At 38.0% G+C, this 141479-nt stretch overlaps 2 protein-coding genes and 2 long non-coding RNA genes across 6 annotated transcripts in view; 1 reads left to right on the forward strand and 3 right to left on the reverse strand.

Annotated features, from left to right (window-relative positions):
* The window catches only part of LOC117960734 (bcl-2-like protein 11), a 28247-nt gene extending 20922 nt beyond the window's left edge, over window positions 1-7325 (forward strand). For both annotated transcript variants that reach the window (XM_034898863.1, XM_034898864.1), the window contains exon 4: window positions 6316-7325. In XM_034898863.1, the coding sequence (XP_034754754.1) occupies window positions 6316-6480 (165 nt within the window). In that variant the 3' untranslated portion in view covers window positions 6481-7325. The remainder of the gene's footprint in view (window positions 1-6315) is intronic.
* A 1194-nt stretch (window positions 7326-8519) lies between these two features.
* Window positions 8520-28869, reverse strand: LOC117960735. The gene is made up of 3 exons (XR_004660217.1): window positions 28859-28869; window positions 28797-28800; window positions 8520-8660 (listed from the first exon to the last, which is right to left on the reverse strand). It is a non-coding gene; the product is annotated as an uncharacterized LOC117960735 (long non-coding RNA).
* An 18380-nt stretch (window positions 28870-47249) lies between these two features.
* Window positions 47250-118857, reverse strand: LOC117960150. Its single transcript, XR_004660078.1, has 4 exons — window positions 118588-118857; window positions 100264-100313; window positions 57908-58033; window positions 47250-47384 (listed from the first exon to the last, which is right to left on the reverse strand). It is a non-coding gene; the product is annotated as an uncharacterized LOC117960150 (long non-coding RNA).
* A 6383-nt stretch (window positions 118858-125240) lies between these two features.
* Window positions 125241-141479, reverse strand: part of anapc1 (anaphase promoting complex subunit 1) — a 50969-nt gene continuing 34730 nt past the window's right edge. For both annotated transcript variants that reach the window (XM_034897823.1, XM_034897822.1), the window contains exons 44-53: window positions 137860-137946; window positions 137354-137471; window positions 133996-134073; window positions 133696-133763; window positions 133364-133502; window positions 131667-131753; window positions 129396-129491; window positions 128859-129048; window positions 126723-126854; window positions 125241-126169 (exon numbers count right to left, since the gene is read on the reverse strand). In XM_034897823.1, coding sequence (XP_034753714.1) covers window positions 126027-126169; window positions 126723-126854; window positions 128859-129048; window positions 129396-129491; window positions 131667-131753; window positions 133364-133502; window positions 133696-133763; window positions 133996-134073; window positions 137354-137471; window positions 137860-137946 — 1138 coding nt within the window. In that variant the 3' untranslated portion in view covers window positions 125241-126026. The remainder of the gene's footprint in view (window positions 126170-126722; window positions 126855-128858; window positions 129049-129395; window positions 129492-131666; window positions 131754-133363; window positions 133503-133695; window positions 133764-133995; window positions 134074-137353; window positions 137472-137859; window positions 137947-141479) is intronic.

The raw sequence follows: 141479 nt of genomic DNA on the forward strand, positions 1-141479 counted from the left end.
TTTAAGAATTTCTGAAACTGCTGACAATCCACTTTATTATATGACATCACTTGAAATAAACTGAGCATATACAAGTGAAAAAAGCTTCTAAGTAACTTTACTTTATGTCTTGAGACTCATAAATCTGACAACATGGTCCCTCACTCTGCAAACTGCAGACCATCTTGAGAGTTAAATCATTGCAGCGGTTTGTGAGGTGAGGAAAGAGCAAAGAAACTCTGCCAATTTGAAAACCACAAAGCCTGAGTCTCTCTTCCAAAGCTGCATTGAGGAGAGACCAGTCTCTAATGTGTAATATGATGAACGCTTTTGCCAGCAAGTAAACATTATTAATATTATCATTAATAATCTTAATAACAAAGTTTTCACAACAAAAAAGTATGTTTGCATATTTAAAGGCCAGAAAGTGTGTAAGCTGGGAAAATGACTACTTATACGAAAGTTGCGCTTCAGTGGAAAATCCACTGCAACTTTATACTCACAGGCGAAGTGACAAACGTTTGAGGTTATGCGTTGCCAAAAGAAAAGAAGGACTGAACTAATGACTGTTTGCTGTCGCTTCTACACCCACGCGGGTCTTGATTTACAATGTCTAAAGTCCATGTTGTGGAGGTGAAAGCAAATTTTCAAAAATAATTCATGTTTGGAGAGTTTACTCTGCCAAACACAACAATTCCTTGATGACATTTGAGGGAAATCAGACTTAGCTGCAGTGTAGTAAGTGCTGCTCTATCTCCACTGCTGTCTCAATGTATGTTGATTTTAAGTTAGAAAGTTTATAATGTGATGACTACTGGGGGAAAAAAACCATCAAAGAAGAAAAAAGTACCCCATGTCATGTCAGGATAAAGTGTTTATCCAGATGGGTTTATGGAGATTTGTTCCTTTTTTCCAGAAAAAAATGAAACATTCCAGTTCTCTTCTTTCATGGTGGATTTAATTAAAACAAGAATAACAGTTTGCAGCCACATAAGCTTCTCTGTAAAGCTGTCAGTAGGCCTAGCGATGTTTGAACTAAATTCTAACATGCTGAATTTTTTGCCCAGTCTAATGGCAGTTCGTGAAATGGGGCCGTTATTCAATTTATTGATCGTGTACAGGGACACAATTTTCTCGTTTTATTTTCAGTAGTGAGCAAACATTTTTACACTAATGTATTTAAATGGGAAGCATCTTCGTGATAAAAGCACAATTAATATTGTGGAGATCCACGTAAGGTGGTTGGTGGGGGTGGTGGATGTGTCAAACTACACAGGACTTTCACCCCGAAGACCGGGGATCGCGTCCTGCGTGGGGCAGTTCCTTTCCACGTTATTCTTCTCCTAACCACAACCGTCCCGTTGTTGGTAAGTGTCCGTCTCGTCGTTGTCACCCGTGTGTGGCGTTTCATTCAGAGCAGCCTAGTGTCATGGCAGCTGTTGCTGGCGTGTTGTGATTTATTTACCCGTTGTAACGTCCCCCAGAGGCCGCGGGTCGTGTCCCGGTGGCCGTTGTGGTCACCGTCTACCACGTGGCATTTCATTTCCTCATTGTTGTGTCCCATAGAGCAGCCCAGTGTCGTGGCAGCTGTCAGCGGCGTGTGGCATTTCATTTCCCCGTTGTTACGTCCCCCAGAGACCGCGGATTATGTCCCGGTGGCTGTTGACAAAACAAATAAATCAAAATAACGTGAATTCTCAAACTGCTATTAGACCAGGTTGGATGTTTATCAGGTGCACTGTTCACTATGTAAACCATTTTAGTTTAGTTTGATAGAATGCTAATATTTGCAGATAAGCTCAAAACAAAGTATTGGACCTGATTATGGCACTAGATGGAAAGAAAAGGGAGCGTCAAAGTTAACACAATTGATCCTTTGAGGACCATGAATGTCTGAACCAAAGTTCATAGCAATTCATCCAATAAGTTGTTAAAACATTACACTCTCTGAGTGGTGGAAAGACCCAATGTCCGACAGATAATAAATAAATAATAAATAGTCTCGTGACTAGTGTAGCCAAAAACATATGGTAAGAAAATGGTTTCCAACAAAAATAGCCTGGTAGTTTCCAACATGTCTGGGAATAATAATGATTGAGATGTACCTCCTGTTTAAACATATGGGTTTGAGCACGCAATTTGCATACTCAGATCTGATTTACTTAATCTCTCCTTTTGCCACTACACCGTCTCATGACAAAGCGTTTCACTTCCTGAGCGATGTGTTTCACGTCGTTATACATTGTCATGACAGAGAATCAGAAGGTCATTGATCACAACGGTCAGCTTTTCCTCTATTTAGTTTGAAGTCCTTTTTCATAGTTGAAGTAGAAAAGAACAGTGCTTCTATCTCACGGAGGTTCAAAATAAATGTGATTGGTTGTATTCAGGTTGTTTCTTTGGATGACAATTCATGAATCTATCAGGCTTGTTAAACTGGTTATGTACAGGAAATTCGGGTCACGTCTTGTTTAAATCATTACTCTGGCAGCTCTTTGGTCACCTCTGATTGTTTGTTTGACTTGGTCACAGTCAGAATTAGAAGCAGACTGATTCAACACAAGGTTAACTGCTTTTCCCCTCACCTTTTTTCTCCTCTGACATTAGGTGTTTCTGTGGGTTTTGGCTTGCTTTTCCGCTCAGACCACACAGCTTTGAAATTTCTCTCGTGCTCTTGTTTTGTTAATGGTCCATTGTGTAGGAATATCTCCCATCTAGCATTGAGATTGTATATTGCAATCAACTCTATCGCACCACGCATTTCAAACAGAGATTACGTATTAGATTAAGTATTACAGAGACGGTAGCCTTCACACTTAAAAAAACGGTCTTTTTCATCTTTCAATATCCTTTTTCTGGGTGAAGAAGAGGACTTCTGACACACACATCCATTTTATACGTGCATGAGGCAGAGTGGTAATTGGGAGGGCTGGTAGTGTTTTGAGGCCGTTTCGGCCGCTTTGTTCGCCCGCTCCGGCCCTCTGATCGCCCGCTCCGGCCGCCGCTGCCCTCTCTGACCGGTGCTGCGCGCTGGTCAAACTAACCTGCACGACGGGCCGCAGCCGCCTCTTACTTCCGAACATCCATCTCTTCATCGCCCCCCGAGAGCCGGTGGGCAATGAATTTCCCGGTAGATTTTTTTGTCCAACTCCACCTCAGAATGTAATAAGATAACGTGTGGTCGTCCATGTTTCCTTCTTCAATGTTGCCGTGACTGGGAAGCTGTGATACCCATTAGCAACATCAGCATTAGCTGTGAGTTTCATCAACTTACAGCAAAAACGCAAAAGGCGTAGAAGTATATCCTGTATGTCCCTTACCGGCTAACGTATTTCAAGATGGCGCATGACTATGGAGAGTCTACACCAGTTCATGCAAGCACAAATGTAAAATTTCAAGCCAATAGGAATACTTGAAATTGATTGATGAAATTGGTCAATATTCATAAAAAAGGACCAGTTTGTGAAGGGCAATACAGATTTTGATGATGAACAACTACAAAAGTTACACTGGACCTTTAAGATCTTGTTTTTCAGAGCACAGTCGTGCCCTGGGGCAGAAGGCTTATTCTGTGCCAGTCAAAGTCTGGACGGTATTGTGAAGGCCATCCGGCTGGGCTGTATTTAAATGGCTTCATGCCGAAACAGAACATCTATCTTCCAGTGGAAAAACTGATTCCTACTCTTGTAAATGCCAGAGTTATTCTTGTAAATGATTCAGTTAGAGTGCAAGAGCAATAATAGCTTAGGGTGGATTTTTAAGCCCCACTCTGCTTCTGCTTTACATTCACACACCTCCAAGATTTCATACCTGAGCGCTGCATAGTGCAACCACAGCCTACTGCTAAGAGCTGTTTTTGTGAGTTCATTAAATTAGGAATTCTTATTGAATCCTATGTTTTACTCTGAACAGGTTTGAACTAAAGCTAATAGGAAAATGATGGTAACTCGTGCAAGGCCCTGAAATATGAGCAAAATATTTTAAGTTCCCCTATTATTATTATTATTAGAGGTGTGTGTTGATGTAAGCGAAGTTACCAGATACTTCATTAATTGTTGGGATCCCCACCTACCTTTCCTCAGCAACAGGAACCTAGTTGTTTCTGGAGAGTGCTTGTTTAACCGTCTTGTTGTCCTCGGGTCGAATTTGACCACTTTAAAAAATGTCTATATCTAAAATATGGGTTTCTCTTTAACCAAATTACCACAAAAAAATGTACACTCTTAGCAAATACAATTGATCACTTTCATTCCTGACTAAACTCATCTCTACGTTCCTTTGATCTTAACTATTAGTAAAAAAAAATCGTAATATCTGTATTTTTAGCACAAATATTAATTCTGTATAAATGAGGGTTATTGACCATGAATTCCAAAATGCTCTCTAAAACTATTGGTAGCAGGGGTGTGTTAGTGAAAACAAAACAAAAAGTCTGAAAAGGAGTAAACAATGTCAAATTTGTGTCAGTTTTTGACCCGGGAGGACAACACAAGGGTTCAGGAGGACGCTACCCCGCTAAAGGTCCTTTTCATCTGGCGACCAGGCAGATCCCCTATTGTAAGAAGCTGCTGCTGCTAAAGCGAAACACCTGTTTCAGTCCACAGTGTGCCAAGTGTGTCGGAATGACTGCTGAGAGACGTTCAAAATAGCTAAAACTTATGATGTATTCAGGGCTTTCTTGCTTGAGACTTAATAGTTGGATCTGGAATCTGGATATGATAGTTGCATCATGGGAAATGCAAAGTGGACAGTTAAGGGTAAGTACATGTGGTAACTGGACAAAAATATAAAACAATTCAAAAAGATTTGAAGCCTTCAGACAAATTTAAACCCACAAACATACATGCATTCATACACACACACTGGTGTAAGGACAACACACCTGTAGACGGACGGAGTACAGAGGGTTGTGTCAGGATGTAGAGAACTGTTCTAACTTGCTTCCTGCAGATGTAAACAGACAGTATGCCTATTTGTCTCTTGGATTTGAAATCATCACGGGATTCCCAGGTGTTCACCTGAACATTTGATGCATATCGCAACATGCTCAACACAAACATTTTGTGAAATGAGAACACACTGAACAAAAGCAAATGATTCAGTTGGACATATAATTTAACTTCATTAAACTAAACATGCTGTTTTCGCACTTTTTTTCATTAAATGTTCAACTTACAGTACAATAATGTACTTCTTTTATCCATTAACCAAATTAATACTTGGGGAAGATTACCCTCATTACCCTGTCCTAAACAAACCCGCCAACTTTAAATAGTTTAGCCAGCGCTTTTTTTTGCTGCCTCAAGCTTCTTTTGAAACTAATTTGTCTTCTGGCTGTGGCGACAGCCGCATGCCGACAGTCAAAAACCACACATCTTCGATGTTCTGTGTGTGTGTTGCGTTAGGTCATGGCAGTTTCCTGCTATGACGACCAGCCGCGGCTCGCTTCACGCATGAGGTGGTACTCATCTGCAATGGAATAAAAAGGACGGGGCACCATGGCCCAGGCTAGCTGAGTCGAGGCGAGTCGAGCAGGTACCCTTAATGGAAAAACGCCACTGTTTCAAAAATAAAAACACTGTTTAAAAAGACAAACAACAAAATACAAATCTTACCTTCAGCTTGTGGACTGTGTAAGTTAAGCAGGCAAACACGCTTATACATGAAATAAGACCAATTGTACACTTTTACTCATAATACTTCTGATACAAGGATTAAGTGGCTCTACTGGGTTGCCTGGGTCGCTCACCTGGTTGAGCATGCACCCTATGGCTTAGTCCTTAACGCAGCGGTTGCAGGTTCAATTCAATGTCATTCCATCTTTGTGCTGTCCGGTCAATAAAGGTCTAAAAATCCCCAAAGAGTAATCTTACACTGCAATACACAAAGTATTGCAGTGTGCTGTGTACACAAAGTACACAGTTTATTTATTTGCATGTCTTCTACATAGATCATTAACAGGATGCTGACTGTTTGAACACATCTAAAAGTTAGCTGATGATGTCATTGACGTTTTTTTAACAAGCTAGCATTGGCATATTTACCTGCCTTTAGCTACAGATAATAAAACCTTGTAGCGACAGTGGTCATTTTAGCCAGCAACCGTTGGTTCATTGCAGACAAAAACAAGAAGCTGCTTTTGTCTTATCTGTGTTGTTTTCAAAATTCATCACTTCTTACAGTCTGTCGTGTGAGAGTGGAAAGTTTGATAGTTGTAGCACAGTTACTAAGTCCATTTAAACTATACAGTAGATCATTGTAGTTAAAGATTATTGTCTTTACCTATCTGTTGATACTGTAACATCCCTTCTTCTCTCTGTCCTTTTTTGATTCCAGGGGGTGGCAGGCAGACATAGACGGGTTGTGATCCATCCAAACCCACTGCCACACATCCACCAGGAGCCCGCCGTGCTGCTTTTCGTGGGCCTTCTGATCCTCCTGATTGGACGAATAATCTACGTGCAAGGAAGTACAAACAGCCAGGACAACTCTCAGGTTTAGCCTTTGGAAAACCCAGCAGATGTAGCTAATAATGTATCTGTATTGAATCCTTGTTGTTTTTTTGGGACCTGATTTTTACCAGTGGTGGAAGGAGACTTTGGACTCTTAATTTCCATGGAGATAATTTGTTGACACCTTTGAGGAGCTGTGAAATGCCTGGATTTGTGTTTATTCACCTCTGCTCCTTCACGGTCTCTGAGCCTTTGCAATGCCACCAAAGAGCCGGGAGTTTGCACTTCTTTCCAGCGCAGAGGTGGTCATGTCACCTAAATATGCATCTGTGCAAAATGACGCCTGTGGAAATTCAAATGTGCCTTGTACAGTTTCCTATTTACTTTTATAGCTTCTTTTATGGTTTTTATTGTACAGAGATTATGAATTCCTAGGGTGATCAACTCTGCAGACCCAGGGTTGGTTAATGTGGGACCAGTCTGCAGATTTCCCTCCCTTTTTTCCCTCTAATGGTTTCAGGTAGGAAAACATGATCTTGTATTCCTGTCTTGTCACAATCCAACATGCAACAGACTGATTTGTGTGGGAACTAACTGGTCCAAAGTAATAATTTTTATCTAAACTACTGTGTCATTTAACACTTTGTCACCATGAGTTACCATGTCTGCTTATGTCTACATAGTAAGTTAATAAGAACCGACTGTACAGCAGGGTTTCCAGCCACAGAAATGAATTTTATCCTGATAATTTGATTACTAAATGACACTGGAATTGACCTAAGACAACATCAAATGTCATGACAGGATTACTTTTTCAGGGAAAGGTGAGGTGGGTTATAGAAATGTTGCAGTTTTCCTCAGCAACAAAACAACTTGTTCTGGGTGGCAGTACAGTGATTGTATTGTAAAAGACTGGAATATTTTGATGGAAATCATCAGGAAAATCAGACCATTGCTTGCAAACACAAGTATGTTGTACTGTTTGTACCAACATGGGAAAATAATGCACTCTGGACTAGGGCTGTAACAATACACCAACCTTTGGCTTGATTTGGTTCACGATATTGTATGATATTTCAATACCCTTGGTCAAGTTTAAGTAACAGTAGCTCCTCCCACCATAATATGTAATCAAGTAATCTGTAATCAGGATTATCATCTCTTCAAAGGTACTTTCAATTGATGCACCAATCCTGCATCTTTTTTAAAGTGAGAACACATTTCTTTACAATTTCCACTAGTTATCTAAACATGTATAGACATTAATTAACTTGGAATTGCCAAATTAATGTTTTATCCATGTATTTTATGACTACTTTACAATTGTACAATTTACTGAACCTGCCCAGGCAGATTTAAAACCTTTGCATTGATCAGTTTTACACAAACAAAACCTCAAGCATTGATACTAGTAAGATGATACTGTACCAACTGTACCAAATGACACCATCCACCGTCTGTAATGAAAAACCTGTGTGTTTCTGTAACCCCTAGAGCCAGGTTGAATGGTGAAGACACGTGACTTCCTTCCTATTGACTTAAAATTTAACATGCGATAACCAAGCATTTTTCTAATCATGTTTATGCCCAAATACAGTCAGTATACATGGATTTACAGGATGACTGTAAATAACATAAAGCTTACTACTCTATATTTTCTACAGTCATTATGCAGTTACTAAGATGCCCAGTTAGTTAGTGGAACTCAAGAGCAAGATAATGAACAAAATAAATAATGGAATCATGTCAATCATTTAAACCATTAAACAGTGTCATTTCCTGCTGTCTTGTTTACTATTGTTTTATTTTGCATTGTTTTATTTTGTAAAGCAAATTCCTCCAATACAGTGAGTGGCCTGTCACTGTTCTTTGTTTCAGCCTCTGGATTTAACTTTAGCAGCAAAGACTGAATGTAGTTGGCAAGTATTGTTTTGTTGACAAGGTCATGTTATCCGTTTATTAGCCCAGTGATTCAGACCTGGCCAAGTCTCATCATGCCCGCCAGGTCATTAAACACTCAGAGAGAGACTGTTGGACGACAACCAAACACAGAATCATGCAGAGTCCAAGAGGAGTTTGTCACTGACTAGTTAGCCAACCGTAACATATCAAACAGTGGTAATGCAGGCTTCAGATAAGGTACATTTATTCTTGTCTTTGAACTCTTCAGGCTTTTTAAAATATATTGTTTTGGTTGTTATGTGAGGAACCAGCAAAAGAAGGCTGTTCCTTATAATAATAATATCTATGTTACCACTTAAAACTGAACAAGAACTATAAACAGCCGTGTGCAAAAGTGTAAAAAAGAAATTGCCATACCATTCAGTTAATTCTCATCATTGAAGCCTCCTTTCTTTTAAAACCAAAACATACTGTTTCAAAACACTGTTCAATCCGTTTCAGAAAAGTTGTTCGACTGTTTTAATTTAATATTCTAAACCACATTAGTTCAGTGTTGCTTGCTCCCTGTGAGGTTATCAGACAGCAATTGAGAGCAGCAACAGAAGTTGGTTGTAACACACTTGATAACTAATTTAATCTGAGTCTGGTTTTGAGTCACGCAGATGTTTGAACAGTTGTGTCAACACAAATGCCAATCAGATAAAGTGTGATCCCTGCTTTCATCATCTTTAAACTCTCATTTCAGCAACTCTCACATCTGTTTAATCTCATGTTTTAATAGTGTTAAATTAGTGGTTCAGCCACAAAGTTTCATTTTCAAACAATGAGGCTGTCTTTTCTGTTACTGTAGCTTGTTGACATTTGTTTTTACACACCACACTGAATCAAGACTTTTTTTTCTGTTTCTTCCTCATCCTAATCCTGTCTTCCTGGAAATGCACATGTCTCAGGCTCGTCTTCCTGTGTGCCAAAGTTATCCACTTTGCTTTTCCTCCGCTGTGACTGCATTTTGATTTCTGATATTGTGCCATGTGAAACCTAAGACCTCATTTTGAAGTACTGTATTACAGCTGGAGTGTGAGAGGAGAGCATGGCAGGGAGGAAACCGAAAGATGAATTACCGTCTTCTGAAACTGATATGGAAACCTGGTGATGAGTTGATTCACCGCCTATCATTGAAGGTGTTACAGTTCAGAAACGACTGTGTGACATTCAGGGTTTTACTGACAAAATCATATTGTATAAATATGTGTGTTTGAGCTTTTAGGATTATAAGAACAGAAAAATCACTCAATATCTGTGATCTATTAACAGTCAAATAAACATTTATACTCAAGTTTTTTTTTTTTTTTTTTTTAATTGTTATAAAGGTAAAACCTGAAATATTGGGAGCCCAGAGACTCTTTGGTGTGTTGTGCTTCGCTGCAAATGCTGTACAGAAATGCATCTCTTGGAGCCTGTTTGTGCAGAAATGGAAACAAACTAATTTGAATGACTCCAAATGACCCAGTACAACTGTAGCAACATGTTGTCTTTTTTTGTTTATACTGCTATTGTACACTGAAAATATTGTAATTATGCTGTTTTGATTGCTTTAAAATGCATTAGACTGTTGTAAATAAAGCTTTTACATCTTTTTAAAATTGCACAAGTGGTTTGTAAATTGCTTTCTTTTCAACAGAAACATTATATTCATTAGCGGGAAGTTAGTGCATTTACTTAAGTAATGTACTTATGTACCATTTACGAGTATTCCCATTTTGTGTTACTTTCTAGTTCTACTCCACCAATTTTAGAAGGAAATATTGTACCTCACAACATTTTTACAACACATGATGATGATGATGATGATGATGATGATGATGATGATGAAACCACTAAACATTGATGAAAGTAGTTGAAATTAAAACTACTTATGGTTGATACTTTAAACAGCTACAACTGTTTACCTATTAATAAGTCATTTCAGAATCAATAAAATTTAAAAAATAAAATGTAAATGACCTTTGTCGTTAAGAGTTTTGACAATGGCAATTGAACTGACTGATATTAAGAAAACAAGTTAAAAAAAATAAGTTCAATCAACAACTCATACTGACATTACATATTACATTACAGACAGATTTGCTCACCTCATCGTCACTCGTCTTCATCGGCTTATTCTCAACTGTTTAGTCGCAAGGCAACAGAGATCGGCTGACCATTTGACATTTTCACAATTGGAGAAATCTTCATTCAAGTTCTTACAATGCTTTAAGTTTACCAGTATGCTGATAATGCTTTCAAACTCACAAGTTGACTGAGCTGTCACCAGTATATTCCCTCAACTCAAGTCAAAAGACTACAAGTTAGAAGAGTTGTTAAAATTAGCTAATTCAGTTGAATTAACTTAATCAATAAAACCAATGTTGTTACTGAGAAAAGATTATTTCACTCTATTAAATTCCTGTCTGATGTATAGTGTACTTAATTAGGTTTTTACTTGTGTTTCTTTGTTGTGGTTTTAAAGCTTTGACTTAAGTATAAAGGTGTAGATAGGGTTAGGGTGTAACATGATATGAAATCAACTATAAAAAAACATAACAAATACACTATACCATAAACTAAATGTCCTTAGTTTTGAGTCTTAAAGAGATATTGGTGAAAAAAAAAAAGTTTAAAAGTAATAGTTTTGTTCATATGTTTAAGAAAATACAAACGTAGTTTTTCTATCTTTTTTATTAAGTCTATGTATGACGCAGCACCAGCGTTGGTTCAGTTTAGGTCATTGTACTTTGTTGGCATACAAGTTTATTTAGGTGAAATGAGGACAGATTTTCTTTTTTACTGTGTCTGAGACTGACACTCCCTGAGGCCTATTTTTTTTCTTCCTCTTGTCCTGCATTTGTTTGTCTGTTCATGTGTGTGTGTGTGTGTGTGTGTGTTTGTGTGTGTGTGTGTGTGTGTGTGTGTGTGTGTGTGTGTGCTTGCTCATCTACAGGACATGGAAAGTACGGTGCCTTCCACAGCTTGGCACAGACACATGCTCAGATAATTATGTCTGCGCACACACACACACACACACACACACACACACACACACACACACACACACACACAATCACATGCATAAATGGCTCCTATTTGTGCACACACACACACACACTCACACACTTGCATGAGTCAAAGCAGCAGAGAAAGAGAGTAACAGTTCTAACCCTTTGTGGTTTCCAGGTAAGAGGAAAGACCCACACAGCAGGTTTGCTTTTGTAAAGGCAACCTACTACAGTAAGTGTTGTCAGAAAATACTTGTTAGTAATGACATGGGGATAAAACATATGGTAGAGCATTCATGGTGGGACCTTCGTTTGTTTTTTTAGAGAAAAACTTATTTTCTTATTATTGGGTAAGCTAACATTAAGAGAGCATTTTAAATATATTGTGGTAAGCTTGCCTACTATTGCGGACAAAATAGCAGCCAACTTACCTAGCAAAACACTGTCATGAGTGGATAATGGTAGCTAATTCATCTAGAATCCCTGGGCTGATCTGGCTGCTAAATTGACTAGCTTGGCTTTTTCATCAGCTGACTTTACAATGCAACAGTAGATCCATGCAGCCCTTAGCCTAGCTTAACTTAGATTTAACTGGCCGCTCCTGCCTTGCATCACTCTTGGATTAGTAGAAAGCAATTGTTAGTTATACAGTTTTGTTTTTTGCTGTTACATCATTTACTTTTGGATAATATTTACACTGTTTGTCATACAAGATCTTGCGTTAGTAGTGTCGCTTTGCAAGACCATCCGAACGCTGCGGACATAGTCACTACGGCGTATTTTGGACCTATTTCTCAAAAGGCAAAAATCTCCAGGACATTCTGACACTAAAATGGTATTTTTCAGGCAGACAGGAGAAAATTTTGTTTGACCCGTTCTTGTCTCAGGACCAAGCTCTTGCGAGATCTGCCATCACAGAGAAGCTAACGTCAGCTTAAGTTTGTGAATGCACTAATTGCAACAAAATTAATCACAAAGCTATATGTGTCTTTTAGCTCTGTAAATATCTAACTTTAGCAAAAGAAAATATAAATACATTGTTCAAATGTAACTTTTTGTCCATCCACACAACGTTCACTACATGTTCAAACGAGGCCACACCCCTTTAGGAGTAAGAAATTGTGTACAGTTTCATACCATTGGCGCTGCTTGAAATGTGCTATCTTTAGTAAAAGAATCTTTGGATAAACTAGTTTAAGTTAAATAGCAAGCTAGCCAGTTTAGCAGCCAGATTGACTCGGGAGTCTGTATGAATCAGTTGACGATCCACTTAAGGTCTCCCATTGCTGGCCCTCCTTTTACAGTGCTGTGTCACAATTGTCTTGGGCAGTGCTAAACCCCAGATGCAATGACAGTGATTTTGCAAAAAAGATAGAGGAAGAAGAGGAGAATGAGGAGAATGCCTGACATGTCAGGCTTTATTCCCACACTGTACATCTGGTACCAGACTAACCAAGACAGTATTTTGCTGCTATTTATTACATGTGTATGTACTGCCTATAAATGCTAAATAAGGGGTGCAGTAGCTACAGTGTCACCACATGTTTTGCTGTTCAATTTTGCCATTGACGTACATCTCTGACGGTACAGTAAGTTGGGAATGTGAGTTGCCCACCTCCAATCTACTGTAGTCCAGTTTGGGAATGTGTCCCAGCAGAATTCATGCCTGTGGTGTAAAATTTAATAGTAAAACTAAGGCCACTGATTTCACAGGAAGCACTTTTAATTATGGGTATACTTTGTGGTTTTTAACAGTCTGGTTGCAACCAACACCTGTGTCCTCCATGCTACTGATACCTACTGTGTAAAACAGAGCAGGATCCAGGTTCGCACATCACTTTCTTGATTGACCTTTCACTCTCAACGTCTCCCTGTCAGTCTCTGTCTCTACTCCCCACACACACATACATGAACAGTATGTGAACCGCCAATCAGCTGTGTGTTTAGTGTGTTGGGGCCAAGAGGAGACACATTCAGGATGCTGTGGTTGGAGGCCTCCAGTCTATTCTCTTCCTCTATTGATTGCCCTCTGTGTGTGTGTGTGTGTGTGTGTGTGTGTGTGTGTGTGTGTGTGTGTGTGTGTGTGTGTGCGTGTGTGTGTGCGCGCGTGTGCGTGTGTATGTGCGTGTTGTGTGAGAAGTATTCCGATTGTTTACCTGAATAAAAGTACAAATACCAAGGTGTAAAATTAAACCATTCCAAATGAAAAGTCCTGCATTTAAGTGCAAGTACAGCATTATCATCAAGAACACAAGTAAAAGTTCTCACTGTGAAGAATGGCCTATTAGCATTTTGATGTCGTAATGAGGTGAAGCTTATTATTCTTCTGTTTCATCTATTATAGTGCATCTCTATACAGTAATGGACAATGGTGGCTAGAATACAACATAACAGACAAAAGGCCGTCCATTAAAGACGTGCCGCTGATCCCGATAACAAACACCCCCACACTTACCTTTCTTGTACCTCATGATACACGGTCCAACTTGTGACAAACAGCTTAGCCTTCCTAACGCATCATATAGTGTCTTTTACTGGATATTTCACTCCACAAGGCTGCAAGCATCGCAAAGTTATCAGATTTCCTGTTGACTACCATATTTTAAAAAGCAGAGTTTGTGAAAGGCTTATGGGATGCAAAATGTATGCTTGGTTTTTGTTCACAGGCAAATCACATGGTTTAGATTAAACTGTATGGAGAGGTCAGTTTCATCAGCTGCTATCATCCCAGATACTGTAAATCAGGATCAGTTTATTTGTTGGCAGTAGTGGTGGAGTGTGAGTAAAAGTTGACGTACTTGGACTTGAGTATTTCTATTTCATGTTACTAGTTACTGTACATGTTTGGCCACTGCAGCGGCAAATGTCGTGCTTTTTTTCACAACTCTAACTTGTTGAACAATAAACAGTAAACATAATTTAACATAAGCAGGAATTTTTTATCAAATTACTCACTTGATTTGGCTACAACACATAGGTAAATAAATAGAGACAGGGAAGGACGACCAACTTAAAATATGCAAATGATATGCAAATTGCAGACCATATATGTTTTAAAGGCTGCAGGATATATTTACTTTTGGATTTCAACTTTAGAATATTTTTATAGTATGCTATTAATAATTATTTGATTTCAGTATAGTCTATTTACTGTCATCTTTTACAGTAATCTTTATTGTTCAACTATGCTGCCTCATTAAAGCATATTTGTGTTTGCGTCCAAACTCAAACAAAAAGATACACAAAAGGAAGAAATAACCAACTAGTCTAGACATAAAAATAATTTTTTTTAAATGTGGTTTACTGCAGAACAGAAAATAGCCAAAGAGATGAACTTGGCAAGATGATGGAACCTATGAGTATATATAAAGTTAATAGGACAGCACTCCAATATTATTATTGCCACATAACGGAGGGAGCAACAACCAATCCAGATCAGGGTTAGTAAACACAAGTCCAAACCTAAATAAGCAGTGAAAAATAATTTTGGTACTTGAAACAGATTAAAATCTTTAAGAAAAAGCAAACTGAAAGTACACTACCACTTCCAGGAAATTAGTGTATGATGCTTACAATATGTGCATTGCGTTGACTCTTACAAGAGATTGTTTTATAGTAGTTCTGCTTTTTGGATGGCTTTTGTGGCGCCGGGTGATGAGAGACATGACATGAAAAAGGTCACAAGACAGATTTCAACATTATACATGTCATTCTTCTCTGTAGGAGAGTTTTACCCCTTATAAAGCCACAGTGGGTTGTTTCTGTGGAATGCCAAGTAATGAAAGCAACTGCTGTTGACGCGTCCACATAAAATAAGCCTTCTGTGATCTTAAACAAAGTGATCCAATCAAATTTTAAAGATTTGATATACATTTGCAGGTTAATGATAATTATTGCACAATGGAGTAAAAATGATTGGAACTTTTAGCAAGGAACAAGTGAATTACCCGTATGTCTAATGAATCTGTTTTGTTGTTGTTTAATATATAGTCATATCATTTAGAATAGATAAAGATGTTCGATTAATCATGATTAATTGCCAGTTAATTATGACATTAATGCAATTAATCGCAATTAAATATTTTAATTGTTTGACAGCACTAGTTGTAACACATCTAACAGCAAAACTCCTATCAGATGTGGGACTCTGGGATAAAATCTTATCAAATGGAGGTCCGTGGTCTAATTAGTGTCAGTTTAGGTGTCTTGGATGTTGAAAAAAAATGTGGAACTCTAAGCTACAAGACAGGTGTTGCTTTCTGGGATTATGGGGTAATGAGGGACAGGCATGTAAGCGGGTGGAGAATCAAATGATTGGAACAGGAACACACTGAGGACTGGTCTGAAATGGCAGCTGAAGCAAATCAAGAGCCAGCCACTACCTACCCACCCAAATTAAGTAAGGAACCCACATCCAACACACACACGTAACACATAACACAACTTTCTACCCTAATTGTGAGAAAACACAGCTACAATACAGTGCTTAGATATACTATATGAAAATATATCTGGCATCAGAAAGAAAACAAGAAATAATAAAAGGAAAATAAACAATTTTATTATCTGTATACTGTGAACATTTTAGGTGAGGGAGAGCCAGTCTCATTTTTGAGGAAGTTGTCTTTTCTCTGTCTTGGGCCTCATCAACAGGTTGTTAGCTTAAGTGGAAATACCCCACACGTCACCTACCCACAGATTCAAAAGCAGAACGTGGCCCAATGCTAAAATGTAGTTTGAGTTGTTTGTAGGGAAGCTGGTTATTTGCCTTTCTCCTTCAATATTCTTTATCTTTGCCATGTTTCCTCACACAGAATGTGACCTTACTCTTTTCCTTTTTAAAATGATATTCAAATTTTCTAATTAAAATGTATTTCCTATGATATGTGATGTCCCTTTGATGACTGCTGCAAGAAAAAAGGCTTCAGAAAGCTGAAAGAATCTGTGTCTTTGTGTGTGTGTGTGTGTGTGTGTGTGTGTGTGTGTGTGTGTGTGTGTGTGAGTGTGAGTGTGTGTCCATGCACAGTATTTGAGCCTGTTTTTGTCTTGTATCAAAGCGTCCCTACATGTGAGCTGCACTGCAGTGTCAGGCGCTGTGTTGCGGCTCATTGGCTCAGGGTTGCATCAGCCTCAGTGAAGCAGGTATGCAGCACTGCAGCAGACTGATGTTATAAAACTAGAGTCATCGAGGCAAATCAAGCCCGCCGCTCCAGAGTCAACCTCACAAATCCAAGCTAAAGCGGGGACAGACCACAAGTGAACCCAAGTGAAGGAAATAAAACCAACTTTAACAACCCACAGCAAAGTGTGGAAAAACAAGAGAACATGCAGACAAACACAACCAATTTAACTCAAACTAGTCCAAACTAATATGACCATGGAGCTCCATGAGACTAATCACAACAGTACCAAGCACATGTGGTCAGGACAAAACATGGAAATCAAACCAAACCAAATCACCTAGCACTCATTGCCATAGAGCCCAAACAGGATCCAATTTAAAACAGCCAAGTCAAAACACCCAATCTGGGCAATACACTGTAATCACGGTAAAATAGGCTGACCATAAAACATACACAGACCAGTGGATTGAATTAATCCACACAAACCAAATCAATCCAGGAATAGTTTGACACTTTGGGGAAATAAAGTATGATTATTTGCTTTCTTGCCAAGAGTGATGAGAAGATTGATACCACTTTAATGTCTGTGCAGTAAATATGAAACTGCAGCCAGCCGCCAGTTTCCTTATCTGAGCACAATGACAGGAAACAGAGGAAATCATTCTGGCTCCGTCCCAAGGTGACCAAATCTGCCTTCCAACACCTCTAAAGATTACTAATCACATTGGTGTACATTGTTTGTTTATTAAGCCTAACTCAACTAACTGGCTTTTGGCTGTAGTTTTATACTTGATGTAGAGTGGTATCACACTTCTCATCCACTCCATTCATTTCATTACTTTTCTTTTCATTATTAAAATCCACATGTTTTAATCTGTGGGTAAAGAAAATCCCTAACAATTGCACTTTTTCCTACTGTATGAGCTAAGTTTGCTTAAACTAAATGTAAATGGACTGTTCTTATAAAGTGCTTAACAACTACTCAAAGTATTTTACATAGTACAGGACCATTCACACACTGTGGCTGAGGCCACCTACTCATCAGATAAACACTCACACTCCAAGGTGCAACATCAGGTTCAGTGTCTTGCCCAAGGACACTTCAATATGGGACTGCATGGCCAGGGATCAAACCACCAACCTTCCAATTGGCAGGCCTCCGCTTTACCAATGAGCCACAGCCGCCGAAACTACAATGCTGAGACATTTTTCAAAAGTAACTAACCATGACTTGTTTTTAAAGCTTTACACATGAATCGACTTGAAGTTGAGAGTCAAAAGTCAAACACAAAATTGGATGAAAGTTGAAAAATCATTATTCATGTGGTTTAAACAAACAAGGGATGAGAAGTTAAAAAAGTGACTGAGAGCCCTGAGAGAAAATGGTCAGAATTACCTATTATATTATAATACCTATAGTTAAACTATGTTTCATTATCACTATTAACCAAAATGGAAACAACAACCTGCATGTTGTATTTAAAATGCTGTCCATTGTCTCTGCATACTGCATACAATTTACTGTAAAAGGCAACAAACTAAGTTGTTGGAAATGATAAATTGCGTTTGACTGATGCACTTCCTGTACTGCCTTGCATGCTTTTCTTCCTGTTTACAGCTCCAACATCCAACAAACCCTTGCTCCTCTAATAGGAAATGGTACACACAGGCTCAAAGTCTGCAGAGTTTCAGTAAGTTACTTAGAGATTACTGTCATGACATTTCTGTTTTATTGAGAAACCTGTGATTGAAGTGTGGATGTTTGCACAATATCTCACTTTAGTGTGGGTTGAAAAGGCCAACAATGAGTGCCCTAGTATGATTTGTATGTGTGCTATTTTATTTAGAACTACTGTCAGCAGCATTGTCATGTAACAGCCTTAACAGTATGATTTTGTTCACATTAATGCTCCTCTATGGAATGAGAAGCTTGTATAATCCTGAAGATCATGAAATCCTCAACAACTGGATAAATAGGACCATACATGTGAAACTGAAGACAACACACTGTCTTCTTTCTTTCTTTCACGTCTGATAAACTTACCTACATTTTCGACTATTTAAACAATGTGCTGACATTGTGTTCAAACTCTTCCTCTAAAGATTCCCCTCCTCCCTTCCCTTCTTTGTGACACCATATGAGGAAACCAAGCGTGAATGCTAAAACAGTTGCACAGAAACTTTTGTCTTCAACAGAAAACATGGGTAATTTTCACAGTAGTATTTATATTTTTCTTTTACTTTACAAACACAGGATCAAAATCACAGACAGCAGGTGCAATGGTTGCAAATCACTATAGACGTCCCTGGGTTGTATTTGTCTGTGCCAACAGGGTGTTAGCTGTAGTAGAACTGACATCACAGAATTATCAAACACGGGACATGATGGTAAACTGTCCATTGTGCCAATAGATGGTATGCACATGAGGTTTGCCTTGATGTAAAGAGTGGCATGAGAGCTGAATATTAGATGTGTGTACATTTCGGGACACATCATCAGTAGTGTACCTTTGAATCAGGGGGTGTTTCGGCCTTTCAGCACTACACACCCTCATCAAAGGTGGCCTGCTACAGGGTGATCAAACCTGAGCTTGTTTCCCATGCCCAATTGTAAAAAAATTGAAATAAATGTAGTTGTTTAACCGTCATGTTGTCCTTTGGTCAAACTGACCCGTTTTCTTATATCGATGTTCTTTTTATATAACATGATTGATTCCACACAACGGTCGTTGGCAAGAACAAATCTCTACTTTCATTAATTTTCTTATTCAATTTGTTTGCATTTGTAAAAAAATATTGAAGTGGTTTCAAAATAGTAAAATAATAAAAGTTGACATATTCCGGTCTGTGATTATCCCTCAACATACGTTCCTTTAATTTTATTCTAAACAATTCCTATTTCAAACATTAGGTATAATTTCTTATAAATTAGGTTTATTGAACACAAATTCCAAAAATAACTGTAAAACTAAAGTTATTACTGAAACATTGAAAAGAATGTTGGAAAAAGGGACAAAAATGTGAGACAAAGTTAAAAAAAAAACTGTGAGGGGGGAATCAGTGAGCGGGTCATATTGATGCTCTTTGAGCCCAACTAGGGTCTTTCCCCTTGATCCATATCCACTGGCGGCCTTTTTCGGCCACTTCAGAGACTGATCTAATTGTCTGTCGCAGAGCTTGTCCATGGACCCAAAGGGTTTTCAGCAGCTTGATGGTGGAAGAAGCCACGAAACCTCTGCATCCCACTACAACCGGATAGATACTTGTTTTCCATCCTCGCTGTTGAGCATCTGCTGCTAATTCTGTGTAGCGCAGTTTCTTAAGTTCATAGGCATCCACTGTTGAATTCTCCCATGGAACTTTGAGTTCCATGATGTAAACAGACTTCAGTGAAGGAAACCAGAGTACCAAATCTGGCCTAAGGGTATTGGCTGCAATCTCAGGTGGAAAGATTGGTTGCTGGCCAATATTAACTAGCATCTTCCGGTCCCAGGCCATGGTTAGTTGTCCAGCTTCTGGTTTGGTATGGGGATAGTTGGGTTTTTTCTGTCCTTCTCTGATGAAGTTTGGGGCCGTAATGGAATTGGTTGCTCTCAGGGGCAAGGAGTTTGTGGTATTCCTCTTGCTCTCAAGAGCTGCTGCCAGACCCTTGAGGACTTGATTGTGCCTTGCGTAAGGCTGGTCTTACAACCGGTCAAGATGTGTTTGAGAGTCGCTGGAGTTGGGCAGAGGGCACAAGTTTGCCAAGCAGGGACAATGGATGAAGTGGGAAGGCCTGGAGTGGAGAAAGCTCAGCTGGAGGGAGCTTTGGGACATGGAGGAAATTAGTCCCTGGACTAATGTGATGCTTCGTGACTTGTTTGGCTTGATTTTCATCCGGGCCCACTTGATGTTCTCCTGCAGTTTTCCAAGTAGCCGCCTGGTGAACGCCGCATTAGTGGTCAGAATGGTCACAAAGACAATAGAGACTATATAAGTGTTTTCTGTGTGATTTAATGGACCTGGACTACTGATGCTATTGTTATAGTTAGTATGTACATGCTCTGCGTTGGTTCAGTGCATCGGCTGATCTTCCTTTTCTTACTACATGTCCTGTGCCTCTTTTTTCACCATAAATGTGACACATATGTGTGACAAATATAATGCAAGTCTGTGAAAGCAAAAGTTCATGCATACAATTTAGGAAGTTCATCACTTGACATTAGACAACAACTGTTTCTTATGAATGCTTTAAGTTTGTAATTTCTTACAAAAGATTAAGACAAATTGATTTACTTTTAAGTTTTGATGTCACTCGAAGACTTTAGAAATTTTGGAATAGTTTTGACTTTGTTTGGGGAAGTTTGGCACTCAGCCTGTGCTGCTGCCTCTGTGCACCCTGGGTTAATGACAGGTTTGTCTCACACAACATATAATCGCTGGCAGTTCGCAGAGCAAACGCGTCATTCAGTGACTCAGAGTGAAATTTTGTGTTCATCCGTCTCCCCCAGACAAAATAAGCTGTTATTTTTCTGTTATTCTTTCAGCATGGGGGCCCAATGGTTAGCACTGTGGCCTCATACCATTGAAGTTTCTGGTTTCAAATTCAGGTCATTACGGGCCTTTCTGTGTGGAGTTTGTAAATGGCTGCCCACTGCTCCCTTGAGGGATACATTTTGCAACATGTGTGTGAATGTAACATTAAAGTACCTTTACCTTTATTCCCCTTTGGTGTGAGAAAAGTTAAATGACTCTTATTCAACACTTTCCAGGAGTTTGATCTATGATGCATACTAGATTAGGATGAAGATGTGTGATGTTTTACAGAGAAATGAAGTTTGCTCAAAATTACTTACTTGGAGAGAATGTCAAGACTGAGTGCTGTACAACATCAGATATCTGACTGCAGCAGCTCTTCACTGGGTGCAGACCACACTTAGCCTGTATGCATGTGTATTTTGGTGGTTTGTGGGCTTTTATAATCTATAATTAAAACCTACAGTTGGTGGGTATTTTAGGAGCAGATTCTACTATTTCCAGACTCATTTTAAAGCGACCACTACTAAAGTGGCCAACTAAAATAAATAAATTAAGAATTGTTTTGCCAATCCCAGAATTGGGTTTTGTGTGGAGAAAGGTTGAACACAGCATTTATACTTTCACATTGTTAAATAAAACGTACAGAACATGTTCCTAATTTGACAGTTCAGTAACTAAAATATGAGTAAATAAAAGTTGAAAAAGGTTACATTGGGTGGACATAGGCCTCAATACTTATTAAGTCCCGACAATACGGCCCTGATAGTATAATGCACTGAGTGATGACATTGAAAATAAGGGTTTAAAAATGTGTTTAATAATGAAAGATGCACCCCATGTTGCATTGATAGCTTTGGCAAAACAGAGTTTTAATGGCTTCTGGTTATTTAACCACAGAATTGAACTAAATGTTTCAAAATGATGCCCTAAATCATGGCACACCGTGAGGAGGACACATGTTGTTTAACAAGAGAGACACTGCACACTGTTGAAAATATTTTTAATTGAATGCACCCCTGCTAAATTGGAGCCATTCCATGAACCACTCCTGCTTGGACATGAGTCAGTGATTTATTTTGATTCAAAGGGAGTTAAACTAGATCAAGTCAGATGTGATGCATTTTCTAGTTTATGTTTATCTGAAACTGGTTTTTCCTTTGAAATAACTTTCATTGTATCACAAAATAAAATGTTAACTGTCTATGGGGATGTTACATAATGTTAAAGTGCCTATATTATGAAAAACAATCATTTTTTTGGGATTTGGGGTGTTACTTTGTGTCTCTGGTGCATCCACACGCATAAAAACTAGAAGAAAAAAAAAACTATCCATGCTGTTTTGACTGATATAGGGTTTCTGCACGTCCTCTGCCTTCAGTCTCCAGGTGAGTTGTTCAAAATCTGCAGGGCTATCTACGTCCCAAACTGAGATTAGGTGGCTAACATGCATGCTAGCTCGTTCTTAATGGCAAAACACTGCTACAAAACACACTTGTTCACCATAATCTACAAAAGAACTACTTCCATGTCCCTGTTCTGCAAATATTCAACAAGTGCCCCTCGTTTAAAAGAAGTCTCCCAGCTAATCCTGCCTTGGACTGATCAAAGCTGAAGAAAGAGTTATCTATTTTCCTCTTATCTATTTTTTGAAAACGAAACCATGTAGAGGTATTCTGGTACAACCTCAAAATACAATTATGAACCTAAAAATGAGCATAATATGGGTGCTTTAAGGAAAGTGTAGTGTTAAGATCCTGTAACAGGACAGCGTTATTGGTTGTAAATGAAAAACAGTAGAATGCATTAACAGCCTCACACTACATGTAAAGCTCTGGTTCAGCTTTAACACACATTAGGGTTTTCCAAAACAAGACTCCCTTCTCTCTTGCCATGTGCCTCTTCACGCATCACCCCTACATAATATTTCATCAGCCATTTGACTCACTGTAAAACTGCAGACAAACAAATCTAATCTCCATGAAATAACTTTTAAACCCCACTTAGGTTGAATCAGGGGTTGTTGCAGAAACTACCACAGGTTTCAGAATCAAAAGGCTTCACATCTTCCAAAACAAAGGTATCAAAGCTGCTCCATCTCCTTGGGCAACTAAACAGCCTCACACTCCCAAAATTGATTTTTCTTGCCGAACTCCGGGGGAAAATGATGTGAGATGCACCTGACTAAAGTGAAAAGTTGAAAGGCTCGTGCAACCTCCTTGATACGACTTTCATTTACTTTGTAATAGATATACAGTGTTGCTTTGATGGTCTGTGTTGCATAGCGTTGCGTTTTGTTGTGCCGTTTTAGTTTTTGTAATCTTGCTGTGTTGCATCTCATCTGGTAACTTTCTGTTGCATTGTGTTGCGCTGTAATGTTCTGTGATGAAATTCATACAAATTTCACTTAGGGAACAATAATTATAGAAAAGGACGCTAAACTGATTTTCAGTGTTGTTTTTAATCAAGTAAAGCAAATACAACTACTGAAATTTAAATAACTGTGTTACTCACGCTACTGTCTTTTGTGAAATTTGAACGCTTGCAGACAAGAAGACAGATAGCATTGCAGAACCTTATGGTTGCGCAATGATTCACCAATCAAACGATGAGCATTAAACCACAGCATGGCCGATGTGTGGATGTGCGGATAGAATGAACGTTCTCTCCTGGAAGTATAGACATTACTATTCGCTTGTTAAAATTAAAGACCAAAATGTAGTGGTCATTTGTCAATTATGTGATGGTGTAAAGAAACTATCCACATCTAAGAGTAGGACCTGGTGAAGCAACACACTTCGACAAAGCTAGTAGCGAAAGACCCCAGCCCTACGGCTGCTAAAGGCACAACTCCATGCAACCAACCAAAGCTTGATTTTACGCGGACTGCAGTGAATACATCTAAAACATTATGTTTATTGTGTTTGACTGTTAAGTTCTGTTCATATTTACATTTAAAAAACTTAAAAGTTACTTTCACTAGTAACTACTTTTGATATACAGTATTTGGCAAATAAATTCAATTACTTTTTAAAGAAGTAACTAGTAACTGTAGCTAATTATTAATTTTCAGGAACTTGCCCAACACTGCAGATTCACTCATCAAGTTTAGTTCACTTGTCACAAAGAGCACAGTTTTTTAATGTCGTCTTGAGGAGCATTCCAAAGATTTGGAGACTGCGCTGTTTTATCAGAGAGCCTGGCTCACAAACTGTGGGTGTGGAGTTTGAAACACACAGATGGTCACCAACGAGGGAGATACTGATGAAATACCTCACTGTGTTGCATCAGAACCCTTACAGTAGCTCTGCTGCTTTGATTTTGAAAGGAAGTAATGGAAGTACAATACTAAATCACTGTATCTTTTTACATTCAATTTTAACTAATGCTTTGGAAGCATGGTGTACTCATCTGGATCAGTGAGTCAGTCGCTATGAGAATGACTCCACAATGAAACAGGAAGTGCACTGACTCTGTTCAATAGGCTATACTCAGCACTAATTTAGAACTATATTAATAACAAAATCGATGCTCAGAAATAATTTTAGGATGAGTTATTTATCTTATTTTCTTTTAAACATCACTTCCGGCATGTTCAAGTCAGTTATTAATTCTGACTGTTGTCTGTTGGGAGCAGATAGTGTGATGTAGTTGTAGAACCACACAGTCCACAAAGGCAGGAGGTCGGGGTGGTTGTACTTGACATGTGGTTGTAGGAGACCAACGTTTGCTTCCTGTTTTAGTGCCAACGTTGCACTCATTGTTGGTTGCTTTTAACCATTTGGCATTCTTCTCCAAGCCTTATCAATCAGTTATTATGCTGTATGACCACAAAGGTCCCCTGACCTTTTAACCCAAACCACGTATTTCCCTAACCGAGTCGTTTATGTGTATAAACTTAACTTAAACAAATCCTCTTTAGACGTGATTGTGTGAAGACATATTGACATAGTGGTACTCTGGTTCAAATTTATGTCATCAACTATTTTTTCACAAAATAGTTGAATTACCTAATTAGATTCTTAAAATTTCAATTAACTCTACTTCTTGTTCATTGAAAAATCCAGAATCTAAAAAATATGCAATTAAAACTTTTAACAAGAAGCTTCCTACTTCACCGAAAGGTCAATTCATGTGGACTGAAAGATTCAAGTTTCACTTAACAGTTGTTGGACCATGACTGTTACTTAAACTTAATGTGAAAAAAAATCAGATTTCCGTTGAGAACAGAGAAACTCTTCTCCGTTTTAAGAAAAACACATGAGTGTAAAGAGACATTAACGGACAGTTCTGGCGCAAAATTAACCCAGGGGTTAATAACACATAGGTACCGAGTCAACGGTTCTCTGGGATATGTTTTTGAAAGACCGACAGCGTGCCTGAGCTATGTTACTGGTTACACAGTGTTCATTCTTCGACTGGTCATGATTGTTTTTCCAAGATGGCGCCTGCCTGAATACCGAATGGTACTGTCATCATAATGTCTTTTTAATAAACTGTATGTACACTTACAAAGTTCTCAATGCTTTGGTTTACATATAGGGACCCTCATTACGCTAGCGTTGACGTGTGGTGCTATTTTCAGCCTTGTTAGTAGTATAGAAATGGCGATTTCTTTTTACTTTTGTGTGCCCCAACAACTAGCAGTTTCAGCTAATTAGGGGTTGGTTTTTTGCTTTACTGGACACATTTGATTAGCATGAAAATTGAATTGTTAAAATCAAAAGGATGCCCAACCCTACTAGTGGCAGAAAATATGACCCACAGACGCGTTTTCTGCCTGTCAATGGAGTGAAAAGGTCACAGTTTGGTTAGGTTTAGGCCCAAAACTACTTAGTTTGGGGTTATAGTCAGTACATCTGCTCTTGTCAGAAAATGCTTGTATGTTTCATTCTAACAGTCAATTAACACATTAACAGTGCATTTTGTTGTTTAATATTGAGTCCCTGTTGTTTTTTTATATTAGACATTCTCAATCTTTTGTTTTCTTAGCCAAGGTCCCCTTATAACAATATACCTGGGACCCGCTGATGTGTGTCATTTTACGAAGCCTGTTCTTTTACACTATAGTTTAGTTATGTAGTCTGAAAAAACAACACTAGATAAATGAAATACAAAAGCTATTAGACATGTTATACATATTTTCAGTTTCTGGGACCTATGGATTTATTAGATTAGAAAGTAATCTATGAACTATTTCCCATTTAAAACCCCACTTTGAGAATCACTGGTTTGTATAGATTGAAGGATAAACTAAATTAGATTAGATTAGAAATTGGAGTCCTATATTAAAAACATACTGGAACTTAATTTTAAACAAGCAGATTTCAAGGAGAAAAGGGAACTAAACAGGAAAACTTCCACCACATCGTAAAAAACTTGTTGCTAACACTCATGATGCCTTCTGAGATACCTTTATTTCCCAGAAATGTAAACCAAGAACACTCTAAATGAGGAAGTGGTGTTTATCATGTTTTGCGTAGTTGTAAGCTCAATCATTAGAATCCACCTCATGACATGCTCAACCACAAACTGACTGTAACTGGGCTTGTTGTGTAAATGTGAGAAAATCTTTTCTAAAGAAAACAGTGGTCGGATATACATTAATACATCTGTCAAAACAATATAGCACTTGACCTGAACATGCAGTCATCTGTTTCCATGAAGCTCCAATGCAGAAGTTGAAAGTGAAGTACCATGTTACACATTCTTCAAGAGAGACAAATCTTTTTTGCAATCCTTCTGAATGTGAATGAGAATGGTTTGTTTTCTTTTTCCCATAACAATTCTCATCATATGAGACATGCCCTGTGATAGACTGGCCATCTGTACAGGGTGTGTACCTTGCTGCAGACATGCTCCAGATGTATGGATAATTCACCAGATATGTAGTAGTCACAATGGGTAAGGTAAGGCTTTTTCACATATTCCAGCACACTTCTGAAACTACTTTTGTTTATTAACAAGTCATTTAAAGTAAAAGTACTATCATGAAATACATTCTGCCTAAATATAATATAATAGTCTTGTAGCTGAATGTGTGCTGAATACAAAAAAATTGTACTTTGAAAATCCCGCTAAGATTTGTTCAATTTGACAACAATATCAGAGCATGCCATTATCATCTGTTTGTCTGAAAATACCCTTGGAGCCCAGGTTAACAGAGTTCAACAACCTTTTATCAATGAAGTCTTTGGGAAATGGCTGTGTGACTAAATGTGGTTATTGTTAAAGCACTGTGCACTGACTAATCAAGAAGAGTTCATGTTTGATGCTACAAAGGCAGATGGACGGTTGTCAAGAGCATCCACAAGGATTACTGAAGGACAGTTTAAAGTTTTGGAGAGTTTCTACTGTTTATGAGCTGGACACTGCTGATGACTGCACAAATACTCCTGTGACACACTCCTCCTGTAGAAATGTCCATTTAGTCACTAATTAAAGGCAATGATGCGTGTAGTGTTTCATTTCAACATTATCTCATATGATATCCAATCAGGACTAGCATTTTGGTAAACGTTGGTTATTTTAAAGTGAAAGATGTGATTTTAAAGTTCTCTATAAATAAAGTTTGATTGATTGATTGATTGATTGATTGATTGATTGATTGATTGATTGACTGATTGATTGATTTAAATCAAAACCATTTTTTTCTGGCGTAATAGAAAAAAGCTCTCAACACATGTTTGGATTATACAGTAAGAGTTTACTCAATTTCCATCCAGCCATTACATTTTCATTTATTAAAGTAATGTATGTGATTCACCTTGAAACCTGGGACAAAAACCTATTTTTGAGTTCATTCAAATAATACAGGGTTTAGCAAAATCACCCAATATCAATGCTCTTGTCTGGTTAATTTACTGCTAAAGGGTTCTTCTAAAATTTTGAACATTATTGGAAAAAGTGACATGGATACAAATAGTTTGGCCTCACATGTATTTTATAGTGTCCCCATGTAGAGTGGCAAAATATGGGAGGAAATGTATCCAAATAGCAACTTCACATAAGTAATCATTGATTGACAGCTGCATTTGAACAAATAGCGTCTCAAATTTAATGTTTGGGAAAAGCAGGTGAAAACATGTAGTACTGTTTTATATGAAGGAGAAATTGTCATAACACAAATGATGTCCTTTGCAACAACCGTATAGTTACCAGTGACAAGGACTACAGTGTATCAGGACAATTTAAAGAATAATGGGTGGAAATTACCATTTTTACAAATATTAGTTCTTTAATTTGAACTAGGTAGAATAACAACCTATCCCTGTCATTCCCTGCTGTTTACAGCCAAATTAGACAAATATATTGAAAACAATCTAAAGTTATTATTTTGTTATTTTGCTGTTATAGCACACATTATGTAATTTCAAGTTGTTTTGAAGTGGATGCGGTACTCTTCAGAGTTAGGGCAACCACATCTAAAGGCCTCTGGAGGTTCAAGGAAAACATGTGTCACTGAGCCAAACCTGCTGGCGATGTATGGGTGGACTGTGAGGAGAGGCTTTGTTTGTGTCTGTCTGTCTGTCTGTCTGTCTGCACAGCTGTTCAGCCGTCTGTCTTTCTGTACGTTTGTACGTCTGTCTATCTGTGTTTCTGTCTGTCTCTCTGTCTGTCTGACTCTCTGTCTGTCTGTCTATATGTTTGTCTGTACATCTGTCTGTCTGTCTGTCTGTCTGTCTGTTTTTATCTATTTTCTTACTTCTTATTCCCTCTGTCTATTTTATTAAATCTGTGAACACATTACAAGATAAAAATCAATCTCTCAGGTATAGTCTCAAACTTACTTTTCTACTAGAAATAAATCATTGTGCATTTATCAATGGGCTTGTGCCAGAATGGCATATACTGTATGTGTTACTGAGTGTGAGTGCTTTTTTATTCATTAGACATACACGTTATGCCATGCAACAAGCTCCTCTATAGCAGAAGATCAGAGGTCTCATTTATAAGTGTGGCGTGTGCACAAAACAGGGCTGAAAATGTGCATACGCCACTTCCCATGCAAAGGTTGTAATTTATAAAAAACAAACTTGACAGCAGAATGTGCGGTCCTCCACGCTAACTCTGACCCATGCGTACGCACATTTTGAAGAGAATGGGAATTGGCAACACAGATGGTGAGATGGTAAACTGAAGTCAGACTGCAGAAAGAACATGCGGGAATAATGATTACTCACAAACTGTATTTCTGTGTTGATGCCTCACGCAAATTTTTCTACTCCATATCATCCACTTTATCATGAAGATAAAATCCAGTAGTGTTATTTGCGCTTGTGCTGACTGATAATTGTTCCATAAACACCTTAAAAAAACAAACTGTAATTTTAAGTAAAATGTGTTCTTCATATTTATATAATATCTTACTGTCACATTGTTGGCTACAAAGCGCAGGTGAAGTAGATGGTCCAACTGCATGGAATACATGATAGCATCAAACGCCCTAGCATTAGACAACTGCAAAAATGCTGTGTAAATAAATACATGTCTGTCTTCAGTACTGTGCACATGTCATCAAATGTCAAAGTCTAGAAATACAGCCGTTAAGTTCTCGTTACACTTAATGTCCTCATTATCGGTCTGAACTTTAATACAGGTTGTTGCAAAACCTGCATGAAGAAACGTGTGTTTGCCTATTAGACTTTTGTCTTCAAATTGTATCTCATGGTGGGGCATACCACCAGTTGATGCTCTGATTTTGGCAAGGTGTTAATAATCACAAATTGTTGTAAACACAGAAATACTGCCTGGTGTGACCCCGTGCGTAATGCTGGCACTGCAGGAGAAATATGCCAATGAAAGAATCGGGAGAGAAAGAGACTTCATGACTGGCAAATATGCCAATTTAAATTCCCTAAAGCTGTGTTCCTGGATCTATGTCGTGAATTGGGTCCAGTAGAGAGGGCATTGCACCGAAACCATGCCATCCTGGTCTAAATACAATGCTCTTCACTGTGCGAGAACAGGCCAAAATTATATATCAATCATGATTAAATTTGCAGCAATTCTTAGAGTTTTCTGCTTTTCCCCACCAGACGTAATGACTGTGATTTACAAAGGCAGTCCCTCCAGGATTTCGTGGACTTTTTTTGAGATTGTTTGAGATTGAGGCCCAATGCCTGATGTTGCGGAAGCTTTTGTAAAAAAATTAATAAAAGTTGCAATGTTTGCTGCAATGAAGTTGCAAGAGACAGAGAAAGTTGCAAAAAAAGGATTTTTTTTATGGTATAGTTTTTAAAAATTAAAAGGAAACTTTTTGGGGGAAAATAAAATTACTTACTCCTTACCAAAAAAGCTCAGGAGGCTGCAAATGTTGGTATGATATGAAAATGGCTGGTGGATCTAAGACAAAAAATAATAATTTATTGACTGAATTAAATGTGAACGTCCGTCAGTGGCTTGTTGATCTTTACAGTGTTAGTATCCTATACTGGCCTGGGATACACACACACATGCGGTTTGATGAAGGACTCACTGGATTTTAACTTATCATTGCACTTACAATAACGAGCGTAGCGGTCTTCAATTTAGGTCATCCTGCACGCATCGTCTTTGGTTTATCCTGCATCCAACGTGTGTGTGTGTGTGTGTGTGTTTGTGTGTGTGTCAGTTGCGGGGAGAACTCAGCAGCCCCGCTGCAGAGAGCCAACAAGAGTGAAACAGCATCCGCTTCAGCAACTTTATAGTGAAAAAACATTAAAGCGTACATTGATGTAAAAAGGGCAGGACAGTCAGAAATGTTTTGCACGCTCTTTCACTGTACGTTTTGTTTTTGCAAATGTGAGATGTTCGAGTCACACATGTTTTGTTAAACAACGAAAGGAATATGGTCATGCACGTTTGACGTCAACCCGTTCTCACTCCCGCTTGGTCATTGGCTCTCACAGGCACATACTGAGACAAATTCTGGCACGTAGGGATGCTGGGATTGGTTTAAGTTGCGGAAAACTCTGGTTATTGGTTAAATTTGGTTTGGCGTGTGGACGCATGGTTTAATAAATGAGACTCCACATAATTGTTCTTATTAGATGAGGGATGTTAAGGGATAAGGGAGACTAAGAAACACCTTTCCTTTGTAAACAGAGCAATACCGTTTACTGAAATCACTGCAAAGCACACACACACACACACACACACACACACACACACACACACACACACACACGCACACACACACACACACACACACACACACACACTGTATTGAATACACTTGACAGTCAGGTACTTTCCATGTGGATATGTCCCTTTTTACCAGTAGTCACAGCAGGCTGCAAGTCCCGCCTTCATTTCTCTTTGTACCAATCAGTTATTTTTCTAAGGCTGACATTAATTTGCGATCTCCTCTGGGAGAGCAACAAGTTCCTCCTGGCCAAACTACTTACAGAGTGAAACTAAACTTGAATTCATAAACAGTAGTATTAGTCTGAGCCCAAAACTGTACTCACTGTACACCCATACTGCAAATCATCAGATAAAAACAATCTCATGTTCAAACTGGCTAAGCACATCAGTCTTTTTACTGATTCATAACAATTCCTGGTGATCTCTGCCAGAGGTTCTGAATTACTTTTCACCAAAGGACCCCTCACAAGATCAAGAATACACCTGGGACCCCAATAATCAGTCATAGATTTGTTACATTAGAAAGTTAACTATGAACTATTATGGTTTTTAAAACTAAACTACAGTGACAGCTATAGATCAGAATACGTCTTCCACCACTCTAACTCTATGTATTAAAAAATGCAGTATTGTATATATTGTGCATTTTGAATTCTGCATTCTGCATCTCAGTATTTCTTTGAGTCTAATCCTGGCTGGTGTTAGCTGACAGCTAAGCCACTTCTAATACATACAATTGAAGGGCATGAACTGCTTCTAAAAACATGCATACACTTGCCTGATATTCCATTTCTTTAACCAAAAAGCCATTTTATGAATTGTTTAAAGATCAATAAGGCTTTAAATCAAGCATCATAAAATGTGAAACTCATGTGTGTGCAGTCCTTTAAATAACTGTGAGAGTTTTCCATTTTGCCCATTTGGTTTCCATTTACCGCATCTTTAGATGATGCATTATGATCACAGCGTGTGTTTCTCTGTGACACATATTCCTAAGAATACGTTCTCTTTTGTGACAATGTTTAGTTTCACTTTTTCTAGGCGGTGAACATTTGTGTATTTTCGGAAATAAACTGCCTGCTCTAAAACATGTATACACATGTTTGTGCTGTGTGTACCTTGGCATGAACTTTTAACTGTATGAGGTTTTTTAAAATTAAATGCATTTCCCAGCCTGCCTATGGTCCCCCAGCGGCCAGAAAGGACGATAGGTGTAAACCAAGCCCTAGGTATCCTGCTCTGCCTTTGAGAAAATGAAGGCTCGGATAGGCCAATCTGGAATCTTGCCCCCTATGAGGTCATAAGGGTCTTATGTCCTCAGTCTTAAAGAGAGCATTACCAGTTGTCCATGTTTTTTGTTCTTGCTTCTTTGGGAGCAGACACAGAGTTTATCTGGGATGCAGTGGCAACAAAACTAAAATAAGTTTTACCACCATTGACTTTGCAGAGTAGAAAATAATTAGCAAGTGAACATTTATCAGATTGACCCGAAGTAAATTTACTTCTTGTATGAGTTTGGATTGTTGTAAGAAAAAGTCCCAAAAAAAACATGATTAGTTTGCCTTCTTTTAGTCGCTTAAATTGGCAGTTTATTTTTTCTACTTAACTTGACAGTTTCTTCATTCCAAACACTTTTATTCTGCCTCAAACTGTTGAACTCATTACACTGACTTACATTTTTTAAGTCAGTTAATGTAACAAACATTACACTTTAAGTCAGTGTAATGTTTGTAGCTCAATTAACCAATATTGTAAATACTACCACCTATCTGTCCATATTACTATTTTATTGCTATTTATTTACACTCTACATATAGTATATCACATAGATTACTTCATTTGAGTCACAATTGACTTGACATTGTGTAACTTGGTGAGGGAGAGAAGCAACAGACTTTTTCTCATTAAGTCCTGATAAACCATAACTTAAATAAAAGTACAATGACTTGATTTTAGTGCTGACAAGTCTAAGTTACTGTTTCAATCCAAAATTGTATCCCCCCCCCATATGCTTTTTAACACCAAAACCAAAATCAAACGGAGGGGAGAAGGCCTTGAAGGCTCATTAGCTGCCACTTTGGATGAGAGGTTAGAGTTTATTCAAAACCACAAATTGTTTAACGGAAACTTTAGCATATACAGTAATTGAAAACGTCTGCTGAATAAAAATGAGTAATCCCCATCTGGTGTTGGGCAAAGTGGGCGGAATAATGGACTGGTTAGCTTTTGTTCACCGGGTGCCTTCAGTGTCGAGAGCAAGTCTGAAAGTTGGGTCAACACTTGTGGGAGCTTGGAGGTTGCAACGGGGTTGGGAATGCCTGGTTGTGTTTATACTGTAACTCTAGTAGTCTTAGTGGGTAAAATCTAGGCAAGGAAAATGTAAAACAGAGATGAATTAGAGCTGTTGATGTTTTTGATTGTTTTTTACATGATTGTGAAGCGATGCGCTAAGGTGGGTAATCACGCATGAGTGGTTACCCAAATTTAAAATCCCAAATCAGATGTGGGATCTTGCCAACAGAGATCCATACATGTGGCCTCATGCAAATAACAGTAATTTAAATCCTGACAAGACACTTCAACCTAGATCAACTGATTAAATGTATATTCCTAGTTAAAATAGAATAATAAAATGTAGCGTTGTACTTGCAATTTATAGGCCACCCTAAAGTGTTATTTGCTTTGTATATTTGTCACTTTGTGACAGCCTGAACTGTTTTTCATGCCAGTTTTTGTAGTATGATTTGTACACTGTCAATCCACTGCTGAATAGCTAACTAACTTTGAGCTCCACTTTTTTAAGTCTAAGTAAACCATTCATTTCCCCCCTCCTAAACTGCTTTTTTTACTTGTCATTGGTTTCTACCAATGAGGAACTGTTGCCTGGTGACTCAGAACTCTTCCCACCAATCAGAGTTCTGCCCCTATTTAGTCACTGTGACTCATCCCCATAACATTAATGTGACAGCTGATTGGGTGATGATTCAGTGTACCTGAAATTGTTGTCTCATGTGATTGGCTGGGTTATTCTTGTACAGATATATAAACAACAGACATTTAGTGGGTGTGCTTAGATACAGGGAGAGAGGGAGGCTACACATTGGTAATGGGAAAAAAGAAATAAACTCAATGTGTAGATATTCTTTGGCACATCTGGTGTCAATTAGATAATTGGTTGTGTGAAAAACATGTTTAAATATAACAACCAGATAACAACATACAACATAAAATACTGTGGTGTATCCGTAGGTGCTGTAGATACATCAAGTTTTGTTCATGGTTATGGTAATTAATTCTAATTTAATGTATTGAGTTAAAGATCTTTTCCTAAAACCAATATTGCATGTCTTCAATTAATCAGATTTAATAGAGTGGATTTTTAACTTAAGAAGTAATCTATTGTATTCATTGTTTTCGTGGTTAATATTTAAATGGTAAAGTGTGAATCTTGCAAACCCATAATCACATAATTTGTCTGTAAACTACTCCATGTTTTTGGCAGAAGCAAATAAAACACCCTTACCACAGTGGCATCTCACTTGTAAATCAGAGAAATAAAACTATACTTAGTGTAAATGATTTGTTTCCAGGGACACAAAAAATGTGTTCATACAGCTTGTTGTTGTCATGGTTTGGCTATCTGTCAGTTTTATATTAAAATGTGCTTAAATGTAGGCATGTTTTTTCAATTTATTTTACCATCGTGATGGCTTGATTTAGATATTATTGCAAACATCTGCTGTCCACCTAGCAAATAAGATTATTTGATTACCTTCAAATAATCTGACGAAATACCCACAACTGATTCAATTGATTGGGAAACAGAGTAACATTCTTTTTTGACCTTGGCCGGGCCAGGCCCAGAAGGCACACATAATATATGTAGGACATGATGGAAGTCCAATTCATAAAAGGCCATCCAGTTGAATACAAGTGCACCACAAATGACAGCTGCAAGAAGAGTCACCTCTTCCCTGACAGTATTTTTGTTTAAGGTGCATTGTATTGGATATCATTATATTGTTTAAGTAGATTGTTTCCACACATTCAGCCTATGAAATACTAGGACTTGGTGCAACATCTCTCATATTGAATTTATAAAATATGTAATATATATGTAAATCCATGTAAAATAGTGAATCACTCTTCTCCCTCCCTGTCTGTCCCCTGTAAGTGCTTGCATTGCTCATATGTATGTTTTTATAGCTCGTTCATGTATTGTCTGCTTATATTTTTATTTAATCTTTCCCACAGTGATCCTAAATGTTTTTTTTCTGGCATGAGCAGTATTCAAAATCAGACCTTTCTGCAAATGCCCCCAAAACCACAAAAACAGACTTCTAAATCATAAATAATGAGGGCACACCAACTCCCAGTGTAAACAAATATATGGACATAGCAGTATCACATACTCAGGGATAAAATACAAGACTTTCAACGTGTCCCAATGATATCATACGTGATTACGTCAGTTTGACAATGACTGCGCAGTTTCAGATTTCAACATGCCTGCCTGATGTCCGGTTTGTCTGAACAAGTAAGACAGTGTGTTCCCGAGACTCAGCAGCAACTAACCACTCTGTGTGTGTGTGTGTGTGTGTGTGTGTGTGTGTGTGTGTTGGCGTGTGCGTGTGTGTGTGTGTGCACTTCTCCATTTTAACCAAAGATCACTCATAACCCTTCATAGCTATACAAGAGTGTTCCTTTTTGCCAAAATGAAACAAAAACTTTTTGTTTTAATAAGTGACAAAAAAACACCTTCTTTTACAGGATAAAACCATTTATTTATAATATCAGTTCTGCACTCATTTGTACTTAACAGACATAACATGTAATCTTTCAAACTCATTGGTACACAGGAAAGAGATAGACAATATGTGATTAAATTAAAGTACACTTTTTAACAAAACCCATCCTCGCTTGACTTTTCCGTCATTAAAAGTATAAGTAAGGCATAACTTTGTGAAAACAACAACATGCAGTAACAAGAATAGAATAGGCATTTAACATTTGCAGTTGCCACACTTTATACCCCACACCACCGATGCAAATCTTATCTACTCAGCTACTTTCCAGAGCAGCATCTGCTCAAAAGGCTAGCAGGCCTGGTAGCTAGATAGCGCAGTCTGATACAATGTTGTACAGCCATGTTTCCACAAAAACGTGTCTTGCATTGGGAGTTTCCTTGAAGTGGGCTGTAGTCCAGTTTGTTGTCTAATGATCAGACACTTGCAAGCAGGATGGATCGGACAGGTGGCCGTCTAGCATTAGCTTTCCACCCAGCTGGAACTCCTGCCCTGGTTCAGGGTTTCCACTTTAGCGCACACGGCTGTCAATGTCCCCTTACCCAGTTGGAGGCATTGGGCTCACCGCTGGCTGAGGTGCTGGTCTCCGTAGCAAAAGAAGCTCACGTTATATGTTGGGTATTTCCTCTGTAATAAAGTCTCCTGCAAATTTTCCAATCTGTACCTACATTTGCACACATGGTACACATGCCCGGTAGACGTGCTAGATGGACGGCCACCGGAAAAACCAACAGCTACAGTGAGTTGTTAAAACCTTTAATTTTAGTAAACTCTGTGTACACAAACAATGTTCTCAATTTCTTGCGTCAATGTGTAGAACCCCTGGTGATACTTCAAACAAAGTTTCATGTTGTGTCGAGCCTCCTTAGTGTTTTAAACATAGTGATTTTGATGCTATCATAGTATTGCCCCTAGCACTCCCCTTTAAAAGGCCATTTGACCCAAAAACGATAATAAAGTAAATCTTAATTTTGGCGCTTCCGTTCTAATTATGGTTTTAAATAAAAGTTTGACTCATGTACATTCCAAAAAAGACCCTAGGTTGTATTTCGCGAGAGTTCCGCTTTAAACAAGAAAACACTTCCTTGAGTTTTTCAATGTGATTTTAATATTACTTAGATGACAATGGAGATCCACAGACTTTATTCGACTTAGTTACACAGACAATACTAATCCCATTTTTTACTTTTCAAACCAGTTTCAGTTTCATAACGTTCACCCTTTCTTCAGTTTTTATTATCTGTGAATGTGCTATTATCATTTCCCAACTATTGTTGTTCCCTCCCTTCAGCTGACTTATGACCAGTTGGTAATCTCAGTCATCCATGAAAATATGCTTCTTCAGACTGCTGAACAACAAACGCATCACAGCCCTGTGATTGTCTGAGTGGATAAAACTAATGTGAATCACCAGTTTTGTTACCAGGTGTGTCTGCTGGTTGGTATGGACACACTCGTGCTGCTGGTATTACTAATGTATTGTGTATTTGGTGAAAACTGGTTTCACACAGTTTATTCAGAGATTTGTGTAGATTTATTGATTTGTTATTTTGATTGTAAGGTCATGACAGGATGAAAAGGCTTTGCTCTTCGAGGAAGCTACCAAAGAATCTAAGCAGCCTCTTTCTGTGTACATCGCAATTCACTTAATCTCTTGCCTCCTTTCCAAACATTTTCACATTATTGATCTGCATTTGGGTGTTTATGTGCACACAATGATACACATGAACCATTTCTACTGGCAGCCACACATTTTTTTAAAAATTGGAAATGCAAGCAATCAATCACACCCTGAATGCAGGTGTTTATCTTCCCAAAGGCACCTGTGTTTCCTTAGATTCAAAAACATCGTATGTGAATGCAATGATACAAATTCACACACATTTTATAAAGAAGATTTCCTTAAGCAAATCTCTTCGCTTTCTCATGTTCAATCAGTCAAGCATTAGCTACTGCAGGTTCCACTTTTACTTTATATCTAGTTTTCTTTTCCTAGCACTTCCATTTTACAGTATCACTCTGTGATGTGTTGTTGGCAGCTCTGAACTTTGACCATACTAAAGGCTGTCTGTAATACTGATGAGCTACGAACTGCATCTTATATCAACACAGAAAGCCATGTACTAGACAGTAAAGGGGTTACATTTCATTTATTGCTTTTGCCCTGGAATACAATTTACAGTAACTTAAAGGTCCTATGACATGCTGCTTTTTGGATGCTTTTCTATAAGCCGTAGTGGTCCCCTAATACTGTATCGGAAGTATCTTTCCCAAAATGCAGTCTTGGTGCTGAATTTCAGCCACCAGAGCCAATCCCACAATGAGCTTTCCTTAGGATGTGCCATTTATGTATCTGTAGCTTTAAATGGGGGGGGACGGTGGAGGGTGGGGGTGGGGCCTTGACCAACTGCCATGCCTTGCTTGCTTGCAAGCCATGATGACTCTCTCTTTCTCAAATTATCTAGGCGGGCAAAGCAGAGAAAGGGGAGGCAACCTTTCCCTTTATGATGTCATAAGGTGAAGATTCCAGATCGGCCATCTGAGCTTTCATTTTCTCAAAGGCAGAGCAGGATACCCAGGACTCAGTTTACACCTATCACCATTTCTAGCCACTGGGGGATCATGGTCAGGCTGGGGGAACGCATATCAATGTCATTAAGTGAATTTTCATGCCATGGAACCTTTACTAGTAATTTAAAGGGTTTACTCATTTACTCTTCATACATGTAGTTCAGTTCCTTTAATCTAAAAAAAAAAAAAGGGACATTGTTGCCTTTTATTTCTGGTTCAGATTGTCTTCTCACGGCATTTTAGAAACCAACAAATTTCTCACAAGGAAGTAATTGATTAGAAGCATCATTAGTCAACTTTGCACCTCATCCGTCAGACAAAAACAGGATGAAAAAGCCCCATCGTCTTCTATTACTGTGTGGGCATTACGAGTAAAACATAAGCTTAACACCCATCTGTTTGAGCCACATCCGTGTTACCATTAACAAATGATCTTCCCTAATTACTGTATACAAATCAGTTCCTTCACAGTTCCTATATTTAGCAGATGGATTTATTAGTAGAATAGTTTTAGAATTCAAAACCACAAGTCCACCATTACGCAGTTCTATGGCAGGTCGGCTTTGCTTTCACACCACAAATGAACCTAACCAGTTTAAGTGAGTTTAATTTGACCCAGACAGAGATCTCCATTTTCAGGGGGTCTCGGTTTGGTTCTTTAGTCCGCAAACTTCCGGGATTTGATAGATGGCTGTCATGTCAGCCCAAAGAAATCGGTGAAAGAGTTTGTTCAAACCAAACTAACTAGTTGTATCTAACCATGCAGATTGCTTGGGTTTCATTTTCCCAGCTTTTAAGAATTCCATCTGCAAGGTTTCTGCCACCATCCCTTTAAGCATATCTTATAAAAGGGCAGCTTGTACATGCAATTTCATTAAATTATTTCTTGCAACTGTAGGTGTCATTGAGGTCATTGGTTGTTGTCAATTTTACCAGAACAGTGAGTCCATGGTGTCAAGTGAGGCTGAACCCAGGACTGTCTGTCTTATCTGGGCTGTAAACCAGCTGAGCAGCTGGCTTTAACCACAATGCATGACTGTGTATGTTTATGGAAGCTTGTGGCACGTTCTGTGTAAGTGTGTGTATCTCAGCAGCATGTAGATCTGTGTTTGCGCGCGCATGTGCGTGTGTGTGTGCACGTGCGTGCCTTCCTGCCTGCGTGCGTGCGTGTGTGTGTTGGTTGCTCTTAGACATGTCTGGGCGTATTCTCAGGCAGTGCTGCACAGAGGCCTGAGGCATTGCATTGACAAAGACCGGAGAGACAAACACACACACACACACACAAACACACACACACACAGACACATATATATAGGACAGCCTTTACACACTGTAGTTTGTAATGTCCGGTGAAGCATACTTGCAAACTAATGTAATTCTCAAAAGAAAAAAGTTTATTTCATTAAAAGAAAAATGAAACAATTGTTCATAAGTGACTCAGACACAAGGTGGATCATTGTTTCCATTTTCTCTGCGGGTTTCTAACCATCAGTCCTGTTTGTGATCCTCCGTGCTTGTTTAACCTCCAGTTGGCTGTCATCATAGTGTTAAAAATGATCCAACAGGCTATATGTCTTCTGTGTTCATGTAACACTGTCTTCGTGATGAACACTGCAGTTTGGTACAGTAGTTCTAATCTAACAAACAAGACAAGACTTTGCACAGCAGCTTGGAACAGTTACATCACAATTAGTCAGCTTGGCCGCAGATAAAAACAAAACCGAGTATTTACTGTAGTTTGTCATGTTGAGAAATATAATTAATAGACAATATGATTGAACAGTTGACAGATAATTAAATCTTTAAAAAATCCCAATGTTTAATGAAATCAGACCGGTTTGGTCAAATTTTCTCAATCACTGAAATCAAGACAGATACCTTAACTAGTTAATAACACACTTTTAATCAAAGCTTTAGTGCTTGACTTTTTGTTATTAATAAACGTCTGTTACATTGAAGCCATGGCCAAATGAGTTGCTACAAAGGCAATTAAGACTATCAGCTCCACACAACTCTCTCTGTATTTCTCAGTTTGGCAATGTTCAGAAGACAGTGTTGTCCGGTGAATTTTCCTCTGCAGAAACTCAAGTGAAGATAATTACCTTGGGTAAAATGCGGAACCCCGGAGGTGACATGGAGGGAAAAAAATTGGAGACTAACACTTTTGCGTGATCTGTACTAAAAGTAGCTGCTTATTGGAGGGGTAAGGGGCGTGTGTGCGATCACAGAAGGCTTGTATCATGTGGACGCAAAGGAAGTTTTGTTGTTATTACATAGAATTCCTCAAGGCGGCGACGGAAATAATCGCTATTTATTACTTAGTCACGTGCATGTAAAAAAAAAGTTTTTCATGGTAAATGACAAATGTCTGAGTGTCTGTGTGAATTCTCTGAACAAAAGAAGGTTATCACTGTGAGCATGTGCACAGCAGCAGAGAAAAAAGAGTACGGCATGCAAAGAATTTTTTTTGTATTGATTGAATCAAAACAAGACAAGGTATCAGTAGTAGCGTTAATTGATTGTTCTTTAACAAAAATCAAGTGCTTCTAGGCAATAATGTGCCAACTTGGAAGTTACTGAGGATAATAAGACAAGTTAACAGGTGACCAAGTCACCAATCCTGGTCTAGCGCACACAGGTGCAACAGTAAACAAAAAAAACGTTAATTAACAGTAAGCCATATTGAAATTCCTGTTGAAACAGGTTGTTGGGTTGGAACATAGTGTAGTTTGCGAGGTTGATTTGATAGGACAGGCAGGTAGAGATTGTGATTTAGTCACGCCTAGTGCATCATGAGGAACTGAAGAAGCACTTGTTGTTTCAAGTGCACATTTAATGGATTTCTAACATGTCTTACTTAACATTTAAATGAGAAAAAGTGAAAAGGTGAGAGACAAAGGCAGTTTGTTTGAGTTATCACATCAAAGAAATAAATTTACACGCGGAGACGTCCAGGTGCCAGAGTACACATGAAGCACATTTTGATGAATATCTGTTTATGCTTCTCTTATCATCTGACGTCTGCAGCAAGAACACTCCAATGACTCACTGTTATCAGGGAATTGTGTTACAGTAGGGTAACCCCGGTCATCTACCTGCCGCCTGCATGTCTCACTGCCTGTGCTGCACCTGGATTCAAATTAAAAATGTACCAGTGACTTTTAAGTTCCAGACAAATTGAGGCCACCCTGGGGAAAACGGCAGAGAGTAACAATCCAAATTAATTCTACATATTGATTCTAAGCAGGTTTTTAGTATATAGTGTGTTCACACTGAAAGACCGAAAGCACTACACTCACAGACAGTATGCTGTTGGCACACAATGAGCAAAGGAAATACAGATACGGCTTTATTTATCCCTGACAAAGCAATTCAGTTTATACAGTCCACTCAAGCATCTAGCCTACACACATTCATACTGCCAGTCTGTTGCATTTTCTATTTTTCTTTTTTACATCCATGGATATTCTTCTGATCAGCAGATACTACAGTCTATTTCATTTCTAGTGTTGATAAAATACCTGTGGATATGTCTCTGTTAAAATCAAGGAAGGCTGAATACTTGAGCATCTTTGGTCTTTTCTTTTATAAGCTTGATTTTCAACTTTACCTAACTTTTGAGGGGTTGCCAGTCTTATGTTTTTGCTGTTAGAGAAAAGTGTCGAGCCACAGATTACTCCCTTTGAGTTTAAAAATAGTCAGTGGCATTGGTTTTTTAGCATTCAAAAAGACATTATAAGACAAAATGTTAAATATAATTTATGTATACAATGTATAATATACACATAGTTGTTTGTTTACATTTATGACTTTTCTAACCCCATTCCTTCATACACTCTCAGTAGGAGTAATTCCATCCTTACTAAGCACCATTTACACACTGTCCCCACGTTACCCTTCCATCTGTAAAATCTCTAATTCACTTTGAACATAAATGAAAGTTTACTGTGGTTCAGAGGAGAAATTGTAAACACTTTATCATATGTGTTCAAATAATATAATTAAGTAATGCTCAACTACTGCATGGTTCATGATGATTTAATGCATTGCTCAGCCTCTCTGAAAGCAGTCTTGCAATCTCAGAGAGAAAAATTTTTTGTAGTCCATTCTCCTCTAATCTGTCAATTTGAAAACAATTAATAATTACTATTATAATCATAATTATGCTGTTACTTATGTTCGACCCCCCATAGGTTGTAAATATGGTATAAATACCATTGGATCATGCGGAAACACGTAAGTGTTTGCATTTAACAACCAGTTTGATAAAAAATCGTTTATCGACCCCCAGCCTCATTATTCTGGGTCTAGAACCACTGGTCTAGGTGGCGTAGATGATCATTTTGATTTTTTCTCAACAGGGGATAAAATTAATAGGGATGGATATGGATAAGGATAAGGGATAGGCAGAGATATGTAGACCAGAAAGGGGGAAATCCCACTTTTCCCCCCTGGCAAATCACACCCTGGTTGCGGTATCAAACCTCTCATGTAACTCTTCGTCAAAAGGTAAATAACACATTTTTTCAAAATGTCCAACTGTGCCTTTAATACCAGGCCAAAAAAATCTGTGTTTCACTGCCCTCTCTGGTGGAACGTTTAAAGTCTGCTGGGTGTGGTCAGAACATGACACATCCTTAATTACACTTCCAAATCATTGCAGGAAGGTTAGAAGGAAAACCAATGCAGGGCAGCAATTAAAAAGATTTCCAGCCAGTGCTAAGTTACTTTGCATAGTGGAAAAAGGATTAATAAAAAAGTAAAGAAGTAAGTGAAAAATAAGATGTGCAAAACAAAAGAAAACTGCATGTTTGAAATACATTGAGTTATTGACATTTGATGAAGGGCCGTTATTGGCCAGATAGACTGATCCTAATGAAATCAATACAATTCCTTTGTTCAAAAATAAACATCATTTAAAAAGTTATTAAATCTGAACCAAGATAAGGCTCCATGAAATGTACTTTTATTAAATTTCAATTCAACTTGCAAAGTGTTTTATGTACTTTTCCTTGCATAAATTAATGGTTTGGTTTGTACAGTTAGTACATTTAACTACCAGTTAAGTGTGAGCAAACCCATGTTGTTTTTGGTATCAATTAAACGGGCAGATGTGTTTTTTTCACTTTGCATTCTTTGAAATTAGGTTTCATACTCCAACCGAGAGTGGTAAATAGAACGCTAAATAATGTACAGTTTTGGTCACTTGCTGTCTGCCGCCATCATCACGTTGCAGCATTGTTTGAATTGAAAAGTGTACCGTTTTGAACAATTCTCACCAGTGGGTGTCGATGCAAACTTGTGTGTAAACATGTACTAAATATAGTTTACAGAAATGTGAACTGTAGTTCTCCTTCAAACACACCAACAAGAACAGATCGCTTCCTCGGTCTGAGATGTTTAATTGGTCTATTGTCATCAGATACTTACAGACAGGATAAACTTCTGCTAAACTTTGACAGGCCTGATGTCCCAAACAAGCTTTATAGACGGACAAATGTATCTCCCCCCTTCATTCTCTCGCTCCTCTGACTCACACTGTCTTGGTCTCTTTCACACGCACTCTTTCCTGTTTGCTGTGTGTCCCTCTCTTCCTATAGTTCATACACTCACTTTCAAACACAAACACACCCACACAGGATCTGCGTTTCTTCCTTTTTTTTAATCAGCATTTTTATCTCACTTTTGATCTCTTGTCTCTTGTTGCTGCAGATGAGATGTTTGAAACAACAACACAATGTCTGAAAAAAAAAAAAAGGAGCATTGATTATTATGAATTAGGAGTTAATGGAATGCTGGTGTTTCTAGGCGGTGGTGTGAATGCTAATATACAGTGGGGGTAAAATTTACCTACTGGTGGTTTTAAGTAAACATATTTTTATTTTATTTTTATAACACTAATCCCTAGATGATTAGTAAACCCATTTTAGGACAAGTCAAGTCGGACTGAGAGATGAAGGCGTTTTAAAATTAATAGAGTTACATGCATTTAAAAATGCCATACGGGTAAATACAGTACCAGTAGAAGGTTTGGTCACGCTTTCCCGTTTAATTGAATTAGAAAGCGTGTCTAAACTTCTGACTGGCATTGTATTTATAGCAGCTTACACTTTAATTCTTATAAAGTTACTTATACTTTTTCCCGCAGAAAAAGTACTTTTACTTAGGCTATGTAAGATTTTATATAAAGGAGTTGTAGGCCTATACTGTAATTGTAGTGGAGTATTTGTACATTGTGGTACTGGTAATTTTAGACCTTAGTCCATGACGCAATGATGTCATGTTAGGTCACCTTACGCAATTCATTGCCGTTACCTGTTTTGACCTTTTTAAATTAAATTCCCAAACTAGATTTAATGGAATAGATTTATTTAATGTAGATACAGGAAAGGTATATTATCTGCAACACAGAGAGGAAGAACAAATTAATTTAGTCATTAAAGGATGTTTAGTAGAATAGGAGAAAACTTGTAAATACACACAGTTATACAAACAAAATAACAGCAAACTGTACTCAAGAACGTTATACTATTAAGAACTAATAACTGAACCAATTTGTTCACACAGAAACCACGTTTAATTTTTCCGTATGGCTATACACCTGGTACTGAGAGTTGAGCATTTTCTTTTTTTAACCTTTATTTTATTATAATTGTATTACTATATGTACTTTGGCTATATAATTATGTCCATGTTTTATTTGACCTAGGGAGATTTTAGTCAGGTGGACCTAATTTGGTTTTCTAAAGATACTTAAAAACTTAAGAAAAGGGATGTAAGGCATACAAGAGAAATGAAACTAAACAAAACCTTTTATAAATTAATTTTCTATTACTAATATTTTCTATTATTCTTTTAAGTCAGTGGTTGTGTGTGTTTTTGTGTCTTACTGCTCTTAACTGTCTGCTCGCGCCAATCTCCCAGCCAAACAAAATGAATGTAGTGAACAAAGAACCAAACCTTGTAAGATATTTTATTGATTGCTTAGATAGTAAATCAGGACTAGCAGCACAGATTCCTCATTCAAGGAAAGGTTACATGCAAGGTTTCAGTTGCCAATAAAAAAGTATTAATCTTTAGTGATAATTGTTTAAAATAAATCCTTAGTGATTATCACTCAAAATATTATTATAGAACAGTTTATGGTTGTAAAAAAAAGTGTTTCAAAATGTATACCCCATATTAATCTAAGAAATAAAATTATATTACAGTCTACTTGATCAGATTTTATCCCAACTTATTTGAGTTCCTTTCATTGCAAGTCTAGATGCCTATAAACCCCTAAAACATTAATAATCCAACTTTTTTTTCAACTTGTCTCTTCATAATATATATATATATATATATATATATATATACACTGAGCAAAATTAAACGCAATACTTTTGGTTTTGGCCCCATTTTTCATGAGCTGAACAAAGATAAAAGACTTTTTCTATGTACACACAAAAGGCATATTTCTCTAAAACATTGTTCCCAAATCTGTCTGTTTGTGAGCACTTCTCCTTTGCCGAGATAAACCATCCACCTCACAGGTGTGGTATATCAAGATGCTGATTAGACAGCGTGATTATTGCACAGGTGTGCCTTAGGCTGGCCACAATAAAAGGCCAGTCTGAAATGTGCATTTTTATCACACAGCACAATGCCACAGATGTTGAAAGTTTTGAGGGAGCGTGCATTTGGCATACTGACTGCAGGAATGCCCACCAGAGCTGTTGCCCGTGAATTTATTATTCATAAGCTGTTTCCAAAGGTGTTTCAGAGAATTTGGCAGTACATCCAACCGGCCTCACAACCGCAGACTACGTGTAACTACACCAGCCCAGGACCTCCACATCCAGTCTGGTACTTTGGAGAGGTGTTCTCTTCACGGATGAATCACGGTTTACACTGTACAAGGCAGATGGCAGACAGCTTGTATGGCATTGTGTTAGATAGAGTGGCCCACAGTGGCGGAGGGGTTACGGTATGGCCAGGTGTATGTTATGGAAAACAACCACAGGTGCATTTTAGCAATGACCAGATCCTGAGGCCCAATGTTGGGCCATTCATCCACGACCATCACCTTGCAGCATGATAATGCAAGGCCCCATGTTGCAAGGATCTGTACACAATTCCTGGAAGCTGAAAACATCCCAGTTCTTGCATGGCCAGCATACTCACCGGACATGTCAACCATTGAGCATGTTAGGGATGCTCTGGATCGGCGTATACAAGAGTGTGTTCCAAGTCCTGCCAATATCCAGCAACTTTGCACAGCCATTGAAGAGGAGTGGCCTAAGTTTCACAGGCCACAATCAAAAACCTGATCAACTCTGCGTGAGGCAAATGGTGGTCACACCAGATACTGATACACTGGTCCTCGCAAAAATACACATAGTGTTGCATTTCTAATTTTGGTCAGTGCATATATATACATATATAATACTAATTGTGTTACTTAATGTGTTCATCACCAGCTGGGATTTTAACAGCATCTGCATGAATTCACTGGGTCTGGGGATTTTGAGCCAAAACAGCTCACAAGTGAAACTAAAAGAAAAGGAAAGAGTTTGGAAAGCCAACAAACCATAGCACCTGGACACAAATGCTATCCACCTCCTGCAGGTGTTTTATGGTCATCTGGTGCTATGCGACAATACAAATCTTACTTACTGCCCTTATAAACCTCTTGAATTTGTTCTTACTTTCAACATTTGAGCACATTTTTCCCTAAGGCAACTCCATAGCACATTCTTTTTGCCAAGAAGCAGCAGCTGCAAACAAGGGCATACAGCACGTCTTCTGTCGCTGCCTGCGGACGCCACTCAGCACCCGCCCCATCTCATGATGATGATGTCATGACCCCAAACTGACTCAGCCATATGTCAACTGGAACACAGCAAGAGAAAAACATTGTCAGGATGGAGGGAAAGAACACAAAACAACAAAGTGGATGAACATGAATGGGGGAAAATTATGTTAATAATATAAAAACATAAGGGGACAGATTGCATTAAGAGGTGCTCCGGTAGTATCGAGCATTATTGGCTGTGAGCAAATTAAACACAACAGGCTGCAACGCCTCGGAATCCAACAGAATAAACCATCTGATTTTATTGGCCACAAATAAAAATGTGATTTTTGCAGAGATGCAGAGAGGGAAACACATTTTATTTTCTTCAAAATAAACAACATGGGCAATGATTATCAATGTTCCTCAGATTTTCTACAGGTGTTATATCAGGAATTGTAATGTCCTATAATGTAACAAAGCCTGGCATTAAAACAGTGCAGGGTTTATACTGTTAATGACAGGATATTACGGTAAGCCATAACCGGCTTGCTCTATAATGGCTACTGGCACCACTGATGTGTTTATGACAAGCAGATGCATCAGAATCTGGAGTGTGTTATTGGTTTTACACATTTTACTCTGCTTCGTTTTTGGTAACTCTTTCTGGAGATTATTTTTTATACACGACTGTAGTTCTCAGATGGTATTCTCTTATAGAATGGCTGTGTTTAATAGCATGTTATTTATATCACACGTGGTGCTGTTGTTCCGTCTGTCTTCTGCTTTTTTTGTCTGTACCACATAAAAAAATAAATGAAGTAACAACAATGCCATTAGACTTCCTTTGACCCTTTCTTTGGCATATTATGATAAGAGTAACAATCGATGTTTGATTTTTAAGATTATGTTACAAATATCAGCAAACAAATAGTATATCAAACTGAGTGTGCCTCAGTGTGAGTGCTGCCAAATGTTCCTTCTTAATCTCCATGATTTATTAAATTAGGGCCTACTAACATAATACATGTACTTTTTTGTGTCCTCCGTGAAGTAGTCATGGTTTAAGAGACTTAACTTTATCTAATTATAGTAAAAACCCACTTCCTTCATTAGTGCCTTCACAAACATGAATACAAGTCTAGACAAAAAGTAGTTTGGCAAAGGTATATATGTTATTTACCTTTGTGTTTGATAAACATCTGTTTACAATGTTCAACGTCTTTGCAGCTTCCTGCTTTCCTTCCAGACATTCTGTCCGGTTTCAGAATTAGTACGCACGCACGCAGACACACAAACACACACAGACACACACACACACACACACACAACGCAGCAGCAGTAACATTGATGAAAACAAAGGAAATGTTGGGCAATGATTTTGACAAAAAATACACATCAAGTCACAATCCAGAGATGATCTTCCCGCTCTTAATTTCTTCTTAACATTTTGGTTGCAGATGGAGGTTCAACAATAAAATAAATTACATGTATGTACAAAAATGAAAAGAAAAAAATTAAGGGAAAGGCACCAGCAATTGAAAGCAATCCACAATTGTCGGCTAATCCTTTGTGTCGCATTTGTGGCATTTCTTTGTAAATGTGTACTGTTATATTTTATGCATCTTTATTATCCCACACATCTTCCGCCGCAGTGTATGTGTTTTTTAGATGTCCTACTGCACAGGAAATTTTCTTTTTTAAGGATAGATAAATTGAAACTTAAACTTTAAAGAAAACAAAAAAACTTGCATTTACAGATGCACTTTCATGTGACTCTGTGTATTTTGGCTTATTTGAAGCTAATGCGCTTGCATTTGATTCTTTCTGACGTTTCTTTGGATACAAGCGTCAGCTAAATGACATGTAATGTAATGACAAGACAACCTGACTTTTAATAGCAATTTCATCCTGTACATATTATGTACAACACAATGTATCAACACTAGAGGAATCTCTGAATGTTCAAATTAAGCTGAGTTATTGCACATGGGACAAAGGAGTTTTTTTTACTCCTATTGCTCTTAAAGCTGTGTAGTCGAACTCATTGACCTTAGGGGAGTGCTACGAACTCAGATTGAAGGGGGTGGTTTGTGCAGTCTAATATAGGCCTTGCGGAGTAGTTGCTGGTCAAAGACACAAAGGCACATTCAACAAAAGCTATATGTCGACTATGTAGACATGTACATGTATATGTATACTGTAAATGTATAAAAGCAAGAGAGACAATTTAATTCCTAGCCTCCTATGCCTTAATACCACAGACAAGAAGACAAAGTGTGATTGGTAATGCCTACATCTCCTACTGTACACAGATACTGTACATGTTTTCTGCAGAGGAAATGGACAATATTTTCAACATAAACATAGTCTGCACCGCAGACATGCCTTAATTACTTTCTCATTGTTATAGAACACCAAAACGTCCACTCAGCTCACTCTAAACAGTAAAGGAAAGGCAGTACTCCTGTTAGCCAATAAGCAACTACAGGTCCTTGTCATGGATTTAATGTGCACATACAGCAGCATGATACAGTGAATTATACTGTAATTTACTGCAGAGCATGAAGACATTACACATATGCACTAAAAGTAAAAACATCATGCCATCTCTTATTAACTTTGTATTGATTGTTTAAAAAAAAGAAAAAAAAATTATATACACAGTATATACAGTATATGTATATACACACAGTATATATATACAAGTATATACAAAGTATATATATATATATATATATATATATATATATATATATATATATATATATGTATTTATATATATATATACAAATATACATACTGTATATTCACAAATATGTGAGCAAAGTCTTATTTACTTTAAAGATGAATAATTAGGGTCACTTTGATTTGACCACGCTTTGTTGAGTCATGAATGGACCCCATCTACCCAGTCTAAACCATTTAAAACAAAGTCCTTTGAAGATTTCTCTCACTGGTATAACAAAGTGCCTTGCACTTTTGGCTTTACAACAGACAACAGAACCTCCCCAGTGCTTTGTGCATCAGTGGAAACGATGAGGCGGAAAGCGGTTTGCAGACCTTTATTCTTCAGGCTGTTGTTTTAACAGATGCTAGTCTGGAAAGCCTATAGCAACTGTAGTCTGACAGTGAGACAGCACAAATGAGAAGTTTTGAGAGTGGATTATATTTTGCACTCATCTGGTCACAGAATATATACCCTTTTTTTCTTTTGTAAACTTTCTTTTAAATCAAGCAAATACGGGCTGGGGACCACACCTAACTTATTCCCTGTTACATATTGTTCTTATTCAATCAGGCAGTTCATAGATTATATTTACATTGTATAGTCATAGTTAATAATTAATTATGATCTACTGTTCAATGCCTGCACTGTTTAATTATGCACTATCATCGTTGCACACAGTCTTTATACCTTTCCTTATCATGGTCATTGCATTTCTGTGCGTGATTTTTATTTTTATTCTTATGTATGTGATTTTCTTGTATGTACTGTACGCGTGATATATGTGTGTATATGTGTTTGTTGTGTTATGGTTGTCTTGCTACTGGATGCCTAAAATGTCCTTCGGAATGAATAAAGTATCTATCTATCTATCTATCTATTTATCTATCTCTCCTGCAGCATTTTAAATGCATACCGCATGTGTAGTTGTGTTGACATTTTTTCAACACGTTAATAATTATGATTTATAATTTGTGCTCTGTGAGCATGTGCAGTTGTTTTTGATTGGAAATACAATATAATTGTTGTCTGTTACAGTGCACTACTAAAGTTATCATCTAATCAAGCCATTTTTGTCAATTATTAAGTGTATAAAGTCGTATTTCCTCAAAACACATGATACAATGTTAGATGATTCCAGCCTGTTTCTCATAACAAATTAAATCTTTAAAAAAAATTGGGATTTTCATGATTCCAGTGCAGTTACTAGCCCTATTTGAAGATTATTTTTTAGAAAAAGGGAATTTAATAGTTCTAACTAGACAAACATTACTTGTTAAGATAAATATGATATGTACACACAAACACATCCTGTATCCCATGGTAGACACAATTAAAATCCCCAGAAACCAAGCTATCTTATGTAAATATACGTGATACGCGCATACCCAACCATTTTTATTAAGACAAATCTCTTTAGTTATCTACTGACGGACAGGCTCTTCTCCTGAGGATGAATGTCCTAAAGTCCCAAAGGTGGATACTGTGATTAAAGACGTGTAAAGAAGTACAACAAAGATAAATTACAGTCTTCCATTTATAACCCAGCCTCTTTCCTCACACTGTGGCCATTACCCCAACCGCAGGCCAGGGAGTTTGAAATTTCTCAGCTTCGGTGATGCTGTTTATCATTCTGTTAAGGGCTGAGGAGATGTATCAGTTGTTTGCCCTTTTTAAGTGGAGCACCATTTAGTTATAGAATCAACAACATAATAATTATAGCAGTAAATAGCAATAGTCAGAAGATGTTTCAGTAGCAGTAAATTTCGGTACAAGGGTTAAAAATCATTGCGTCAACAAAAACAACAACACTTGCAGCAACATTCAATCCATAATCCACAATCATCATTTCTTTAAAAGTAAACTGGGGCCATCTATATAGAGGACTGTCAAGCAAAAAGGAATTTAAACCTCTGAGGTCTAAGGGCATTTTCTAAATATTTACATATCTCTAACATTTTCCTTTTAAGAGTATTTCCATATAACTTATCCCTATGTGTTGCATATCAAAATGTTTAGATCCAACTCATCACTCTTTAAATTTGTCCGAGCGCGTATAAAGATATAATTTGACCCTAAAGCCGAAAACTTGATGTTCGCTTTTTGGAATTCCTCTAAGCTTGTGAAAATGATAACATACCTTTCAATACCTGTTGCTTAAAATGAGTTGGCCATTGTTTTAGGATCACAAAAGTGCTGTATATAATATATTAATTCAACGTATAAGGGAGATTTTGTAACTTTGCATTTTGAATATGTTGTCCAACCATCATTGGACGCTCCGGCATGTCCTATGCCCTCAGAGGGTTAGACAGGAGTGCCCATTCACTCCATTGATCTTTTTCACTCAGGACAAAGACGTATAACTATGATGAATAATTTACTGAAGGGACAGGACTTGATTACCCAGTCTGATGGATCACTCGGCGCTTTGTCTTCCCTTCCTGATAAAATGGATTTAGCTCTCTCGGGCAACTTTAAATACTGCCAAGTACATTTAGTGGGGTGGGGGCAACGGTGGTCGAAAGGATGCTTTAAATGCTTAAAGAAACAGCATCACATCTCTGGCTACACCTGCCTTCATGTACAAGTGGATTTAATTAGAGAAATTAGTAAAGAAAGTCAGAAATTGAGTTTGTTTAATTTCCAGAATGTCCTTATATGTCAGAGAAATATTATGCTACAGTATAAGTTTTACATGTGACAAAAATGAGCTTGGGGGGATGATTTAAGGCCGACGTGTTAATGTTTAATAAATTGAGTGTTCATCCAAATAAAAGTTTGATGGGCCTTGAATCAAAATCAGAACATACAGCGAATGTATATGGAGGGATTTGTTTTGAAAGTTGGATTAAGTTAACATAGGTTCTTAAGTAAGGTGATGATCTGTTGACAACCAAAGACATTCCTAAGCAATTGTTAAATAAAGTCAAATTTTGAAGCTGTTAATTAATGATCAACGCCTTACTTAAAAATCATTTCCCCATGGATGACCAAAAAACTATGTATTGATTGCATTAGGTTTAATACAACATTTTATTAAGATACATTTTGCCACCAGTTTGTTGTCATTTCAGTAGTTTTAATTTTCACCAAGTGAGAGATTCTTTAGTTATTTCTAATGTCAATTACAACTTGGAGGGTGATGTGAGCATTGTTCCTTTACTTTTCTACTTGTTGTTAGAGTCTAAAAAATAACATTAGTGCAGCATTAGTATGTAGCCTACGAGCCCCCTCCATCTGCAAATGAAAATTTACACTGACACTCAGTCACTATACGAGGCCTGTAAGTGTGAATACAAATTGCAATTTGTTCGGAGATCAAGGGTTACGCCATGGGTTTTCTCCTTTTAATGAATCAGTCCATTTATTATTGGTGAAAGGAGATTAACCAGTTTGATGGATGAGTAGTTTGATGTCTTTGTCTTGATGTCTCCTTTGATAAAGTGGAAACCTGCATCAGCGTTCAGCAGGTTTAAGAGTTAACACCAGCAGTATGTATTGGCTGGAGATCAAAGGTGAAGGCAAGGGAGTTGTTGAAGGGAGTATGTCTTTTTTATGAATTTTATGAATTATACTTTAAAAATGCAGGCAGCTATTAACATACGCTTTTATTTATTAACTCTTTAAAGGAGGCACATTAATGGAAGGTGAATCTATGTAAAATAGTATTGCTATTCTGAACTTTAACTGGTTGCAACAGTAATGCTAACCATTCACTCCATATGTGTACATAGTTCAAAAAAATCAAAAATGCAATTGGTTAAATGATAAAACTGGAAAAATAAGAGTAAAGGTACATATTTGCTAAATAAGTAAATCAATTAGTCATCAGGCTTAAGTAGTGTTCAGTATTATTCATAATTCTTTATAGGTCAACACCAGGATAATTCTTTATAAATATCTCTGTTGACTCTATAGAGTGTAAACACAGATACAAATGTGAGTTTGTCACTTGTTTAGATTAAACTGCTGGTGATGTGATGATGACTAATTTCTAATCACACTAACACACTGTTTAGTTTCTAGAGGTCAGAGAATTTGAACATTTAAAACTGACTTACTGATCCTTTGTGATCAAACGGAAGAAAAAGCTTCCAACAGCAGCCCAGAGAAACCACACAGGACATTTAACATGGTTTGTTCATCAAAGGTTTAAAACAGCTACAAGACCCCTTCCTAATGCAGTTACAATGTAAGAAATGGAGGACTTTATCTTTCAGCAGTCTCTGCTTGGATGCAAACAAATATTTATTTACTGGTCTTTATAGTTTTGCTATGTAAATGGGAAAAGAGTTGTCAAAAGAAGACACTTACAGTACTGCACAGCGCACTATGACTTCCTGCAGCTACTGAACTCTTTTACAGTTTAAGTTTAAGGTACATCTTACTGACTCAAAATTGTCCAAGTTATATTGATTGAAAATTTGAAAGCTGTCACAACTTTGTTACGTATTTTTGTTTTAGGTATAAGTATTAGGTAGTGTGACTCGGTCTAAATACATCTGATGTCTTCATACACGTCTTTTCTTTGTTAGAAATCTCCCACCATTCCCTTTGATAAGTTGCCCACAGCAACCAGTACCACTTTTAATAGGCTTTTTAATAATCTAAGTAATCATTACTGAATTACATTTTGCTGCTTCAGTTTCAGGGTCACACTTTCACAACAACACTATGTAAAAACGGTTATGTTACTGTAATGCTTTTTGTACTAGGACAGCTCAAAATGTGTGCTGTGAAAAAGAAGTTGTTTATTAAGATAAACTTATATGAATGGTTTTTGAGGTGAACGATGTCAGTAGGACAAACCAAATGACTTTAGAGTTGAAGTGAGTGATTTACTCTTCGTGTGACTCTCATTTAATCTGCTCTTGCTTTTTACATTTCACGGGAGAAGGAGCTCATTTGCTGACTGGGGAGATGGATGTGGAGATAAAATGGCCAGATTTACCACAAATTGTGATCCACCCACCCACCCACACACACACACACACACGCACACACACACACAAACACATTTCACCCTTAAGTCGATGAGCCTTTATTCCTTCACTTGTTTTGACAGCTGTGTGTGTGTGTGTGTCTGTGTCTGTGTGTGTGTGTGTGTGTGTGTGTGGAGACTGGTCTCTGTTGTATACTCTCATAAAGCCCCATGCCTACTTTATTAACTGACAGTGGAAAGCGCTCCCATCCTCAGATCTCTTCAATCTGAAGAGGAAACTCATTTGCCATAACATGAAACTATCTTCCACCAATCCCAAGGATAAAATTAGTATTTGTTTAGATTTCATACGTAGAACCCACTTCACTTTTCGCACATTGAATAATAGAAGGTTACCAAACTGCAACCTGTGCACACAAAAATTAAATAAAAAAGATGAGAAGAGATGCTGGCAGACACACTGTCCAAACCAATATCTTATAGTTTGACATTTTTGTAAACGTGTGTCAATTCATGCAAATTTAGATGGGAAAATCAATCCCACTCATGTCTGTATGGTAAATATGTAACTTAGCATACAAACATAAAAGGGGGAAACGGCTTACCCTGGTTTTGTCTGAACAGGCCAAAACAGTATGTCCAAAGCTCACAAACAAACATGCTACAGCTTGTTTGTTAAATCTGTAGAAAAACCAAAAGTGTTTAAATGACAGTTTGCCAGGTACTTTTAATTAAATGACAAAACAAGTTGTTTGTAACTGTCCTTTAGAATGACACAACGCGTTTTTATGATCAGACGCCCCTATGGGCGGGAGGACATCGTTTGTCGGTGCGTTCCAAAACCATTCCAAATCCCTGTTGAAAAGGTCATCTGTTTCATGATGTGACAACACTATGGTTACGGTTTGGTTAGGTTTGGACACAAACACAACTTTGTAGGGAAAGAGCATGGTTTGTGTTGAAATAAGTAGTTGGTTGGGTTAGAAAACCATCATGTACAGGTTCCAATTACAAAATCATGGAGAGGTGGCAGATGTCTCCTGTGGCTAACTCCCACTTTTTCTGTCACATCCAACCACCCTCCAAGCCTGGAAATCTAGACGCAAATCCGAAAGATTAAGGGCCTGGCATGCAGTACCGAAAGTCGTCCATCTTGAGGGGCAGCACTAAGCGTGTATTTGAAAAACTCACTGCACGCAATTAGATAACACTACGACCAATCAAAACAATACATGGGGTGACATATTCAGAGCGGCATATGCTTAGCTACCAGCGGAGCTAACTGGCAGATTAAACTGTCGTCATCTGTTTACCTCGCCTCTGGCCCGCCTGTATCAGATACACCGATGTGATTGGTGCAACTCGCCTCTGGCCCGTCTATGTCAGATACACCGATGTGATTGGTGCTGCACAGCTACAAGGGTGTAGTTCATGAGCAACATTACTTGATGGCAGTGTAACTCGCGGAGCTAATTGTGCTCTTGCGAGAACTCTGGTTTTTCTCCTCTGATATCATGTTACTTTGGTAATGACTAATTAAAATATTGCTCATTTGTTTTCTCTGTGACTAAGACCGGTAACCATAGAAAATCAACGTTTACTGGTTGAGGACATTGTGTGACTACGAGGGCTGACAAAAGCCTTTTAATAAAGCACATTGTATAATCTTAAAAATACAAAAAAGGTCAAGGTAGACACAAGGTTGATTAAGCGGGATTGTTAAGCAATGCAAATTTAAAAAAATGGAAATCAATAATTGATTCAGTGGCTTTGTACCTTAATTCTCTAACATTTGACATGTTGTCCTTGCGAGTGTTTTCCAACAAACGGCCAGACAAAACATAAGCTGTTGTAGTTTAACGCTTGAGCAACTTGCTAACACATAAATAACTGTGATGAAGGTGTAAACATGTTGTGACTGGTCAAATCAGAGAACTCCAGACACCGGAGGTTACTGTGATAACACTGAACTCCGACTAAGAGAAGTTCTCAGTTATATAATAAGAAATTAGGTTCATGCAACCACATTTATTTGCCTTTATTTTACCAACAGCCATCTGTTAGCAACCCTCATAAAAACAATGAATATGTAACCTCGATAACCTTTTACTTGCTTAATGCAGTGTCACTCCAACCTCTTTCTAAATGCTTTGTCAGCTGCTGTTATCAGCTGCTTTATAGTTCTTGGCATCGCCACTGTTGCCATGCAGTCTCTCTCTTTCTGTGATGTATAAAGCAACAAACACCGGTTACATAAACCCATTCAGACAAATACTGACGTATGAGCTTCTGGTGTTGACACCAGCATTTTTGTCCTCATGACGCCATGACACTTCTATTAATGATCATTTGGACTTTGTGATGAATTGATGTACTCCACTTTAGTTAATTAATCTGAGCCGCTGTAGCAGCACTTACATTCAGTCAAGCAGGCTAAAATGTAAAGGGTAGACTATGAAGGATAGCTGAAGGAGGGAGGATGCAGCATAAGATTTGGGTTATGTTAGGTGTTAATGTAAAGCCTACAATTTTCGTCAGACCCCCCTTGCCAACAGGGAAATTAAGCCGTCATAGCCATGTATGCCATAGCTGCCGGACGTCTTTGACAATAACAGTATTCTTAGCTCCCAAAAAGATGGGAGTTGCTGGTCTACGCTTCCTCGATCTATAAGATATCAGTTTGTACTATTGTGTGGTTTTGGTGTTTGAAAAGGGTTCATTTGAATTGAAATATTCAAAATATAGCGTACATTATAACTGATGGCTGGAGAAATGACATCACTCTGGGTTGGAGCCTTTTTCTGAGAGCTGCAGTAATGAGCAGGCAACAGCAGAAATAAGGTAATGTAGGCTTGTGAACCACATTCACTGCAGGTCAGGGACTCTCCATGTTTTGATCGTTTAGGAACTTTTCAAACATCATCAATCATTCCATCACTGTCACTTACATGTTAACTCCTACCTGATGAGCTTTGCTGAGGTGGTTTCCCCATCAGTTGTCAGGATGGGTAAATGTGGTAGAAACCAGCATGATGGTCCTGTGGTGAGACGTTTCTCAATCCTGCGCCGTAGCACTGCAAAAAAACAAACAAACAACTTCATTTTAAAAAATGATTTAGCCTTTGAGTACTAAACTGCACTTTTAAAACAAGTAAATACCTATTTTTACGGAGTGAAAAAACATTGTCAGTGTTACACTTCTGCATGGGCAAGACAAGGGGCCTAATGCAGACACATTTCATCATTTATAAGTTAATAAAACACACTTGTTCAATCTAATTTAGACATAAAGCAGGTTTGTTCTGTCTTATGTCTGGAATTGATAAGAAGCATTTACTGTTTACGGCACCCATTGACAAGAGTAAGCCTTCAAAGGGAATGTTCCCAAGTTCTCTTTTTGATATTCCAATTTTTTCTTTGACACAATATGATATCCCACTCCTTTCAGCTGACTCATAAACATGTCCGTATGATTGGATATGATTGGTGCAAAGCTTCTGTGGAGGTACACATGCACACATGAACACACACACGCACACACACACACACACACACACACACACACACACACACACACACACACACACACACACACACACACACACACACACACAGTCGGCATGCTCTTATTGAAAAATAACCATTTCCGTTCAGAAAGAGCTGCTGTAGAGCCCAATATGAAAATTTTTCTCACAACAACTGGAATGACCTGGTTTCCACTGCTGCACAGAATTTTCTGAAAAACCGATGTCCTCAGCGCTGAAATCTATGGAATCGAGTCTCTCATATGTATTGAAACCACCAAAAGATGCTGAATGACTATATTTAGTTTCATAATTGAGTGAAATATACATTTCAAATATAGGTTTTCTACATCATCACTATATCAAATTATATACATATTAAAGTATTAAAGCCACACAATTCTCAAAAACAATACATGTTGAGAGCATTTTTTGTTAAAAAATCAATACAGATCAAAAATTGTGTTGCATTATTTTTTTTTCATCCAAGTAATACGTGCAGTAATTCCTCACTTACTAGATAATACCAATGTAATACTTATACTACTGATTGTAAAGTAGTCCTTATATGGGCTAGGGAGAGGGAGAGATAGAGATTATAATAATTATGAATCTTTCAAAAGATCATTATAGAATATTGGAAAAATCTAACAAAAACATAAGAAGACTAAATTGTCGTTTGAGAATATAAGCTGCCGGGGACTCTGCACCCTGTCAGAGATCAGAAGCGGAGACGGATCCTGACTAAATACAGGCTCAGTGACCACCAACTGGCCGTAGACACGGCTGCCCAGAGAGGAGCATATAAATATAAGCTCACTGCTCAACAGGGGAGGTAGAAACAGAGATACACTTCCTCCACTACTGTGAAAAAGTCTCTTCACTAAGAGATCTACACTCTGTAATAATAGACACAAAAATAGCAAATTTCCCCAATGTTAACATCAGAAAAGAAGCTGATAGTTCTCCTAGGAGAAGGGACAGCAGCTCCACTGGCAACTAAATAGGGTGTCAGTAGCTCAGTCCGTAGGGAGGTGGGTCGAGAACCGGAAGGTCGCTGGTTCAAGTTCCCGTTTGGACCAAAGCACAGAGTGCTCTTGAGCAAGGCACTGAACCCCTCAGCCACTCAGGGTGCTGGTCCAGCACTGGCAGTCCACATCTCTACATTAGTGCATGTTTAGGACCTGAGCATATGTGTGTATTTCAGGCCTGTGTGTAATAACAACAGAGTGTAAATTGTACTCTACTTACTTACAATAATTTTAAATAGGGGATCAATAAAAAGTACTAAATATGTAACAACCTGCAATAGATATATAGATAGAAAGATATTGATCCCAACAAAGTGGGAAATTATAGTGTTACAGCAGAAAAATATCATTCACATAGCACAGAATATAAATATAAATGAAATACTAGGATACAATACAATACAAATACATGAAATAATAATAGGATAAAATACAAGAACAAATATTTGAATATATACAAGTTTGGAATACAAAAATGTGCAACTGCTTAACTAGTGGGGACTAGTTAGGGACTCACCACTATAAGATTCCGACATTACCGACTGGTTTAGTATTCTACAGTGATTATATTGTATGTATTGTACACTATATTTACTATATTGTATCTTTCTGTGTTGTTGACATGACATGGTCCCACTGTCTCACTGTGTGTGATGTTCTCTGTACATTTTGGTCCAGGAAAAACAAACTTCCTGAAGTTAAACCAGGCTTGCATTTCAATTTTTTTCTACTTTTTTGGTCTCACTCTTCCTCTCTCTCAGTTTCTTCTTCCCATGCTATTGTGAACAGGGTAGACAGTCAGTTGATGCAACAACAACTCTGCCTGCGGGTCACTGTCTACATCCACACACACTGGGAATCATAGCCCACAGCCCAAACTTTCTATACCAAATGTACCCCTACAGTGACAGAACATCTACAAATATTGAATCACTAAATCAATATAAAGGTGTGAACATCGATGTGTTTTCACAGTGCTGCAGGGTCAGGGTGACCCACGATGGTGAGAGGCTATTGTTCACTTCACACGTGAAAACTGACAAATGCCTACATAACAGGTTTAGAATCACATCCTGTAAGTGCTATAATGTAAAATCTCAAATCTCTGTAGCTGAATTTGTTTTCTTTGCTACAGTTTTATTATACATTCTCTCACTATACACTTTTGAAATGTTATTGTATCAAACAGCTGCTCTCATAACGGTATTATTATACTTTATGATTGGGAATATTACAAACTTTTTAAACAAAATTTTAGTAGTTAATTCAAACAAATACTACACTTTCCCTCCTACTGTATATTGACAAGTATACTATGTATTGCGCTATTTAAGCTGTATTTCTTCTAAAATTCAGCCAAAATTCCAGAATCAAAGTATGAAAGCTCTTACTTTGTACTACTTATGTGGCTACTACTTCTGCTCCTATTGTTATCACAAGTGTAAATGACAAATAATGGTAACAAGGAAAACATAATTGCACAAAAGTGGAATTACTTTATGTATTGTTTTTGTAGGCATATGTCTCAAACTAAACGGGGTAGACACAACAACACAAAAACATATAGAATATAACCAGTGCTGGTTACTTGAGAAATGGAATAGTAAAAGTAATCACATTAATTCAATGATAGCTCAGCAGAAAGTAAAATGTGTTACTTGTTACTTTACTTTTGTTATTCAGTACAACTGCGTCAAAGGATTCTTTAAAGCTTTAAAGCCTCACAACACCCACACGTTACATCATATAGAAATAGATAATGAGACATTTGTGGTTTAAAAAGAACACACAATGTTCAAATATGAGTCTCTTTTGTTAGGGGGGACATGCTCCACACTTCTTGCTCCAGCACCAATTTGTAATTTATCCTCCCATCATACTCCTTCTGGTTAAATAGTGAGCAGGCGACCCTATCAAAGTCATGGAGCTTTAATGGGATTAGGAAATGTAATCTGACAGAACCAAAATGATTAGTCAATGTTTTATGTAGCTGTGTACGGAATATCTTTCAGATTCGAACAGTTGGTCAGACAAAACAAAACCTTCAAAAACATCACCTTGGGGTTTAGTTTCCATGCCTTTTTTTTACTACTGCCTAACATTTATTTGAAAAAAAACAATAAATAGGGTAAATAATAGTAGATATATCAATAAAGAAAACTGCCCAACCCATGTGACGCAATGTAGGCTCTTTCACAAATATACATTTTAAAACACAACACTTATTTCCGTCCTGTTAAACCTGTTTTATGCACAAAAACACTCACGGCATGTGAGTCACAGTGCTGGCATCTTGTTTTTGTTTTTTTAGCAACACCGTTTTAACGCATTATGCAGTCCAATAATCCTCACTCTGTAACATACTGGTGAAAAAGCATAAAGGTTCTACTGAGCATAAAAACACTCAAATGACTTGCAAGAAAATATCTCAGTGGGAGAGTGGAATGATACAACAAATTAACAATGAAAAATAATTACTGATATCAAACTGATTAAAAATTGTTTGATGATAAGAATTTATATAAAATAGACTAAATGTATCCAAATGCTACAAACATCTGTGTCAAATGCAATGCGGAATATGTCACCTTATTTCACAGCCAAGATACAAAAGTGAAGTAAATTATAAAAAATTATTTTTCTAATTATTTTAAATACAGTCCCGATACCCCTGAAATTCTATCAAACTATTCTTAATTGCGCTGCTATGCCCTGCAGTGCCCTGTTATGTCATGCTCCACCCTGCAATGCCATGCAGCTATGCCATGATCTACTACAATTACTATTTCTAGTCATAGTTCCATTATTTTTATTGTAACTATTATTGCCACCATTCATTACAACCCCAACCGGTACCTCCAGAGACCGGCTACCAAGAGCCTGGGTCTGTACGAGGTGTCTCCCTAAAAGGGAATTTTTCACCCTGTCACACTGAATCCCTGCTATTATAAATAAAATGTAATTTAATTGAATTAATTTGTACCCAGAGAGGATTGTACATTAAACAGAAAAGAGAAGAAAATGACTGATTTATGTAAATTGCTAGAAAAATTCCTGATCCCTCTTTGCTGTAAGGGTGGGTTCTGATGGTCGCTGGCTTACAGCAAAGAGTTTTCGGCATTCCTTGTCCTAGAGAAATGTACATACACATTTACAAAGAAATCAGGCAAATGTCATGAAGTTTAAAGTTCCTTTCTTACATTGTTGGAGGATTGTGAACTTGGGGAAACCTTTGACACTTGAAAGTGATACATCCCTTAGGAATGCTGGTGTAACCTTTATGTCACATATGTTATCTTGTCCGGTGTCTCTTTTATGTCATGTTATAACCTTAATAACATATAAACCTCACGTTTGTGTGTACTTCCCTGGGGAGGGTGGTTTTACTTTGATTATAATTTGTCTTGTTACAATGCCCTTTTGTGAATTGTCTAAACAAGATCAATAAATGCATGTTTATATAAAGAATAATACAGTCCCATAAAACAATAACACGTCAAACATGACCATACAACCCATCTCACACAGCTCCAACACAAACAAGCATAAAAGCTTCACAGAGGAAGTGTATATCACAGACATGTATTGAATTTCAAATTGAATGTGTGTCCATCCCACTTTGTGTCAATAAGATTTTCTGTTATATTGTGTCAACGTCAACAAAAGATATACTGTACATTACTCCCAACGAGTTGAAAATGACACATAACTCCCACATTGTTCACCTCTTCCATTGTCATTTTCAGAAGTCAACATGACTCAGGTGTGTATGAAGCACAGGCCAGGATGGGACTAGCATAGCTAAAATAAAAAAGAGTGCTAGAATGCTTCTGTCCAAAGGTAAATAATCCCAAATAGTCCCACACATAACCCCTAATTAAACCACAGCTTGACGTTTTCATCTCATCTAATACAAAATAAGGATGAAGGGACAAAGTCAAGACTTAACAATATATAACCTCTTGATTGAGAAAAGATTCACTTGATGTGTATGATGTTACTACTTCCTGCATTTGTCATGACAACAAGAAGAGAGTAATCACAAATTAGTTGAAGAAGAAAAATAAATAGCAGAGCTCAACTGTTGTGTGATTCATGGTATCAGTCGACCTCTGCCTTTACCAGTATGTCATTTTTTCTGGATTTTCAACTTTGTTAAACTACAGACATGACTAAAAAGCAGGGCTGTAGTACTCAAGTCCGGTCTTGGACTCGAGTCTGGACTCAAGACCGTTTTTCTATGGAATCGGACCTGTCTCTGACTCGGTAGTATCTGGACTTGGACTTGTCTCGGACTCGGCCACTGGTCTTGCCCAATATGACTTTTGGTCTCGACTGAGGCCAGTTGTCTTTACCAGGGCTAGCAACTCTCACGCATTGGCCGTGAGACACGCGCATTTGACTGGTTTTACACGCTCACACGCCACACCCCCGATGTCTCACGCTGAAGTGTCAGCCCGGTCGGTCAAATCTTCTGAAAGATGAGTTTATCGATAGATCTACCTGTTGAGCCACTCGCAATCGACTAGTTGTGCTTTCAGAGACTGTGAGGCGGTTCAAGAGCGCTCCCCGGCTTCAGGTATGTGCTCTGAGTATTACAGACCGTCCGTCGCTTCGTGACCTCTCTCTCTGTGAAAATGGAGGTGAGCAGCGCGGCTAATGTAGCAACTAATGTTCATTTTAGTGGACCCGCTCTGCTGTGGACAGTGACGCGTTGCATCCGTGCACACCTCCGATGATGAGCAGCGTACAGCTTCCTCTAAACTCTGTCAGAGACCAGAGACCCAAATGGGCCTCTGTGTCTGTCAGACGGTCTGAATGAGATCCACCATATCAGCGGAGCACTGACATGCACAGCAGACTATATTACAACTCTCCAAATCTCGGACAACAGAGATGGGAGGAGTTATATTTAGAATGTGCACAAAGTTGTAAACATGAACAGAAATCTGATGAAAGAGATCTGAGCTATACTATACTATATATACTATACTATACTGCAACGTTGGGCCACTATTGTGCTTCTCTAACCTCTGTGCATCTCTAAATGAAACTGTACATAATTAATTTGATGTTTTATAAAATGAACAATAGTCTTTATTTTCCCAAAAAGTAAATACAGTAAGTGGGGCCCAGAGGGTGAGGGCCAAACATTACTGAACATTGGCACAAAGGTTAAATGATAAGAATCTATGTAACTCAATGGTTCTTATTCTTTAGAATTTCAGTTGTCTTAGTTGATCCCTCAACATTAATTTAACTTTGGGTCACTGGTCCCTACACCAGGCAGGGACCCCTGGACCTGTTCACCACAGACCCAAATCTTCTCAGCTGTTGCTGACATATGCTACTGACTCTTCATGTGGTTCATTATGTGTGGCACATTGTCTGGATCAGTTCTTATATCATAAGAAGTTAATAATGTAAATAATGTAAATGTGAAATGCCCTAAAACCTGTTGATACTACAACAACACAAAGGTCCTTAACCCTACAGTTTTGCACGTATCATTTAACACTTGATTTCTCAATTATTTAGCAAAAAAACTCTCCAGAAAGTGCCATTTAATGGTTTATTTTTCAAATTTTTTTTCCTGGGGGGGCATACCCCCAGAACCCCCCTAGGGAGAGCCCCATCCACCCACATATAACAAATCCCAATTTAAACCCTGAAGGATGAAGACCCAAAGAAATTGCTTTGTACACGGCAAAATATGGGTTGGCCCCCCCAAATCTCACTCCAACGTTTGGGGAAAAGTTGGCAGCCCTGCTTTATTATGTTAATGATAATATTGGAGGGAAACTGAAACACAGTTCAGGGGGGATATTGTTCGGCTTTTCACAAGTTTAGACAGCTAACGTTAGCTAACGCTACGCCGATGTTTGCTAACGTTAGCGCACCAGCCTTCGGAGTTTCCTATATCTGCGTCCACGTTGTCAACATAAGACCTGTGACGTTAGTTTGAGCAATCATTGTATGTGTGTGTTAACGAACATATGTAAAATTACACGCTGTTCATTGTTGTTTAACCAAACTTTGTTTTCTGAAAATACATGTATTTCCTATTAATCCACGTCCAAATAACAACAGAATACAATATTTTTAGGGAAGCCATAAACCAACCATAGGGCTAAGCTCTGTAATACTGGTCACTTCCTTTCTACACTACATCTGTAGTGAAGCTATGTTGTCATTTAGTTGCTCAAATGCTCAGTACTAGTACTACTGTAGTAGTATCAGTTCTAATGTTCAGTACCAGTACTACTGTAGCAGTATTGTCTATGTAGCTATTATGAGTTATCACCATATGATATCAAGAGGAATGGCTATACTCATATATCCCGGGTGTTCTGACACTGTTTTTGCTTTCATACCAACAAATAAATCAAACTGATTGTCTTGATACTGTCATGCACAAGACCTTTATTCTGTCCTGGAATCGGTCTTGACTCGGACTCAAACCTCTCTGGACTCGGTCTTGACTCAGACTCAAACCTCTTTGGACTTGGTCTTGACTTGGACTCGACTAGTCCTGGTCTTGGACTTGTCTTGGACTTGACAAGTGTGGTCTTGACTACAGCCCTACTAAAAAGTATAATAGTGAAATGACACACAGTGTCCACAGCGTATGTCTCAATATAGGAAAAGTTAATATTTCTAATTTAAACTAGATTTGTAAGATTTGGCAATAACTGTGGTTTTGTTGCATCAGGTATAACTTGAAGTCCCACAGATCAGAGGCACCTAAACAAAAGTTGTAATGTTTAATGTTTATGTAAGGGTTTAATGTCTAAATCAGAAATATTACTGTTAATGTTGTTAAGCTTTGTTGTTCTTGTTTTTAGCCGTAGGCCTATGTCTACTTCTGTGACTGCAACAAAAACCCAGAGTCAATTTCCCTGTATGTGTTCACACTTGACCATGAAAACCAGATTCTGAGTCTAAGAGAAAGTTTGAATCTCCTACATGGCTATTTTACAAAATAATGTAAAATGTTGCACGGAAAAGTAAGTGTGTGTTGTTCCAGAAAAGACACGTGCTGAAGAGGACACATCCTTTTTAACAGTAAACTGAGGCTGAGCGAGCAAAGAGGCCTCCAGTAAAAATAGCATGTTGGCTGGTAAACAAAGCGGCTTCAAAAAGGAAGTGAGAGGTTTAATATCAGTGAGTAGATGTGGCGACAGAGCACAGGGAAAATCCAGAATCAATGTGTTTCAATTCTTAGTACATGGCCCACTGTAGCATATTTACATTTGACTGGGGTTTATTTACAGGTCCTTGGTAATGTCTGAAATAACAGACTGATTCCTAGAACAATAAGCCATGATGAGCCACCGTGACTAAGCTATGCATGTGAATAATATTCCTGGGCACCTGCAGGGTTTAACACAATTGCAAACAAAATCACATACGAGTAAGAGCAATGATTATTTTTTCTATACACTCTTAATGTCTTTGTTTACACCTCAATGTGCTACCCACATTATTAGCATCCCTAAACATAACAGAGAAAAGGAAATTAGTTCACAGACAAAATATTAGAGTCTCTGTTTTAATAGCCCACTCACATTCTCTAAGATAAATTTAGGTTACATTGTGTGCCAATGGTTTTCAGTATCTCTCGCTTGATAATACATCCACAAATGTTAACTTATAGTATAGAATAGTCAAAGTGAAATCAACAGAGGCTGAAGTATCTTAACTTTTAACCCTGTATTTGTCAACCTAAAAAACACTGGATCCTACATTTCCCATAATGCAACTAAGACCCTTGTGTTAAAAAATGTGTCATCATGTCTGTCCTTACAACAACACACCCATATCAGAAAAATATCAACGCAGAGTCCTCTTGAGCCATAATTGATGCAAGTTCTTCCTATTTCCGCTTCATAGCAGTATTGAGAACAATGTGTATCCCACAATTCAACACAGTATACTGCATCCTACCAGTCTGGTTGTTGGCGGTGATGTGCCTATAGACACAATCCATTATACTATGTACTACTTCTAATGACTAGTAAATCGATTGATGTTTTTAAATTGGTGGAGTTCCCTTTTAATCAGACGAAAAATAACATATTTGAAAACATCAGTGATTTATTTTTCTCCGTCAGCAGTTAACTTAGCAAGCTAGTCCTAGCCTGATTAACCAATAAAACTCAAGTGGTCTGGGCGTCCAGATAGCTCAGTACTAGAGCGGGCGCCCATAGATAGAGGTTTACTCCTCGATGCAGCGGGCCCAGGTTCGACAGGCTGCGACCTGCAGCTCTTTGCTGCATGTCATCCCCCCCACCTTCCCTTTCATGTCTTCCTCCGCCCTGTCAAAATTAAAAGCCGAAAATGCCCCCCCCCAAAAAAAATCTTTGATTAAAAAAAATAAATCTCAAGTGGTCCCAGGAGATGGCCAATAGTAAGATTTTGGTTTCATACTTTTGAAAAATTATGTGTGCAAACGTATACACAGACAGGTGTGTAAGAGGGTAAGTGAACAGTCAAAAATACTAAAATCATCCCGCACACTGTCGACACGTACATTTAGTGACAAGCTACATTTCAGCGAATTGACCTTCGACAGGCATTTCAAGTGACAACAAGTCCTCACAAAGTATACAGTATACACAGCTTCCTTGATCCCTTAAAATGGGCTATCCTGTGGAAAAATGTAAATATATATGAGGACTTGTTGTCACTTCCATTTCCCGACACAGTTTGTTGGACTAAAACAGGCATTCACTGAATTTACTATTACTGTTGTCAGTGTGCAATTTGTACATTAAAAGTACTTGTGTGTGTTTAATCACGTTTGTGAAACAGTGTTCCAAAAAAACATACAGATAATTGAGGTGCTAGGTGTTCATTTAGTTGTAATTGCTAAATGGGGCTTGGTTGCACTTAACAGAATATGTACATGCGCTGTACAGTATTTGCCTTTGTGATCAGCCCCAAAATAGCAGCTGCTGTAAGACGTCCTGACATATGAAAATAAAATTCCTTATTGGCAGAGAGTCTTTCCCAACACTCTGTCAACTCTATTCATATAATGCTCTGTTTGAGTATTTACACATGTACAAAGGCCCGGCATAACACACAGACATTGCACAATGTGCATTTACTGTAAAATGAGGCTGTTTGAATGAGACACCGGGTTTGGATTCCTGTTCTCTTTTTACCTATACTGTACGTAAAAAAAAAAATTAACAGATATTCAAACAGACTAGATGTATTGTAAAATGTCATCATTTTGGCTCTACTTCTTAGGAGTCAGCAGTTTAAACCGGGTCAGGTTTAGAGCTACAGAGACAGGAGCTTGTCTATTTGATATGTGAAAAGTTAGCTGAAGTGTATTTCATTTCCATGCTGAGAAACATAAACATAGGATTGATAGATTTTACAAAATAATACTCACAAAAATAAATGTTATTCTTCAAAATGTTTTATAAATTACAACTCCAATTATAGAAATCCAAATAGTATTGGGTATATAACCCCTAACAGAAGTACACTAATGCATGATTTTCAGAAGCAGACTCCTAAAACATGTTATCAGTTCAAAATCATTTCTACAAGCAATTTTCATAAAAGTAGGAAAAGGAGAATCCAATGTTAATTATTTTTGTTTTAGTGGAACAGAGAATCAAAAAATCCCTAACCAGAACAAACATATACTGTATATTAACTTTCAAAGAGCATACATTTAATTTAATATAAAAGTATGTGTCTCCTAGGTCCTGAAAATTTTACTTCTGGGAGATGTGAGGCTATTAGTTCACGTCAACAGAGCAAATCTGTATGAAACAGCGTCTTTACATGCTACAGTAATGTTACTGATTATCTTAAACAAAGGATAAAGTGTTGTGATGTGCCTCAGACGATAAAAAGTCTCTGAATTGAATGTGTAAATGTCAGCGAGAAGAGGGAACAAGCTCTTTCACACATCCACGTGCATGCAAATAAATACATATACAGTGACACAGTGCTGTACACCAGGCCGTTGTCATGAACCATTTGTATGAATAGCAATGAAAAGGAATGCTGTGTAATTCGTCTGTATTCCTGAAAAAAAATACTTCTGCTGTACTGTACACACACACAAGCTACATGTTAGCCCATGACATATGGTGATAAATTCTACAAATTAATGAAACTCAACTGATGAGATCGTCAATGATCTTCCAAAAGCTATTCTCTCGTTTAGTGTTTAGATGATGGTGGTAAGTAGGTCCTCTCACAAAGGTGTTAAATTGAGTTGAGATCTGGGGGATTATGATTTACGTAATTATCATACTCAATAAAACATTTAGAGACATTGCATGCCCTCTATGGAAGAATCTTCCGTTATGTAAATGTATTACCAAATTAATTTGTCACCCATCTGTATCTGCGGATGTACAATAACACATATTCATAAACCACATGCACAGCTGGAAATGAGCGCGCACACACACACACACATTCGCATGCATTTGTGCATACACAACATTATTATTATTATTATTATTACTTTTATTAAAAATTTGCATATACAAATGCACCCAAATCTATATACCCCACATACACACACACACACACACACACACACACACACACACACACACACACACACACACACACACACACACACACACACACATACATCCTTCGTATGGACAAGATAAATTTGACATGTAAACGCACATTGACGTATATGTATATAAACACAGAGTTGAATATGTCAAAAACAAAATTAATTCACACAAATATACTCTATACAAGTACATCCTGTATATCCACACACACACACACAGTAGTATAGCAGTATAAGTGCACACCAACTGTATGGTACACCAACTGTATAAACACACACACACACACACACACACACACACACACATGGACAACAACATGTATATTATACGCATGCATGCACAGACTGAAACAAACTTTTACTGTTCACAAACACAAATAAATATATAGTATACAACTGTGTAAACACAAACACACACTCACACACACACTCACACACACACACACACACACACACACACACACAAACACAGAGAACAAGTTAGCGAGGTGATGATTAGTCAGTCAACAGTCGCTATTGGCACAATGTGCCACCCACGGACTTTGAGCACGCAACGCTGTCTGACTGAAACCATAAACATGTTTATATTTACTCACTGTGTCCTTTTAGATCAGAAAGACAAAAAATTCAGTCTCTGACATTTAATAGCTTAAACTAACCACTATATGCACACATTGTCAAATGTCCCCTTAAGAGATTGACTAGGGTCAAATCAACAAAAAGGTCTCATAAAATACAATATCTACTGTTTTACTTTTTATAATTTCCTGAAAAAAATGTAATACTGTAGGAAACATTTAACCAATCAACAGGATTAGGGGGAAAAGAACAGAGAAAAGTAAGTCATAATAATTATAAAGCTCTTTAAAAATGTCCCTATATTCAATTTTGACATCATGACTAAAATGGCAAGGTGCATTTGAGTCAACAGCCCAAGCAAATGCATCAACACACATACAGTCAAATCGATAATAGGAGACCAAAACCTCCTCAACAAAACATTCAAAATCATGAATTAAAGTGTAACTACAATAATCACAAGTGGGTCATCAGTGAAAATAAATATTATCAACATCGCACATAAGGGACGCACGCTGTGTGATATTGTGTGTCTCATTTTGAAACTGCCAATCTCAGTCATAAACAAGCAAGAACGTATCAAACAAGCACGTATGACTGAAGATGAGAATTAGAAAATATAAATATGCAGACAGTCAAGAAATACAAAAAGTGAGTCAAATTGTTAATTTAGATGAGAGTATGATCCGGCTTCATTGTCACTATATTCACCTACTCAACATCAGGATTTTGTTTTACTTTGAACTTGTTGACAGCAGTGAAAAAACAGCACCCTGATAATATTCAGCCACCCTCATTTCACTCTTTTTTTTTTTTTTTAAACATGCATTTGTTGTTGCTGAAAAGGTTAAAGATTTTTTTTTTTCCAGTCGAAACTGAGTGGGTTGTCAGAGAACTGAACATTTCACAAGGCAAATTTCCCCTGGTGCTCTGGTAATATTATCACTCCAAAGCATCATAGTTTCAGAATGACTTTTGGATTTATTTATAAGAAGAAAACAAGTCTGACACCAATTAACACAAAACACAGTCACAGGTTAGAGCTTATATGTAAGTTGAAGCAGCATATTTTGAAACCAACATACCTTACATTTTGAAAAAATATATTTGACTCAAACAATTGGCATGTTAGTGTCAGTATCTGCTTCACTTTCAATATGATCAATCATTTCATGAATACAATGACGGAGTGTGGCAAAGCTCCTATTGTAGAATGTATATCGTTTGATTTAGTTAAAGCTGTTAAATAAAATAAAAAAACAAGATGAAATAAGTCCCACCACATTTACAAAATGTAAATGCCAAAGTAAAAAATACATAGTGCCATAAATATTTTTTTAAATACTAGAAATGTTTCAGCTTATTAAGCTTTAGTTAGTAAGTAAGAACACTTTGTGTAGCGTAGATTGTACCTAAAAAAGAAAATAACGGTTTGCCAACATTTAACTCCCCTCCACCCACTAATCAAGCGTTTATATGTCACCTTTAAAGGATCATCGATCAAAGTAATTTTCATTCTGATTCAGAGTTTCACTATTACTGGTAGTTTTATTTATTGAAAAACACAAACCCGATGCAAACAAACCACACTTTGTGTACACGTTGAGGTTCAAATAATTACTTAGCACTCTTTTTCACAGCAAAATCAACAGTAAAACTTGTTGTTGTTGTTGTTGTTCACATTTGAGGAACTCTTAGGGGCCTGTGACAAAACACCAACCAGCCGACTACAATTTTTTAGAGTGCGACTACAACAGTAAACCCAAAGTCAAATCAGAACTGAGGTGGACAATTTTTCCCCAGACAGCAGACCATGAGTTTGTCTCTGTGGGACGTAAACAGCCAGCGCTGGAGACGATCGTCCCACCGACCTATTTCAGAAAATACACCCGAAAAACATAACATAATCTAGCATGACTGTGTTGCCTAAAAATATAAAAGAAAGTCAGAAAGTCAGATCAGCTTTACTCTGCGTCTTTTACTATCAAAATTAGTCAGAGAGCAAAGGAGAAAAGGTTTTGATGCGATCAAGCGCGGTGTGCCTTTCAAAAAGTGAAAAGGAAGCTGAGAGGATGAGAGAACGGTGGGTAGAGGAAAGCTGAAATCTGCTTTTTCTCTTCCTCTGCCGCTTACTTGTTTAAGTTTAAAGAGGCGAGAAAATGAAAGAAAGAAGGGCAAGAAAGATGCCAGAAAAGACAGAAGGAAGGAATTAATAGCAAAATAAAAATGTGCATAAGATAGAGCATTTAGAAATCTATTAATTTCTGCATTCAAATAAATCAAAAAATGTTTTAAACAGTTTGAGTATTAGCTCCAATTTACAGTTTTTTTATTTTTGGAAAACCTATATTTTAGGTAGAAAGAAGTAAAAATGAAAGTAAAAAATTAGGGTGAAGTTAAATTCTGAAACAGGTAAAACTACATTGAAAAGACATGTGGGTGGCTTTTGATTGAAAAAAGGTGCTCACAAATTCTGCATTATATTCACAAGTCATAGTTTATGTTTTACTATGAAGCGTTAGTTTCTAAAACGTGGGTTAAGTCTGAATCATGTCACCTTTAATGCACTACAGATCAAAGTAGTTCTCTTTTTGATTCAGTTTCACTGCAGAGGAATAGAAAAATCTACTCTTCTCTCTTGTGTGTGCTTCTGAATGTTTTGAAGCAGAAACAACAAGACCAATGGGAAAGAGAGACATGAAAAAAGGAGAGAGAAAAGAAAGACACTGTAGCGGTGCGTGTAGACTTGCTGAAAATAACAGCGGCAACTCAGTTGACAGCAGACAAATGTGGGAGGCGGTACAGAGACAAAACAAAAGTCCGTAGGAGAGATGTGGCCTACAAACAGTCACCATTTTGAAGTGAGATGTGAAAACGACACCACCATCTGTTGAAAGTGTTGAAGTGGTAAAGAGACAACCAATTCTAAGTAGGCCTCACACACCTCCACACTAACTGAATGTATCTCATGATAACTATGAATGTACCCACATTATTTCTTTCTCATGTTAGAGTTTGAAACCTTCAGGTGCGTTTTGAAAGTTGGCTGCATTGTTTTCCAAATGGTTATAAAAGTCAACTCATGCATGTAAATGTGTACACAGTGATCTCACTGAGCTCTGAATCATGCGGAATTAAGGACTACATCCAGTGGGTTTGAACCTTACTCATTGTGACTAATAACACCTCCTTCCTGAGCGCTTCTGCATACAAACAGTGACAGAAAATTGAGTTTGGAAAAACAATGCAGAAAGTGAATTAGTAATCCTAACCCCCACCTCAAAAACTACCGTCATTACGCCCTTAAGCAAGGCACTAAACCCCAAATCATGTGCTCTGTATGTGACACTCTGGCAACTGACACAAAGCAACGTGTGTAAATACAGCCCAGTCCCATGGCAGTTTGTGAAGTGTTCATGTTATTAAATCTGTTGATTTGTCTACAGGTCACGTTAATGTTGTTATTTTTGTGTATTGATTACAAATTTTGAAGTAGTGTATTTCAGTGGAAATCCTATTTCATGATCACAGAACAATTGCAGTAGTGAGTAATATTAAAAAGCCGATTGGTCAGGGTGGTGGGTGGCTCAAACAACACAGGACTTTCACCCTGGAGCCCGGAGATGGCATCACGCGTATTGCAGTTCCTTTCCACGTTCTTTTTTTCTAACCACAACCGTCCCGTTGTTGTGGACGGTTGTTGTGGGGTAGTTAATTTGTGAAATGGTAAAGTTCAAAAATTGTTATCTGTACAAGAAATAAATGAGAAAAACGTGACCTGTACACAAAATAAACGGCAAAATCTTATACGTGTACACAAATCAATAAACATCCATCGTGACTATTTCACGAACTGGTGTGAGACCGGGTTGATAAATAACCGTCAAGCGTGGTGTTGCTAAAACTCAGGCAACTTTACCAGGATGAATCTTTTGTGTGTAGCATCCTTAGCATTTATACTTCAGTTATAAGGGGCTGGACTCCACTTGTGCGTTAGAGACCAAAGCACAAGGGACTCATATGCACAGAGGAGCTCAGGTTGACACACACACACACACACACACACACACACACACACACACACACACACACACACACAGTGACTTCATTTGGTGCTCAAGATGCCATTACTCCACCATATCTTTACCTTTCAGTGCTTGTGCACATATATTTATATGGAGTGCCCTCCAACCCACAAACTGTGAATAAAGTAATTTAGACAACCCAGTCAGTTTTTTGGGGGGGATTCAACAAGCTGTTCATGTTTGGCTCCCCTTTAATGACACATGCAGGTTCATAAGAATATACCGCCCCCTATCTAAGTATCTTCCCCGACGGCTTATTCCTTATCCACGACTTTCCACTTCCAGGATTGCTCCGTTGCCGCCGGAAATCCAGCCAGATTTTGCTCTTTTTGGCCATATGTTGGTACATTCCACTTTATTTGTGTTAAAATTTTAAACTGGTAACTGCTCCTCATATCTCTGCAGGGTAAACCCAGACAGCTAGCTAGACTATCTGTCCACTCTGAGTTTTCTGCACGACTAAAACAACTTTTGAACCTACACATATTCCACCAAAACAATTTCCTTCCAGAGGCTATTTTGCATCAGCACTAGGCCTGCTGCCGCTGCCCAAGACAATTGTGATTGGTTTAAAGAAATGACAATGAACCAGAGTAGGACTAGCCAAGCCCTTCTCTGCAGCATTGTGGAGGAAGGTCTGGCAAAGCGAGGCTACTCACAACAACCTTTGCAAAGGTGCACATTATTTTTCTCCCAAGACAATCCGAGCAGACTGGGCTTTTCAGGAGGGGGGGGCTGAAGAAGACAGGCACTGAAACTAAACATTTTTTTTAACATTTAATCAAGTAAACATGTTCAAGTAGAAACCCAAAACAAATGTATAAACACGAAAATGAGCATATGTTTGCCTTTAAAAACTCTCAGAATGTTATATGCTTTTAGCTGTGGAAATTACATTTAAATGACAATACAACTGTCATTGACATCAAAAGATGATTCATAAGTGTCCGAGATCTCAGCTTACTTCTCGTTATAGAGTACTAGTAACTAATGAAATATTATTTTATAGGGAATAGTGAATGAGTATAGGTCTTTTTCAAAGCAGATTTTGGAAAAAGCCCCTTTATTTTGTGATAAGTGGTATATAATACACTAATGTATTTGTAAGCAGATATAAGTGTTTATAAATGTCTTTGTTTTATTCTGGTGTTTTATGTGTCCTAATGTTTCTATTTTGTTTTCAACTGTATATTCATGTGTCTTATTGATTTTTAATGCTTATGACTTTTAACTGTTTGTACTTGTGTTTTATCTGTTTTAATGATTTTGTGTAAAGCACTTTGAATTGCCCTGTTGCTGAAATGTGCTATACAAATAAAGCTGCCTTGCCTTGCCTTGCCTTTGTCAAAAGGTACTGTACAAACACGTATACATGTCATTATAGCTGTGCAAAACTCCATTATAGTGTTCTATAAACCAGTTCTTGGTGGGTCAGTGACAGATATCTACTCGAGTATTGGAGAGTCATTTACGGTAGAGACAGGGGGATCTTCTATGGGGAAGTCAATGAGAGGAAATCAACAAGAGTTTGTGAAACTACTACCAAGTGAGTAAAGACACTTAAAAGTATTTCACTTTGCACACTGGTCATTTCCAGGGATGCTGAACTTCTAGTAAATTGCAGTGGTGTTCGTATTAGGACTTATTAAACATACACATGTTCATTAAACTAATCTAACCACTGCAAAAAGAAAATACATCAGTACATGTAGGTGTTTGCTGTATGATGGATGACCTTAATGACGCAGAACAAGCTGCAGTTTGGCATTCGTTCTCTCAAACCTCCACTAAGCCTAGAGTCAGAGCATTACCAAACCTGTCTTTCTAAACGGCACGCTGATCCGATCTTTGCCATCCTTCATTTCTATCATGCTTGGGCTGTGATACGTTCTCCATCAGCAAAGTAATGTGTGAAACAGGAAAACTTGCTGCTAATTTAAACATCTTATCTCTTAACTTAAAACCATTTAAGCTTCACGGAGGAAAAATAATTATCCTTCTTTGTTAGTTTCCTAAAGAGCTGCATCGATTAGTTGATCAGCTCAAAATTAGTTGTGAATTTGCTGCCTTTCCTTCTGTTAACATGAAATTAAATTGAATATTTTTGGACAAAATGAGACATTTGAGGATGTCTTATTGGGATCAGGGAAAGGGTTAAAGTTTATTTTTATTTTTTTGGTGTGTCTTATAGAATAAACAACTGCAGTAATTGAGAAACTAACCAGAGGAATTGATTATTTGAAACAATTAAAAGGTTCAACCCTTGTCCTTCTTTTCAGGAGGACTCCAAGGCAGGGCTCTGATGACGTCAGATACTATTTTGAAATATATAATAATTGAAAGGAGTAATATAAATTAAAGTTATTATTATTATTATTATTATGTTAATAATAAATCCTCTTTGTCCCATGAGGAAATAAGGCCACAATGAATTCCCTCATAATATTAGGAGTATGACTATATTTAAGTGATAAATAGTGTCTAGAAAATATTTATGTACTTTATCCATATTTGTGTATTAAGAAAATGGAGAATTTAAGTCAGAAATATTTCTCCTTTAACAATGATGAAGCAAAAGACAGACTAAAGTATATCTCTGCATTAAAATACCCACAATCTTCACCTATTTCAGCACACACTGAGATGTTGTTCAAATACAGGCTCTATTTGCTGACACCAGAGAAAAGTCAGCGTATTTGTCTTTTTAATTAGAGGCCAGAAAAGGCTGCCAGAAAATCAACTGCTTGGTCTCACTGATTTTCAGGTTTCACTGAAATCACACAAACAGATGGGCCAAGTCAACACTTTGATTCAGTTGGACTGAGTTAAAGGTGACAAGCCCACACTCACTGTGTGAATATGGGTCATAACACAGTTTTCTTTGAGGAAAACCTCTCTTTATAACCTTAATTTAATGTGCTGGCTGAGATCTAAAAAAGAGACAATCATTGATTGTGTAAGCCATTTGTTTGTATGCTAAAATGTATGGTTGTATTGCATTAAAATGCCATAAAATAAAACCATCCAAGAGAAACTAAATGTTGTTTCCAAGTGCAATGAAGCTTATAGGTCAGTGCACCACCGACTCCCACTCTGTTCCTATATGCAAAAGTGTGAAGGATTTAGAAACAATGAGGCCTGTCTGCTAAACTGAGGTACAAAGCATTTCATTATGTGAGACGATATTAGGGATATTTAGGGATTGGCTGCACTTGGTTAATAGTGGGGAAAGACCATGGTCTTGTTTGATGCAGAAAATGTCTGCAGTGACTTCAGACACAACTTTAAACAAAAAACATTATCTTTCCCCAACCTTATGCTGACACACTAAACTAAGATGGTGAACATTGTGAACGTACTCAATGAACATCACCATGTGAGCATTGCCATTGTGAGCATGGTAGCATGCCGATGTTAGCATTTATTTCGAAGGCCAGCTGTGCCTTAGTGCAGCCCTTACAAAGCTGCTAGCATGGCTCTAGGTTTGTTTGAAAAGGTTAGGTACGATCTTAAAACAGCTGTTTTAAGATGTTAAGAAACAGGATTCACTTGTGCATTTGTTGGGATCTACTTTTAGTCTGTTTCGCTCTCTTCACTGAATCTGTTGACAGTATGCCAGCCTTATATTCATATTGTTCACTTAAGTGCTTTAGTATCCAGTTTACATTTTAATATATGTTCAATGCAGCATGCAAAGCAAGTGGAGGGACTTCAAACTTGCTTCAACCAGATACAAGGTGGTTATGTCTTGGCTGTTGCAAAAATCAAACCTGTGACCTTTAGTGTGGGTTTTTAAGCTTTTTTTTTTTAATCAAACAACAGATCACTCTATCATATTTCTTTTACTGCTCTTACCTGCCTCTCTCTACACAACAATGGGACTTAGATTTCATTAAAACGCCTCAATCAAACTCTCTAGAGTATTCACACTTCAAACATGTTGGTGCATCTTCTGACAGAAAGAAGTTGATTTTATCTGGTCAGTTGGCAAGTAAACTGACTGTTTGGTTCACAATGTGTCCTTAAACTTGAACACTTTCTCTCCTCACAGCAAGTCTGTCCGTTTATCAACTTTACATCACAGAAAAGTGTGTGTGTGTACAAGTTTATGTCAAATGTGGTGTGTGTGTGTGTGTGTGTGTGTGTGTATATGTGTGTAAGTGTGTGTGTGTGTTTGCGTGTGGTGGTGGCATGCATGTGTCTAGCGTCCTGTTGTGAGAGACTGCAGGCCTCCTACGGTCTGGGAGAAAAGACAACCACAAGTGGGAGAGGTCTCATGCACACACATACTCACACAATGGCACAGACTCACAGTCAATAAGACATTGTATATTCCTTCAGCAAGTAGCATCTTTCTATTTCTTTTTTTGTCATAAAAACCTTATTTTATGTGCAGTGCAATAAGAATATTTCAATCCGTTTCAAACAAAAATCCACTTTTCAAAAAAAGGAATGACGCTGCTCATTGCAATAGTAAAAAAAAATATTAAACTCATTAGAAAATAATTCTAAAGTTAATTTGCCTTGGAAACTAGTTGATAACATGTCACTGCACTGGCCGATATTTTCACCTGTTGTAAGAAATCTGTTTTTACAGACACTGCAGGAAAAAAAACGACTCGATAAGAAGAGTTCTTTTTTTCTTACATTGCTGATGAAACACTTTCATTTTCTTTTATTGTACAAATTTAGAGCATCAGGTGCCGTGTTACACCCCCCCATACGACTACCCGTTTTTTTTCTATTTCTTTTAACTTTCTAATTTTATATTTCATGTGATTTGCTGACACTGGGGATGAGGCAAGAGATGCATTTATTGTATTTCTTTTCTGTGGTAAACCTCTGTGGCAGCTCCATGTGAGAACAAAAAACGAACAACAAAACTGATTTGCAGTCTGTTCCAGAAGTAAGGTGTTTCTACAGAGGAGCTTGCATGTTTAGTACCTTTCTAAGAGTTACAGTGTCTTCTGTGCAGCCTTAGTAATAGAAGTGACAAGAATGTTGGATAACGCTCCTAACAATTAGATCTTAAAGTGAAGTGATACAGCTGAAACTGGACTGAATAAGCAATTCATCATTATTCACAGATATCTGAAAGGTTTGTTGTGCATCAGATCAGAAATTCTACTTGTGTTGCCTTCAGGGTGACAGAAAATACAGTTTGGTCAAAGCTGCTGGAAAACACAAACAGATATGTTCCCGGAGGATTTTAACAGATATGCCTAAAGCAACAGGGCAACTGTAAGGCAACACCTTAGCATTGATACCCAACGGAGTGGTTGCTGTTTCTAGTAAAAATCCATGGAGCTACAAAGAGAAGTGTAGTCACATTAATTGCATCATTATGTGTATTTCAAAAAAAAAGAAGTACTATGTATTTTCCTATGTGATAAACCACGTGATTTGGTAACTTCAAGCTTCACTAAATGTTATGAAATATTAGCAAGTCCATATTTAACCCAGTTCGGCTTCTCAGCTGTCAGGAGTGGAACAGTAAATGCTGTAAATTGTTTGATTTTTTGCTGTTTTTATTTTTGTATTGCGAATTAAAATCATAATTAACATTTAAAGCCCCGGGGGATCAATCAATATCTTCTCATATGTTGACAATGAGTGAGTCAAGGCATGTTGAAAAACCAATGGATGTGTTGATAGAGTAGAGGATTGAATCATAAGTAGCCATTTTCTTTTGGTAGCAGTGAGTCCTTCTCACCTGCTGTGCAAAGTGTCTTAGAGTCATCTTTTCGCAATGTTGGGGAATTGGGGTAATTGTAGATATTAGGCAACCATAAGCAGAGGATTTGACATGCCCAATAAGGCATTTTGCAAACATGATCAGAGCAATAAGTCCTGGTCAAATGTGAAAGTTGATGACATTACATGGTGATGAGGATTTTGGATCAGACAAAAGCTCCCTGCAAGCTGATCCACACTACTTGTTTTTATTTGCACGGCCATTTCATGATAAAAACTTTCATTTTCACCTTCTTCATCACTTCACTGTGTCTCTGAAAGCTTCGCAAAGTGTTATTCATTAAAGTTGAAAGACCAATGAGCCAATTCAGAAAGATTTATAGAAATAAAGGTTTATAAAATGTCAGACTCCTTCAATTTAAAATATGATTAGGATTATTTTCAACATGAACTGTGTTTTTTGCCCCTTTAAAGCCACCGTAGTGATCTTTCTGACCAAACTGTTGACCACTGAGCAGGTTTGAGTTTGAACAGCGGGTTTTCTGTAAGACTTTTATTCAGCCTCGAGGGCCACAGACTTTACTCAATCAATCCTTCACTTGAAATGAAAACATGAAAACTAAAACAGTGGTGGCTTTGTGGTATGTTTCCCAGACATCTACAATAGGCCAATTATCTGAGCGTACATTTTTAAACAAGTGAGCTTATAAAGATGAAACACTGCTTCACTGTAGAGCACACATATTTTCTGCCAGCCCTCCAGTGCTGTCCCAACAAGCAATGGACAAAGCATATATTTTTCAACTCACTGGTGACTCATGACAGTAAAAATAATAAAAATGATCTAAAGTCAAACCTTTCTCTAATTGTAAATGCCATCTGAGTCACTGCTTCAGGTCTTTCTTGTTTTGTTTTTGCCAGCTGGGAGCTTTCTCCGCAATTTGAAGCAGTGCAACAATAAATCAAGAGGTGCGGCTGAATTAGGCTGCATGCTCTTTGTTCTGCTCCAGCATACAGATCTGTTTTATACGTTCTGTCCTGTTCTGTCTTTTGAAAAATAAAAAAAGACTTAGGACGTAGACGATCACATTTAATTTTGAACTGTATTTGCATAAAGCGGTAACGTCATTCTTCTATTTTAAGCCAACACTGACTAACAGCAAGACAGCAGCCTGAGACTTTAAACAACAATCCACTGCTGATGTCTCCTGTAAACATTGGCATGTCTTGGGTTGCACCTTGATATGCTGAACTCCTGCTTTTAGCTATGTGAGAATATTTCATTTGGCAAAATCCAGTCGGACTGCACCTTAAAGGAACATTTCTGATATTGATATTTAAAAGTTAAAAAATGAGATTATAACCCCTTACATTTGACCAAAATATGTACTTTACAGCTCTCTAGTAAACAAAATATGTTGTTGCATCAATGTTAAGACGTACAAAATGTTTGGCATTTCTGTACTGCAAGTTCTTGGTAATTCAGTTAACTTATACACATATAAATATCTGCAATAAACTAATCTACCAGAATATCGGCCCGGCCAATGTATCTGTCTGGCTTCAGTCCAGAGACCTTTTTTTCCTTTCAGACAATAAAAAAAGACAGTTTTTTACTGCTTACTGTAAAAACATTTGGTAGAGCTGCATCCAGGCAGGTAAGACGTGAGCATGCAACTGATTTTGATCAAAATGAATGTGATAAACTGGGAAAGTCCAGTTTGGGTACGTGTGTCAGAGTTCTGCTTTAATTATAACACAGCTTTATATCAGATAAGAGAAAAGCAGTGAGCAGGTCGCTTGTGATCGCTCAGCACGTGATCTCTCTACCTCAAATTAGCAAATTGTTTCCTCACAGCACCGTGTAGATAGGAGCAGACAGGCCTGTGATGGGGGAATCCTTCACAACTGTTTGTGATAAATAAACAGGTGATGGTGAGCGGTAGAGATATTGTGTGTTCCAGGAATATGAATATATTAGCTCAAAACACACCATATTTAGTCCGCTTCGAGGTGAAAACAACAGTTTTTTTTTCTTATAAACTTCTGAAAAACAAAACTGAGAAAAGGTTTGTGGGTTTCATGCTTTACTATTCAGGGAGATGTGTGACAGGAGGCAACGGTATTACTGCGTGCTGACATTTAACATTGTGTGCGTGTGTGTGTGTGTGTGTGTGTCTGTGTCTGTGTGCACCATCTGTGGAGCCAAATAAAGCCCAGAACACACTCCTCTCACCTAAACCTCAACACCATTAGGTCTCTCTTATTTTGTGGATTTTCAGTGAAGCAGCAGCCACGTGGAAGTTTCTCATCTCTTAACACTATTTATCAAAAGATGTTTGTAAGATGAAACAATAAGTCAATTATTCAATTAGTCAGTCAACAGGGGATAAGGCAAAAACTATTTAGTTGGCGAATGTATTTTTAAGCTAATTTGACTGGTTTATAGGAATATTCAGTGTATTTCTTTGTCTCCTTCGATGATACATGGAATATTTGTATTTGGGTGTTGGATTGTTGGGTTCAACAAAAGATACAAATTAAAGACATAAATTTGGACATTTTACAGTATTTTCTTACATTTTATAGAACAAACAATTGATCAATAAAAAACTAATAATAGGCAAATCCAACAAAAAAGATCATTGGATCTCCACTGAATAATCTCCACAGAATTGAACAGGCGTGGTTTATTTATGATCAGGATTGACGTTAAACTCATAATTTTATTGTTGATTGTGATTTGTTTAGATACTGGCGTCAACTAGCAAACTATTATCTGTTTCATAAACGTAAGTAGCTCACAACCCACACACACAATCTAGTAGGTAACAGCATAAAGTAGCAGCTGGGTTGTTTATTCGCAACAAAGCCAAATGTCTTTTACTTTTACCTCAAATATATCAATATTGGAAGCCACAATAAATAATTTCAGGTACTCTCCTGTTACATGTTCAGCTATTACATGCACAGCTAAAAGCTCATGCAACAGATGTCATCACTTGCAAGCATACGAAAAAGTCAACAAAGCACACACCTACTGCACCGAGTTTAACTCATTATACGGCTCATTGTTCACACACTCCGGTACATCATTTTTTTTCTTTTGCAAAGCTGCATATTTTTAGACGTTGGCAGTAACAGGGTGATGTACCTGCTATTTACAGCTGTGTGCAAGATTCAAATTTATTTTTTTCTTAATGTTAACGATCAAAGGTCATGCTCATCTGCTCTAAATGCCATGCTGACAAACATCAGGAAATGCATCAAACTGCAGAGGGGAAAGTGACATTTCTGACAGAAGAGATGAGCCAGGTGGTTTATAGTTTATTTAGTTTACTGTAGTGATTGGCACATCTGCTGCTACTACTGTACTACTCTGTGCATCTATCTCTCTGCTGGAAACAGACTAAAGAGGGTTAACATGGTCTGAAGGATGTCTGAGCTCTTTTCTGATGGGTACCAACATGAGAGTGTACTGTAGGTTTTTACATACAGAGTCTTTTATTTTTTTGTTATTTTAGGAAAATACTCTGAAAATTATCTAAAACTACTGTGAGACATTTGTCTCCATTTTCCCTGTAATTAGTACCAAATTGGAATCTGGCTGTTCTCTTTAAAATTATTAGGAAGTTACAGGCCTGTAAAATAAAGCATTAAGAGTTTTATTTCCCTGTATGAAAGTTCAAATGCAGTTTCTAAGCCTCCTCCATGCTGCCAGAAATAAATGATGTGTAATTAAAGTAGTCAAATTGAAATACGTAGAGTTCAAAAAAAAATCCGCCGGTTAAAGACACACACACAGAAGAAAGGCAGAGGACATGACCTCAGTCCTGAAAACAAATCTGCTGACGGAAACAGCTGGGCTTCTTTTGGTCAGGGATTAAATGATGCTGGTTGACCACACAGGAAGAACATGTGCTCAAAATGCTGTTTTATCCCAGTTGTGACCACCTAAACCAGACATTTTGGTCAGGACAGGACATGATCAAATTGGTCAAGCTGGTGCAGCTTCTCTGACAAGTAGTTTAAAAAAAAAAAAACAGTGGTTGACTATGAAAGTCAAAGCTGGATCAAGCTGGCTGACTAGTCCAGTCTTTCTTTGTACTAGTTTTACCAGAAAGGTAACAATATGTGACTGTCAAAGACTACTTTAAGCTCAAATTATACTTTCAGAATCTGCATGGGTCACCAAAGGTCAGCGTGATGTAAAGTTCATCATATGTCTGCCCATCATGCAGCCCAAAAGCCTTATTTGAGTGTTTGCAAAGCACCACTTATTGTACATAACACACAGAAGCAAGAAGCAAGAAGTTAGTAGTAGTAGCTGTTACAATAGCTGCAGTATCAGTTTTTAATGCTAGTTATGGTAGGAATAGTAATAATTATTATGGTAGTAATAATATTCACAACATAAGTAGAAAAGCTATTAGTAGTAGTAGTAGTAATGGTAATAGTGCCATTAGTACTACTATTAGCTACAATATTTGCTTTTAATGATGTTATTAGAAGTAATAGAAATGGCAGGAGGGATTCATCACCATGTAGTAATAGAAGTAGTAGTAGTGGTAGAAGTAGTACAGTAGCAGAAAGTGGTGCATTTTATTCGTATTATGGCCTCCAAAATGTCTTTTTAAATGAATGAATAATTTGCTTAATTGTTTTTCAGAGCAAAAACGTAGCACATACAGCGGATTTATTTGTCAAGGTGAAACATGAAGTTCAAGACTGTGCTAATGGATGGAGGGTCAGATGTGTGTGTGTGTGTGTGTGTGTGTGTGTGTGTGTGTGTGTGTGTGTGTGTGTGTGTGTGTGTGTGTGTGTGTGTGTGAGTGAGTGAGTGAGCGAGCGAGAGAGAGACAAAGTGAGTATGTGGGCGTCTAAGTGTTTACCTGCATGAGACAGTATGAGGGTGTTAACTGGTAAGAGTGTGTAGGTGTGTGCTGCGAGTGGTACAGGATGAGTTAATGATAATAATCTCTTATTTCCATAGCAGGCACAGTCGGATCCTTGCCTGATTTCCTTATGAAGCGTCACAACAGCAGTGAGTTGACACAAACGTCGGGTTTCATTCCACACAGACTTCTCCACATGCAACAACACTAAAACTTCCTCCAATGATATAATCCGTGCCTAACTTTAATTACTCGTCACAGCCGCTCTCGACCCCGTTCTCAAACCTTTCTACCACCGATTATTACCTCCCTATGAATTTCTCCTAATGTCAGCAATTGATTTTTTATTTAATTAAAGTTTAAGTCAGACTGAAAACACATCCTGCTATTTAGCTATACTGAGTGACCTAGTTATGACAGGTCAACTACATCTCTGACAGATGTAACTACTGGGACAGTGAGGTGTGTTTTTAATGTGGTTTTTGATTCACATCATCTCACATGCAGGCCTTACATAACCAATGTGTAAGCATGTGCTCCAGATAGAGAGAGATTATTTTAGTACCAATCCTCTCTTCAGATAGTTGGTCCAACTAGTCGCTTTATTAAAACTCATAAAAGTTCATTTTTGATTCTTCAACAAAAAATAAATGGCCCCTGATGCAGGTTTCAAATGGGAGAATGTAGTCTCCACACTGAACAACATCCAGTGTCCCCTTAAAGCTGTATGAGGCTTAGAATATTAAAATATTGATATGCTTTCTCAAGCATGGTAAATGTTTTGTGCTTGATGTTTTGTGCATTATTTCACACACATTACAGACATAATTCACTCTTACAATATTTGCATGTTTTGGGTAAACTGGGATTTTATCTTAGATTAAAGGTCCCATGGCATGAAAATGTGACTTTATGAGGTTTTTTAACATTAATATGAGTTCCCCCAGCCTGCCTATGGTCCCCCAGTGGCAAGAAATGGTGATAGGTGTAAACCGGACTCAGAAATGGCACATATTAAGGAAAGCTCATTGTGAGACTGGCTCTAGTGGCTGTAATTCTGCACCAAGGCGGACTTTTGGGAAAGAGACTGATATGGTATTAGGGGACCACTAAGGTCTATATAGAAGCATCTAAAGAGCACCATGTCATGGGACCTTTAAGTTCTGTGATTTTGGACAATGTTTTGCCGTGCAACATGCATTTGTAATGTTGTGTCTAGCTGAGGTATAAACCTTAAATTGCTGCCTCGACTCGGCTGTAGTTTCAGTGTATGCATGAGGAACTAAAAAACTTTAACAATCTGAAATCAGGTATTAACTTGGTATGGGTACTGTTGTTCTGTAATGTTCTGCTTTGTTTGCTGCGTCAGCGGCTGCAGAGTCCAGGCATATCCAGGTGCACAATAGGAGTTTGTCTAAATATGTTTGAATGGCCGTACATGTTGTATGTTATTGTAGAGATACATGACTCAGACTGACTAGGAGGCGTTTTCCTAGGGCTATTCTACCAAATGTTTTTTCAATATTGGATATCTTTTCTAACTGTAGTTCAAAGAAAACGTGTTCATAAAATGCTGTAGGGCAGATATCACTGCAAATGTATACACTAGGTCCATTGTGACACAAAAAATAAAAAGATTATCCAACCTTATCCTTCCTAAATGGGAACTTTAACTGTCTGATTTTAAATCAGGCATTAAAGTTTCTAATACTTGGTGCATCAACGGCTGCAGAATTATAAGATAAGTTTAATTTCTCAACACTAGAATAATAAAAGAACAACAGAACAGAAACATACGCTTCAATTTTTAAACCCAAAAACTACAAAAGAAAGAACAGTGAGATTGCCAAAGCAAACTGCAGCTGCTTGTTTTGGCTCTGTACTGCAACACATTAGATCTGAAATCAACCAGTGACAACCGGGTTAAAGTGCTGACTTTCAGCTGTAATTTGAGGGTGTTTTTATTCACATGCAGTGAAGCGCATACGGTACAAACTGCAGCATTTACCCTTTCCCTTAGGGTAAAGAAAGGCTACACTGTTCACTTAATATGTATACAAACGTTCCCAAACCACCTTAAAGCTAAAATTCTGTCTTGAATTCTCTGAGCTACAACACTACTACACTGTGAGTACTAAATAAAGACATAAGTAGGAGAGCAGATCTAATGTCGGATTGCTGTGTGTTTTATATTCTACATCTCCCTTATGTTTGGCCCTGGACAGTCATTTCTACAAAAACACATTTTCATGTTATCCTTAACGGAGAAACTCATAACCACAACACTAACAGCCTTTCCCTTGAGACCCACAGTGCTCAAAGCAAGTGTCCCCCGATTATATGATTAAGGTTAGCATGATGAATGAAAGAACTGTATTATTGTACAATTTCACTCAATGCTTATCTGAAATCAGATTAGGTTGAATATCAATCTAGTATCCTTGGATGTTTAAGCTTCACAGTGCAGTTTGAAACTCAAAGACCGTTTCAAAATTAGTTTTCTTTTTGCTCACCTCAAATTATTTTGGAGATATCATCGCAGACAAACTATTCTTCAAAGTTTTTCTTACTGGGTATTTGTATGTCATAAAACATGTTGGAAGGGAGATGCATTACACTTAGCTAACAGTACAAATCCCCAACTATAGTACAAGATACATTTTAATATAGGCCCATACATAATAAAGCATGCTTCCCCAATAAAGGCACCACAACCACCTTAAATAATTCCGCTTCAGAAAATGACATCTCCAACACCCTAATGCCCCGTGGGTGCAGCAGCTTTACACTCAGACACCAAGCTCACACTAATGCAGTCTATACAATATAACCATACATAAAGTCACAAAGGTTATGATATCCCATTTTTCTTGAAACTGTTCAGAGAGGTGTGGATTCAACTGTATGATTCTTTTGGAGGCTGCACTTGGTGTTGTTTATATTATTTATTTTATTTCACTATATGTTGGTATTGTCTGGTTCACAGTCAAAGCAGCTGTTAGCTCCTCAAAGCTACAATGTGAAATAACAGCAAACCCATTCCACCTCCTACATGTACAGTAAGTGTCTGAAGTGTGCAGCCTGCAGCACCAGTCAACCTTTTACAGTATTTCTAATATCCATTTTACGCTGACTTAAAGTGAGAGGCACCAGTGAGGTGAATATTATCTTCCTCACAACCGCAGGTGACTCAAAAACACACAAACACACTCACACGAGAATTAAGATGTGAAACTTTATCTATTCAAAGTTCAAAGAAAATGAAATTCTAAATGCTGATGTTGATTTTAACAAATTTTCTTAAGTAGGCTTTAAGTATAGCAATGTTTTCCTATCATGACTCAGATAATGAATAAGAGGCATTTATTTATTCCCTTATATTTGCTCTTATTAAATAATATAGCCCTGTATTACAAAGTCCAAAGGTAAGTTTACAGAAAAAATATTATAATTAATTTTCTTTTTTTTTCTTTTTCAGATATGACAGATGTGGGGTATTAATACACATCAACATTAATTTACACATCATTAATTCCTGCTTGTGTGATTTGACTGAATTTCCTTCACTGTGTGTGAGAAAGTTCAAGAAGGAAAAACAAACCCAAAATGTCAAATGTGTACCATCTCACAGGAAGTGCATTAGGCTGTGACATTTTGATTAACCCATCGGTTCTTGTTGTTATGATGTTTACAGTGATAACGTGGCTGTCAACAACATCGCAGACAGATATCCCCATGTCATGCAAAGGAAATCGTAATATGTTGTTGTGTTATTCAAATCACATGGTCTTTTTTCTTTTTTTTTTTAAACTAAAGCAATTTTAAAGAGGAAATATCTTAATGCAAATTCAATGAGGACGTCTTTAATGCACGCAAAGTTATTGCCGGAGTCCCTCCGGTTATTTGGGATGCAGGCTATTTTAGATGGGCGAAATAAAACAACCTTTATCATATTACCAGTTGAACTTCGAATAGATATTTTAAAAAATAAAATAAGAGTGCTGTGGAGTGTTGTAAGTTTATTAAATCGATCAAAACAAAATGCGTTAGAAATAATAAGAAGCAATAAAGACTCGCCAAAACAAACCTGCAGCGCATCCCCATTACGCGTGGAAGAGGAATCAAACTGGATTTAAGATGTGCAAAGTTAAAAACAGGGGTCACATTTGGATTTCATTTTTCAATTTTTTTTTACATAGCTCAGCAACGTATTGTATCTGAAAGCAGCAAAGGCTCGGCAAACATGTTGGAGTTTTGCAGGCCACGTACGTCTCAACATAAACTTCGTCCAAACGCGACCTGTATGATGTAGAAAAGCAAAGCCAAATGCACATACGTTAATTTAGAAATCACAGTCACACAGTCAGTCATCACTGCGCAGAGCTTCAAATCTTGAGTCATCTCCTGCAGCTGCTTCCGAATTCATTTCCAACAGCAGCAGGAAATTAAATAGCCTATAAACAAACTTAATACTGCCATTAAATCTGAAAAAATGTTTTGTTTTTTCCTTTTATCTTTCTGAAGTGACGACGTGTAGGACTTACAGCAAAGCCATGCTCCCACATTATATTTATGTAGGCTATATCTTATCCCGGATCACATGTTTGTTGCTGGTTACGAATAATAACCTTGATAAATAATTCACTCTCCACCCCATCAACACTGTATATTAGGCAGTAATCGTACACTAAAAGGTATTCAATTATTTAGTTGTTGGTGGTGATGTTATTCCTTTAAAATGTGTGTAACAGGTAGATCGAATACTAATTATTAAACATAAACATAAGAATTATTTTCGTTTCGATAAAAATTACATGTTACATATCTTGAAATCTGGTTAGGAAAATGGACGTTTTAAAAGGACAACATGTTCTAATGAATCTTACAAGGACACAGGAGGAGATTGCGCAATATTTAACAGCAAAACTGGTGTTTTATAAAAACTATGTTTATATTGTGGATTTTACTGAATAAAATCCGGCTACTATGCCACGATAAATAGCCTACAAGAAGAGCATACTTATTAAAACCAGAACAGCAGCGTCATTTCGTTAGTGGGAATATATTCCCAATCACGACTGCTGTTAGGCTATTAGTAGAAAGATAAGAGATCATCTGAGAGAACACACACACCGTAAAGCAGTAGACAGTGATTAAACTCAGTACTACTAAGCGCCACAGCTTCACTAATCAGAATGTAAAGTCCTGTTATTTTCTTGTTAGACTTTTTCCTAAAAAGATAATGCCTCATGCAACACAGATGTTTAATAATGGGTGTTTAATGATGTAAAATAGTGTCTGGTTGCGGTTCATGTTGGTGGTAAATCGAAATTAAACCAAAAAGTTTCTAAAAACAATGTTTTAAGTTCACTAAAATGTAGTGTACTTTAGACGCAGGTTAGTTAATTGTATCAAAGAAATATACTGTTGAGTGAAAAGGCTGTTTCCTGTGGGACGGAGTCGCCCTCTAGTGGAGAACAACTGAACTACATCAGTCCGTCTAATTTGTCACCCATCTGAATATCTGCAGATACACAATGCCACACATTCATAGAACCACATGCAAAGCCAGAAATGAGTGCGCACACACACACACGCACAAACGCACGCATACACACACGCACAAACGCACGCGACTATTACTGTCAGTCACCTTGACTAAGGTTTCAGTTTCTTAAACGCCCATACAATGGGATCTGTTCCTACCCAGGTAGAAACTGCTTTTCACAATGAGCACAACTTTAACATTTGGCCCTTGAGATACATCTATGTACTAGGATTTTCTAAGAATACAAATGTCTGTAATCTAACTTTTTTTCACTTCTTTCCTGTCCCTTTAATCATCTCATGACCCTTCATATTCATCCTGTGGCCCTTTGGAGGGACACGGCCCCTTTGTTGAGAACTACAGGACTGAAGTACCTGTAGATAAAGTAGTTAAAACTAGCTTCACCAGGTCGGCTGCCACAGTAATTGATGCATCTGATGTCATAATATATCATTTACAGAAGACATTTTTCTGTAGTACTGTTACTTTTAATAAACCTTGGTTGCACGTTACATGCTTTTAAAAAATTCAGGAAAACATGGAAAAAAGAGGCAACAATGCCAGCTTCATGTGCCAATCAACATCTATACGCCTGTGGGCATCGGGCCAAACAACTTCTACCTGCAGACTGAGCCAAATAAAAAAAATTTAAAATCAGCTACGCACTTGCACTTTGAAACATCATTACATTCTTGTGAACACTAACCTTTCAATATATAGTTTTCAATAACAAATGATTCCATGGTGGAGGGGATTGGTACCATAAGCCCTGCTGTTTTTGCTACGCGTCCTCTTCTCTCGTCGCTTTATTTGTTTTTCAAGAGCAAGAAGAATAATAGAAAGAGCCGATAACAGCCACCTCACATTTAGACATGAAGCTGAAACTGTGTGGTTAGAATTGAGTGGCAGAGGATGGCAATGTGTTACAGGTTGCAAAAAGGTATTATCTCTGCAGCTTGGTACCAAATGAGATGTACTGAAAGGATTTACAAGAAACATCCAAATAAAAGCCACACTATGTTTTCTTCCACCAAGTAAAACATCTTCAATGACACCACCACTGTGGATTCCTGCCCTAATTTTATAAACTGTTGCAAGGTAAATGCTAAGTAGTACACAGGGGGAAGCGTATTACTTTGTTAGAAATAAGGTATATATGTACTGTATATGTTATATTTTGTAATCTGTCTTTTGTCCCGGTGGCTGTCAGACTATTCAACAAAACAGCAGGCTGGGATTTCCTGCACCCGGCCCTTATGTGTCCTAAAATGTGAAATACTGTCTATGTTTTGTCAGTGCAACGTGGACTAACATGTACACAGGGTCAGTCCGGCAAGAGAAACTATAAACTGAGAAACTCGGATTACAACACTGTGTGCACCAGTGGTGGACGAAGTACTCCGATGCTTTGACCTAAGTAAAAGTAGTTACACCCCACTGTTAAATACTCTGTCATAAGTAAAAGTCATGTATTTAAAATGTTACTTAAGTTAAGAAGAAGAAGTAGAATGCGGTATGAAAAGAAAAGACTCAAGTTATACCTTGAACTTGTACTTAAGTACAGTAATTGAGTAAATGTATTTATTTACATTTCGCCACTGGTGTTCACATAGAGTGTGTGTTCAGTCTCTGCTGAGGATGTCATCACTCCACTATATCTTTACATAAATAGGTGTTTCCTTCTATATTAATGTTCTGAATGTTAAGTAACTCCTTTAATCTTTAATTGCAGCTTTGTCTCCATGTTACTATTTCTTACTAGCAACTAGCAGACTAAATAGCAGACAGATTATGGTCTTGATTAATTGTTTAGTCTATAAAATACCTAAAATACCGGTTGTTAAAAAAAAAAAAAATACCGGTATCATTTCCCACAGCCGAACGAAATGTCTTTAAATAGTTTGTTTCATTCTATTGATAGATAACTTAATATCTTTAGGTTTTGGACTATCATGTATGACAAATAAAAACTAGAGAAAATTTGAACAAAACGGCTAATCCATAAATTCACTAATTATTCTAGCTCTGGCTTTTAGTACACTTTGTTTTAGCTTTTTTGTGCTCCATTTGTAAACAATAGTTGCTCATCATTTACATAAGATTACATAAGTTGTCCAAGTTTTCTTTTCTCTTTTAAAATTATATGCATCTGCTCTTGCACTTGGTGCTGTGTGGGATCAATAAGTTTATCTAAATTAATAAAAAAAAGATGATGCAACAGAAGTCCTTAGTTTTGTAACAACTTGTACAGTGTAAGACAAACATGACTTGTTTTCTCACAGATGGCATCTTGTTCAAAATTATTCTCAGGTTTCAACTGAATGCAGTCATTGCACATGTTTAAAATGCTAACCAATTTCAGGTTTGACAGCAAGGCCACTTTAAAACATTAGTTGAACTCCGTAACCTTAGGTATCTCTAGTAGAATGACATTAGTCATTTTTCTCTGGGAGTTAAAATAGAAAAAAACAGCTTTTAGCTGAACACAATGACTATGCTAACCACAGAATATGAGCATTTGAAAACTTCTTTGTCATTTGTGACTTTTCTTACAACCCCCGAGTAATGAGCAGAGTGATGTTTGTGGCGTTCTTAGTCATTTACTGTATCTTAGAGCGTAATTTGTGATGAGTAAAGGTGCAACAGAACACACACACACCCACACACACCCACAAACTAGTGACCTACTATTGTTTTCAACTTGACAGGATATTCAGCTTTTGACATTTATTGATCTTGAACTCATTTGACTCATGAGAACAAACACAACGCGCTTATCCAGAGCGTTATGAAAGGTGTATCGTCATTTAGGGACGCGTATCGCCACTCTCAACCCAAACCTGAAAGCACAAGACATAAGCAATCGTGCCTCATGCGCAGGCCTTTTCTGGAAAGTGACTGCTTTTAAATGTTCTCTATCCTTTTGTATTCTATTAAAATCATACTGTAAATGGAGCTCAGGTTCAATTATGAGAATTTATTTACTTTTGTTTATGATTTCCAACTACTCCGTCTGCATTCAATTCACTCAATTGAAACATCCACATTGTACCTTGACCCCCTGGTTAAGAAACTATACATTACTGACTAATTTCTACAGTGATAAGGTATTTTAAGGACAATGTCATGGTTTCACATTCAGACAAACCAAAACCAGTTTGATTGAAACCAGTACTAAGCTTAAAACAGATGCACATAAACGTAATTCTGGCTCCATCTTCTCGTTTTGTGTTTTGTTGTCTTCTTCAACTTTTTGCATTACAGCTTGTTTTTATATGTTCTTGTGTTCAGCATTCAATATAAAGTGCTCCCAGGATAAAAATGCACTCAACTTTGGTCATTTCAAGTGAAGTTGGGTTAAAATTGTTGATGCTATTGCCATTTTCTAGTCTAGCTTTAGGCAATTTCAGAGGCAAACAACCTTTAGCACTGGGAGTAGAAACAGTACACACTCTGAAGCAAAGGACAGATACAGCATGGACATTATCTTTTTGTGAGACTACTTAGCCAGTTGAGAATTTACAGCAAGGGGTATAAGCAGGGGCGATTCTAGGATCAGACCTTTAGGGGGCTCAGCCTCTTAATGGGACTGTGACACTGATACAATGCCTTGAAAAAGTGTTAACCCGCCCCCCCTGCTAAGTCAGTAAATTTATAAGCCGAGTCAGTTTAAGTCTTTTGACACTATTAACACTATGATGGAACTAAACCTTAAACTTTTTGAGTCAAAGTATTAATGACGTATTTGACAATGTTCAAACATTCAGTAATTTTAGTCACTTATGTTTCAATTTGGGTTCTAATCTGCGCCTGAAATACTGACTTCTTCTCTCGGGACTACCAACGTTAAACTTCACAACCACACTCCTCCTAGTCCTCTGACAGATTAGATTGAGACTCAGTAAAAGGCACAGTCTCCATCACTATGTTTCGGTTAACCCTTTCCTTGACTGGTTTACAGGTGCATAGCATCGGCAACAGCAACACAGGATATTAAAACTGTTTCAAGCCCCTTGAACCCTTTGTCCTCTGTCACTAAAAGAAAAGTTCACAAACTAACTTTAAGCACTAAAACTGATTTTATTTTATTTATTTAATTATAATTTACAAGGGGGCTTCAGCCCATGGGTGTAAGTCACTGTTAGGGATGTGGACCTTAAAGAGACTATATTTAGGGTTGCATTAAAATGATTCCCAATTCTATAAAATACAAATCTGCTCAGTTTTAGTCCAACATTCTATAAATGCAGAGATTGAAAGTTAATTCTTGATCTTGGAAACGGCTGTTGAAAAGACTATCGCAACACAAGGTCCTTTGAGTATCTGATAACAGAATTTAAAAAAAAAAAGTATTTACGATACTCCCACTCCGGAAAAGATGCTAAATGGACGTTGTGGTGAGATAGTTTTGTCTGTTTCCAAAGTCAGGACCAAAATGTCAATCTTAAGTTTGAAGCTAACATGAAAGATTAGTCCTTAAAATGCACGGAAATATTACATTTTGAACTTCTGACAACTGCACAAGCTCCATCTGCTGAGGAAGACTGTGTAATATGTATGAAAGCTCCAGAACAGCTACTAAATTGACTTTTTGGTGAGATCGTTTTGTTGATTTATAAAATGTGTGTTTGACATTCTAAAGCCAAGACAAAGAAACACCTGGACATAGTTTGATATTTCTGCCAATTCTGAGCGTTTTCTTTCATTCAGAATCAAATGTTAAATCGTATGTGCAGTGTGAAGTCATAATTCCTTACCTTTGTGTGAAAAAAACATGTTTTACATTACAAAATGGCTCAGTGAAAAAAAACAACTATGGAGTTTTATTTATCGGTTTTAATAAATAACTCAATAGTTAACCAGGGCATTTTTGTTTTTCCTATATTGTGAAAAGTTGTATTTAGGTGTAGTGGAGTTTGGTATAACCTTTTCATCAGTGAGTTAGGACCATTTCATGGATATTGACCTGCATGTTGTTTTAGTAAACAATGTTACATTAATACATTTTGGTGTTGTCTTTATATTTTGGTTGATATCACCTCTGAGAGGAATTATCAAAGGTTTAAATATCATATGGAAATAGACAACGCAATCTGTTGATATAATCACGACTGCAGTCATTTTACATTACCAAAAATTAAAAAATGTGTTCTTCACTGCAAACTGCACACTTTAAGAGTTAAGGTACTGTCTTTTTTTTTTTAGGTTAATACATTTTAATATGTGCAATCATTTGAATATGGATTCATTTGTATGTGATATTTCAGGTGGAGTATTATCGTAAAAATGTAAAATAGTCTATTCTAAGACTGACAGAACAGGGCCGATCGTTGTGTACCCCGACTGAGCTGTGGTGCAAAGTCATTCTCTAATCTCTAGTTTCTGCTTTAATCTTCTAGATGACACATAGCAAGTTCTCACTTCTTCTGTAGCTGCTCTTATCTGCTAAACCCAAATATTTAATATATAAATAGATTCCTCTCAACCCCAGGTGAAAAATACTTGTTCTTGTAATGTTGTATTCATTGTGTTCTTGTAATGTTGTGTTCATCTCAAGGTCCTTTGGTGTGTAATATATCAGAACTGAAATGTGTTCATTTTTCTGCTGAGTGGTGCTTAATATGAGTCTAGAAGGTAGACCTTTCATTTGAGTCATCTGATCAGTCAGAGTTTTAATAGTTAACATCAGTGTTATTTAAGTTACAGTTAATCTAATTATGTGCTTGGCGCAGCAAAATCAGAATTTATTTAGCTAGATAATGTTAATGTTATCAGTGGGATTTTTTCGGGACAAAATAGACGTTTACACATGTCCTGGGATTATTTCCTTGTTGCTCATACGCAATCTCATGCCCACCTTCTTCTTCTTTTCTTTTTTTTCTTAGTTGTATTCAAAGTAATGTCAGGGGACTCCTGGGAGTCCTCGTGAAAATTTTAGCCATGTGACCCACAACCCCAAAGTCTCCATGTATCAGTTTCATTAGCTACAAAATGGCGGTTTTCAGACAAGGGGTGCTGCAACACAATCAAACAGGAGTCTGTTGCCCATTATATGGCAACAAAGTGACATGAAAACATTTGAGAAATTTCTGAGAGCATTGAAACTCAGCAACTGGGTACATGCGTGCAGAACGTTTTCTATGTAGTTTCATCCACTGGAATGGCACCGTACAGTGAACTTCATCCCCTTTTCTTGGACATTTGGCCGCCGTAGAGGGCACATTATCATGCTTCATCTACCGGGGCCAATACGTAGTCAGTGCTGTTTTGCTTCAACACATTTTGTTTGATTGTTAGTGAATGCCTTTATGTAGTAGAAATAAGTTACATTTCAAGTTGACACTGGCTGCTAGCTGACAACGCAAACAGCCACCTATTCAAGTTAGCTGAACAGTGCAGTTTAGTGGACTACTTAAACATTAGCCCCACCCCCACAATCTTTTCCAGGTAATTCTTTGTTTCTTACCTGATTTTGTTACGTATTAATCCATTATTTACATACAGCTAACTCTCCAGTAAAAAGGAACATGGTTGCACTGCAATGGTTCATGCAAATATTATCCATATAGGCGTAAAGTTTAGATAAGTGTATCCAAGGATGGGATCATGATTAATAGCTACATCAAATACTGTATTTTTTTAAATGTATGGGGGAGTTGCAGTATGTGTTTGGTGCTTCTCTACCCGGCAACAGAGCGCTGAGTCATCTCTGGCGCAGCCCTCCCACGCCTACCCACGCTGCACTGTTCTCGTTCTCTCTCAGTGGTGGAGATGCATGGCCATGACATGATACCAAAACTAACTGCATCACTTCATCTAGGCCCACAGATGACAAAAACACACATTTACCGTAACTGAGGGGTGCCTTGACGGAACAGGGCTGGCATAAGTGTGTGTCAGTGTACATGCGTGTATGTGTGTTTGTGAACACTATATGGAAACTGATGCCACTTATAGATCGTTATGAAGACAAAAAATAGTGGGAAAAAGAGCAGAGAGTGAAAGAGATATTATGTGTGTATACTGCTGACCAACTCTCTAGACTACAGTTTCATGGCAGTCCAGTAGAGAAATGGCACTACTAAAAAAATATATAACAGGCATCTAATAGCAAACAAGTCAAACGAAATGTACCGGCGTGATTAAATTAAAATTTCAAATAGATTCAAAGTTTCTGGATGACCAGCATGACATCACAGTTCTCAACAAACCAACACAGTTGGAAATACAAAGCAGGTCAGAACTACCGCAGAGACATCAAGTTATCCATGATTTTGTTGTGTCAAGTTGTTAGTTTTGAACACAGAGGGATTTATTTAGAAGGGTTTTTTAAAAGGGTCAAAAGACTATTTTCCCCTCAAATGCATGCATAAATTAAACAGGCTAAAATATAAATGCAACCTGCCCCTCATGAGTCTCTTGATTGTAGTATTTTCTTCAGATTAAATAAACAATTATTTCGTATTTGAGCTCAAAAAATGGTGCAGACAGCAATGATGACCTTTGTAACTTTTCCAGCAGCTCAGTAATTGTATGTCATGACATACAACTGTCATCTACGTGTCCCTGGGGTCCTGGACATGAGAAGAACCTGGGCTGCGCCTGCACATCTGACCACACAGGTCTGGAACCCATGTATGAAGAAAACCGAGCGTAGTATGTACAAGTCTCGCATTGCCAGACCTACAGTATCTGTACAGCGCTGTGGAGAAAGGTCTGGCCCTTCTACACAACATTCTTGGATAGGAGAAAAACATGCTCTGGTTTATTGGTATTTATTTAAACCAATTAGAGTTGTCTTGGGCGGAGCTAGGCGTTGTTCTTCAAAACGTTCTTGGGAAGGAATTTGTCGCATTCCGCAAAATAACGATGAAGTTAACTGTTCATACAATCCAGTAATGTAAGCTATGTAAATTAGCTGGATACATGGTTGAACATAATTTGCGAACGTTTCCTTAAAACTTGCCATTTTCAGCCTGAAGCATTACTCAAGGGTTCCGGTTAATGTTGCGCAATCTGACCAGGGTTTAGAGTTAACTCAAAGAACCACTGATTGGCAGTGGTTAACAATATTAAAATTGACTCAAAATCATTATGTCAATTTCTACTTTTTGAGCATCCAGTGAACTATTCCAGTGACGGTGTATTTTTGTAGACCAATCCAGAAAATACTGTAGACAGAAAGTAGCTAGTAGCTGAATCTTGTACAAAGTGTTGTTTCTCTTTGTACTAGATTGTTTTTTATGCACTGAAAATCATTGCACATACAGTCAATGGAAAGACGTGAGAGGGTGGGATTTCAAAAAATAAAGGAAAAAAACAATACAAAGAAAGAGAAAGAGAGTTCCTGGTGGGTTCTGAAAAACGTCAGGGATTGATCTGAACACACACACGCACACACACACACACACACACACACACACACACACTCAGTCAGTGCATACAGTACGTTCCTAGCAAGCTAACGTCTGTAGTGTTTGGGAAAAATAAACATGTGGCACAAATGGTCCAGACAAATTCAAAATGTGAGTCTTGGGTGTAGTGCAGTATGTGTTTTGACGGCCTCCTCGTGTATAACATACTGCTCACAGATCTTGTGTACTGTGCGTCAGTATAGATTGTGAAACTCCCACTAACGTCACTAAGAGACTCATTTTGGTACACAGATTGATGAAGTTGATTAAAGTGCTCCTTTATTGGGTTTCTTTTGATCATCTTGGCCATATAAAGACAGCTGCTGTAATATCACCAGGATATACAAACACTGCTACTTTCACTTCAGCCCTTCACAGGTGCGGTCACTGTGTCACATCATCATTACACAACCAAAATTGCCGAAAATAGCAGATACATGCAGAAACCTGACTGACTGCCAAACACACTTAACATATTTGTCCTCATAGGGCCCCCATCTCTGTGATTATCTTGTCAGATTTTAAAGTTACAATTCTTTTTTTAACCTATCGCTGTGGACGGAGAAACGGCTTCTGCATGCTGTGCTATTTATGATCAAGGAAAATACCACACCTATAATCTTTTTATAAAAACGGTGATTCATCAGCTGCTTTCTTAAGAGGAATACAATGAATTTGAAGTCAAATATACGTTAAGCGCCTCACTTACAAGTCCACCAAAGTTTGGAAAACATTTTATAATATTTTCCATCTAGCTCTTGAGTCTTTCCTGCTCTTTAGCCCTGCGTTTTCTCCAGTCTTACGACTAAACAACATAAAATCTGGTTTGTTTTACAAAATCTTTTAAAGCAGAATGCTGATCTAGAATGAAGTCATAATTGTCCTCTACCAGCCCATACATTAAATCTAAAAGACACATTCTCAAGAATATATACCTCCTTAGATTTATAAATACCAGCCTTTCACTCACCAGTTTATCTGTCTTCATCCTCCTCTTCATCAGAAAGTCTTCACTGCAAACTAAGAAGGACAGAGAAAGAGCGAGAAGAAAGGAAAAAGAGAGAAGGAATGTTTTAATCACTCTGAAGGAAACCAGTTATCTTCCCACACACATTGCTGAGTATCCTACACATAGACACACACAACACACCCTCACTGACACAAACCTCCAAAGGTCAAGGATGAATCAGGAGAAGAGAGAAAAGACGGGGGGAAAGGGATTAAGAGAATGGGAGATGGACATAACATGTTAAAAGAGCCAGACCAGAAAAGAGGAATGAATAGAATGTAGAAAGAAAAGTAGATGACAGAGGGAGGAGAGCACAGAGAGAGACTCGAGAGAGAAAGAATAAAATGCATTGCTTGGCTGAGTCATTGGTAACCACCACTTCCTCCTAGAGCTCTTTACTAATGAGTGGCCAACTTTCTGAGGCAAACACACGCACACAAGAATTGTTTAATTAAACTATAATCCTTCTTACGCTCTCGCCTTAACACTACTCACACTATTTTCCTTTTTCAGATATGAGATGACTGTGTGTGTGTGTGTGTGTGTGTGTGTGTGTGTGTGTGTGTGTGGGATCAGTGCCAAATAAGCCCAGAACACACCACTCCTCTCACCTAAACCTCAACATCATTAGGTCTCTCTGATTTTGTGGATTTTCAGTGATGCAGCAGCCATTTGAAGCGTGAGCAAGAGAGAAAGCCTGAGAAGCCGACCTATCGACTGACCCTACTATGTGTGTCATGAGAAACAGCACAATCTGCTGCTACATTAAAAAGTAAACAGTGTATCCCTTTCCCCAGAATTCCCAGAGGCATGGCTTCTTAACTTGTACCCATCCAGGGGAGGGTTACTGAACCCTTCACATCCACATTATATTATATGTTGCTGGAGAAATCAGGCATAGTGCCTTGCATAAAGGAATAGCTCATTATTTGGGGGGAAATGCTTGTTTGCTGTCTTTCTGAGAGTGAAATCAGGCGATGGATATCAACCTTAATGTTGTGCGTTAAAGTGAGACTGTAGCTTTTGGAGGGAAGAAATTCATTACAGTATTGCTTTTAGAAATAAAACAGACTTCATAAGCAATACATCCTCGCTCAATGTCATACACTGCGGTGTTTTGTTAGCATTATGACCATTGGCTTACTGCATTTAGCTGTAACATAGATACTGCTGCATAAATGACATCACTGAGTCACTCCCCCAACTTTACACCTCTAGAAGCAGGGGGAGCTGGTCTGGCTCTTTGAAAACCAACAACTCTAAAGCTCATTAATTAACACATTATATCTTGTTTGCTCATACGTACATGAACAGAAACGTAAGTGGTATTTTTAGGGGGAGTTCTGCGTGGAACCATTTCTTGACCAGGATTATTTTCTGGGCATCTCTGTCTAGTGCAGGTTTCAGTTTTAGCCTCTGTGACAACAAGACTGTGCCCAGTAACATTCCCCTAGCTGTTCGCCAAGAAATACTTCCACCACATACACAACTCCCCTTTCTATGTACTGTAAAACATCACGTGTTAATGAGTTGTTTATAGCCATATCTATTTTCTTCAGATAGATCCAGACTAGCTGTTTCCACCTGCTGTAAGTCTTCATGCTGAGCTAAGTCAACCTTGTGCTGACTTCAGCTTGGTACTTATTGCACAAACATGGGGTTATAACTTAATTCTCTCATCTCACTCTCAGACAGAAAGCAAACAAGCAAATTTCCCGAAATGTTTATGACCTTAACCCAAAGCTGTGTTACAGGGTGCAGTTTAGCACAAGAAATGTTTAGGTTAAGGAAGTGTGAGACAGACATACTTTGCCTCTGAATGCGTTCTACTAAATGCCTGCAAAGATTGAGCTAAACAGCCAAATGGGATGGCAAAAGTGAGGCTCGGTCAGTAGAGCACTGAGATCAAAACAGGAAATGAGGCTGATGGTGGAAGTGCATGTTACATAAAATTGGGAGCACAAAGTTCAAGTTTGGTAACCTATGATGGCCTGTGTGTCATATCTGCACCTGACAAGACTGGGCCCAACGACACGGGTTCAGTTTATCGAGGCTTGTAATGTATTTTTATCCATTTGGGCTTAACTCCAAATGGTTGCAGTTTATCTCATTCTTTTTTTAAGTCAGAGATCTTGAACCATCTGCACCTTCAGCGCGGCCAGCACTTTCTGTGACATTTAGGAATTTGTCATCTTGCCCTTGGTTTTACATATTGACAGATAAAGTGAACAAAATGACTGCATGATCCTGAGAATGTATCATCCGGTTTGTCTTGTCCTTTGATATTTAAAAGTCTTGTACAGTCAGATGTAACCTTACACCGACGCATTCCGATACAGTTTGTAATGATTCAGGACAAGTGTTAGCACTGCAGAGATGCAACCGACCTGGAATCATCCATTATAACCAAAAACTGTGAATCCTGGTTTTGGCGACTATTATAATATATTAACAGTATAAATCAGCCTGCCTCTGAGGTTATTGTGATACACATTCATTCCTGACCCATCCAGCCAAGCCTCCTATCCGGAGGAAATCATGGGAACTCGGAGCCAACTTTGTAAATACACACATTCTCTTCTGCCATTCCCACGCTTTTCCCAACACACACATATAACATGCATGAGACCTTATGTCCATGCCTAATTTGTGGATGTTTAGTCATGCTGGCAGTAAAAGAAACTGGTAACACACACAAATCATTACACCGGATGATTCAGCCTGGTAAATTACATGTAAAGTATATTGGTGATGAACAAGATATGATAATTCTACGTGCAGTGTTACTGCAGCATAAGTCTATATCAATGATGTTCCACTTCCGGGATTCCTCCGGTGCCGCTGGAAATTCTACCGGATGCATGTACTTTCAGTTTCCTTCCATTTTCTTTGTGTTGGAATTTTGAATTTGGTGAATTTATGACGACTATTTTTGACTGCTCCTTAGATCTCTGCATTGTAAATTGAGACAGCTTGACTAGACTGTCTGTCCAGTCTGAGCTTATTCTCGCACAACTATTTTGCAGCATCTCTCTGCGGATGACGATTCTGATTGCTTTAAAACAAAAATGCAGTTAAACCGGAGCACGTTTTCCTCCAATCCTTGAATGCTATGTGGAGTAGCCTCATAAAGCCTCCTTCAGCGCACTTTAGAGGAGGGTCTGGTAAGAATGTGTATGCCAGTTTTTGGTAGAAGACCATCCTGCTGGAAGCTACCCTGCCCTGTCACTGTACAGCATTTTGACCCTAGGTATACTATAAATAATGATCGAAAATAATTACACATATTGTATAGTCTGGCGCCCATGAAAATAGAGGAACATGACAGGGGCCCCTTCAAGAGTGAGGTCAGAGTTAACTAGCATCAGAATCACGTTATTTGCCAAATGTACAATGTACACTGGGATTTGACCCAGTGATATAGCACAATAAAACTAAGTTAAAAAAAAGTTAAATATAAGAATTATATACCGCTAAGCTTGATACAAACACTACATACTGTAGAATAAAATATTACCACATTTTTCAAATATAGCACAGTGTGTATGTGTGTGTGTCTCTGCGCACTAGCAGGCACCTGTTCCTGGCCTGTTAGCCACATAGCTGTTTATACAATGTGTTCCAGTCTGTTTGGTGTGCGCCGAGGATGCATGGTACCACACAGTGATGGAGGATGTGAGGACACCTCATGGTGGCTCTGTAGAACTGGGTGGGATGTTCTCTGGTGGACTTGACATGAGATGAGTTTGTCTCCTATGTGAAGTCGCTGGTAACTGTTGTACCCAGGAACTTAATAGACACCTTAACAGCTGCGTTGTTGATGAGTAGTGGGTAACGTTAAGGTGGGCGTTTTCAGGAGGTCCATGACCATCTGCACCATCTTTGTGACATGGAGCTATAGTTTGTTATCTTTACTCCATACTGCCATCTGTGACAGTGTTCCTATAGGCTGACTCATCATTTTCCCATGAGGCCTTGGACTGTGAAGTCATCAGCAAACTTGACCAAATTGATGGAAGTGTGGCAGGAGGTGTCTTCAATGTCTCTGGCAAATCCTTGTTTGCAAATGACACACACAGAAACAAGACTAAGAACATAAGACAACTGATTCATATTTGAAGAAGGTTAAGGAGACTTTGATGACTTACACAGAGGCATTTAAAAAAACAACTTCTGGAGTCCCTGTCCTCCTGTAGATTTGAGGAATGAGGAATTCTAAATAATAATGACAACCGTGTGATTGCATACAGATGATGCAAGTCTTTACCCCCACCCCTCCTCCACACAGTTGGTTGGAGGATACGGAAGATTAAAAAAATGACGGACTCTTGAGACTCAAGAGTCTCAAGCTCTATGCACGAAAGTCATTCGACGACAATACATTTTTTTTAACATAGCCATATACAGAGAGATTTTTTTGAGCTGATATGCTTGATTAGAATTGTATCAACTAATTTGGCAAGAGCTTGAATGTAATGGATATCCATTAATCTAAAGTAGTTGCACACTATAGCTTTAGCTCAACCTTCAATGTAAAAGATACTGTGAGCGCCGTGAGCATGTATTCATATCTAAATCATTAACCCAAACACCTCGGTGCAGACAGAAAACTATGACAGCCTGACCATACCGCAGTAGTGCTTATCCTTACATGTGTGCACGACACGTATCTACATTACATCTCAATATTCTTGGAAAATTATGTACAATTATTACTAGTTTCAATAATTTCTAAGTTACATGTGCAATATCTGTATTTACTGCTACTACTTATAGTCATACTATACTTTATTCATGCCTATTTTATACTATTGCTATTACTTAATACTTTATTCTTACTGCACTTTATGTTCACAGTGAACTAAAAAAGCATTTGTCCAAGCCATTGTTGAAGAAACAATCCTTTAACTTAATCTTACTTTTAAACCTACTCTTGACTGAGCGAGAATTCAGGTGCAGCAGCCATGGGCAGTGATAGAAAAATAAAGGTTATTTTTAACATTTAAAACATGTTAACATGTTCTATTAGAATCATAAAATACAAGTATGAATCTTAACACAGTATATAGTCTCCATTAAGAAAACAAACTCACCAGAGGGAAGGTGAACTTCTAAACAACATATCAAATAGAAAGAAAACCTTGGACGAGTGGCGCGCCTGACTCATTTAGACACCCCCATATTTTGTGTTAAGTAACCAGTAACCATTTCTTCCCTCTGCAGGGTGTCTTGCTGACTCAGAAGATAAGAGGGGTCTGCTGTCCTCACTCCAGGGTACATGCCAATGGAAGGAGTCAACAGGTGTTGGCTGTGTTACTTTTTTACTAACTCCCACTAATTTAGTAGTTTTTCCACACAGGACATTTAAGAAGTGTTATGTAATGTTGTCAGTCACATAAGAGCCAAGGTCTAATACAAAAAAGGTTTGATTTTTTTACAGTGTGTTTGGTGTGACAGTTGTACTCTACTTAATTAGCTGACTAAATACAAAGTTCAACTGCTAAATAAATACAAAGTTAACATGCTTTTGATAAAATTGATATTAGTCCAATGCTATAGTATGACACACTGTGTCAAGATTAATATTCATATTTATAATATAACATTTTAGTGTATTTTTGTCATGTGTTTCCTAAATGCATGATGCCTTCAAACCTGATTATACACTTAAAAAAAAAGTTAACTTTGCTGTCTTTAGATTCCCGCTAAGAGTGAGAAGACAACTGTTCTATAACTTTGGTGAAAAACACAATACCGGCTTACGCAACAAGTTTGTCTTGAATAGCACTATATCTGAGTTAGCTTCTTCAAATATTATATGTTGAGGATTATTTCAGCGGAAATCATTTCCATCCATCTGTCACTCTAACAGTCCTTTACACCTCGTCAAAAAACACTTCCCCTTTGGTCCTCTAAACTATGACTTTTTCATTACTGGTTAGTGTGTGACATAAAGTGGAATAATTTGTCTGATGTTTACCATGGAAACACTGTTGGGCAGGAAAACTCGGGAGACTTCACAACTAGTGGCCCATTTAATGTATCTCTTTTTCATCACAGTATATGTAAGCAAAATGCACATGGGCAGACCAAATACAAACATGCATCAATACAGCACAGACGTCCTGCAACACAAAGCAGTATACAGCCTCCAAAATAATCATCAAGACAGTCTTACCAACAACTTTTCATTCCCTCAGGCATGTATTGCAATGTCGTTTCTATTCAATTTTGTCTGCCACTGTTAAATTAATTCCCTGCCCCTCCTCTCCCGTCTTTCCTCCCACATTCCCTCGGTCTCCCTCAGTCCGGTCTGGGTCTAAGTCATGAGTCAGAAGGAGCAGAGGCTCTGACTCACCTCTTCTTGAGTCTAAACACTATTAGTTTCCAGGTGGTACACTGAGACCCTTTTGTGTTTCCGATTAGCCCACCGAGGCACATGGACAGACATGGGGGGTGTGAGGGACTTTTCCCCTCAGGGGGTTATCCTGTCTCAATATGGGAGCCTATGTATAGCTGCCAATGTCTGCATCATGTGAGTTTTCATTAGCATGGGTAGCATTTGGGTGTATTCCCAGATTTGTGTGTGTGTGGTCCTGTGGGCTGAGTGTGTGTGTGTGACAGAAATAGAGGAAATGTGTATGTTTTTACGGATACATGTATGAGTGAGACCTCCTAGGTTGCTGTTGCTGCTGCAGGGGGAATGTCTTTGTCTCCGCCAAGGGTCTACTATTGACTCAGTCTCACTGAAATGACAAATTAACGCCCTAATCTGATGAACTGGATGAAGGAAATCTGGGAATCTTCCAGACATGACTTAAAACACAAATGCTCTTTTCTTAGTCACTCTTAAAAAGTGTAAATAAGAGCTGCAACCAGTAATCAATTAAATGATTAGTTCATTCATAGAAAAAATGATTAACCGTTTAAATAAAAATGCCAATTAGGGTTTCAGGTTATCAAATGTGAGAACTTTACTATTACAGGAAATTGAATATCTTTATCTACATCTTTATTTTTGGACTGTTGGTTGGACAAAAAAAAGCATTTGATGACGTGACTTTTGACAAATATATATATATCAAAACATCAGTAAAAACTAAAAGGATAATTCTTGTTCTTAGTATCTCTATATTCCAAACAATACATTTTCATCAAAAAATTACATGCCGGTCTTTTTGTCAATCTACCAATTTGGGACTGAACTATACTTATTGGATAAAATGCTGTACAGTGAAGCTCTGACTATTCCTCTAGTGCCACCATGACATTAACATTTGGCTTTTAGTGAAAATGTTGACAACTGTTGAATGAATACTGATTAAAAAAATGTAGACATTCATGTTCGACTCAAGATAAACTGGAATCATTTTGGCGATCCCTATCTTGCGACACCATAAGGAGAAGAAAAACGATTGTCAAATTTTTATTTATGTCTAAATAATAAACTAATGACACTCTTCCACTCAACTGTTCTTTGGTGCTATTAAGCAAACACGTTAGAATGCTAACAAATTAATGGTAATGATGGGGACAACTATGCCGGCTTAACATCATTGTGAGCACGTTGTACAGCCTCAAAGAGACGCTATGGCTGTAGGTTGTCACAAATTAAAGTTGAAAACAACAGCAACTGTAGGAGCATGCGACAAATGTCCTCCCTATCCCATACATACTGGAATTTCCAACTGAAGCTCAATCAATATTCACTATAAAAGGGAATGCACACACAAAGACACACATTTCTGCCTCCCTGAGCTCATGTACTGTGTGAACCAAAACCCGACTGCTTCTCACTGCTCTCCTACATTGTTGTTTTTAAGTATGTCAATCAATACCGCCAGCTGACAACCAATCAATACCACCAATTCCTCAGGGGGCAGGGTTTCAAACGTTTACCCCCTGGAAATGACAGTGGTTGAAAGAATCCACTGATGGTGTGCTGGAGGGGACACACACACACACACACACACACACACACACACACACACACACACACACACACACACACACACACACACACACACACACACACACACACACACACACACACACACACACACACACACACACACGCGATGCTGTGGAAACCACTGCCCTCTTCTGGCAATAAGCAGGACCCACATGACAGTCAATGGTCATACTTTTGTCTCCGTGGATAGATTTAGTTTTGTCATATTTTTTCCTATTGACTTCAGTGCAGACTTTATATCTTCAGTGCCTTAAAAAAAGCATGTTCTGTGCGATTTAGGGAATACTATTTCTTTGAATTGAAAACAGTTTCTTAAATAACTTTTAGTACATTTTCTACTCTGTTACTGCTGCGTTCTACCTCAGTGCTGATTCATACAGTGGTATTTGTATGAATATTTCTTCCAGGCAAACCTGTAATGGGTAGTAGCAGGAGTTGGATCGATCATGATGAACTGCCTTCCATGAAGATGAGATGAGCGATCAGCAATTGAGCCACAGTCTTAGACTTGTAGTGATTTAGTGTCTTTACAAGAATATTTAAACCATTATATTTATCTTTAACATACTAATATACAGTATAAACACATAAACTTACACATATACACACAATCTTACCGATTTTTGGGCTTTATACTCAGTCATGTACAATATATACACACTTACTGTAGAAAAATGCATTTTCACATCACTGTTTTATTCATTTTTTTCTTTTCTGTTTTAACCTGAATTTAAAAGTGTAACCAGTAACAGCAGATACGCTTTAGCTAGACACTGTTGCACTGCTTCTACTTTTGCAATCTCTATCTGTATCGAATAGACAAATAATTAAATAAAATATGCTTGAATTAATTATCTATTCTGTCCAAAAGGCCCGTTAGATGGAAGACTACAAATATTAGGAATAAACAAATAAAATCCAGCAACTAAAAGAACATGTGAAATATGTTACAATGAAATAAGATGAAAATAACTGGAGAAAAATAAAATTGTGGTTTACATTAACAAAAGGATTTTTAAAGATACATTTTAAGGCGTGACTTATGGGTTGAAAGCAATTCAAAAAGAAATTCAGCAGCTTTCAAACTCAAACAGCAGGTGGAGGCAAAGTGGTCTTGTAGGTTTAGGGCTGAAAGGTTGAATGACTCATCTCACTCTGAAACCCTGGGCAGATGAAACCCCGGGCAGATGAGATGTAGGTCTGAAACAAATGGTTATTTGACATATTGTTTTTATGAATCAATCATCATTAAGTCTGAGATGTCAGAATATAGTGACAAATGCCCATAAAAAGTTTATTTATACTCCCTTATTTGGTTTTTAACAGCATGTTGTAAATGTTTACCTTGTTTAATTCTAGTAATAATATTCATGTTAACCTGCTGTCTTTGTAGATTGCTGCAGCTACCAACTACGGTGTGCAGATGTTTATGGAAATGCAGATGTGGATCCCTAAAATAAGCATAATGTCTGAGCTTTTCCACTAGGTGGTGATATAAGCCTGTGCACAGCACAAGTGGTGACATTGGTCCCATACTTATGCACGAAGTAAAATGTGGTACTGTAGCAGATCAAAAATTTAAAATGTATCTTGACTTACTTACTGTGAGACCAATCAGGCCAGATCTTTATTAGTGCCTTTTGGTGTAAGAGATCGGGTTCAATTCCCACTGCAATACATCCCAATGTGTCCCTGAGCAAGACTATTAACCCCCTAGGTGCTCCAGAGGCGTGTGACATGACACATATATACATATACATATATATATATATATATATATATATATATATATATATAGCAAATGTATGTCGCTTTGAAAAAATGCTTCTGCTAAAGGACATGTAATGTAATAATGTAACTTTTGTGAAATAAACAAATTATGTCAGCTCTGTTTTTAAGAATGAATTATGAGAATTGCATAATGCAATATGCATAAAACAGGCATATTTCTTCTCTTCATTATTGTGCTGTGGGTTTGACCTTTGACCTGATCTTTCGCTGTGTGTGCTCACAGGAAGTTGCTTTAGCATCAGCTCAATTGTATAAAGGCAGACATGTAAATGCACGTGAGGCAAAAAGACATTTTGCATGAAAAGATAATCAGTTTTACTTTTTTTTTCTGTACAGTTTCAGGCTCCACAACCACTTCCTCTGCTGTGAACCCACTGGGTGCAGGTCTTTACTGGAAACCAGTAGCTCTGACTAAAAACTCCACTGTAGTAGTATACGGTGCATTCGTGGCAGCCGTTAGCAATAAACTGCACAGTGTGAGACAGTTAACCCCCTCAGTGGTGTCTACATAAGAATTGTCACACATTGACCAACCACCCAGGTGCACAGCATCTTACTGGAAACCAGTAGCTTTAAATGTGAACCAGTGTGGTCGCCCCACAAAACTTGCCCACAAACACCTTCATGGGTATGAGCGAACTAATGCTTCTACAATTCAGATGAGAGGAATTCCAATTCAAATTAGGAAGAGAATTTGTTTCAAAGTTCAAGCACTGATAGCAGACATGGGAGTGTTGTCTATTTAAGGTATGAAAATGGTTCTCTGACCAAACTGAAAATAAAAAGGAGACCAGTTCCTGATGGTCTCATTTTCCAATTACTGTATACAAGCAAGAGTCCAAACCTTCAGAGAAACAGAAGAACTCTGCAACAAGCAACACAGCAGCCTTCCAAGTCCTTTCTGTTGGGCTATGCTATAAGAAAAACAACTATGCATACATGCACTGCATTCTGTTCCCCTTTTTAAAACTTTTAAAATCTATAAAGAAATGCTCTTACCTATAAGTAAAATGCACTTGCGTGTTTGCTTAATGTTTATTCATTAAAAACATTTCACCTTTTATGGCTCTTTATAGCATGAACAGCTGTGATCTTAGCACAGCTGCAGATTTCTTCTGTGCCACCAGTGAGCAAATCTGGAATGGATCACCAACAAAAGCACATGAGCTTGAATTCTTTCTGAGACATCTTTCTGAGAAGAAGACCCGGAATGAAAACACAACCCTCTCTTTCCACCAACCCTCCCTCTCTTTTGGAGGTACAGTGACACACACCAGTAATAGAACACCAACCTTCTAAACTTTATGTCCTACAAATAATCAGCTGATAAGATTTTAAAACATACATAGATACACTTGAAAAGTGTGATAAGACAAGAAATTTGCTTCTAAACCCACTGTACTTTGACTATATCTACAAAATAAAATCATAAAAAGGAAACAGCTGGCCACAGGAGGGACAGGTATGCACACTCACATCACCCACTTACTCATACATTTGCACAAACAACCTCATAAAATTCACACAAACAAGCCTAAACACTCCCATACACAGATTAATACTGTATATAGACATGCATTCATCTACACTCCTTTACACATAAACCCTTATTGAACCTATGCTCTTGTCGTGTGAAATTAACATAAAACAAATTTTGTGGTTTTAACCTCAGTGACAGGATCTTGTTTCTCACAAAGCCTCAGGCTTTTCAGAACATTTTCAAAGCCCATTGGCTAATCTATAATCTGCAACACATCTTCTGTTGAGCTACAAACAAGGTAACTGTTATCAGTTCCTGAAAAGTTAGATGTTGGTGATCAGAGTTTTTCGTTTTGTCTGACGGGTGTCACGTCAAAATCGACACTTGACAGTAAAAGAAGAAAAAGTGCTACTGTCCCTGTACTGTCAGTGACGCATGCTTGTGTGCATTAACATGCACTGTGGTAATACACACTGCACACTTTCTGTATTATCAAGTGATTCCAATACAGAGTCAAGAATGCTGTTGATCAACGTCTTATCACCATGGCAATGGTCATACTTGTGACACTGGAGATTCCTTATGGTTTTAAGAGGATTTGAAAACTTTTAAAAGACCTTGTAATTTACAACAAAATGTTAAAAACACACCTAGCACTACCTCTAAGCTTATCTTCCTTTCCTTTCTTCTGGCAAACGAAACGCCTTTTTGAGGGGCTATATACTCAAACACTCACCAAAATTGGCATTTCCATCAACTCTGGTGCAACTTTACCTATTTAAACGGTGTTGTGAATAGCCAGACATAAATTTTCAGGGTGCTTGATAGCACCCTGAAAATATTTAAAAAAAAATGTAGCCCCTGCAGTACGTTTCAAGACGTACAAAAAAAATGGCATTGGATCCATACCCGATGACCCAATGGGAAGTCCACCATTTTGAATTGAAAGTTCAAAATTAGTGTGATTTTGGCCATTTCCAAATGTCGTACTTTAACAAATGTCTCCTAGAGATTTAATCTGATCAATTTCACATTTGGTCTGTGCCATCTTAAGACGTTAAAGATGAAAATGTATCAAAAGAAAAAACTTTTTGTCATAGGGCATGGCCGTGGCGTGTTTCGCCATAGAAACAGGAAGTGGGTGTGAATTTAGTTCACATTGTCCAATTGGCTCAAAACTTTTCAGAATTCTCAAGAGTCCAACCCTGAAAACATGTACAGTCCAATATTGGCTCAAAGTCATAGCACCAAAGGTTTCATAAGAACCGAGGTGTTAAAACAGCAGAGGAACAAGGTACTCCTTCAACTGAAGTGAGAACATGGAGTGCAGCTAGTGGTAAAGGGAAGTAAACCTAAAAGTCAAACTGCTATACTTAAACTCCTTCTAGAGATTTCCTCCAATGGACTTCAAATTTGGTCTGTACCATCTCATCACCTTAATGATGAAAAGTGATTAATAGAAAAACTTTTTTTGTCACACGGTTTGGGCGTGGCAGCCATTTTGGATTTATTGGTGAACAAAGAACTTGTAACTTCAGCATACATGGTCCAATTTGGCCAAAATTTCTCACGATTGACAAGGGTCCGGGCCTGAGGTCATGTATAGCCAAAATTGACTTTTGGTTATAGCGCCCCCCGCTGGCTACAGGAAATCAGCCTTATATGACATACATCATCCGATATACAATAAACGTATGTGAAGTTTACATGTGATACTGAGTCACACCCTATAATTTAAACAAGCTTATGTATTCCGGCCACACCACCTTTCATAAAATTTGAGCCGTTTAAGATAGACCCTTATGTGAGGCACCATTGAACTCAGCAGAGAGTTTCTTTTCAATTGGTTAGGGTTTGACTCGCCCTCTATGCTGTAGCCACACCGCTTTTGTATACTGTATGACCCATTTGATGTATGTAACTCAGCAGAGACTTCCTTTTTTATTGGTAAAGGTTTGTCCCAACCCCTATGCTTTGGCCACACCCCCTTTCACAGCTAATGAACTGTTTGACGTAGAGTCTTGTGAGAGGTATCACAGAACACAGCAGAGAGTTTCCTTTTCATTCCGAAAAAAGGTTTCATAAGAACCAAGGTGGTAAAACAGCAGAGGAACAAGGCACTCCTTCAACTGAAGTGAGAACATGGAGTGCAGTTGCAAAAGTTGTATTGCGACCAATGAGACACCATTACTCAATGGAGCCCATAAAACTACTACAAATGTGGCAGTGAGATGTCTCGAGCTAATTTCAGTATGTGTGCAATGTAAAAGCTTCCTCCTCATTTGTATTTGTTGCTGCACAGACACAAGGTTTACTTTCATTTGAATAAGCTGTAGTTTGCATCTCTCTCTGCAACATAGAAAGCAGAAGTAGTATATCCATGTATTCTCTCCACAAAGCCACCAGACTCCTTTGACAAAACAGTAATTTTGCATCGCAAAACACCTTTGGTTTGTTGAGACTTAAGTTTTCTGTAGTCCTTTGTCCTTTTTTGACATACTGTTTGTAGCCTTTTTTCCAACTTTTGATCAACAGTGTGTTGGATTCAACTTTGGAGTGTGAATTTCCCAAAATCTCACCGAGCACGGCAGAAAAGAGGCATAGCTATGTAACATTAACTTAAGTTATGTCATGGTCAGGCTTTCTACATGCTTTCACTTTCTGCTGCAGCGGATTGTTAATTATTTACATTTAATCAGGTTCTTCTTCATGGATTTTAGGATCAAATCCTTCAACGTACAGAAGGACATTTAATTGAACAAAATTTCAATGAACTTGAATGTCACCTGGCTGTGACATTTGAAATTTAAGATGAAATGTAATTTTTAACTCTCACCTTTCTCTGCTTCTACCTGTGTCTTGATAGGATTATCTCTTGTGTACATTTCCTCTAATTTGTCTATTCACTATTGTAAATTAATTCCCTTCCTTATGGCTTACACTGCAGAAAATAGCCACATCTAGAGTATATTGAGTCATTTAAATTTTTAATCTAGCGAACCTGCACATGGTTAAAAAAAAAAAAAGGGGGAGAAAGTTTTAAAGTGGCAATAATTAGTCAACTACTTTCCCAGTTTGAGTATTTCTGCTAAGATACGCTAAGAAATCCTCAACCTAAAAAGACCTTCCTCATTGCAGATAAAAGTCACGCCAGTAGGGCTGCAAATGACATTTGCAAATGCATTGACTATTAAATAATTAATAGAAATAGCAAATTCACCAAAGCAGCAAATTCTGGAACGAGCAAATGCCTGATATTTTGGCTTGACTATGTATAAGACCAACAAGTTACACAACAAATGACACTAAGTCAAAATGTTTGCGAGGCAAAAAAAAGTATTTCTGTATGTCACACTGCTGTCCCATGGTAGGAACATTTTACTTTGAGGTTTTTTTAACATTACTATGTGTTCCCCCAGCCTGCCTATGGTCCCCTAGTGGCAAGAAATGGTGATAGGTGTATACCGAGCTCTAGGTATCCTGCTCTGCTTTTGAGAAAATTAAAGCTCAGATCGGCCAATCTGGATTCTGCTCCTTGTGACATAAGAAGCAAGGTTACCTCCCATTTCTCTGCTTTCTCTCCATTAGAAAGAGAGAGAAATCATGGGCCCAATTTGAACAATACAAGTGCATGGCGTGAAGGGCATGGCGCGCTTCCACTTTGGGCGTCACCAAATCGAGTTTTGCTAGTTTGACAGTGGAAAAAAAGGTCTGTGCGCTGGGCGCATGGTTCATAAGGGCTGTTCTTATTTCATAGGTGTGTTTTGGGCGTAACATGCAATAAACCAATCAGTGTCATCTCTCATTCCCCTAAAAAACCAGGCACATCTGTACCCTGGCACATTGCTATTATGATGGTGGATTAATCCTTTGCATGTGTATGTGCTGCTGCGCTTCCCTTTGTGAGTGTAACAAGTATAGTGTGCACGCGCTGTGCACAAGCCCACGCCCATTTCACTAATGCACTGTTAAAATAACAATGAAATGCTGCGTTACTGACTTTAGACCAGGTTTTTTGTTGGTCAATGGCGCAGTCTCTTTCTGCTGCTGCAAGATAGCAATACGCCAAGAATTCACCTGAACACACCTCCCTGTAAGACCAGCACACCCATGGGCGCAAAGATGGGCACAGGTGCATTTGCTTTTTAAACGGCTTGGGCACAGGACATGAAATTAACAGCTGTGACAGTCTTAAACTAGTAAAGACACGTGTCGGGATTTGCGCCCCACTGTGTCGGTGAGAGGTAGGGCCCCATGTCTCGCAAACAAGCACAGCATGGCAGTTGGTCTAGGCCACACCCCAGCTGAGTTCTAAAGTATTTAAAAATAAGTGAAAACACCTGTGTGGCGGTAGCCAGGCCTTTAAGTAATTTTGGATTACTATAAACTTTGATAAGATTACTAGCTCCTCAATGCCTCCAGTTACTTTTCCAACTACTCAGATTTGTGTGTTAAAAACATTGTTTTAGGCTGGACATTGTTTTGGAGTAACACTGCCCCATTAACAATAAGGATGATGCTACGACTGATATAACATTTTATTCTAAACACAGGATTATGATTCCATATAATTGATAATAAAATACATTTCAAATAGAAATGTATGTGTGAACTACAGACCAAATTATCCACTGGGGATTTTCATTGAATTGATAAAAGTCCCGGGTTATCCTGGGCCCTTTAACTTGCCTTGAGCAGCAGGTAGATGTGGGATTTTTGCTTCCTTCTGCTAAGCATCATATGTAGTAGCTAGAGATTCAAAATGGTGCAAGTGACAAGAGGAAGCTTGTGTTGCAGAGGTCACTAGGAAGCAATGAGAAAATGACTGTGCTGTTGTCTTTATATCAATCAACACACACACACACACACACACACCCACACACACACACACACACACACACACACACACACGCCTCTTTAAATAAAGGTTGTGCAAATAAAACATGCAAACACACTTCCTTCTATTGACTCTTTCTCACACACACTTTGTTTCCACACTGTAACACACACACACACACACACACACACACACACACACACACACACACACAGTCTCTCTTCCCCTTAAACGCACTTACTCAATACTCATCTCATATCTGGGTTGATAGCTCTATACTTCTGTCTCCAGCCACATGAATGGAGGAAATGGGCCGGGAAACCCCATGTCACACATTATGAAACTCTCACACACACACATACACAAGCACACGCGCGCATGAGCACATGCAGCTCTGCAGAGTTCATCTACATCATTACTTTCAATAAGTCCAAATGGTGGAGAGAAGTCGGTGACAAGACGATGTGCAAAAGAAAACTTTAAAAATTTGAGCAATGTCATCTCAGGCTATTCATTTGAATATTTTAAGACCTGCAGGAAACAGAATTAAGACTATTTTTAGGAATCGAAAAAAAGAGAAAGGAGGTGCATTTACACCAAGTTGTGTCATTATTAGGAAAAAAAACAAAGGAATTATTCTATTCCGTGTTGCAATGAGGTTAGATAATGTTGGAAATATTAAAACAATGTGAAAGCAAAAGGGAACAAAACAAGAATGTTGAAATCCGAGCCAACAAATGACTAAAATGTCAACTTAATTTGAGTTGTAACTGTAGTGTTGTAATAAGTAATCAATCCTTCATGAAGGTCAAACAGGAAAGCACACAAAGAAGAAGAGGATCAGTTCGACCAAAAACACGACTCAAGTTCTACGTACAAGGTTTTCTCTGACTATTCTCCTTACTTCAAAGTCCTTATCAACGGATAAGAGAAGTAAGAAGTAGTGAATTTCACTTGCTAAGATGTCATTGTCTAATGGAAGACTGCGAGATGCAGTTGAAGGCGAGAAAAACCTAGTCTGTGGAACATGACTTCAGTTTTAACGCAAACTATTATTTCCTATCTCCCGTTAAAGAACACACATCCAAGTGCAGGCAGCTTCAACAATATTCTAGTTGTATAGGGGGCCTGTAGTTTGTGGGGTTAATGGAAAAGAAAGAAATTGCAGAGGAAGATTGTGTGATACATTGTGTGATATTAGAAGCACCGACAACTACTAAATTGACCTTGAGGACGGATTGTGATTAGTACGTGTCCTGTGCAATTGCAAAGCTTGAATCCAACAAGGCATTGTAAGAATATGTCTTAACATTCATTTGTTTTTTCACTGTCACATTCAGTTTTCATAAATTTTATTCAAATTAGACACAAAATTAGCCTATGCATCGGATTCTTTCTAGTCATTCTGACGCTGCAGCACACTGTACGCCATTCTAAACAGATAAAACCATAATTTGTCAGTTTGTTTTGTCATTGTCAAACAAAAGCACAATCAATTGTGTTTTTGCACACACAAAAATGCAGCCTTGCTCATTTCCGACAGGATCTGAACGCATCATCTCCTATAGTGACTTCGTAGTTAAGTGACGCCCATTGGATTCTGGCAAGACTCTCAGGAGGTGACGCTAACCAACCAAACTTCACATACCGATAAGAATCCGACTATAAAAAGATCAGTGAAGTTGTGGCCATGTTAGCTCACTTGGTAGAGTTTAATTAATAAAACCCAGGTGATGCTTCTCTGACGCTCGTGGTTCATTTATGGATACAAAATATGGACAAAGAGCAACCAAGTCAAAGAAAAGCGTTTTAAGTCATGTCATTCAATCACGTAAAAAAAAAAAAAAAAAATTCAAAAACGAAGAGAAAGACCGGGTTACTATCTCTGTCTGACACCGCATACTTCCTTTTATCTTGCACAAACCGCCCATTCCGCATGAGTGAGCTAAAGTATGCACGGCCCAACCCTCCCTTAAGTTCTAAGAGAAGAAGAATTCCTTCTATCAGATCTGCAGTGTCTACTTACAAAACGTGTTGAAATACCGCTGTAAAGTTGCACAAATTTAATCTGAATGAATGCAGTTTTATCAAAGTCACAATCTGCTTCCTCGTTTGAACTTAGAAGAGCGCACAGCTGTGAAGTGGCGAACTTAACGGAGTTGTATGCGTTTTAGTTCATAAAAGAAATTGAACTCACAGACTTACCCCACATCACTGGCGGTCGGACGCAAACTTTGCACGTCTTTTTCTTTTTCAACTGCCAACATTTGCGAGGCGCAACATCTACACCAGCGCTGAAACATGTTCTTTCACTTTCAATCTTTTGCACTGCAGAATAAAAATCATCACATCAGGAAACCATGTGTGCGCTTTCTCTGTCTCTCTTTCTCTCTGCGGCTGTCCTAACTTTGTTAATGCTATACCAGAGTTTTCTTGTGCAGCTTCACCATTCATACTGAAGTGGTTGCGAGACTTGCACTGTAATACATTTTTGTATTTCTTGGTCACACCCACCTCCTGTCATGACAGTCCGTCCCTCTCCACTGCAGAAGGGGAAGCCTCGTCATGAATGGAGCTCTGTGACTAAACTGGATCTAGATACATTCATTCCTTTAACAATTGCTTGACGGTATGAACACATCACTGACCCTTATGAACAATGGGGCGAAGTAGGCTATGACTTAATTTCACTCATCTTGGGCTGCTTCTACTGCAAAATACACAAATTAACTGGACTACTTGGTATGGAACTGTAGGAAAAACTGTAGGGTACAGTGAAAGTGTCTGAAAAGTAAATATTTCTGAAAAAGAACTTATCTTAGAAAGAGAGAATGACTGTTCTAACTGCCTATCAAGGCTGTACTTTGAGCTTATGCTAATATTGGCATGACAACATGCAGAAGTTTAGCAGGTATAACATTTAGCATGTTAAGCATTTTAGTTTAGCGTCCTGCTAACATTTGCTTATTAGCAACTAACACCAGTTACAGCTGAGGCTGATGGCAACGGCATCATGAATCAAGTAATTTGACAAATTAAATCTTTCAAACATTTGGGTACAAAAAGTTAAGGATTCTTTCATCTGGGAACCATATATATATATAATGGTATTCAAGTTCTTGTTTTGACCCGCGTGAGTCCAAGCAGTGTAAATCAAACCTACTTATTTGTAAGAAGCTAGTACTGTTTTATTAATTTATTTACTGTACAATTATTAGGGTGCCCAAAAAGAGGAGGATGTAGGTTGGTTCTCTTACTGCCCATCAAGCTTCAAAGTTCAATTTAGTTATCCAAAAATCATGGAAATTACAGTCCTCTCGTACCAATCAACAAACACTGATTAGAGAACATCCTGTTAAACTGTATATAAAAAGCTGAAACCAAGATTTAAACTATTATTATGATGAACCTATTACAATTAGAATTACACATTAAAGCCTAAGTGTTTACTAAGACGATCCACATTGCCCACATGCAGTCTTTTTCTCCCATTCCTCCAATAATATAGGACATTTTGCAGATATATTAAAAGTCATACATTAAAAAAGCACATTTTCATGAACACACACACACACACACACACACACACACACACACAGTAAAAGCAGAAGTTGTGGCAGAAGCTGATATGACTTCCCTGCAACGTGTTTCGTTGAGCTCCTGATGCCTTGCTCAAAAGTAGGACATACAGTAGGATAATAATATTAATGGAGGGAAATGCTTTTCTTGTCACTGCTCTTCATGTTTGGAAACATCAACCTCTGTCAGTAATTGTTCACGCTCAAGCCTCAATGGGGTAGATACAATGGCTTCCTCACATGGATACACTTCTGTGTTTAAAGAAGTGGACCGCTTTGTGAGAAATTTCCTGTTGCGATTTACATAGTGTGTGTGGTGGAAACGCTGTTGGTAGTAGCGTTGGCCTAATGTCAAAAAATGGACGTTAGAAGAGAGTTAAGTACAGATGTGGTGTCATGTCGGGGTTTTGAACTAGTAGAGATGTTGCAATCATTTTGTCCAACAAATAACCCACATGTTAATAACCCAATGTCATCTTCTTATCTCTTCGAGATAAATCTGAAGAACAGACAGTGGGATTTCTGCATGTTTGATTTAAACTTAGTAAATTAAGTGAGTAAGGGTGTGATAAAATATTATCAAGATCAATGGGTTGGGTTCCCGACATGAAGTTCAAAGGTAAATCTGACATGAGATGATTAACAGGGTAAGAAAGCTGAAAGACATTGCTCTTTTAATGTAATAGTTTTACATTTTGGAAAATCATTACTACTTCGCTATATTACACCTAGTTTTGTCTCCTTGGTGGTCCACAGTCAGGCTGGGTTTAACAAGGAAGCTGCTGTCAAATCAGAGTCCTTAAAAATGGCCTTTGTTAAGTGATTTATGTAAGGGTTAAAACAAAATACACTTCATCCACTGTGCTCCTGTGTGTAGAGTTAAGATACAAGTTGCAGGGTTGGTGGGTGTGTTCATTGTGACACACTTGGATTGGCTTATTGTGGAAACAAACAAAAGGATTTTTTTTTTCCTGGAGGCAGATATCTTTTTCCCACAGACTCAATCCAGACACACATTCATGTGTAGGTGTAGTCTGGGACAAAACACAACTCCCACATTACACAATCGTATATTCTGTTGGACATTTATAGCTAGACATGAACAGTTTGTATAACCTTGTCATACTAGCTGTTGTGGTTAGGTCCTAACTATAAAGTATTGGTCTGGAATTCAAGCAAATGTCTGTGATATTATATAATGAAGATGACTGGTTCTCAATCTCAAAGTCAGGCTCTGGATGACTTGAAGACACATTTGACGAAGCATACTTTCCTTCCACTTTGAAAGAAAGGCAGCCTCACTGTTCCTGAACGCTGCAGTCATGTCATAAGTCTTGAGTCACATTCGTGTCACATGTTTTCTATTTGCGTTTCCTACTGGTATTTCTAATCCAGAAACAACCACATTGAGATGAAGACCAAAGAAAGTTAACTTCAGTTTAGTTTCACTTTCACTGTCTTTTTCTTGTCCCTCTTTGACTCCACTATTAATTCTCCATCCCTAGTTTCAACTGTGTCAAAACAGGCAGATGCTACTTTTTGTCTTGGTTTGAGAGGAGAAATAAGATCTGAACACACATTTCATGAACAAGCATGTGTACCCCTAAACAACTTGCATCTTGTTGCAGTTACTGTACTAAAATGCTTCAGACTGAGTGCGTCCTTGACAGCACAGTGTATTACAAAGCTGGTGAAATGTAGTCTCTTTTCCTGCAATTCTCAGTATTTAGCCTTTACTTTGAACACACTGGGGCCCAGCTGCATCACAAAACAGGCAAACAAGTAGCTCATACAAGTTCAGAAAAGAGGCTTTAAATGGCCTTCAATGGAGACTCCAGGTCTATTAAAACCACCAGACTTTAAGCATCTTTAAGACACTCCGCAACACCCATGGGCAGTTCCAGTTCCTTCTGGCCCAAAACTGTTTACTGTTCATGTGACATTTTTCTGGAATGTTCTTTAAGATATGTTGAATGAAAGTGACTCCCTTTTCCAGGAAACGACCCAAACATCAGCAAGTTAAACACAGTGAGGTGGTGAAGGCTTGGTTATCTTACAAATTACACTGTGTGATAATGGATACTAAGTCAAATATGATACATGCTATGCATGTTGGCACAGTTAGAAGGAAGGTGAATTACAGTGGCAGGGGTCCTATTGATAAAATATCACTTAATAGTAATTCTAACAAGTTTGATAAAGCATCAAAGTAAAGCTCACAATTAAATAATCTATGTGTGGAGAAGTGTTTAACACATTTTGGAGCATTAAAGCTACATTTAATCTTTTTCTCGTCTCTTAGGTAGAGCGGAACAGGCTAAAAACACAACATTGACTTATGAATTTAACATGTAAGCTAACAGTTGCATATTTACACGTACAGCAGACACTGAGCAACATTATCATTCATTTGGAGTCCAAAATGTATTCTCCTGCTGTGCACATGTCTGTGTATAAATGTGGATGTACTAGGCCATTCATGTAGTCCTGTTTTTGTTCATAATGTCTCTATGTATTTATGTGTCTTTAAATGGAATGGGACAACACATTTCATTGGAAAAGGACAATAAATAATGTATCCATCGCTTTACAGTGGCTTGAGAAAGTTTGCACACTAGGCTAAAGTTGATTAAAAAGAGGAATAAAAAACATCTTTTGGAAATTGATCTTAATGCCTTATTTAAAAAAAAAAATATTTTTAAAGGCCAATTATTTCATGTCTCCAGCATACTATGCATCCTGATACAGTTCCCATGGCCTTTGGAATTCAAATAAACCCCCAATCATCCCGTCTCCTTCACCATAAATAGAGATGGGCATGGGGAACTTTCCATGAGATCATCTCTCAATGCATATCCAATCAGCTATTAAGCTAACAGAAATAACACCATGTCCATGTCTAGGTATGGTGAAGGGTATGTGATGATGTGGGGGGTTAGTTTAATTCCAAAGGCCAAGGGAGCGTTATCAGAATGCATGGTATCCTGGGTCCATGAAATAACTGGCCTTTAAAAATAAAAATCTGTTTGCCTTAATGGGAGGGCACATAGAGGTGTGTATAGTTCTGCCCCCTGTATTTTAAAGAAGAAAATTTATTTATGTACAATACATTTGTCATTCACAAAATAAATTGGTTTTCCTTAAAAGGTTGGATTCTCCTAAATTTGTTGAATTAAGGCATTATGATCAATTTCCAAAAGATGATTTTTATACCCCTTTTTAATCAACTTTAGCATGGATGTTTAAACTTTCTCAAGCCACTGTATATACATGACTCTATCTGCTAAATGCTCCACTGTTTTTGTGTCTACCAACTAGCTGCGTCTGTGTGATGTTCCTTCTTTTTCTTAAGTGTTTTATTGAACACAACTGCCTGCTGAGACTGGGATCAAGGTAAATGAGTGCAACGTTTTCATGACAAAAAAACTAAACACTGAGCTAAAAAACACTAATTCACTTTCTAGAGTTGAGGACTCTACTCAGGTGATAATTATCTGTGGGTAAGCCACTGCGAGACATATCGACAATATACGTAGTCCCATATTTACCCATTGTTATTACAAAAATATGTGTGCAGCTTTAAATGTCAAACAAATCTGAGTACGATGATACAATTAATTTGATTACATGAGTACGTCTTTCAGTAGCAACAGGACTGTTAGTGAGAGTTTTCTGGAGGGTTCTGTATTGAATTCTATAACAAAGAACCTGTCAATGTTAACATGCTAAGAAAATCTATTTAGAGGTTAATCATTTGTTCAGCAGAAAGCTGAACTTGCTGGTCCACCCACCCTTAACAGATCTGATCCTGCGCTGTTGTCACAAACCAGAGAAATTAACCCTGGTATGAGAAAGAGCAGACTTACACCAGATAGAAAAGACACGATTATAACTTGCTTTTTGTGCAGCTTTTTCCTCATGTAATCATGGAAGTGTATTGCCATTTTTAGGCATGTATGTGACCCTTTAACATTATTCACCTAACCCAACTGTATAACATAAACTCACATTTTAGCATCTAAAGAGTTTGATCTAAGTGAGAGGAGCTGCTCTGTGTGTTGCAGCTCTGTGAGGAGGGTGTGGACCACTTGTTTGTTCGGATGTTTTCCATTTACTTTGGAATGTCCTCAGAGCTATTGGTTAGAAACGATCCAAGACTCTGAGCCACACACACATTGCACATCCTCCCACACACTAACAACATGACAGGTTTCCATACTCAGTCGGGCATCAAAATCCAAGACTTTTTTCAACTGTAAAAGCTAAAGGCGTAGGCTTTCAAAGTCTGACACCGTGGGATTCCCTCAGCCAAAATCTTAACAAGTGCCTCCATAAATGTCATAGGCATGTATGCTGCCTACATGCACTGGTAGTGAGGTCCCACAGTCTAAGGTTTCAAAGTCGTTGGCAAACACAACCCTGACATTCAGCTGTGAGAAAATCCATCAACATTACATAGGAAACGTGCAAATGTATTCAGGAAAACACCCTTAGGATCACATCACTAGCTGGGTGTTGATTGTATTTCTTTTACATTTTTAAATGTTAAATGATTGTGAAAATGTTTATTCGATTAAATGTCAGATTACTTATTTTGAGAGAACCTCATTGTCTGTGGTCATTAATTATCATATGTGAAACAGTCTTCACTGTTGTACTGTTTTAAAGACCAAACTGCATTTCTGAACCGACAGTTAAGACAGATTGTCTCTGGGATAGTGGAACGCAGCATTTCTCATTTAAGTCAAATTGGTCACAGATTAGTGCTCTTATATTTGTAAAAATTATACCATAGAAGCACCATTGCCCTGAGGTAATGTGGCAAGTCGAGACAAAATTCAGCTGACAGAAGTGTTTTATCTCTTGTTGCATCCCTTTGCAAACAAGCCAAAATATCATTAGAGACAGTAATCTTAGATCATAGGCCATGGCAGATGATCACAAAGCAATTTAAGTGTAAGATACAAAACATGCAAAGCTGAAACCTAGTTCAACCTAGTTCCGCTAAGTGCAGAAGTTGAGTATATTCAGTCTCATCTGTGGAGAACATTACTTCACTATATAAGATTAGGTGGCTCCATTCATGCAGGTAACCAGCCCCATAGGAACCCACAGCTTGTTTTGATCCTAGACTCACTTCAAAAGACCTTCATCTTGGCCATAGGGATGCAACGCTGGCACCACAAAAACATCTGTGTTAAATATACAAGACATGACGGATAACACTGTCAGAAGCCTAACCAGTTTCAGCTAATGAGAGAATACAGCAAAACAAAAAAGGAGAGTACAGTTCTCTTTAATCAGCAGCGAGACCTAAGCTGGACTTTGTAAGAAACAAGCAGGAAATGCCCATACTTTTCGAAGGATTTTCTTCAATATGGTGCACATACTAAAAGTCAAAACAAATCAAAAGTCAAAACAATTTAGGCAGCTGACGTCCTGAATATCACAAGAACTGAAAGAGCCTTGTGAAGAAATATCAAGACAGAATAAACCACAATATTAATAATGAGGTGTGCAAGTACTTTTTTTATTTCCTTGTCTTGCCTCTGTCTTCTCGTACTCACAATACAAGGGCCTGGACTCAATGAGAGCCCACCCAAGCAGCATCCACACTGGTACGAGTCCAGCAGAGTCCTTTCATTTTGTACTGACCAGTCCTTTTTGTCCATGTTTGGGGGTGAGAAGAAATTGGTACACAACAAAAAAAATCTCCATACTGGATTTGTTGTACCCCACAAATGGCACATGTACTGCCTTATAACTGCAGCCTAAACTTTCTTTATGTTGTAAAAATACTAAACAGAAATATTATATAACAAAACTAATATTAGTTAGTAGGGGCTGAAAAGGAAAAAGTCTGTATTTTCCAAACAGTTCTTTACAGAGGCAGAGCAGCCACGCTGTAGTGATGCAGGAAGACCCCTTATGGTGACATCTTGTCCCACTTGCTGCACACACCAGTAGGTGTTATAGGTAGAAATTAGTTATCTGTCCTACATGTGCTCACAGTGTAAACGTAAGACTATGAGAGGTTACTAGCCAGACTAGTACTGAGCATCAAGATCAAAATGCTTTCAGAGGGAAGCCCAGAAGTGTCTGTGCTCCGGAGCCAGAGCCCAGCAGGACGGGAACCAGCCTCAGCAGGTCTCTGAGAGGGATGTGTAACTCGCTGCTATGTGACAATAAATCCCCAAATGAGCTGCAGCCTGCAGGGAGAGAGAACAGAGATTTAGATGAGTCAAACATCACAGTCCCAATTATCAATTTCATTGGTAGTTTTTAGTTGTTCTGCATGAACAGGATGTTTAGCTTAAGTAAAATTACAAGCATAACAAATGTTTAAAAAATAAAACAAAAAAGGTGTAGTATTATCAGTGAAATCATTTGTTTTGCTAGACGACGTATTGTAACATAATACATTATATATAATTAGATAGTTAATACTAATAAAACAATGTTTACGCATTTTACCTCTAGGTACTACAGTTGTGACAGTAAAACAAAAAGTAAAAAAAGATGTTCAATCTAAAATGTAGAGGTATATCACATCATACCTCAAAACTGCAAATAAATACAGCACTTGAATAAATGTAACTAGTTATTTTACGGTAAGTCGATAGGAGTGAGAGTTTAAAGCTGACCCTAACCCTAAGGAAACTTTAGTCCTGCTGCTGTGCGTATATACCGTTTGTATACATGCAAATATAAGTGTACACGGGTAAAGCTGTCCAATACAGTGACAACTTGTGTTTATCTTACTCTCCAGCTGTGCATGTGTGTTCCTGAGGCAGGGGATGGAGCGGTACACCAGGAAGCAGGCCAACATGATGGACTGGCCATTTTTGGGAAGGGCCTCGCCCCTCATGTAGGATCTCAACAATGAGCTGTTGTCTAGAAGAAAATACACAAACAAGGCATACCATTTTTTTGTCAGGTGTACCTACAACTGTCATTCAATTAAATCAGACAACAATCACAAACCCACTTTTTGTACAAGATAAATCAGCTTGTTTCTGATTGAATTCCATCAAGGAAATCAGTAAGGATAGTGTTGGTAAACTGCAAAATGCAATAAACATGATCAAACATTTTTGCTGCCACATCTGTTGACTATTTCAAGTCAAATACAGATCATCTGTCTTTCTCTACAGGGGGGGGGGAACAAAAAAAAACAATGGATTGACATAAAAATCATAATGCCTTAATCTAAATCAATTTATAATTTAAATATAAAACCAATTTGAACTGCAATTAAATATAAAACTAAAACAACCTCAATGCAAAATAAATATTCTATTCGTCACATTGTCATATGTCAAATTCCATAATGGTAAAAACGTCTACAAACTGCATTCCTTTCAACATTGTCCGCTGTCTGTACAACACTTTCACAGAGAGTCAAACGGCACTGAGAGAAGAGGAGAAGAAACACAAATCCTAAAAAATAAAGAAATCTTGAAAAAGATTTCACCCATGGGAAAGTTCCAGAGATCAGCAACATTCCTGATGCTTGAGGTAGATAGTTTGGCTTTCCTTTGAAACATGACAGAACCAAGAGGCTTCATGAAACGTCAAGTCACGTTTTAACTGTTTACATGACAAAAGTCTTGTTTGACAACTTCACCCATTTCCCACGCCTCTTATGTATTATTTTAGGTGTGTGTGCATGCGGAATGTGCATTTGTTTGAGTGTATGCACAGTCTGGTCAACATTATTGTGCTGGGTGTACCCTGAATAGGAAATCGAGCTGAAACACACCCAGCATGTGAAATACTAGCGACACTGCTGCAAAACCAGCCAAATTTAAATGACTTATGTAGTCAAAGTGAAATGAATTAAGTAAAGAAATCATGCTTTCTTTAATACATTAAAGAAGTCTCATTTTGCCCTAAATATTGGTGAGTATGCATTTAAATATTGTAATATATATAAATATAGTATTTCCATCAAGTTTTAAATTCATCAATAAATGAGATGCTACACTGGAATAACTGAGCCTCTAATGTCAGCCTTTGTTTATTATCAAGATACCAGAAAACTTTACTGGTTTTATTCTCTCTCTCAAAAACTTGCAGCACTGTCTATTCCGCCAGGTCGCTGTATTTACATTGCTTTATTAATGTAATGGCCCGGGACCCCTACGGGGTCCTCATAGTCATTGGAGTCAATTATTGTTCATTTTTGAAAGTTTAAAAAAAAAAATTAAAAAGTCCTAACATGGATCCAACATATTACTGGCAAAATAAATCCCCACTGATGCTAAGGTGGTCACTAAGGCCACACAGATACAGCTCATCCTTGGGATTCATTGTGCCAGTACCAAGTGGCTGTAGCTCAGTCCGAGCTGGGTTGGGAACTGAAAGGTTGCTGGCTCAAATCCCCATATGGACTAAAGTAAGATGGTGGTGGTAGCTGCAGAGGTGCCAAGGTGCCAGGCAAGGCACCAGACACCCAGCTGCTTGGGGTGCATTTCCATGTAATTTATGTTGTGTGATTAACAATTTATAAATTATTACAATGTTTAACATTAAAACATGATTTATAAAACATGTCAACAATTATTTTAATAACTTATTCTATGCATAAAAGGTATGTAAAAAGGCTTTAGGCACGTTATGGAGGGTCCAGTTTAATATGCAATTTTGTACAATATAGTTGTGGGTCCCTGCTCCGTCTTTCTTTCAGTTCAGGGGTCCTTGGCTTAAAAAACATTGAAGACCCCTGCTGTAATCGAAAAGGATGGTAGTGGAAATTGCTCTGCTCGATCTGTGTTAATGAAGAGGTTGAGATTACTGAGCCTTTTTTCAGCATTCACAACATGTTGTCTTCACTCTATTGATCTGCGTTCTTATTCCCTTACAGACTCTTACTCCATCCATCTTGCCCCTTCTCACCTTTGAGCCAGCTGTCTAGTGCTACATCCGCCATGTTCTTCATGACAGGCAGAAACTCGGAGGTGAGCAGAGCATTGTGACGGTTAGCAGGACCCCGCAGCACCCTGCTGTCCCACAACTCCACCACCAAACGCATCTGCCACAAGGGGAAGGTCTGCAGCAGGTCGCCCCGACGCAGAGCACCCACCGCCTGAAAGACATCAGCAACGGAACATGTTAACATCACATGGGCAGAATTAATTGTTATCTCTGCCAGTGACTTTAGGTTTTCATCTGTCAGTATATCTGTCACTGGGTATTTCAAAACAAAGCTCTGGGATGAAAATCAATGTTGGGGAAAAAAAAACTAACATGAGAAAAGCACCTATTAGAGGGAACTCTGCCTTTATTTTTTAATCTTTCAAAATGTTTTCATTGTTGTTGCTTGGTGATGTAATTGCACTAAAAATGCTGAAACATTAACAAGCAAGAGAACTGACAAGTAAAAGAAGGACCAATTCGCGCACATTAGCACGTGTGTGTGTGTGTGTGTTTTACCTGCTCAACAGCAATATATGTGGGCAGCATCTCTGGACATTCCTGCGTCACACATTCATACAGCATAGCCGAGAACAACACAAGAGTATCATCCCTCTGCAAACACAACACAGACAAACAGGTTGGTGCAAACTGTAGATCAACTCTCACATTTTGACAAAATATAGATGGCTTCATGACAGCAAATAAATCTCAAATACAGAGCTCAATGAGGTTTGGTTGGCAGCTACAGTTTTAAGTTAGTTCAGTAGTTTACTCAACAATGACGCTCTTTCTTAAAGCTTGTTTTATAACGTTAAAGTTTAAATGCTTTATCATCATACATTTTGCTTTTCCGCATATCGTGTTAGTTTTTGTTAGGCCTTAATTTGTCTCAGAACAGTTTAGACATGAAAGGGGAGAGGGAGGTGGAGGAGTGACATGCAGCAAAAGGCCGTAAGTCGGAATCGTACCCGCGGCCGCTGCCTTGAAGACTGAGCCTCTGAATATGGGGGCAGGCTCTACCAGGTGAGCTATCCAGGCGCCCTAAGTTTGTGTTTTTTTCAAAGGGCTCCTAAACGCAAAATGAATGACTTTCAAATCACTTTGAAGATTTTATGAATAAAATTGAAGGACTCAAAAGTGCCATGTTGTAAAATTCAATTATAGAATGTTGAGCGACAAAATTACTGATTTTCTTCCATTTCACTGTTCATGCTGAAACTAGAAACCTCTATGCAATCCAACTCATTAACTGGAAGCAACCTCTTTATTCAGAAAATAGGAGTAGAGTGATTACTAAGCAGATTGAGCCTAGGTGCTGACAATCTATACATATGTACTTTAAATTACCCAGTGTATGACAGATAAAGTTATGTGTTTAAAGCTGAGAAAATCGGCCACCTTGCAACAGAGAAACATGAAGGGCTCTCAGTGTACTACATTTAAAGGCACTAAAAACCTTTTTTTTTTAATCATCTTCCTACTGTGAGCAATGGGATACTACATGAACACAAGTTCCTGTCAAAGTGAAAACAGCTTTGGATATTTCACATGAAAAATGTATGTATTTGGCATTTAAAGCAGCTGCAAACAAAATCATCATTGAATGACTTTCTCAAAATATTTCCAAGACCTCTTTTAAGACCACAGACATTGTTGAGCCTTGGAAACTTGTCAGCTTATCCAGACATGTTTCAAGGGGTCCCTTCATTTATTACAATCTATTACAAAACCATATAAAACACAGACAGAAAGTCTGATCAACACTTGTTATTCTTTTACTTCTAATCAATCTCTCCTGAAAGATGCCGTAGTTGCTTGTAGAATCATTTTGCACTGCATGTGATGTAAGGTTTTAATTATGGTTCACATTTTGTTTATTATAGAAACATTCATTGTGATTCTATGCCTTTTGCTATTTTAATGTTATTTGGGAAAGCTAAAGACATAATTTAATAGGAGCCGACACATAAGCTTGACTTTTACTAAAATTGGAACATTCATTTTAATGAGTATTAGATGCTTAAATGTTATTCAAGGATGATTTTAGCAAGGACAGATGAGGCATACCAACTTCTATATTCCAAACAGTCCTTTTTCACATATTTGTGACTAAATGTGTGAATGCTTATCAACATGCTAACCTAAAGAACGGATTCAGGATACACATTAGCAGGGATGCAGGTGAATAGAACTATGTTCATTTTGTTTTTGACAAAAACAACAAACACATCTTTGTGTTTTCACTCCCAAAACCAGTTGGCTGGGAAGAAAGCGCCTGGACACAAATTTTAGCAGGGCGGAAAGTTTCTGTAGTAAAAGCCAGACCAACCAAACACTAAAAATTAATGTTGAGGAAAGAATTAAACTTTGAATTAAAGGTTAGTACCAGTTTGGGCTCTGATAAAACATTCAACAACCTTTTTGTGACTTTTCATTATTAAAGTTAGAGCACCTCCAGGAGCTAAAAACTCCTTCCTGCTTACTTAATGTTTTATTATATGATAATTATGTCATACAATGTATAAAGTACATAAAATTCATTCCCTGATGCACTCAGACTTGCTGGGACCCTTCAGTTCCAAGTTCCAACTAACTTTTTCCGCTCTTGGACTGTTTTTTGGAGCTACATGACAATAGCCCTAGATCGAAGTCAAATTATCATTGGCTGGTTCCAGTGCACACGCTTGAGTGCGATGTGTGAACCGTTCAAAAATGCGAGAAGGGAGGCTCACTGGTGCCTAACAGACACATAGGTCACCTACATCCACTTCTTTCTATTAAACTCACGTGTTTAATATCTTCCGATTTTTTACAGAAGAACTCGGCAAAGGAGACCAAGGCAGGCTCCGAGGTGAACGTGGAGATGGCTTCAGGCTGCAGAAACACATGAAGAAATGTACATTTATTTTGTGTCGAGAAACAAGGACATATATAAAACACAATCACAGAGGAGTAAGAGGCAGAGTAAAGGTTATTATAGACAATCCAAAGCCAAAGGATTAATGGAAGAAATTAGTGTAATTAGAGAAGGAAGAAAGAAAGGTAAGCTGAATGCATAAAAAGAAAAGGTGGAGGGACAGTGAGGACAAGTGTTTTCGCGTCCCCGCCAACCCGGACCTGCAGGTGTGTTGACAGCATACACTGAGGCCATCAGGAAACCATTAATAGTCTGTCATCCACACAGTTGCCTGTTAAACCTGTAGTGACAACCTGCCAAGACTGGACACAACAGGCCACTGGGGAGGAGGTCAATTCAATTCCAATCACTCCCATTTCTATCTGGGTATTGGTAGACTTATTTCTTAAAATGTGTTGGTTTATTTCAAACCAAAGTTATTAAAGGGAGTGTTATTGGAAACAAAAATCTAAACTAAAACACTTTAAACAACATGAACTGCAATTTGCAACGATTCCTTGAGTAACTCGACTGAACTAATTACTAAAAATTGATAATGTAAAATTCTCTGCCTCAAAGCTTCGTTTAACTAACATTGTACCGATGATTTTTATATCACACAATTGTCTGATGCTGCTGTTGCCGTGACAATTGACGTGACTTACAAATGAAGAAAGAGAACAAAAGTAATGAGATGCTAAGAGAAGAGACAAGCGGAGAAACAACAGTTTGGGATCATTTTAAGCTGCAGAAAAGTAAAACGTTGTACAGTGGTTCTGTTGTAAAAATGGAACTGGCTCAACACAACGGCAGGGCGCCATTGCTTACGTTACAGCATCTCAGCAGAAAACATCCAGTCTACTCATCCATTTCATGGAGCGGACTCGACACAAGGTAACATTAATGAAAAGATGTTGGTTTGGAGTCTAACCTTTTATCTTACATTGCCAGGAATCTTGAAATTTTGACAAATTATTGTAAACTGGCAAAGACAAACCAGCCCGTCTCTCTACCAGCGGCACCTGCACATGGCTAATTATTATGCACGTCGATGAAGTCATCAAGCCGCTGATGTCTGCTTTCTTCATTCATTCTAAACTTAGATTATCTTTCTGAAAAGGTCTCCCCCTCAACAGTATAGCTGAATAGCACTGCTGTAAGCTTTGTACAGTAACATTTACATGGGCTTAGCTGTGGATAGCTATTCTGCATAACCCCTTCCTGAAAGTTGTGGATAGCTATTCTGCATAACCCCTTCCTAAAAGTTGGAACTTAATTACAGAGGTTTACATTTGGGCTGCCAAAAATGTACTTTGGCCAACAAATATAAAGGCTTTGTGGCCGTGCAGCCAAAAACATTAGCATCTATTCCTTTTATTGTATGCAATATAAGCAATAAAAATGTTGCTTTTTTGGGAAAAGGAAACCTCTCTTTTGTACAATAAATTTTGCCATTTACTACTAAGCCAAATTATTTATTATCCGGTTACTCAATTAATCGATGGAATAATCTGTAGAATATTTGATTACTAAGTGTAATCGATAGTTGCAGCCCTATTGGGTATGTGTGACGCCTATATGTTTTTACTTCGAAGGCTCTGACTCCAGAATTGCGGTGGTTGACGGTGGAGGCCAGCAGGCTCTTCCAGCCCTGAGGGTCGTCTTTGTAGGGCAGCTGGCCGGCCCGGAGTTTAACATACAACACCCCGTCTCTGGATAAGATGGACCTGAGAGAGACGTAAAGAGAGAGATTGTTCTTTGAGTTTGTCAACCAATGAGTCAATTCATCAGATGAGAGCTTCCCCGTGGAATCCACTGGGTGTTCCGGTATCATTTTTACACTGTATGTATTTAGAGGTATTATTTGGGTGAATGAACAAGTTACAGATGATGTTTAATGAAATGTCACTCTATACTGACTTTAGATGCTGTGTTTCTTTGCTGAGGTCTACGGACAGTTCCCAGTATCGTGGACCCTTCACCTTTACCTGCATACAACAAATAAACATAAAATAAAAGGATTATGGTATCAGTGTCTGCCTGTTTTATTGACAAGTAATTTGAGTGACATCCAAATTAAAACTGAAAATGTTGTGCATTTATCAATACTCTACACGCACATCACTTAGATAATCCTCAGCAGAGAGGGAGATACACTTAACAGTCTAGTTTCCACTGGATTACAAAGTCCAGAAGCCGTGAAGTGTTGAAGTGCTTTACCCGTTTAAGAAGGTGCAGCTCAGGAAGCATGGTGGGAGCCATCAATTCTACCGTCGTCTCATCGTACCACTTGGTCTCCTGAAACAGAAAACGGCGTCACTAGAACATACACAACACGTAACTCAGTACGGTTTATTTAAGGGGGCAGTGCTAATTAATAAAACACATGATTATACATGAGTTGAGAATGCCAGAATTAGCCAAAAGGGTTTCACACTCTCAACCTAAAGTTGAACTGTAAGGTCTCTAAACATAACAGCTACATCAAAGTGTAGAGACTTAACATTGCTACATGTGAGCGGTGTCATGCATAGCTGTGTCATTGCAGCAATTGTCTATTGTGTAACAACAGTTTCATCTACTCACACTTAACGTTAAAAAGAAGTATTAGTACAGAATAGCAGAATGCCAAAAAATTGACTCCTGAGAGACGGCACTTCCCAAATGTTAACAGAATTATTTCCTTTTTCATTTTAAAATGAACTTTCTCCTTGAGTCTCTAGTCCCATGTACACAGAGATTGAAGATCCGCCATTGCGCTGGCTTAGATTTTTTTACACTGAACCAAATGAGATGATATTTTAGATAGAATGCTGGCATTCCACAAGAAAAAGTGTGTGTGTGTATTCCTGCTGTCCTGGCTGTTCCTTTTAGACGTTGATTCGGCTTACTATGCCCCCCCATTCCTTGTTTGTGCGTATAAACGTTTGCATTTCTCTTACACAAGAAGTGACATAATGACTGATGATCCTTAGTGTCAAGCAGAGCTTTCTGGTATGAATTTACAGTGAGGAATGCTGTCAGAGATGGTCCTCACTGTGGACAACAACCTCTATTTTTAACCATCTACATCTCTCTTCTACCCACAATAAATAAAGCACAAAAATGCCCGCGAGAATACTTGAGCTGCTTATTCATTTTTTCTCTACAAGAATTTCCAGTTGATCTGGGATTTAAATTCGGAAACTTCCAGTCTGAACCATCTTGCTTTTATAAATCTCCACCACCTGCCCTCACATTGGATGTGCATACTCCTATTTTTCTCGTTGTTTCTCCTTCCATGTAAAGGTCCCACACAATGGACTTCGGTTTACTGAAAGTTTTAAAGAAGAATGTTAAATGACTATTTGCAAAATCAGTAAACCTTGAAATATAAATGCTTAAGGACAACAAAGACTTCTACAAAAAAAAAAAGAGTGCCACATCTACAGTACTGTATACAGAGGAGCAACAAATCCTCAAAGAGAGGGTGATTTAGAAATTGCTGCTCCTGTAATTCAGGAGCTATTTACTGCATCTGTAAATACATAACTACAGTATTCCAACAAAGGCTGTTAAATGTGCATGCACATGAAAAAGCTGGGGCACTCCAGAAAGACTGGAGAAAAATAATAGTTGACTAAATATGGAATACTAGGAAAACATGTACAGTTAGCATCTTATTTTGTGGTTGAACATTATAATAGATGGTTGGTTTTTTTAAACTTTGTTTTTTAAAAGTGTCTCCAAAAATGGGCATCAGGACCAGCTGCCAGCGTGTCTGCTTTCTGCTTCACATGGAAATGGTTGTGATAGACCGCACGTGATCCAAATGACATAATTGTGGCAAAAATGAATGGACACACTGTAGTCCTGTGCAATGTTGGTAACGCAAAATCGGAAGTCTGAACCAGTGTGGACTGCATTACAATGGCTCCTCTCCAGAACTGGCATAGCAAAGAGGAACTTTGTTGGTCTCAAATGATTTTTGGATTTAAAAAGCTACAGTTTTTCTCAGCAATCCCGACCAGTTTTAACATAGTATTTCTGCAAAACTGTTTATGTTTCTAAAAAAAAAGGATTAGAAAGAGACTTCCTCAGATTGAAACCTTTTACCAACACACTTGAAATTCATTACTTATCTAAACAGATTCAGACTGCAAATGAAATATAGTCTTGTTAATACGGACTAATGTAAACATCTAATTCTGTAATTACTCTCGGGGTCATGTACCAGTGTGTTATTATTTTAAACTGTGTAATTAATGTATATGTATATTTTTGTGCAGTTACGGAGCCTGGCATGACCAGCAACCACAACAGCAGAAACAAATGGAAAGCCTATAAACAATTTCACTAAACAATTTCAAATTAAAAAATTGGTACTAGGTAGTTGTTTTTTACAGTGGTAATGCTAAACGTCATTCATCTGCCTTGGCTGAATGGTGTGAGCAAGTAGCACAAATTACACCTCAAGTGTCTGAACTGTGAGTTTGAGGAAGCCGTCCAGCTGACAGCGGTTATGCTGACGAAAAATGAAAGAAAAAATGAACATGCTAGTCTGGTGGACAGGCCCATTTTTCTTGCGCATCATGAAGATCTAAAACCAGTACATATCGTACATTACAGCTTGTGCTAGAGTTTGTGTAAAAGTGGTTGCATGAAAAACAGCTTGTCAAGAGGAAGTGCAGAAATGGACAATTACGAATATGTGGCAAAGACAGAGAACGAGAAGAAGGGAGAGAAAGGAAAGGAGGAAGTGCAAGCTTTCATACAGAAAAACTGTACAAATTGTACTTGAATTTTAGGGCATATTCAAAAGATTGAACTGTAAAAGGAGAACACATGGCTTAACCAAGGCACAGATTCACGCTTGTGATTTCTGACTTCCATCTTCAGCCATGGTGAAACAAAGATACAATCTGTAGGTAGGAATAACCACTTATCAATTCTCAAATATTAAAGTCCTGGCTGCTTTGCAACGCCATTTTAAAAACAAACTCCGCCACATATGGCTAAGAAGCAACCTCCCAGTGGCCCAACATAAACTGCTTTATCCAATATATCCTTTATACTGTATTGCTTATGATAGATTATCATTAAATTTTTTTGCCAGATACGCTCGTAGTGTATTGCGAGCCGGCCCCAGTGCACCGTTTGAACGGCCCAATTGGTTCACATGGCTGCCGAAAGGAAGCATGCAGCTTTGGGGCACTTCCACCTCTTCTCTACGTCTTCCCATCCACTATATTTATTAAAATGATCATCTGTTGTTTGTACTGTAATTGTGCTTTTTGAACAATGCAGTTATTCCACTTATTTATTTAGCTGTGTCTAAATAGTGTGTGACAAAGACAAGCGGCCACACAAACCCCCAGGTTTTAAATAGGTTGCTGAAAATGTCTGCCCTATCTACAGTTAGTGGTTTTAAAAACTGGCCCAATTGAATTTGTAATTGAACAGCCCTGCTCTACATTATAGCAGTGTTGGGACAAGTGCTTTGCTCAAGGGAAGGGCACCCCATAAGCAATGGGGGCTTCTCCTTCATTCAAAGGTTTGTGGCTCCTTGTGTTAGCCTGACCACCCTTGATGAACTTACCTTGTAGGTTACCTCTAAAAGGGCATAGCAGGGCTTCAGGGAGTCAACGTCAACAGGGACCAGCAGGCGTGGCTCTGCAGCCAGCACGGCCAGGTGCCGCAGGGCCTGCAGGTGGTAGCTGTAGCAACAAGAGTAACATCAACACAGCTTTTTCTTTCAGTAGACAGATCTAGTACAGTATATTATCTTCGAAAAAAAAAAAAAAAAAGATAGACAAAGGCATGCATCCAGACAGTTATTCAGTCATTCATCAACAACAGTCATGTTATATTCCTGTCTTATGAAAGCTAATCTTTTACCAAACCAGCAGAAAAACTAACCTGCTGAATTTACTTTAACTTTTACTTCAACTTTTTCCATTTATCCAGTTTCTATGAACCATGTGGATTATCACATGCACAGACACCATCCATTCAGCACAAAACATACCAAAACAAACTTTCTAAAGCATCTGTATACACTATTTGACCAAGGTCTTTTAATTATAGTGGGTGTGTCGATCTCACCGGTTGTCAGTACTGTGAGCAGGGAAGTGTGGGTACAGGGCGCACAGCAGAGCAGCGATGGCTGAATTGGAGGTGCTCAGGGTGTACCTGACAGAATCAAACATCACAAATACTGAAAATACATTCTTTGACACGCGCGCACCCACCCACCCAAACACACACCCACACAGACACAGTAAGGTGTGCAGAAAAATTGCCCACGTGCCATAACAGTCGACAAGCAATGCTACCACATTTCCCCAGTGATGGATATAAAAGTTATACTTGGGACTGGAGGATAACAATAACAAAATTACAGTGTTTATGATCCCATTAAATGCAAAAATGTTTTTTTGTACTCCCCTTACAACATAACACAAAGCCAATATTGCACACATTTTGAAAGACTCACTCCAAATAAAACACTTTATCAACCCTCTGCTCTCTGGTAGTAAACCCAGGTAAGTGTTGAAATCTATTTAACGCCATAACAGAGCCTCTTAAAAAAAAGAGTTGGCAGTGAAGTGTGTGCTTTGACTAATTGAGTAATTATAATAAAGTTGGGTCAGACAATAAAGGCTGCTTGTACATAGAAGGTTACTTGTGAGAGGACTTATTAACGATCAGCTGAGGTAAAGGATGCTCTTCAATGACATGGCTGTTTGGGGCATGTTAAGCATGTTTAAACCACACTGAAAATTACACTGTTTTCCACAAGTTTACAATTCAAACATCCTAAAATACAGACTTGTAGTGTGTTAAGGTAAAAATAAACCAGCATATTTTAAAGATCTAATGCATAACAGCAGCTAATGAATGAGTGAAGTTGATGTTTCAATGGTTGGACGAGTAAAAAATTAATGAAATAACAGATACTGCTGCCATCTTTGCATTGGTACTATACTGGTATAAAATAGCTAGCAAAATGTTGTGAATTTTAATCAGCATTTTGAAAAGCAAGGATGTTCTTCCAAACACACAGCATTTTTGGGTGGTCACTTCATGTTTACAAAACATTATTCTGCTATACTTTGTCAGATTGGAAGAACGGAAACTTTAACTGAAAATTAACTGTCTTGTAAAATTGTGTGTAATCCAGTGGTGTCCAATCTAAAGGTCAGGATACCCCAAGAGGTCCCAAAGAGGATTGCCGGATTGGAGCTGAAACAAATAGTCGTTTGACAGAAAATGTATCTGCAGCTATAATGCATGATAAAACATGATACTGAAAATATTCTCAAATTGTCAACAGCCAATAAACAAATGACAAGGGTCACCAGTAGATATCTATTTGCTTTAAGCCAAAAGGTTGGAGACCACTGCTCTCCTCTAGACCAAATGTGGTTGAATACTTACTTCCTGCTTTGAGGATCCACTACTGCTACAACAAGACGATGTAGCCGTTTAAAGATTGGCAACAACCTTCTCTGACTCACTTTTTTATGTTTTACTTAACATTTTCAACTTCTGATAATATGAACTTCCAGGATGTGCAGAAAAAACCATGTAGCTTTTATATCCATAAATATTGTGTAATAGCCCCTGTGGTGTAGTTTGTCCTATGAATTTGACCCATGTTTACTATTTTAGAGCGGTGGGCACCATCCAGGTTTGCATTAGCGACTGCATCAGAAACGCTAAAAGACTGCATTAAATAGGTTTGGAAGCGCAGCAATGCTCTCCCTTCTCTTCATTGAAGCCATGATGTTTACAAGCTTGTGGTGATGCACAATGTTCTATAGGTGCCAAAAAAAAAATCTATGTTTGGTACTGCAAATTTGTTTTGCTATGTCACGGTAAAAATAAATTGTGGCAATAATAATATCAACTCTAAGCTAAAAAATCGTGATACATATTTTTCCCCGAATTGTGCAGGACATACAAAGACCCTGTCTGGCGTTTAAGCTGATATAGACCTACAGTATGCTGTGGTCTGAATGCCACTTCAGACCTTGCTAAAAAAAAAATAATTAATAAATGGGAAGTGGGAAGAGAAACTAACTGAGACAACAGAAAGAGAGTGAGGGAAGAAGACTTAAAAAAAGGAAGTAATCCACAAAGCAGATTAGCGACAATGAGAAAAAACAGAGGTGAGAAAATGAATGAAAAAGAAGAATGATAGTGATGATGCAATAACGATGAAATGCGTGGAAAATAAATGTGAATGTATTTTTTCAAAGGAAACAGGTGAGAGACTGAATGACAGATGAGCAGAGGGGAGAGAATGAAGGTAGTACAACAATGACATGGCATGAGTCTGCCCACCAGCATGAACTTTAACTTCTGCAGACCCACAGTAACACACTCAGTGTGGTGCATGACATTCAAGCTGAGTCCCTTCATCTGCGTGGGCTTTCACCTGGCAGGTCTAAAATAACACATGATTTGAATAAGATCAAAAGGTTCAATCTGATTACGGCTGTAAGTAGTGAACATTTGCAACATATAATAATGATAGAGTGGGAGTCGTTGTTTCTCTTGAAAATTCATAGGGCCAGGGTCAGTGTTAGGAAGAACCTGGTTTGTGTGTGTGTGTGTGTGTGTGTATATATAAATATAATTTATAATGCACAAGACAGCACTCAAAACAGACACATAGCATTTGTATGTGGTTGCACCTGCATCTGTGTGCAATTTGAGTCTCGTTAGCACACAGAAATTCAGGTGCCAAGTGACATATATGTAGAATATAAATATATAGTGTCTTCATCAAAGAAATATCATTCAAAATCCACATTATTATAATGATATAATATAAATAAATAATTATTATTATTGTGAGCCAATCCCACAAACACCACTGTTTCCATAAATACTCACTAGAGCAGTAAGGTTCAGTTGAGAAAATATATTACTTTAATGAGTACAGTAGATCCACTCAACTTGACTGGTGGAATGGAGGGTTTAAACGGTAAGGTGTGTCCTAAAATTCAATTTCTATTTATTTTAAACAATAGTGCCAGACACAAACTTGGGGAAGGATGAGAGTGTGTAGCAGAGTGAAAAGCTTAAAAGCTAACTGACTGTAACGTTTTTCCTTGCCCTGAAATTACATTTCAAAGGTGTAGAAATAAGTGCATTAATACATCATTATGTTTTGTATTCAAAACATGTTTTTTTTTCTGTGGAGAATCTGTGAAATAAATGTTGAGTCGGTTTCTTAGGGTCGGGACAATATGCTAAGGTCGTAGGGTTGGGACAACCCTAAAAAATTAGTTTGATTTGTTTCTTTCACAATACATGGGTGCCAATCCAATTTGTATTGTTCATTGTTCATATTCAGTTCTATAATTATTGCAATTTGCTAGTATTGCAATTTTCTTTTCCTTCTTTAACAAAAAAAAGTAATAATACAATTCTGGAGATATTACATCATAAGATATTTCTAAAAAATATTGTTTTCTAAGAAGAATGCACATTACATGTCAGTCAGTTGGTCATTTGTATAGATATTTTATATTTGTGTTTTGTGCATTTTCTGCGTGCGGCCTGTTTTGCTGGAAACGGATTGTATAAAGTCGCCTCCAGGGACAAAAAATATATAGGTTAATAATTAGTGAAAAAAATATATATATACACTCACCGGCCACTTTATTAGGTACACCTGTCCAACTGCTCGTTAACACTTAATTTCTAAGCAG

This window comes from Etheostoma cragini, chromosome 17 (genome assembly GCF_013103735.1).
Source record: "Etheostoma cragini isolate CJK2018 chromosome 17, CSU_Ecrag_1.0, whole genome shotgun sequence".
Classification (NCBI taxonomy): domain Eukaryota; kingdom Metazoa; phylum Chordata; class Actinopteri; order Perciformes; family Percidae; genus Etheostoma; species Etheostoma cragini.